Source organism: Procambarus clarkii, chromosome 13 (genome assembly GCF_040958095.1).
Source record: "Procambarus clarkii isolate CNS0578487 chromosome 13, FALCON_Pclarkii_2.0, whole genome shotgun sequence".
In the NCBI taxonomy this organism is placed as follows: Eukaryota; Metazoa; Arthropoda; class Malacostraca; order Decapoda; family Cambaridae; genus Procambarus; species Procambarus clarkii.
The window spans coordinates 32,476,015-32,604,180 of NC_091162.1; the positions used below are offsets into that span (position 1 = coordinate 32,476,015).

The 128,166-nt window shown below is 47.6% G+C and overlaps 2 protein-coding genes across 2 annotated transcripts; both read left to right on the forward strand.

Moving 5' to 3' along the window:
- The first annotated feature begins 16,046 nt into the window (after window positions 1–16,046).
- On the forward strand, window positions 16,047–120,623 carry LOC138364448 (protein SCAI-like). The gene is made up of 6 exons (XM_069324083.1): window positions 16,047–16,073; window positions 23,176–23,365; window positions 30,472–30,717; window positions 54,714–54,887; window positions 67,173–67,273; window positions 120,480–120,623. Exons 1-6 carry the CDS (start codon window positions 16,047–16,049, stop codon window positions 120,621–120,623), a joined length of 882 nt encoding a protein of 293 aa, XP_069180184.1.
- Window positions 120,624–120,752: 129 nt separating this feature from the next.
- Window positions 120,753–121,687, forward strand: LOC123757288 (uncharacterized). Its single transcript, XM_045740841.2, has one exon. It carries the CDS (start codon window positions 120,753–120,755, stop codon window positions 121,548–121,550), a length of 798 nt encoding a protein of 265 aa, XP_045596797.1. The 3' UTR covers window positions 121,551–121,687.
- The last annotated feature ends 6,479 nt before the right edge of the window (window positions 121,688–128,166 follow it).

The window sequence follows — 128,166 nt, forward strand, 5'->3', positions numbered from 1 at the left end:
CGTACCCAGCACGAGAACAGCCGTACCCAGCAAGAGAACAGCCGTACCAAGCACGAGAACAGCCGAACCCAGCACGAGAACAGCCGTACCCAGCACGAGAACAGCTGTACCCAGCACGAGCACAGTTGTACCCAGCACTGGTACAACAGCCGTACCCAGCACAAGCACAGTTGTACCCAGCACCAGCTCAGAAGCAGCTGAACCCACAGCAGCAGCGAGCACCAGCAAAGCTGATGCAAATATCTAAAAACATTGTGTGCAGCGTGAACAGTTAGAACAAGTGTTAAATTTAAGTGTGTACACAGTGTTAAAATAAAAGTTACAGTAATTTTAGTGTACAATAGTTTTCATAAACTGTATTGTAGTACTCAACATACAGCAGAACTACTTTTAATCAACACAGTGCTAACGGCATAATGCATTGCAGTACGTATTTAATGTAGAGCATTCACAACTTCACGAAACTTCAAGATGGACATAACTTCAACAATAAGGTAAATTTATGAATTAACAGTATTTTTTAGTTGAGAAGATACATACAGGGTAGAGTATGTAATATGATAATGCGTTTTTATTGTGTACAAGAAAAAAAAAGACACTAACACAAACGCCTCCTGAAGGTCACCTCTTGCAACGAATCCAACACTCCAACGAACTGGGGTTGGTCCCATATAGTACGTTGAATCGAGGTTGTACTGTAGTTTATTTAGCTCAATTTGACCTCTGGTTTCCAATTGAGGAACCCAGGGTCGTAACAAGAACAGTGATAATGAGGACAGACAGGACAGACTGTGGGAGGTGCGGAAGATTTTCAATGTTATGAGAGGAAAGTTCCGTCACTATTTTGTACCAGGACAGAATTTGGTGATTGACGAATCGCTAGTCCTCTTCTAGGGACGACTGGCGTTCAAGCAGTACATCCCATCAAAGCAGCACCGGTTTTGACTGAAGTTTTTCATCCTATGTGACTGCAAAACTGTTATTGTCATTGACATGATACTGAATTCAGGTACAGATGTAGACATACCAGGTCAAGATCCACACGGGTTCTCCGGCAGTGTCGTCAAAACACTCGTGGAACCTTTGCTGAATAAGTGGCATATCCTGTTCACGGACAACTACAATACCAGCCCCTTGTTGACCAGATTCCTCCTTGACCACAACACCGGCATATGTGGCACTGTTAAGGCCCACAGGAGGGAAATGTCATTGTTTGGAATTGGTATTGCAGTTGGTGATTGACAGCTGTGAAAGTGTGACAAAATGTTATCAGTGCGCTGGAGAGACGAATGAGAGGTGAATATGTTGACAACTATTCACACTGGTGCCATGTTGGACAGTGGCAAAGTGTACTTTCAAACACTGTTCCTAATATATATAAACCCGATTGTGTCATTGACTACAATGTAAACACTCGGCTAGCTGATAAATGTGACATGATGCTTGGTGCTGTCGAGTGCATGTGAAAATCTGTGAAGTGGACCAAGAAATTCTTTTTTCACCTCATTGACGTTGCAGTGCTCAACTGTTTCAATATGTCTGGTGAAATCAGGCAAGAGACCCCCAATACGGACATTCAGGGTGGCTCTAGTGTCACATCTTCTCGTGAAGTTTGGGAAGGAGGGCTCTGTTGCAGCGTGTGAGGTGCCAGCAACAATACCACATGCAGTTTCGGACAGACTCAGGGGTAACGAGAGGCTCGGTGTACACGAGCTTGGTTATATGCCAGGCACAGGATCACGGGACAAGGGTAACCATGCCTGCGTTGTCTGCAAGAACACTGTACATAGGGAACGCAAGCGAAGATGCATCTGCACCTAGTGCGTCAAATGCAAAGTTCCTCTATGCCTGGTCAACTGCTTCTCTGATTATCACACACTCGCAGGGTTCTGAGTGTGTGTTGATAGTGAATGTATATAGTGTGTGATAGTGTATAGTGTGTAAATATGTTATAAATGTACATATATGAACATGAAATATTGGAAATATGAACAATATTTGTGGACACATTTGTGATACATGTAACACAATCTCTTGTAACAGTGCGGATGTTTCACTGCCAGTATATTGTGAACGTGTTCAATATACATAGGACTGGCAAGAATAAGCAATATAAATGCATTTGCAAATTTATGGAAAAAATGGAAAAAAAATATTTGTGGCGACTCGCGCAAGTTGAATCTGGTGCGCGACTGCCTCCGAGAGACTATGCCATGGGCAACCACCAAATCATGACGTCACACACCATTTTCTGGATCCCACTGCAGCCAAAGTACAAATTTTATTTTATTTCCACATACTGTATGTATGATCAGGGAAGGGAATTTACCAATATAAAAAGGGCAAAAAAAAATGTTTGCAAAAAATTTATTTTCTGCGCATCATGGGTGTACCATATTTGGAGCCAGAGCAGTGCAGTGGTTAATGAGTGCTTGTTCGCTCCTACCCTTCTGCGGGATGTGGGTGTGGTTCAGCTTCATGTGCAGGTTCTCACCCTTTCGGCTGCGCTTGTGGCTGGAGGATATGCACGCTCGTGGCTTGTTAGCTTTGGTCCTGCGTTATTTTTCTCTCCTGGAGCTGTCTTCGGATTGGCTTGCGGAGGATGTCGAGACGCTTAGGACCATTCCCGGGTCCGGTACCTAAACCCTTATGCTGCTCTGGGCTATTTGGCTTTCAACACCCACAGGCGCAAAAAAAAATAAAAATATTTGTGCTCACCATTTGTGTTCCCTGATCACGGGAAAAATAATAAAAAAATCGTAAGTGTCATGAACAAATCCACAAGGGCCGTAACGAGGATTCACACTTGCGTCCGAGAACATCCCAGACGCTGCCTTAATTGACTGAGCTACAACATGGTCAAAAGGAGTTGAAACCGAAGTTCTACTGAACTTACTGGATCCTGCAGCTTCTCCAAGGCACAAACCAGGGTTTACAAACCAGGGTTCATTTGATGCATCACGCAATTGTGATTTCTGTGTGTAATGAAGTAAGGGCGAAGAGGGAGAACGCCCTATTGACATAGCTCGAGTTCATGGGGGGAGTTGTGTAAAACCCTGGTTTGTGCCTCGGAGAGGCTGCAGGATCCAGTAAGTTTAGTAGAACTTCGGTTTCAACTCCTTTTGACCATGTCGTAGCTCAGTCGATTAAGGCAGCGTCTGGGATGTTCTCGGACGCAGGTTCGAATCCTCGTCTCGACCCTTGTGGATTTGTTCATTTGGTGCATCACGCATTGTGATTTCTGTGTGTAAGTGGCATATTTTGGCCGCAATAGTGCAGGGAAGACTGGCAAAAAGAGGAGTTGACAGAGCAGGCGCCAGACGAAGTTTGCTCCGCCCCAGCTATCGGGCGGGAGTTGCCACAAAGATATTATTACCTAACTATTTCAATGCCTCTGATTGATTTTTTCTTATTTTTTTTTTCAGTAATATTATTCAATATTATGTATTGTGATATATAATAAAATGTGTGAATCATCGCACATGGTGAAATTATAGTGTGCATATTATTGATTCAATAATTATGTATATAAAACAATGAACAAATACTTTTGTGGTTGTTACACTATATAATACAGGTTATATATAAGTATCTGCATGTTTTGTTCATCATAACAAACCACTAAGGTGATATTGTGAGTCAAAAAGCAAAGAGAAGTGACCACCACACACCAGCCAGCCAGCCACTCCCTCAAAAACTCCTCACTTGCCAACTTTCTTCTCCCACCATACTGTTTTTGCTTTTATTCACTATATAAATACATTTTATATAAGTACATGTTTTGTTCACCATAACTGTTCATCTAAGCTGACATAATGTACAAAGAGCATAGTGGCCACCCTTACACAGCATGACATGTCATGAAGATGATGCCACCTCCCTCACCAAAATGGCTTCTCCCAACACTCCTTTTGCTGTTATTACATGATATCTACACGTTATATATAAGTATCTACATTTGTGTTCACCATAGCAAACCACTAAGCTTGTATGGTGACGGCAGACAATAACAGGTGGCCACACACAACTGATGTTCCCTCCCTCCCTCACTGGTTCAGCCAGATGCACTAACATTCCTCCTTCAAGTTTACTGTTTGTGGTGTTATTACACTATATACACACACATTATGTATAAATATATAAGTATCTACATTTTTGTTCACTATAACGAACCACTAAGTTAGTATGCTAAGTCAAACAGCAGCAAGTAGTGGCCATCACACACCAGCCAGCCTGCCACTTGCCACCACTCCCTCACCTTACCTCACTTGCCATAATTTTCCTCCCACCATACTGTTTTTGTTTTTATTCACTACATACAGATGTTATATATGAGTATCTGAATGTTTTGTTCACCATAGTGAACCACTAAGCTGGTATAGTAAGTGCAAACAGCAACAGGTAGCCACACAGATTCGGCAGACTACGCTACAGCCCTCCCACCCTCAATATTACTCCTCGCACAGTACAGCACAAATTATCACAACAATCCTGCTATTATCAAAATCCTGGTCATTTATATCACAGTCAGGGGTCTTCTGTAATACTATCATCGCTAAATAATACAAGTTACATATATTTTTTACTTTTTAGGCGATGCAGTGGTCACAAGCTGAACAGCAGTGCTGTGACCTCATACTGCATGCCCCAGCCTTGGTGGCTTACTCAGTACTGAGGCTGTCACACCCGGGAATGTTGCCCACGATTTTTGTTTAAATGGTGTCTGTTTACAAGAGCCCTGAGGAAGGTGATGTGAACCCCATGTATTTGCGGGCCGTTTAAATCTTGTGCGGTACTCCAAAACGTCATATGAAGAGGTGCGCACTCTTGTGTCTGTTACTCAACACATCATATGAAGTGTTGCGCAATTTAAGAGTTAAAGCCAAGAGCAGGCCAGGGGTTAAGGCTATAATCCAAAGTGCTTCCTAAGGGTTAAATGTGCTCACCCTTGGGTGTTATTGGGCTTGCATCATAACTGCTACAGCAAATATGTAATGGAAGAGCTCAAACATTAAAAACTGAATGGATAATTATGACCAGTCCACCCCACTCACCCACCTACCAGCTAGTTAACCAGCCAGGCGACTTGTCTGCCTACCTACTTGCTCCACCCACCCTCCTACCAACAGCCTGCCCACTCACTCTCCTACCAACAGCCTGCCCACTCACCCTCCTACCAACAGCCTGCCCACCCACCTACCAGCCAGCCAGCCCACCCACCATCCATCCTGTTGCTCTCCCAAATATGGCTAAACAGTTACTGACATTTTAAATTTCCAGATTTAGCAGAGCCCCGGATCTAACCACTTAACTGCGCCAAACAAGTATTCTCGGTTGATGGGAAACTGTGCCAACCGAGAAAACGTTTTAATTTTTTCGTACCCATTCCAAATGTGTACGAGGTTGGTTGTGTACGAAATGAACTTTTAGGACCTCCAGTGAGAGGCAGCCATCATGGAAAAAATTCCCAGAATGCCCTAGGGCTGCTGGCTGGGTTAGTACTGAATGAGCAACCATGGGTGGCGCACACGCCTCTAGCTCCCAAACACCTGTCCGACGCGGTGTTGAAAGATCGCATTCTGTCAGTGAAATTCAAACCTTATTGTTTGAAGAACATAGGTCATAATATTGGTGAAGCTAGGCGCAATTAGGACCGAACACAAAGGTCGGATACAAGTGATACCGCACCTATGAGGATGATACAGTACAGCGAGCATATCCAGTTGTAGCTCTGAGCGTCACCCTTGCCCACCTATGCTATCTCCAATTTATTTTGATGATACATAGATGAATCGTTTTCTGCATTCAGTGATGATGCATCTGATACAAGTAGCATAGATGAACAGTGTCAGCAGCTTCCATGGTGGTGTTTTCCATAGATATTTTCAAGAATAGCTGAATTTCTTCATGATTGACTGACACTCTTTGAGGCTGGCTGAATCTCTTCCTGTGTGGGACCATACAAAGCGATCTTTTCAGGACTACCTTACAAATTGATCTTTTCCTGTAATCTTTTCAAGACTACCTTACGTTTTACAAGCTTGGCTACATACCACCTACAGGTACTAATGCCAAGGGTGTACGTGAGTGTTTTTTTTTTAAAGCACACAGAATGAAGAAACAGGAAGTGAAAATCTATCTGTACCTGGTGCAACGAGAGCGAAGTCGCGGTGTGTACCATGGACTACTTCGTTGATTATTACTCACTTCCGAAGTACTGAGTATGTAATACAGTGTTACTGTGTAAATAGTGTGTAACTGTACATTTTGTAATTTTAGTGAATTTTTAACAAGTAATATTGCAACATTTATTGTGGACACATTACTGACACATTTATCGCAGTTCCATGGAACATTATGAACTTTCTACTGTATACATACTGTATTGTAAAGGACACAAATATGTATCATATACGATAAAAAACAAATAAAACCACATTGGAAATACATAGAACAAATAATTGAAAATACTGTATGTTTGTGGCAACACCCAGTGCTTGAATGGCCTGTGTGACTGTGTCTGGGCGTGTCACGCATGGGCGACCGGCCTGTGATGACGTTACAGTGCACCTTGTCCACGTCCCCACAGCCAAAGTAAGTGGAATTTGGTATTTATTTTTACATAGACATGCTCAGGGAAGAGAATTTATAATTTTATGAAGAAAAAAATTTTTTTTGGGAACACTTTATATCATGGGAAATTCACAATAAACTCAGTGCAGCATGGTGGTTAATGACCTGGGTACAGCCCTCATATAGGTTGTTAAATCGAGTGCATACTATATATGAATAAAATATTGTGATATGTTTTTCCTGCTGATAATATTTCTTGATATTGTGTTATTTACAAGGATATTATAGGAATTATTGTTTGCTTCTCCATGTGGCTAGTTATATATAATTCAATCACGTATATTAAATTTTTAATTCAAGTTTTTTGCTCCTGCATGTATTTCACAGGTTTTGTTATTGCTTAAACAAGTGCAGTTCTTGTAATTATGGAGGAAGCCACCTGCGAGAGAATAATGAAGAAAATGGACATGGTCATAAGCCAGGACTCATTATTGTAAGTTGTTTAGAATGCTGTACAATCATAACCTTCAGTTCTTATATTGCTTGAATGCTGCTATTTAAATTGTTCATTTATGCTGTATTATGTATTTGAAAGTGGAAGCTATTCATTACATTTTCAGTGCTTGCCCCCTCAGTAGATCCTTTTAGCTTCTGCCACCAGCAGGACTAGGACACTGTCAATACACCAGGCTCCTGGTGACAGTCTCAGACCACTGAGGACATGGCTCCTTGCAAACCATTTTGCCCCCTTAATGGAGTGGGGAGCCTGTGAGGGTTCAAGATCAACCAACTTACAAGAAGAATGCCTGCTTAAAGACAGGCATAAGAAACAAAACACTTAACAAACCTCTTAATTATTACTGTATATACTGTTCCTCTGAATAATACAGAAAAGTTGATTGCCCATTTCTTAGACTTCGATGTCCCTTCATTGAAGGTTACATTCTTTAAACATTTTCACTTGTGTACATGCCAGTATATCTGCCTTTGTTGTTACTGTTCCTTGATACCATCAAGGAAGAACAATAACCTCCCAGCGATGTTTTATATGGTTGACATTATGCTGGCTAGGAAAGACTTCTTGAGTTGACTATGTGCTTAGCTGCACCACAGCCCTCCTTCACTCTCATTTCATCACCACTGCTTGGTGAGAGGGTTCTTAATAAATTTTTCCTTCGTTTGGTTAATTAAAGATTGTATGTGGTACACGTGGATGTGGTCTACAAGCTTACGATTTTGGGACAGAGTTCACAGAGTGGTGGAAAACTTTCTCATTCTATCACAGATTACAATTAATAATTCCTTCATAAGAAGTTGGATCACACAAGTGAACCATATGAACCAAACACCAGCCAGAATGGTCCACACAACACCAGCCAGTGATCCACACAAGTGAACAACTGAGTTTCCATGATTTTCGTTCACTGATTTGGGGCACACGTATCTTTGTACATTAAATTAAAGGATGAAGCGTGATTACCTAACTACATGTGGTAAAATCTCCTTATAGACATTTTCTGTGATGAAACAAGATGAGTGAGGGTGGACAGATAAGAGAATACTGTACTGTAAACCTCAATTTACAGTGAGGTTTCACTCACTTAACCCTCAAACCGCTAGGGGCCCAAATGGAATTCACACCCACAGGCGCAACAAAAAAAAAAATCCAAAAAATTCTTTCGTCTTATAGAAGTGTTCATTTTTGTTCCCTGATCACGGAAAAAATAACAAAAAAATCGTAGGTGGCATATTTTAGCCGCAATAGGGTAGGGAAGTGTGGCAAAAAAGGGGCGTTGGCAGAGCCTTCACCAGACGAGGTCTACTCCGCCCGAGCTGTCAGACGTCAGTTGCCACAAATATATTATTACCTAATTATTTCAATGTCTCTGATTGATTTTTTCTTAGTTTTTTTGCAGTAATATTATTCCCTACAGTGAATTGTGGTATATTTATATTATAAAATGTGTGAACCATCGCTGTACTCAAAATTATGGTGTGCATATTAGTGATTCAATTATTATGTTCATAAAACAATAAACAAATAGTTCTGCTGTTGTTACACTATATATACAGGTTATATATAAGTATCTGCATGCTTTGTACACCATAACGAACTACTAAATTGGTCTTGTGAGTCAAAAAGCAACGAGGAGTGATCGCCAAACACCAGCGAGCCACTCCCTCCCTCAACACCACCTCACTCACCCTCATTCATCTCCCACAATACTCTTTCTGTATTTATTCACTATACACAGACGTTATATATACGTATTTACATGTTTTGTTCACCATAACTGTACATCCAAGCTTGTATGGTGAGTAAAGGCAGAAAGACGTAGCTACTCACACAGTCAGCTGATCGGCGGCCGCCCTCAAGGCCAGACGCACTAATATTTATCCTCCAACAATATTGTTTGTGGTGTTATTACGCTATATACACACATTATATATAAGTATCTACCTGTTTTATTCACCATACCTGAACAAATAAGCAGGTATGGTGCCCAAAGACCATAGTGGCCATCAGTAAACACCATGCCAAGTCGTGCAGACGACGCTCCTCCCTCACCAAAATGGCTGCTCCCAACCGACTCCTCTCGCTGTTATCTCACACTATACACACGTTATATATAAGTATCTACATTTGTGTTCACCATAGCGAACCACTAAGCTGGTATGGTGAGTGCAGTCAATAAATGGTGGCCACACACAGTCAGAAGACGACGCCACAACCCTCCCTCCCACAGCCTTACTCCTCCCTCCATGGAGCACAGCGCTAAATATCACCACAATCCTCCTATTATCAGAATCCTGGTCAGTTTTATCACAGTCAGGGGGCTTCAGTAATACTATCACTGCTAAATAATAGCAGTATCATTTATATTATGGTATTTGTAGGCGATGCTGTGGTCACAAGCTGAACAGCGGTGCTGTGAGCTCGTGCTGCGTGCGCCAGCCTTGGTGGCTTGCTCAATACTGACGCTGTAACACAAAAGAATGTTGGCCTGGATTTTTTTTCTAGGTGGCATCTGGCAACTATCGGTCGTGGCTGTACTATAGCTGCCCCTATCCCAGGCTGGGCGTTTAAATTATAGCGCTAGACACGAAATCATATATAAATGATGTGCGCGGTTTCGGTTTTGTCACTGATATCATTTATATATGATATGCGCGGTTTGAGGGTTAACCCTCAAACCGCTAGGGGCCCAAATGGAATTCACACCCACAGGAGCAACAAAAAAAAAATTTCCAAAAAATTCTTTCGTCTTATAGAAGTGTTCATTTTTGTTCCCTGATCACGGAAAAAATAACAAAAAAATCGTAGGTGGCATATTTTAGCCGCAATAGGGTAGGGAAGTGTGGCAAAAAAGGGGCGTTGGCAGAGCCTTCGCCAGACAAGGTCTACTCCACCCGAGCTGTCAGACGTCAGTTGCCACAAATATATTATTACCTAATTATTTCAATGTCTCTGATTTTTTCTTAGTTTTTTTGCAGTAATATTATTCCATACAGTGAATTGTGGTATATTTATATTATAAAATGTGTGAACCATCGCTGTACTCAAAATTATGGTGTGCATATTAGTGATTCAATTATTATGTTCATAAAACAATAAACAAATAGTTTTGCTGTTGTTACACTATATACACAGGTTATATATAAGTATTTGCATGTTTTGTACACCATAACGAACTACTAAGTAGGTCTTGTGAGTCAAAAAGCAACGAGGAGTGAAACACCAAACACCAGCGAGCCACTCACTGCCACTCCCTCCCTCAACACCACCTCACTCACCCTCATTCACCTCCCACAATACTCTTTTGTATTTATTCACTATACACAGACGTTATATATACGTATTTACATGTTTAGTTCACCATAACTGTACATCTAAGCTTGTATGGTGAGTGAAGGCCATAAGACGTAGGTACAGTACAACCTCGATTCAACGTACTATATGGGACCACCCCCAGTTCGTTGGAGCGTTGGATTCGTTGCAAGAGGTGACCTTCAAGAGGCGTTTGCGTCAGTGTCTTTTTTTTTTCTTGTACACAATAAAAATGCATTGTATCATATTACTTACTGTACCTATATTTTACTACTCTACTAAAAATTCTGTAATTCATGTATTTACCTTATTGTTGGAGTTATGTCCATCTTGAAGTTTTGTGAAGTTGTGAATGCTCTACAGTAAATAGGTACTGCAGTGCATTAAGCCGTTAGCACTGTATTATTAAAAGTGGTTTTGCTGTATGTTGAGTACTACAATACAGTTCTTGAAAACTATTGTACATTAGAATTATTGCAACTTTAATTTTAACACTATGTACACACTTGAATTTAACACTTATTCTAATTGTTCACTTCACACACGATGTTTTTAGATGTTTGCATCAGCTTTGCTGGTGCTCGCTGCTGCTGTGTTGGCTTCAGCTGCTTTTGTGCTGGTGCTGGGTACAGCTGTGCTGGTGCTGGGTACGGCTGTGCTGGTGCTGGGTACGGCTGTGCTGGTGCTGGGTACGGCTGTGCTGGTGCTGGGTACGGCTGTGCTGGTGCTGGGTACGGCTGTGCTGGTGCTGGGTACGGCTGTGCTGGTGCTGGGTACGGCTGTGCTGGTGCTGGGTACGGCTGTGCTGGTGCTGGGTACGGCTGTGCTGGTGCTGGGTACGGCTGTGCTGGTGCTGGGTACGGCTGTGCTGGTGCTGGGTACGGCTGTGCTGGTGCTGGGTACAGGTGTGCTGGTGCTGGGTACGGCTGTGCTGGTGCTGGGTACGGCTGTGCTGGTGCTGGGAACGTCAACAGTGCCAGTAACATTTTGTATAATCTCATCATCTGTTAAATGACCATTGATTAAATGATTTATTAATTTTATTATTTCGAAGCCGTAGTCACTGAACTGTGGCGACGAATTGAAACGAGAAACGCATGGTGTGTACAGGGATTAGACCCGTCCACTCGCTCACGCTGGAGTTGTTCCAATAACAAATAATTTCTCAAATAGCAGATGTCTATCATATTACAGTATATTTTCGGTTTTATTTAGTTTAGTTTAATTAGGATAATAAAAAGCTATTAAAGCATTGCTTTTAGAAATGATTTATTAGTCTGAAACTTTCAAAGTCATGGGTCACTGAACTATAACGACACAGACGAAGGAAAACCAAGTGAGGTTTACAGAACAGTATTCCCTTATCTGTCCACCCTCACTCACCTTGTTTTATCACAGAAAATGTCTATAAGGAGATTTTACGACATGTAGCTAGCTAATCACGCTTCAGCCTTTAAATTAATTTACAAAGATACGTCTGCCACAAATCAGTGGGAGGTTGGGAGGGAGGTGGGCAGGCAGAGCTTGTAAGGGAGAGGCAGGGAGGGAGGCAGGCATGGAGGGAGACAGGCACGGAGGGAGGCAGGCAGAGCTTGGGAGGGAGGCAGGGAAGGAGAGGATGGAGATGGATTGATGGTAGGATGGAGGGAGGGATGGATAATTTGAGGGTGTGTGTGTGTGTATGGGCTGTAGGGGTGGGGGGGGGGGGGGAGGTGTGTCGGTGGTGGTGAAGGGACCGACTCGCTGATAACCCTAACTCTGACCCAGTTAACTTTTTTTTTTAACTTGATTTGTTTCTTCAATTCTGGATGGATGGAGGGAGAAAGGGGATGGAGGGAGGGGAGGGAGGGAGGGGATGGATGGATGGATGGAGGGGGGGATGGATGGATGGATGGAGGGAGGGGATGGATGGAGGGAGGGAGGGGATGGATGGATGGAGGGAGGGGATGCATGGATGGATGGAGGGAGGGGATGGATGGATGGATGGAGGGAGGGGATGGATGGATGGAGGGAGGGGATGGATGGATTGGATGGAGGGAGGGGATGGATGGATGGAGGGAGGGGATGGATGGATGGATGGATGGATGGATGGAGGGGATGGATGGAGGGATGGATGGATGGATGGAGGGAGGGGATGGATGGATGGAGGGAGGGGATGGATGGATGGATGGTGAGGAGGGAGGGGGATGGATGGATGGAGGGAAGGATGGATGGATGGATGGATGGATGGATGGAGGGGATATGATGGATGGATTGGAGGGGATGGGATGGATGGATGGAGGGAGGGGATGGATGGAGGGAAGGGGATGGATGGATGGATGGGAGGGAGGGGATGGATGGATGGATGGAGGGAGGGAGGGATGGATGGATAAGGGAGGGGATGGATGGATGGATGGAGGGGAGGGGATGGATGGATGGATGGTGGAGGGAGGGAGGGATGGATGGATGGATGGGAGGGGATGGATGGATGGATGGAGGGGATGGATGGATGGATGGAGGAGGGGATGGATGGATGGATGGATTGGAGGAGGGGATGGATGGATGGATGGGAGGGGATGGATGGATGGATGGAGGGAGGGGATGGATGGATGGATGGAGGGGATGGATGGATGGATGGAGGGGATGGATGGATGGATGGATGGAGGGGACTGGATGGATGGATGGAGGGGATGGATGGATGGATGGAGGGGATGGATGGATGGATGGAGGGAGGGGATGATGGATGGATGGAGGGAGGGGATGGATGGATGGATGGATAGGATGGAGGGAGGGGATGGATGGATGGAGGGGATGGATGGATGGAGGGGATGGGGATTGGATGGATGGAGGGATGGATGGAGGGAGGGGATGGATGGATGGATGGAGGGAGGGGATGGATGATGGAGAGAGAGAGAGAGAGGGGAGAGAGAGAGAGGGAGAGAGAGAGAGGGGGAGAGAGGAGAGAGGGAGGAGAGAGAGAGAGAGGGGGGGAGAGAGAGAAGAGAGAGAGGGGGGGAGGAGAGAGAGAGAGAGAGAGGGGGGGAGAGAGAGAGAGAGAGATAGAGGGGGAGAGAGAGAGAGAGATAGAGAGATAGAGGGAGAGGAAGAGAGAGAGAGAGAGGGGGAGAGGGAGGGAGGGAGGGAGGGAGGGAGGGGGGGGAGAGAGGGAGGGAGGGAGGGAGGGGGAGAGAGGGAGGGAGGGGGAGAGAGGGAGGGAGAGAGGGAGGGGGAGAGAGGGAGGGGGAGAGGGAGGGCGGGATGAAACAAGCATGGTGAGTGTACAGGGATTAGACCCGTCCACTCACGCTAGAGTTGTTCCAATAACATACAGTAATTTCTCAAAGAGCAGATGTCTATCATGTTACAGCATATTTTCGGTTTTATTTAGTTTAGTTTAATTAGGATAATAAAAAGCTATTAAAACACTGGTTTTAGAAATTATTTATTAATATGAAACTTTCAAAAGTCATGGGTCACTGAACTATGACGACACACAGACGAAAGTGAATGAAACCTCACTGTAAAGTGAGGTTTACAGTACAGTATTCTCTTATCTGTCCACCCTCACTCATCTTGTTTCATCACAGAAAATGTCTATAAGGAGATTTTACCACATGTAGCTAGGTAATCACGCTTCATCCTTTAAATTAATGTACAAAGATACGTCTGCCACAAATCAGTGAACGAAAATCATGGAAACTCAGTTGTTCACTTGTGTGGATCACTCTGGCTGATGTTTGTGTGGACCATTTTGGCTGGTGTTTGTGTGGACCATTTTGGCTGGTGTTTGGTTCATATGGTTCACTTGTGTGATCCAACTTCTTATGAAGGAATTATTAATTGTAATCTGTGATAGAATGAGAAAGTTTTCCACCACTCTGTGAACTCTGTCCCAAAATCGTAAGCTTGTGGACCACTTGTGGTCCACATGTGTGGTCCATTTGTGTGGTCCACTTGTGTGATCCACTTGTGTGATCCAACTTGTCATATGAGAGAATTATTAATTGTAATCTGTTATAGAATGGGAAAGTTTTCCACCAGTCTGTGAACTCTGTCTGGACATCTAAGCAAATCCGAACATCCCTCGCTTCAGCGAACCATTGTTCGTCGAACCGGGTGAGTAAATTCGGCCTGAAAAGTGTGCGAACTAGCCGGAGATTCGTTGAATCGGGGTACGTTGAATCGAGGTTGTACTGTATATAAAATTTCACCAAACCCAACATGAGACCCGCACCAAATAAAAAACTATGGCAATCGTTAGCCGTGAGCGTCAAACCACCCTGAAATGTTTATGATCTTTTCATGTTTGTCAACCCCAGAATTGTTCTACGTCGTTAATTTTGGTATCACTGTGACCGCAATAAAATTCCCTACACGGACATATGCATATAAATGCAGAATCATGATCGCGGCCCACCCTCAAGAGTGTGGGAAGTGGCTGAAGTGTTGCCTCTTACCGCACACCCGACGGCAGATCGGCGAAACCCCTATTGAAAAGTGTATATTCTTTTCACTGTCCTAACCTTAATTTTCGATGTATGTATTTCTTTTTTGTACCAATGTGTTCACAATAGAATGTTATAGAGGAACACAAGTATAAAATGTCACCAAAGCCTGAGTTAGACCAGCACCTTGAGGTTATCTTATCTTGAGATGATTTCGGGGCTTTTTAGTGTCCCTGCAGTCCGGTCCTCGACCAGGCCTTCACCCCCAGGAAGCAGCCCGTGACAACTGACTAACACCCAGGTACCTATTTTACTGCTTGGTAACAGGGGCATAGGGTGAAAGAAACTCTGCCCGTTGTTTCTCGCCGGCACCTGGGATTGAACCCAGGACCACAGGATCACAAGTCCAGCGTGCTGTCCGCTCGGCCAACCGGCTCCACCAAATAAAGAACTACGTCGATCACTAGCCGTAAGCACCAAACAGCGACGAAATGTTTCTATTCTCTTCAGGGTTGTCAACTCCACACTTGCCTTACAGCGTTAAATTTGGTATCACTGAGATTGCAATAAAATTCCTTACACGGACATGTGCATATAAATGTAGAATCATGGTCGCAGCATACCCGCAAGAGTGTGGGAAGTGGCTGAAATGTTACCTCTTACCGCACACCCGACAGCAGATCGGCGAAACCCCTATTGAAAAGTGTATATTCTTTTCACTGTCCTGATCTTAATTTTCAATGTACGTACAGTACTTAATTTTTGTCCCAATGTGTTCGCAATAGAATGTTCTAGAAGAACATATGTATAAAATGTCGCACAAGGATGCGTTAGACCGGCACCAAATAAAAAACTAGGTCGATTACACTCGTCGTGTCAACAATACAATGGTCTTACCACGATGATGCCGTTCTCCCAAATAGGCTATGTGGCTATTACAGAAAACGAAAATTTAATGGCAAACATGTTTATAGTATCCCCAAGTCGATCGGATAAGAATTGGATTTTATAGAAATATTTTTTCAAATGCCGCTTGAGGTGCATTCAAGGAAAAAAAAAATGTCATGCTCAAGCGACATATTTGTGCTAAAGTGCGAAAGTGCTAAATTGTGCGCAATCTAAAGGCGCTCATTTTGAAACCACTACCAGATCGATCGGATAAAATTTAAATTTTTAACAAATATTTTAATAAGCGACTCCGGACTTCGTCGCTAGAGAAGATGACGAGTCACAATAATGTGGCTAAAGTAAGTTGACCAGACCACACACTAGAAGGTGAAGGGACGACAACGTTTCGGTCTGTCCTGGACCATTCTCAAGTCGATCGACTTGAGAATGGTCCAGGACGGACCGAAATGTCATCGTTCCTTTCCTTCTAGTGTGTGGTCTTGTCAGCTAGAGTAGAATCAAGAGAAAAATGAACGACGACGTACATTGTAGCTAGAGCACGAAAGTGTTAAGTACTGGTGGTGGAGCACCTGGTTACCTGGTTTTCCTTCCTCCTTTCCGCAAACGAGGGAGAAGATGGGGCAAACTAGCTCACTCTATTTTCGCCAATTTTAAATCCTTTGTTTACAGTGTTGGGGTGAGTTTTCTTTTCTGTTTTGAGGCTGTGGTCTGATTTTCTAACCAAGCAGTATTCTGTTTTGTTTCACTGACTTTATGGGTACCTTCCCTTAGTAGTGGCTGACAATAATAAATTTGCACAAGTTTTCCTAGAGCCACTGCTCCCTGCATCTCTCTGAGGGTGGGCCAGGTTCGGGCTCATGGTCCCCAATAAGCCAATAAGAATTTCACAACTGATGGCACCCTGTAGTTTGGCACTATGTCATTATCATGGGTTCAGGGAGCCACTGGAGCTCGCCCAGAAATTGGCGTTTCATTACATTCAACTTTTTTTCTGTGGGGAGCCCCTACGGCTCCCTGGAGCTTATCGGGCTAATGTATGTTATGTTAGACCGGGACATTAGCTAAGGAGTTCAGACCTACCAGGGACCAGCGCCAGAACCTGGCCCCTTCAGAGAGGTTTCAGGGAGCAATGGCCCTGGAAAACCCCATATGGTTGGGGGTTTTCCTTATCTGCCATCGACCGGGGTTAGGCACCCAGAAAGGTAGGCGTAACAAAACAAACCCCACATGGTAAGAAACTACAACAAAAACCGAACAGAGAGGTAGAAAACTCCCTACAATCCCAAGGAAACAAGCAAACAAGCAAACATCACACTTTACTGCCGCGCCGATCGTCCGCGCAGCCCTCCCCACCCCGGGAGGGGGAGGGGGGAGCCCCGGACCTACCGCGCCGGCTGCCAAGCTCCAGTTCGTTCGCTAATGTCAACCGGGATTGACGCTTCTCTGGCCTCAGTTTCCTAGGCGGTGTTTGCCTTGTGTGGCGTTCACTGCCGTGTGTTGTGGTGTGCGGTGGCCAGGAGTACTTCATCAGTGCCGGGGCTGCATGTGCTTAGTGGCTGACTTCCCTAAGCGCCCTGTGAGTACTGCCCTTGCGTACAGGGTTATCTTCCCTGGGGCGTTCGGGAACCATTCCCGTAGAGGTTCTTGCTGCTCGGCATTTGCCTCGCCCTTGGGGCCAGCTGGGGCTTGGGGCCCTTGTTTGGCCCTGGGTAGGGATTGGTATTGTGCTGGTTAGGGCGTCAAGGTGTTGCGCAGCCTGCCACCTAAGCGGCGGCCGGTTTCTGTTGCCTCTGGAGACGGTGTACTTTTGCGGGGTTTTTCTTTTTTTTCATTTTCTTGCCTGGTGGGGGTCTGCCTAAGGTGGTTATAGTTCCACTGGTAGTGTTTGGCGGCCCTCTGCTAGGCCCCCGTGCTTGTACACGTCTCAGGGGTTTTCAGTGCTATAATCTACCCTCTTGTTATGTTTGGGTTTCTTAACCGGTTAGCAACACCTTGCCCGGGCTTCCCGTAGTTGTTACCCTACGGGCCCTGGAAACCCCTGTCTGGGCTCGGGGGACCATTGAATGTGTCTTCCGGGTTCCAACCCGTCTTGTACGGGATCGTTGGTTGCTGTTCCCTTGTCTCCGGGTGACAGTCGCCATTTTTACCTCCGTCATGCTGCCTGTTGGGTCACTGACACCTTGACCCGGAGTCTTGCGAGTGATTCTCTGCTTGTTCTCCAGTACTCTCCTGATGTTATTACTGTTCAGAGTACAGGCGGCATCCGTGTTGCAAGCTAGGTTAGGTTGCTGCAACATGCTAGGTTGGTTTCCCACTCGAATGCCCCGTGGCCGCCCCGTTTGGTTAGGTGCTGCTCGCCCCTTTCTCTCCATGTTCCCGGCTCCGGACCGTCTGCGGGTTTGGGTCGGGGCGGGGTTCAGTTGCGGCAGAGACTCGGGCGGTTTTCGGGGGATGCCCCGTTCGGGTTGGGGACGGAGGTTTGAGCCTGTGCCTCCTGCCAAGGCTTCTGGGTCTTACCAGCGGCCCTTTCTTGTTGCCTTTCCCATGGGCTCTTGCTTTTCTTTAAGGGCGGAGGGCTTGGAGGACGGCTCTGCCCCGGGGCCTCTGTTGTTGGTTCCCGGGGCTGTGGGGGTTGCCTGCTAGCAGTTCTGGGGCGGTTTTGCCCCTTCAGGGGTTTTTCTGCTGTTGGGCGTCGTTTTTCGCCCTTCCAGTCTGCTAGCTTCCCACATTTGCTGGCGTGTTTTTGTGTATTAAGCGTCAGTCACAGCCCCTGCTGGCGGCCATTTTCGTCTGCCGGTTTCCGGCGTGGCCACCAGGGCGGCGTTGCGGTTTGTTTACATGCGTCTGGGTGTGCGAGCGAGCGTCTCTGGTGAGTTTTCAAAAATTTGCAGGGTTTTTGTTCTCCTGTTGTCGTTTCTTTGTTTTTCTGGTGTTTTCTTGCCGTTGCCTGTTCCTCTGGGAACGTTTGGGTGTTGATTTTGGGTCTGAGCCTCTGGGTTTAGGCTCAGTGCCCCTGGCTGGTATGCTTGCTCCCACACCTTGCCCCTCGGTTTTCGGTCTGTTGGGACCGTTTTCCCAGGGCGTTCTGCTGGGGTCTGTGCTTTGCCTTTTAGTGGTGTTCTCCGCCGGCAAATGTGGTGGTTTGGGCTCCCCCTGGTTCGATTCTGGGTTCCTTTGGGTTCCTTGGTTTCGTTCTGGAGGTTTCTTCCTCTTGGGCCCCCTTTGTGGGTTCAGGGGACTTTGTTTCCTCGTTGTGCCCCGGTTCTGCCTTTTGGGGTTCCGGGGTCTTCCTGGCTTGCAGGCTGAGCTTTTTGGGTCTTGGCACATGTTGTGGTTGTGCTGGGACTTTGTGGTTTTGCTGTCGAGGTGGGCCTTTTGATGCAGTTTTGTGCCTTCTTTGCCTGGCCGGCGTAGTGCTCTCTGCCACTAGTCGGCGGCTTGTGCTTTTACAATATATGTCTTCACCTAGTTGTGCTTGTGGGGGTTGAGCTCTGGCTCCTTGGTCCTGCCTCTCAACCGTCCATCAACAGGTGTTGATACCTGGTTGGTTGATACCTGGTTGATGTGGTGTATCGGTTCCTGTGCCTCTTGGGCTCTGTCATGTCTACATGTGACATTGTATGGGGGTCAGCCTCGTTACTTGTGTGAGGAGTCGCCACATTACTTCCTAGTGCTTTCCCGTTCCCATTCTGACACTAAAAAAAAAAAAAAAAAAAATTAATTCTATCTGTGGCTCTTTTGGGTACTCAGTTTCACCTGTGTCCCCTAGTGCATGTGCCCCTTGTGTTACATAGCCTGTCCTTATCAACCCTGTCGATTCCCTTTGGTATCTTGAATGTGGTGATCAGGTCTCCCCTCACTTCATCTTCCAGCGAAGTGTGGTTTCATTCCCGTAGTCTCTCCTCGTGACTTCGGTAGTGTACTTTTTCTTTCTGAAGGGGTTCTGTTCCCTTCTCTGTTGACTGGGCGCTGGGGGAGCAGCTTGCTCTGTTGCCTCTCGCTTGTCCCGCTGTTGGTGGGCGCTTTGGGTTGTCTTCGGCCTCTGCTGGCGTCGGAGGATGGCTTCTCCCCCTTGGGGGGGGTTCAGAGCTGGCGGGGTGGGCTTCTTCCCCTGCGCTTCGTCATTTCCTCTTCGTGGGTGCGTGGGGCGTGGTCGATCCGCCCCATCCTTCTGGGCTTCCCGTCTGCTCTTTGCAGTCGTGAGCTTTTCCAGTCTGCAGTTCTTCTGGACTACTTCAGTCTGCGCCCTGGATCCTCTGCCCTCCTCGGAGGACTGTTGTCTTCTGTTCGGATTATGTTAGGGCCGGGTGCATGGATGGTGGACCTGGACCTCCAGGTCACTTCTTGGCACGTTCCTCTCCAGTTTTTCTGGGGCTAGCACGGTTGGTAATTACCTATGTGTACTTACCTAAGTGTAGTTACAGGATGAGAGCTACTCTCGTGTGTCCCGTCTTCTCAGCACTCTGTCATATAATGCTTTGATTATAATTGTCATATTGTCATATAATGATTGTCATATGTCATAATATGTCTTAATATGATTGTCATATAATGCTTTGGTGGTGGGGCTTCAGGTTTGCTGTTTTTATTGCCTTCCCTATTTTGTAAAGGGCACTTTGTATACTCTTTGCATCTTTACCGGATCTTAGTGCCCTGTCTGCATCTGAGATTCGGTGTCTGGCCTACCTCGACGACTGGCTGGAGTGGGCTTCCAGTCAGTCCGCTTGTCTGCTCGCCAGGGGATGGTTCTTTCCAGATCGCTGGGTTTGGTTTCCTGGTGATCTGGAGGTTTTTACCTTCTGTTTCCGGTCCCGGGTTCGGACCTGGGCCTTGTTTCAGGCTCTTGGGCCCCTCATTGTCCTTCCCTCCAGAAGTGTTACTGCGGCTGTGGTCCCGCCTTTGGCTGTTCAGGAGGGGGGTCCCGGGTGCTCAGCGGTTGCTTGGGCGGTTTGTGCGGGTGTTTGCACTTCGGCGTGCTTGTCTGCCCGCGGAGTCGGGTTTGGCTCCGGCGTCGGTTGGTTCCTACGGAGACTTCCCTTCCGCCTCTTGCATTCCTTGGGTTCCTCTGGGGATCTGGTGTTGGTGCTGCGTCACCAGCTTCCTCTTTGGGGTTTTCGGGGTTCCGTGCCTTGGCACCTCCCCGAGCCTTCGCTCGATGTGTTCACGGACGGGTCGTCTCTCGGCTGGGGCTTTGTGACCAGTGCTCACCAGGTCGGCCGAGGTTGATGGTGTCTGTCTGTCCGTCGGGCTCACAGCCCGGTTCAGGTGTTCATGGCTGTCTGGTTTGCGCTTCAGAGGGTTTGGGTCACTTGGTACTCTACCATTCAGCTCTGTTTGGACTGTTCTCTGGTGGTTCTTGCCGGAACCACAGGGGGTTTGGTTAACCGTGTGGTTCGTGTCCGGGGTGTGTCCTGTGTCCTGGTGGACAGCTGTCTCGGTTCATTCCTCTTCGTGGGTTGGCCAGTCGTCGCCGATTCGTTTTGTTGGCTCTGTTGGGCTTATGGACTCCTGGCCATGGACGTCTTCGGGTCGGCGTGGTCTAGGCGTCGCCCGTTTTGTGGCGCCCTTCCCACCTGCGAGGACTTCACGGTGGAGGCTTTCGGCAGGCCTGGTCGAGGTGGGGGGTACCTGTACCTCTTCTCCCGGTCCAACTGTTGCTTCGGGTTCTGGCTCGGTTGCAGCCCATTCCCACGAGAACAGTCCTTATGGTTCCATGGTGGCCGGCCCGGCCTTCTTTTCAGACGCTGCTTGATAGGTGTCCGTACCCGGGGCGTTTTTCCTGAGGCTTCGCCTCTTTCAGCAGGCCGAATCGGTCCTGTCCGTGACTGGTTCGGCCTTCTCTTTGGCTCTTCGCGTCTGGTATTTTGACGCAGGTATCACCATCTCTATGGTGTTCAGGTGGCTTTGTTGACGGTGTCCCACCTGCGAGCTTCGTCTTGGAGACAGTATGACGTTTATTACGTTTTCTCGCGTTTTGTTTACCCTCCGGCCTGCTCATGAGTCGCCTGAGCCATCCTAGTCCTTGTTCAGGGTGCCTTCTTATCTTCCCCTCAGTTTGTGGTAGCCCCTTCAGTTTCAGTTTCCTCCTCTTTGGTACTGGTGGTAGCTTTATTGGTGTGCAGCCTTTCTCTGTCCTGGCGACGGTCGAGACGGCTGCTTTCCGGAGGGGTTCTTGGGGTATTGGTACTTGTTTGGTTTGGCCGGGGGGTGCGTCCTGTGTTGTCCGGTTGTCCTTTTTGCTGTTGCCGGCGTACCGTGCCTGGGGATGCGCTGTGGTTGATCCGGTTCCTTCGTTCCCTGTTTTCAGGGCTCGGGTCTCCCAGGTCGTCCGCAGTGTTTTCCTTCTTCCTGCGGTCTGTCTTTGCGCCCGTGCTGTTCAGACGTTTGCAGCATTTGCTGCTGTGTTGGTGACGTCTCGGGCTCGTTTCGGGCGCAGGGATTTGTGGGTCGCACAGGTTTTTGGCCGCCCATCCATATGTGCATCTGTTCTTGGGCGTTCTTGTTGCCTTGGGTCGCAGGTTTGCGACCGGTTGTCTTGGCTTTGCGTTGCAGAGTTTGTGGTGCCCGCCACCCGGGTTAGCCCTTTCTTTTCCTTCTCTTTGGGTATGAAGCTCCAGGGAGCCGTAGGGGCTCCCCACAGAAAACCAGCGTTGAATGTAATGAAACGCCATTTTCTGGGTGAGCCCCGGAGGCTCCCTGGAAACCCTCCCTCCCACCGGTCGGCGGTTTTTTCGCGTTGGTTGAAGCTTAGCTTCCGAACTGGAGCTTGGCAGCCGGTGCGGTAGGTCCGGGGCTCCCCCCTCCCCCTCCCGGGGTGGGGAGGGCTGCGCGGACGATCGGCGCGGCAGTAAAGTGTGATGTTTGCTTGTTTGCTTGTTTCCTTGGGATTGTAGGGAGTTTTCTACCTCTCTGTTCGGTTTTTGTTGTAGTTTCTTACCATGTGGGGTTTGTTTTGTTACGCCTACCTTTCTGGGTGCCTAACCCCGGTCGATGGCAGATAAGGAAAACCCCCAACCATTTGGGGTTTTCCAGGGCCATTGCTCCCTGAAACCTCTCTGAAGGGGCCAGGTTCTGGCGCTGGTCCCTGGTAGGTCTGAACTCCTTAGCTAATGTCCCGGTCTAACATAACATACATTAGCCCGATAAGCTCCAGGGAGCCTCCGGGGCTCACCCAGAAAATGGCGTTTCATTACATTCAACGCTGGTTTTTTTTCTCTCTCATCCCAAGTATTTAATCAATTACTTCTAGCATTTCATTATGATAGCCTAATTTTGTCCACATCAATAAAATTTTCCACTAGTTTAACATAAATATTTTTCAAAATAAACTGATGAGTTGATTATCATGACTTTTACTATGATGAAAGTTCTTGTTGTATGATTTACTCTATAATACTGTTACTTGTATAGCCCTGAAATTGTGTGAGTAACATTTTTCAGGAGAATGGAGATGCCAGTGGTCGGACATTGAAAAGAGAGAATCCACACAAATACCTGCTGTATAAGCCCACGTTCTCTCAGTTGATGGTATTCCTGGCATCAGGCTTCAAGGAGCTACCAGCTAATGGAGCCATGTTGCTGTACATCTCGGCTGATGGGGCATTCACCAACTCAAAACATCCTCAGGACCGTGAGTTAATGATTAGGTTTTGCCAACATAATTCATGGTGTAAAAACTTAAGTATATTACCGTCTAGAGCTCAGCAGATTCAGACTTGCACCAGTGTGCTGTAAATGTTATTACAGTGTTACCTTCACTTGCACTCTCATTGGAGAGAGAATAAATATTTTATACTCATTTTTGCCAAGTACGGTATATTTTTTCTGTGAGTGATCTGTCGGTGGCTTCCTGTCTGTCTGTCCTTGTTTTTTTTTTTTGTTTTTTTTTGAGATATATACAAGAGTTGTTACATTCTTGTACAGCCACTAGTACGCGTAGCGTTTCGGGCAAGTCCTTAATCCTATGGTCCCTGGAATACGATCCCCTGCCGCGAAGAATCGTTTTTTCATCCAAGTACACATTTTACTGTTGCGTTAAACAGAGGCTACAGTTAAGGAATTGCGCCCATTAAATCCTCCCCGGCCAGGATACGAACCCATGACATAGCGCTCGCGGAACGCCAGGCGAGTGTCTTACCACTACACCACGGAGACTGTTAACGCCACCCAATTGAAATCATACCAGTCCCTTTGGGTTTTAAATATCCTAACCAGAGAATCAAAACCTGGTCCCCTTACAGTGGTGCATGGGATGGAGGATTCAAGCTCACACTATCTGAAGAAATAGCTACCAGAAAGGTTGAATGAACCAAAAACAAAGAACAGCAAGGTAAAATAAAGTAAAAAAAAATATAAAAATTGGACCCCAAAATAAAATAGTATAGGGTAAGATTAAAAAATACAGAGAATACACAATCAGAGAACACTGTATAAACATCAGAGGTCCGCGGTTGTTCAACGTCCTCCCAGCAAGCATAAGAAATATTGCCGGAACAACCGTGGACATTTTCAAGAGGAAACTAGATTTATTACTCCAAGGAGTGCCGGACCGACAGGGCTGTGGTGGGTATGTGGGCCTGCGGGCTGCTCCAAGCAACAGCCTGGTGGACCAAACTCTCACAGGTCGAGCCTGGCCTCGGGCCGGGCTTGGGGAGTAGAAGAACTCCCAGAACCCCATCAACCAGGTATCAACCAGGTAACCAGAATGGGTAATCCAGTAGGCAACCTGTCCTATTTACCTAAATTTACCTGGCAACCAAGGCAGGTGGCTACCCTGAGCTGCAGGCCACTAACCAATCACAGGTCTGGCCAGTCAGTCTTAATCGTAAATCCTGTGGACATTGTCCTGCAGGGGCCATGCTGCTTGTGTATTGGTTTCACTTGTATATATCAGGATTTAATGTTCTACTGGATTTAACAGGCAATTTTGAGAAATATTTAGATCCTCATTTACCAATCTGAGTTTGGATCCTCATTAACCTTCAACCAAGGTTGGTTGAATTTACCAACCTTGCCAATAGGAAAACAAGCAGTTGTTATTGAATATATTGTGGCACAACTTGGCCCCATGCTATCTTCTTATCTTCTTGAGATAGTTTCGGGGCTTAGCGTCCCCGCGGCCCGGTCCTCGACCAGGCCTCCTTTTTTGTTACATACCCCCAGGAAGCAACCCGTAGCAGCTGTCTAACTCCCAGGTACTATTTATTGCTAGGTGAACAGGAGCATCAGGGTGAAACTCTGCCCATTTTTGTTTCCGCCTCCACCGGGGATCGAACCCAGAACCTCAGGACTACAAATTCGAAGCGCTGTCCACTCAGCTGTCAGGCGCCCTTGTTTTGCTAGGCCACTGTTTTCCACACTGTTTCCCTGAAGTGACTACGGAAAGTACCAGTGTTTCCCTGCAATGACTGGGACGTACCAGTGTTACCTTGCAATGACTGGGACGTATCAGTGTTTCTCTGCAATGACTGGGAAGTACCAGTGTTTCCCTGCAATGACTGGGACGTATCAGTGTTTCCCTGCAATGACTGGGAAGTACCAGTGTTTCCCTGCAATGACTGGGACGTATCAGTGTTTCCCTGCAATGACTGGGACGTATCAGTGTTTCCCTGCAATGACTGGGAAGTACCAGTGTTTCCCTGCAATGACTGGGAAGTACCAGTGTTTCCCTGCAATGACTGGGAAGTACCAGTGTTTCCCTGCAATGACTGGGACGTACCAGTGTTACCCTGCAATGACTGGGAAGTATCAGTGTTTCCCTGCAATGACTGGGAAGTATCAGTGTTTCCCTGCAATGACTGGGAAGTATCAGTGTTTCCCTGCAATGACTGGGAAGTATCAGTGTTTCCCTGCAATGACTGGGAAGTATCAGTGTTTCCCTGCAATGACTGGGACGTACCAGTGTTTCCCTGCAATGACTGGGAAGTATCAGTGTTTCCCTGCAATGACTGGGAAGTACCAGTGTTTCCCTGCAATGACTGGGAAGTACCAGTGTTTCCCTGCAATGACTGGGACGTATCAGTGTTACCCTGCAATGACTGGGAAGTACCAGTGTTTCCCTGCAATGACTGGGAAGTACCAGTGTTACCCTGCAATGACTGGGACGTATCAGTGTTACCCTGCAATGACTGGGAAGTATCAGTGTTTCCCTGGAGTGCCTGTAGGAAGTACCAATGTTTCCCTGGAGTGCTTGTGGGTAGTACCAATGTTTCCCTGGAGTGCTTGTGGGAAGTACCAGTGTTTCCCTGGAGTGCTTGTGGGAAGTACCAGTGTTTCCCTGGAGTGCTTGTGGGAAGTACCAGTGTTTCCCTGGAGTGCTTGTGGGAAGTACCAATGTTTCCCTGGAGTGCTTGTGGAAAGTACCAATGTTTCCCTGGAGTGCTTGTGGGAAGTACCAATGTTTCCCTGGAGTGCTTGTGGGAAGTACCAGTGTTTCCCTGGAGTGCTTGTGGGAAGTACCAATGTTTCCCTGGAGTGCTTGTGGGAAGTACCAGTGTTTCCCTGGAGTGCTTGTGGGAAGTACCAGTGTTTCCCTGGAGTGCTTGTGGGAAGTACCAATGTTTCCCTGGAGTGCTTGTGGGAAGTACCAGTGTTTCCCTGGAGTGCTTGTGGGAAGTACCAATGTTTCCCTGGAGTGCTTGTGGGAAGTACCAATGTTTCCCTGGAGTGCTTGTGGGAAGTACCAGTGTTTCCCTGGAGTGCTTGTGGGAAGTACCAGTGTTTCCCTGGAGTGCTTGTGGGAAGTACCAATGTTTCCCTGGAGTGCTTGTGGGAAGTACCAATGTTTCCCTGGAGTGCTTGTGGGAAGTACCAGTGTTTCCCTGGAGTGCTTGTGGGAAGTACCAGTGTTTCCCTGGAGTGCTTGTGGGAAGTACCAATGTTTCCCTGGAGTGCTTGTGGGAAGTACTAATGTTTCCCTGGAGTGCTTGTGGGAAGTACCAATGTTTCCCTGGAGTGCTTGTGGGAAGTACCAGTGTTTCCCTGGAGTGCTTGTGGGAAGTACCAATGTTTCCCTGGAGTGCTTGCGGGAAGTACTAATGTTTCCCTGGAGTGCTTGTGGGAAGTACCAATGTTTCCCTGGAGTGCTTGTGGGAAGTACTAATGTTTCCCTGGAGTGCTTGTGGGAAGTACTAATGTTTCCCTGGAGTGCTTGTGGGAAGTACCAATGTTTCCCTGGAGTGCTTGCGGGAAGTACTAATGTTTCCCTGGAGTGCTTGTGGGAAGTACCAATGTTTCCCTGGAGTGCTTGTGGGAAGTACCAATGTTTCCCTGGAGTGCTTGCGGGAAGTACTAATGTTTCCCTGGAGTGCTTGTGGGAAGTACCAATGTTTCCCTGGAGTGCTTGTGGGAAGTACCAATGTTTCCCTGGAGTGCTTGTGGGAAGTACCAATGTTATTATATATCTTGGCATGGGTCCCAAGAAAGCCAGTGGTAAGGTTCAACCTTAAAAAAATAGTTGAGTAGAGGCAGTAGAAGATGTCCCTTCCTCATTAAGAAAATGTGTGAAGTATGGGAAGAACTGCAAAGTTTTGTTGAAAAAAACTCGCCCAGATAAAGCTGTAGCAGGCCGTTACATTGACCTTTTAAATGACAATGTGATGTCTTACTACATACATGTGTTGCAAAGAAGGGAAAAACAATCTTCAATGGATCATTTCGTTGTGAGAAAATCAAGCAGTGAGTCACAACCAGGACCTAGTGGTATGCAGGCAAAACGTGCCAGAGTGCACTCCAGAAAAATCTTTACTGCATGATGTTATAATGGAAGGGGACTTCCCTTCCAAACAGTAACACCTCTTCTCCTCCCCCCTCCTCACTATCTTCCATACGCCAACAGGAGTCATTAGCAAGGGTAAGTAATAACTTGAACATACTTTTGTAATATAGATTTGGATGAATTAGGTATAAAATTTAGTTTGAAGTGAAGTTTTTGGGTAGTCAGGAACGGATTAACTACTTACTGCGCCAACCAAGTATTCTCGGTCGGCGGGAAACTGTGCCAACCAAGAAAACTCTTTTTTTTTTTTTTTTTTCTGTACTCATTTTAAATGTGTGCGAGGTTGGTTGTGTACGAAATGTACTCTTAGGACTTCCAGTGAGAGGCAGCCATCTTGGAAAAAATTTCCAGAATGCCCTAGGGCTGCTGGCTGGGTTAGTACTGAGTGAGGAACCATGGGTGGCGTATGCACCTCTGGCTCCCAAACACCTGTCCAACGCGGTGTTGAAAGATAACGCTCTGTTGGTGAAATTCAAACTTTATTGTTTGAAGAACATAAGGGTCATAATATTGACAAGGCATAATCAGACATGTGAGCCCCTGGTTGATACCTGGTTGATGGGGTTCTGGGAGTTCTTCTACTCCCCAAGCCCGGCCTGAGGCCAGGCTTGACTTGTGAGAGTTTGGTCCACTAGGCTGTTGCTTGGAGCGACCCACAGGCCCACATACCCACCACAGCCCGGTTGGTCTGGCACTCCTTGGAGGAATAAATCTAGTTTCCTCTTGAAAATGTCCACGGTTGTTCCGGCAATATTTCTTATGCTTGCTGGGAGGACGTTGAACAACCGCGGACCTCTGATGTTTATACAGTGTTCTCTGATTGTGCCTATGGCACCTCTGCTCTTCACTGGTTCAATTCTACATTTTCTTCCATATCGTTCACTCCAGTACGTTGTTATTTTACTGTGTAGATTTGGTACTTGGCCCTCCAGTATCTTCCAGGTGTATATTATTTGATATCTCTCTCGTCTTCTTTCTAGTGAGTACATTTGGAGGGCTTTGAGACGATCCCAATAATTTAGGTGCTTTATTGCGTCTATGCGTGCCGTATATGTTCTCTGTATTCCCTCTATTTCAGCAATCTCTCCTGCTCTGAAGGGGGAAGTGAGTACTGAGCAGTACTCAAGACGGGACAACACAAGTGACTTGAAAAGTACAACCATTGTGATGGGATCCCTGGATTTGAAAGTTCTCGTAATCCATCCTATCATTTTTCTGGCTGTCGCAATATTTGCTTGGTTATGCTCCTTAAATGTTATGTCGTCAGACATTATTATTCCCAAATCCTTTACATGCTGTTTTCCTAATATGGGTACATTTGATTGTGTTTTGTACTCTGTATTATGTTTAAGGTCCTCATTTTTACCGTACCTGAGTACCTGGAATTTATCTCTGTTAAACATCATGTTATTTTCTGATGCCCAGTCGAAAATTTTTTTAATATCAGCTTGAAGTTTTTCAATGTCTTCAGCCGAGGTAATTTTCATACTGATTTTTGTGTTATCTGCAAAGGATGATACGAAGCTGTGACTTGTATTTTTGTCTATATCTGATATGAGAATAAGGAAGAGCAGCGGTGCAAGGACTGTACCCTGAGGTACAGAGCTTTTAACTGCACTTGGACTAGATTTTATATGGTTGACCGTTACTTGCTGAGTCCTGTTTGACAGAAAACCGAGTATCCAGCGTCCTACTTTACCGGTTATTCCCATTGACTTCATTTTGTGTGCTATCACGCCATGGTCACATTTATCGAAAGCCTTTTTGAAGTCCGTGTATATCACATCAGCATTCTGGTTTTTTTCTAATGCCTCAGTGACTTTGTCGTAGTGCTCAAGTAGCTGTGAGAGGCACGATCTTCCCGCTTGAAATCCATGTTGGCCTGGGTTGTGAAGGTCATTGGTCTCCATGAAATTGGTGACCTGACTCCTAATCACTCTCTTAAATACTTTTATGATGTGCGATGTTAGTGCAACTGGTCTATAAGTGCAAGGCAGCACAATCCAGGTAAAACAGAAGGTCCCCCAGCCTAAGGCCAATACAGAGGAGTCAAAGACTCACAAATAGACCTAAGTGGGCTCTGCACCCCAGTCATATGGTCTCTCGGGGACAAACTCTGGAACACACCAAAATAGATACATCAGTGACAGTGCTAGGAGGGCTCCCTGGAGACAAAAATAAAAAAATACATGCAGCTCAGAACACAACAAAGCCATGCCTATGCAACAAACCAGGTGGAATACACACACATGAAGCAAACTAAAATATAAAGCAGAGTACAAAGCAAATGGTTCCCACAGAAACAAGTCCAAGGATGGCCAGCAATTAAATTGAAGCAGAGGATCTTGCCATGTTTGAAAGACCGGAATCACTACTGTACACAGGGCACCAGTGGAAGAACTGGGTAAGAAGGGTGGCTGTTTACGGAAGCCTGGCTATTTAGTGGTGGCATTCAGTATCGAGTTAAGCATTAATTTTGAATGTTTCTCTCTTTCCGTGTGAATCATTTGCAGACTTGTTTGGCAGTATCAAAGCTTTGATATTTTATAGCCCAACAAATGTCTGTAAAGTTTCACCAACTTCCTGGATGCTTTCCCAGTGTGGTGGCAAATTATCACTTGCTCTATGCAAGTGATAATTGAGGGGGGGCACAGGTTTTAGCACTAGTTCCTGTTAGGCTAAACTGAACTCTCACATCTGATGTGATCCATTTATATTATCTCAGTGAGAGAGCTTCAGGGAGCCAATGGGAGTTCCATCAAAAATCCAAATTTTTACCAATACAGTATATTAATGATCAACCTAAATGGGTCTGAATTATATTGCACTGATTTTCCAAGTCACAGTGTATATACAGTTCAGTACTTATATTCTTAAGTGTAATGTTTTAATTATTGATGTAATGTGTCTTGCTCCATAATACAGTACTTTCATCTCTTAACATATTCCAAATGCTGCAGCTGGCTATGATTATGGAGGCGTGGTAACGAACAGTAAAAGAGATCCTGAGCACACTAATAAACGTGCATTACAGCTCAAGGATATGCATTGCTTCTACCCTGGGGACCTATATGCATTCACTCGCAAGCCTCTCTTCATTGTGGTGGACTCGGATAACTCGCCAGTGTTTGCAAACATGCCTCATTATTTTGGGCAGCCACTAGTTGTTCTCATGTCTCCACAGGATACCCCACCACAGTTCCATGGTGAGCACATCTGAATTTCCACATTTTCTCCTTGAGGTTCTTTCTGATAATTTACAGATTTAGATTACTGTAGTTTTATATGTCGTAAGGCTGTTTTTAACAATTATTTATACGTTTGTTATTCTTTGATATTCTTTAAATTACATTATTGATGTAAATATTTTCCATTTCATTAACACCCATCACTACTACATTCTTCGTATGCCTTTATTGTAAGTAATCATTCACTTGGTTATAAGCCTTAATAAATTGATTATAGGAGCTATCTTAAAACTGTGTGGGGTAATTAATAACACAACTGAAGACATTTTTTAAATTATATAGACTAACACATTTCAGTCATTACATCATCAGTAAACCATAATAATGAATTATTAAGGCTTATAACCCTTAAACCGCACCAGTCACTTGAAAACGATTGGCCTAGATATCTAGCTCTAATCACTTGAGGATGTTGAAAAGTTATTGTTAATTTGGATAAATGACAAATAGCTAGCGGATGATAGCGTTCCAGAGGCCATCATTTGTGGAAAAGCAGCTAGGCATGATGTTCATTAAAGAAAACAATAGCCTAGCTTTACCACAAATGATGGCCTCTGAAACGCTATCATCCGCTACCTGTTTGTCATTTATCCAAATTAACAATAACTTTTCAACATCCTCAAGTGATTAGAGCATCTAGGCCAATCGCTTTCAAGTGTCTGGTGTGGTTTAAGGGTTATGATGATCTTAAATGATCATGATGGTCTTAAAGAAAACCCATGAAATGAGTGATGCAGATATGAAAGCGTTTAAGGCGAGCAAGGAATGGTTTAAGAAATTTAGAAAAAGAAGTGTTATTCATCATGTTGTGAGGTATGGGGAGGCTGCCAGCTCAGATAAATAGTAAAATACTAGAATGGATAAAACAATGATTAAAACAAAGAAAATAAATAAGGAATCTGACGGGAGAAATGTAGTGAGTGGAGTACCACAGAACACCAGGTCCATTTTGGGGCTAACCCTTTTTTGTCATATAACCATACAGTAAAACGCCATTTTCTGGGGGAGACCCGGAGGCTCCCCGGAGCTATCCTGGCTGATATGTACTTATTTAGCTTTCTGGCATCGGTCAAAGTGCATGGAGTTCTTGCCTACCAAGGACCACAGCTAGAACCTGGCCCCCCTCAGAGAGGCACGAGGAGCAATGGCCTATACAAACCCCCGTGTGATTGCAAGCATTCTATGTCTTCCATCGACTGGGTCTATCACCCAGGAAGATAGGCGCCCCAAAACAAACCCCTATTCTGGTTAAAATATTTCTATCGAAATAGCCAACTCAAAACTCGAAAGAAAACGAGTGGGCAGAAACTCCCCAAATGAAAACTAGCAAAATACAGGGAAACACCGCCGACCGGAGGGAGGGAGGGAGGGATGCTGGGGAGCCTCCGGGTCTCACCCAGAAAATGGTGTTTCATTATATTCAACGTTGGTTTTCTGGGGAAGCCTTGTTGGCTCTCCAGAGCTACCTCACCAAAGATAAAGAAAAGAGGGAAGGACCTGGGAAGTGAGTGGATGCCATGCATCCTAACTCAAAAATGAGACAACTAGCAAACCCGGGGCAACTATTGCCCCGTCAATGGGACAGACCTCGTAAAGGCTGATGCACCGTACAAGAACCTAAGCAGCACACAGGGCAATACCCACATACCCACGCCAATCAGAAAAAGACAGAACTGAAGGCTGCGCATGCCCCAAATCTGGCACCACTGGCCCATGATGACAGGAAGAACCCCAAACCCTGGTATGACCCATTTGGGTCATAGCAGGGTTCCACGGCCTCCCCACGAGCCCCCTGGAGGACCAACAAGTTCGACATAGGTCGGCAACTAGCCGAAGCCGCCTGCAGAGACTGCACAACGGCAGACTCTGCAACAGCAACGGACAAAACGGAAAAGACAACTTAAGAGCCAAGGCCCAAGCGAAACCCAAGGAAGAAGCAAGCATCGCCTGCCGACACGCGAGGGGAGAAGGGAAAGCTGGGAAACTGCATCCCACAGGAGTAACGCGAACAGCTTCAACAATACAGACGACGCACGCACAGCTGAAGGCAACGCACCAGACCCAGAGGCGGCCCCAAGCACCACCACATCCAACTCTAGCCAATCTGAGGACAGCTTGAGGAGGGAGATGAAACACTGGGCTAAAGTCATTAAGCCACGTGAATGCAAGTCCTCCATGACCAAGGCAGTCGAAAGGGAAGGAACCTGCACATGAAGCTGCATCACACCAACAACCTGCAGAAGGGCAGAGGCGAACAAACTTGCATTGAGATGCTCAAAATCGGCCCCCCAGGGAAAACCTGCAACACCATCTTGAGCCTCTCTCCACTCAAGCGCGCGGGACCAACAGAACGGGTGCCAAGCCTCCAACGAGAAGAGCCGGCAGTCTGCAAACCGGGACGACTCTGGAACATCACAATGAACCCAGTATGGACACAAAGATCCTTATACGAAGGAACGTGGATCCATCACGAAGGTATAATCCGGGTTGTGCAGAAGGTTAGCCGCAAGGGCTTCCCGCACCACATGAGAATGGACACAGGAACCCGAAAACCTCCGGAAGATGGGACCGAGAAACCCACGGGATCACGGAACCGAACCTGGGGAGGGGAAGACGCCAATTCCAATTTGTATGAGGAGGGAGCAAAGGAGAACCCCTCTCCACATAACACCAAGCTCCGCCCCGAGGGTACAAAAACCCAAGTGGGGTCTAACAGGGCCCAAGGCCCCCAAGTCAACCCATCCCACACCCCAGGAACCTCACTCCGAGGACCTGGAGCTGAGCCTTGGCCCCCAAAGCCCCGGCCTCACAAGAAAAAGCCAGGGCAGCTGAAAAAAACACTAATTAAGGGGGCCCACTGGTCAGACCCATACGTATCGGCAGGAGGAAAAGGCTCAAATGCCTCCGCCGCTACCCCCGGAAGGGGACACCCCCCAAAACTGCCCAAATCTCAACACCAACAAGACCCTGCGCCACCTCCGAACCCGCAGAAGGGTCAGAGCCAGGAATGGGGGGGGGGGAGGGGGCCGGACACACAACAGGAGGAGGAAGGAAGGGCAGAAGGTACCAAAGGCGAAGCGACTTCCACCCCCAAGGATGGGTCCCTAAAGCCAAAACGTGGCAGTCTCAGGGCATCTGGAGAAGCACCCAACCCATTGTGTTGCAGCAACCAGAACCTAGCATAAAATGTAGCTGCAGCCTGCTCCCTCAGAGCATGATCAGTAACGAGGGTGAACTGGAGCACGCATCAACAACAACGTCGCACGACTCCGGGTCTAAAGAACCACCGACCCTATAGGTAGCATGGTGGAGGCACAACCAGTGAATGCCATCCTGAGACAAGGGGACAGAGCAACCATCAAACTTGCACGAAGGGAGGGGGGGGGGGATGACTCAAGGGGGTCCACATCCATCAGACCACAGAGCCCTTGCGTGGTTTCCCAGGGCTCTTAGCTTTGGTAACACACTAAGGGAAGCCCAGGCAGGGTACTGCAAACTGGCGCCCAAAACTACCAAGCAAACTTCTAAAGCATAGCCCCCCAGGATGTGTCCACTCTTGGGGCCAAGCAGGGGGGTTATCACCAAAATACCTATATATAAGAGATGGACCCTAAAAGAAATGGGGCAACCAACCAAAGGCAGACCCCCACCTGGCAGGAAAACAAAAACAAAACAAAAACCCACAAAGTTTCAAATACTGGTTATATGACAAAGAGTGCTGAGGAGACAGGACACCACGAGCGTAGCTCTCATCCTGTAACTCTACTTAGGTAATTACAAGAGGACAATGTACCCAGGCAGAACAGAGTCGGCTGGTGAAAGCTAGCTATGCAGTACCCTGCGCCCCTACCAGTGACGAGAACTACCTCCTACCCAGAGGCAAACAAGGGCAACAAGACCCCGGCTGACTCTAAGGACGGCCAAGTACCGAGCAGTAAAAGACACAGCAGAGGTAGATCCCAAGGTGACTTGTGGAAAGTGGCACCAAGCCCCAAGAGCAGTACTTACTGGGCACCTTACTGGGTGCCATTAAGTGAGTACTCGCCATTAGGTGAGTACCTAGGGAAGGAAACCCTTAGGCGCATGCAGCCCGAGTACTGTAGAAGATTACTCCTGGCTCACACACCACATGTAGAGACTGACCACGCCCCAAGACACAGTAACTGAAATAAAACCGGAACCAGTGGATATCCGGAACCAGTGGGAGCCGGTCGGCCGAGCGGACAGCACGCTGGACTTGTGATCCTGTGGTCCTGGGTTCGATCCCAGGCGCCGGCAAGAAACACTGGGCAGAGTTTCTTTCACCCTATGCCCCTGTTACCTAGCAGTAAAATAGGTACCTGGGTGTTAGTCAGCTGTCACGGGCTGCTTCCTGGGGGTGGAGGCCTGGTCGAGGATCGGGCCGCGGGGACACTAAAGCCCCGAAATCATCTCAAGATAACCTCAAGAAGATATCAAGCAGGTATCAAGCACCTGACCAGCCAGTATCACTTCAGACAAGAACTACCGTTAGATCGCCGGTGCGGGGGGTCTGGGGCTCCCCCTTTCTCCTTTTGGAGAGGGGGGGGGGGTTGCATAGACGGCGGTGCGGCGACGTGATGATGTCATGCCAGTTTGCTAGTTTTCACTTGGGGGGGTTTTGTCCACTCGTTTGGCTTTCGGTAGCAATATTTTCAACAGAATAGGGGTTTGTTTTCAGGTGCTTATCTTACTGGGTGCCAGACCTGGTCGATGGCAGACACAGAATGCTTCCAACCACACAGGGGTTTCTATAGGCCATTACTCCTCGTGCCTCTCTGAGGGGGGGGGGGGCAGGTTCTGGCTCGTGGTCCCTGGTAGGCAAGAACTCTATGCTCTTCGACTGATGCCAGAAAGCTAATAGTTACATATCAGCCTGGATAGCTCCGGGGAGCCGGCAGGGCTCCCCCTAGAAACATCAATAACATAGATGATAATATTACAACCCACATCATCAAACTGGCAGATGACACTTAAGATTTATGGTAAAGTAGGAAGTGAAAATGATATTGAGACCTTACAAAGAGATCTACATGAACTCTACAATTGGTCAGAAGATTGGTAAATGCTTTTTAATATTGATAAATGCAAGACCTTGCATGTGGGGCATAACAATCCATGTCACAACTACCAAATTAATAGCATTACCTTGCAGCAGATTGATGAAGAAAAGGACCTAGGAGCCAGAATCTATCATTCACTGAAAGTTGCACAAGTGGGAAAGGCATTAAAAAAAACTATCCAAATCCTAGGAATAATTAAGTGTACCTTTACCTTTAAGGAGAAGGTACAGGTAGTCATTCAACTGTACAAGTCTCTAGTGTGCCACCTGGATTATTACATCCAGGCATGGAAACCTCATATTCAAAAAGACACAGCTTCATTGGAGAGAGCTCTACACCGATAACAAAATAATTGCGGAACTAAGTCGACTCATACCAGGACAAATAGAGGGCCATAGAGGTAACAACACTGCAAACCAGACATGATTGGGCTGATCTCATTGAAACATTCATAATACACTGTACTGAACAATTTGGAGGATGTTGATCCAGACATCATCATCATAAGGTCAGATGTAATGCAGACAGTGGGTAACAGTTTCAGGCTCAACAAGCCACAATGTAGGACTGAAAACAGGAGATGCTTTTCTGAGGGAAGCCCTGTTGGCTCCCTGAAGCTATCCAGACTGGTATGTGCTATATTAGTAAAGTAAAGTAAAGTAATAAAGTAAATTTTATTCAGGAAAGTACATACATAGTTGATTTACAAACATAATGTTGGATTTATTGATAGAGCTAGTACATACAATACCTAAAGCCACTAGTACGCATAGCATTTCGGGCAAGGTGAGTTGGGAAAGAAACACTTAGACTAAATCTTAATAGTAATTGAGCTTAAAGTATAAATTGCATTAAAAAAAAGATAAAAAAGGGGGGGGAACATGGTAGAAAATAGCCAATATACAAGTTGGTCAACAAACAGCATTGTTTAAAAATAGTAAGACATGGGTTGACATTTAGGGGTAAGGTAGGTTACATGGAGTTAATTAGGTAGTACTTAGTTTTCATTTTAAACTGGTTGAGAGAGGTACAGCCTTTGACATGATTGTGAAGGTCATTTCACATTCTGGGTCCCTTGATTTGTAGAGCATTTCTAGTTTGATTAAATGTTACTCTTGGAATATCAAATAGGCATTTGTTTCTGGTGTGGTGCCCATGAGTTCTGTTACAGCCTTGTAGGAAGCGTTGAAGGTCAGGATTGACATTACAGTTCAGAGTTTAAAATATATAGAGTACACAAGAGAGGATGTGCAGTAACTTAGTATCTAACATTTTATTTTTTTTATTTTATTTTATTTATATATATACAAGAAGGTACATTGGGATTGTGAGGATACATAGTATAGTAATTACAATCTTGTAAAGCCACTAGTACGCGCAGCGTTTCGGGCAGGTCCTTAATCTAAGAAAATTTTAAGTAGGTAAATACTTGCAAAATTTATAAAAAATGATAACAGTTACAAAGCAAGAAAAAAAAATAAAAGATGAGAGAAAATTGTAGGTATATTAAAGCACATAGGTAGCTCAGATTGTTGCAATGACAGCGTGAATGGTAGTATAACAAAAATTAGTAGGCACAATACAGCATATGGCTAGCACATAAAAGAAGACAGCAATGAACACAATGATAAGGTTGTTTGGGTTAAGTATATAAAAATTAGGAGATTGGGTATCACAAGGTACAGAGCAAATTTAAAGCTAAGTGTAGGAAACTATGAAGATGAAATTAGGTACTTTTTGTTTTTGTTTTTAAATGAGGCAAAAGTTTGACAGCTTTTCAATTCACTAGGGAGTGAGTTCCATAGACTAGGTCCCTTAATTTGCATAGAGTGTTTACACAGATTAAGTTTGACCCTGGGGATATCAAAGAGATATTTATTTCTGGTGTGGTGATAATGGGTCCTATTACATCTGTCCATGGAGAGTTTCAGAGCATGGTTTGCATTTAAGAACAGGGTTTTGTAAATGTAGTTGACACAAGAGAATGTGTGGAGGGAGTTAATATTTAGCAAGTTTAGGGATTTAAACAAGGGAGCTGAGTGTTGTCTGAAAGCAGAGTTTGTTATTATTCTGATAGCAGATTTTTGCTGTGTGATGATGGGCTTAAGGTGGTTTGCAGTGGTAGACCCCCATGCACAGATACCATAATTAAGATAGGGGTAGATTAGTGCATAATATAGTGAGAGGAGAGCAGAGTTAGGAACATAATATCTTGTTTTGGAGAGTATACCAACTGTTTTAGAGACTTTTGTTATGTGTACTTTTTGTTTTTGTTATTTTGTTATGTACTTCAGCACCCACATTCAACACATAACTTAGTTATGTGTTGAATGTGGGTGCTGAAGTTGAGTCTCTTGTCTAGGAATAGGCCAAGAAACTTACCATCATTTTTATTACTGATGTTAATGTTGTCTATCTGTAGCTGAATTGCATTCGATGATTTGCTTCCAAATAAGATGTAGTAAGTCTTTTCTATGTTTAATGTTAGTTTGTTAGTTGACATCCATAAGTGGACTTTTTTTAATTCATTATTCACAACATTATTTAGTGTATGTGGGTTGGGGTCTGAATAGATATGGGTAGTATCATCAGCAAACAATATAGGTTTGAGAATATTAGAGACATTAGGCAGATCGTTTATATATATAAGAAATAGAAGAGGTCCTAAGATACTGCCCTGTGGCACTCCAATGGTAATTGGTAGAGTGGAAGAAGTTGTATCATTGATGGTTACACATTGGTGTCTGTCACTAAGATAGGATCGGATGTAGTCAAGGGCAAGGCCTTGGATTCCATAATGCTGGAGTTTAAGTAAGAGGTAGTTGTGATTAACAGTATCAAAGGCTTTTCTTAGGTCAATGAAGAGTCCAATCAAGAACTCATTTTTGTCAAGGGCTGAGTAGATTATTTCAAGGAGACTAATAATTGCATCGTTGGTGCTCTTTTGGGACCGGAAGCCAAACTGGCAGGGGCTGAGTATGTCAAATTTTACGAGGTAGGAATAAAGCTATTTGTAGATAATTTTTTCAAATATTTTTGATAGAATGGGTAGATTTGATATTGGTCTATAATTGTTTATGTCCGCCGGATTGCCTCCTTTATGGACTGGCGTTACTCTTGCTTTTTTAAGGATATCAGGGAAGGTGTGACACACCATACATTTGTTGAACAGTAGAGCTATGGGTGGGGCAAGGGCATGGGAGGCTCTCTTGTATACAATGGATGGAATTTCACTGGTGTTCCCTGCCTTGGTTTTTAGAGTGTATGATGGACACAACATCTGTCGGGCTGATTGGTGAAAGGAGAAGATAGTTTGGATAGCTGCCTGAGAGATGTGTTGTAATATGTGTCTGGGTCTGTGGGATTTTACTGGCAAGATTAGCACCAACCGATGAAAAGAAGCTATTAAATTCATTTGCCATTTCTAAATCAGTTGACGGTGTATACCCATCCTTATGGAGTTTTATTTGGTTATGTGAGCGTTGTTTAGTTCCTAGGATACTAGAGATGGTTTTCCATATGCTTTTCATGTTGCCTTTTGCTTCATTGAATGTATTCACATAATTTGAAAGTTTTGCCTTTCTTATGATACTGGTAAGCATTGACGAGTACCTTTTAGCTACTTCCTTTGAAACTAGGCCAATCCTAAGTTTCTTTTCATATTCATGTTTCTTGTTGATTGAGTTGAGAATGCCACTTGTGAGCCATGGATTGTTTAATCTTTTGTCAGTTACTTGGTTGGTAAGAAGGGGGCAATGAAGGTTGTAGAGGCTTAGAGTTTTGGAGAAGAAGAGGTTAGTTAATGAATTCATATCCTGGGTATTGTTGAATTCGGAATCCCAGTTAATATTGTGAAGTGCATCTGTAAGATTGCCTAAAGCTGATTCACTGTGTAACCTGAATCAGAGTTTCTTGCTTTTTGGTGGTGTTATGTCCATGTTCGCTATGAGAAAGGTAGGATAGTGGTCAGTTGTTCTGTCATAGATTATACCTGATATAAGGGGAGCTGTTATGTTTGTCCATATGTGGCCCAAGGTAGTGGCTGATGTTAGAGTGACTCGGGTAGGTTTGGTGATTGTGGGGATTAGTATACAGGAGTTCATGCTGTTAAGGAAATAGTCAACTTGAGAGCAGTTTTGTTGACCCAGGTCAATATTAAAGTCTCCTCTCAGAATGATGTGGTTTTTGTTGAGATTGTTGTTTATAATAAGATTCCTTAGGTTGTCTGAGAAAAAAGCTATGTTAGTATTGGGAAATCTATAGATGGCTCCAATAGTCAAAGAGGATTTAAGGGATTTAAACATATTCAGAGATTTGAGTAAGGGTACCGAGTGCTGTCTGGAGCCAGAGTTAGATATTGTTATAACAGAAGCTTTGTGTTGGGTAATTAGAGGACGTAAATGATTTGGGGTAGTAGAACCCCAAGCACAAATACAATAGTTTAGATAAGGATAGATGAGAGAGTAATAGAGCGTCACCAGGGCAGGGCGAGGTACATAATATCTGATCTTAGAAAGAATGCCAACAGTTTTAGAAACTTTTCTGGGGGGAGCCCCTTCGGCTCCCCGGAGCTATCCAGGCTGAATGGATATGTATAACTTTCTGGCATCAGTCAATGCATGGAGTTCTTGCCTACCGGGGACCACAAGCCAGAACCTGGCCCTCTCTAGAGAGACACGAGGAGCAATGGCCTATAGGGACCCGCCCTTATGATTGGGAGCATTCTATGTCTGCCATCGACCGGGACAGGCACCCAGAAAGGTAGGCGCCCCAAAACAAACCCCTATTCTGGTAAACTATTGCGACCGAAGACCGAACAGGTGGATAGAACTCCCCAAACGAAAATTAGCCCTCGTGACATCATCATGTCGCCGTGCCGCCATTTGTGCACCCCCCCCCCTTCCCCAGGAGGGGGAAGGGGGGAGCCCCAGACCCCACCATCGGTGACCCAACCCTTAGTTCTTATGCTGGATGTCAAAAACGTGAAAAACACCGCCGACCGGAGGGAGGGAGGGATGCCGAAGAGCCTCCGGGACTCGCCCAGAAAATGGCGTTTCATTACATTTAACGCTGGTTTTCTGGGGGGGAGCCCCTTCGGCTCCCCGGAGCTAACTACCCAAAGATAAAGAAAAAACAGGGACTTACCCGGGCAGCAGGCCGTCCTCACTCCTCAATGCGAAGGCGAGACAACTGGCTGCAACCGCCGACCCAAAGCAACGCAGGCCTAACAAGGCCCAGGAACATTCACCAGGTAGCGAGCGGCCAGGACCCTGTTTGATCTCCAAAAACCCTGGGCCCGAATGTCCACCCAAGACGTGTTGCTCGTTCCCCCCCCCTTTCCTTGCTGCCGGCTCCTAAACGTCTGAGGGTTTCGAAACCGGGGCTGGGTTTAGTTGGTTGTGAGACTCGGGTGGTCTCGAGGGTGTCCCCTTCTAGGACGGTGGTGGAGGCGTTCGAGCCTGGTCCTTCTGCCGAGGCTTCTGGGTCTGGCCAGTGGGGCCCCCTTTGTTCCTGCTTTGTCGGCTGCTCCCACCTTTTCTTTGGGGGTGGGGGCTCAGGAGGACGGCTCGGCCCTGGGCCCTCTGGGTGAGGTTCCTGGGGTTGGGGAGGGGTTGGCTTGGGGACCTTGGGCCCCGTTGGACCCCTCCTGGGTTTTTTTTCCCTCTCAGCGGGGCTTGGTGTTACAAGGAGAGGGGTTCTCTTTCTCTCCCTCCGCGTACGCATTGGATTTGGTGTCCACCCCTCCCCGGGTTTGGTTCTGTGATCCCGAGGGTTCTTCGGTTCCGTCTTTCCAGAGGTTTCCCGCTTCCCGTGTTTCGTCTTCGGAGGTGCGGGAGGCCTTGGCGGCTTACCTCTTGTGTGACCCGGATTATGCCTTCCTGATGGATCCTCGTTCCTTTGTGTATGGATCCCCTGGTTCGTGCTGGTTTCGTTATGAAGTTCCAGAGTCATCCTGGTTGGCAGACTGTCCTCTCTTTTCGTTTGAGGCTTGGCACACGTTTTGTCGGTCTCGCGCGCTTGAGTGGCGAGAGGTTTCCTTGGCGTTGCAGGTTTTCCTGGGGTGCGCTTTCGAGCATCTGAATGCTTGTTTGTTCGCCCCTGCCCTTCCGCGGGATGTTGGTGTCGTGCAGGTTCCTTCCCTCTCGGCTGCCTTCATTGCGGAGAATTTGCGGACTTGTGGCCTGCTTGCTTCGGCTCTGCGTTTCTTTTCCCTCCTTGAGCTGTCCACGGATTGGCTCGAGTTGGATATGGGAGTGCTTGGGGCCGCTGCCGGGTCTGGTGCACTGCCCTCAGCTGTGCGGGCGTCGTTTGCTTTGTTGAAGCTCTTCGCGCCCATCCTGTGTGATGTTATTTCGCGGTTCTATGCTTCTCGCCTCGAGTGTCGTCAGGCGGTGCTGGCCTCCTCCTTGGAGTCCGCCTGGGCCCTGCCTCTTCGTATGTCTTCGCTCCTTTGTCCATTGCTGTTTGCAGAGTCTGCTGTGGGGCAGTATCTACAGGCGGCCTCGGTCAGTTGTCGGCCTATGTCGGAGTTATTGTTGCTCTGGGGGGCTCGTGGGGAGCCTTCCCGGAAGGTTCGTGCCAGGGCTCGGGAGTCTTTTCACCAGAGTAGGCCTTTGGTGTCAGATTCGGGGCTGGCGGCGCCTTCGGTTCTGGCTGTTGCTGGACGGAGTGGGCTCTGTCCTGTTCGCCGCCTCAGTTCTCATAAGACGCGTCGGCCCTTTCGCGATTCGTCCCATTGACGGGGCAATGGGGGGTGGGGGGGTGGCTCGCCCGGTTTGCCCACACCTGGTCCCATGATTCATGGGCTTTTCAGGTCGTTTCGTGCGGCCTGTGGTGGCGTTGGGTGGCTCTTCCTCCCTCAGGGGGTTCAGGGCTAGTGGAGCAGGCCTCTTCTCCTGCGCTCTGTTGGGTTATCTCGGAGTGGGTTCGCTTGGGCATGGTCGAAACGATGTCGTCCCTCAGGTGGGTTTCCCGCCCGTTTCCGGTCCCGAAATGGGAATGTGCGGACCTCCGGTTCATTCTGGACTTGTCCCGTCTGAACCCATGGGTGTTGTGCCCTTCCTGTCGGATGACTACGCTGTCCCAGGTCTGTCGTCTTTTGGAGAGGGGCGCTTGGATGGTGTCCCTGGATCTCAAGGACGCGTATTGGCACGTCCCGGTTCATCTGGGGTTCAGAGACTGGCTCGGTTTTGTTGTAGGGCATCAGATTACCGCTTTTGTTGTCTTCCCTTCGGGTTGAATCTGGTGCCACGCGTTTTCACACGCCTCACTCGGGTCGTGGTGGCCCGCCTGCGTCTGCTAGGTGTTCGGGTGCTGGCCCATCTCGGCAACTGGCTGGTTTGGGCTCCCAGCCAGTCCGTGTGTCTGCTTGCCAGGGATTTGGTTCTTTCCCAGCTCGCCAGGTTCGGGTTCTTGGTGAACTGGAGGAAGTCCCATCTGGTTCCCTCTCAGGTTCGGTCTTGGCTGGGTCTGGTTTGGGACGCTCATGCTGCTTCCTTGTCTCTTCCTCCAGCGGCTCTCTTGCGCCTGCGGTCCTGTCTTCGCCCGTTTCTGAGGGGTGCCCAGGTCACAAGGTGGTTGCTCGAGAGTTTGTGCGGGAGCCTGAACTTTGCCATGATGGTCTACCCGCCGGGTCGGGTGTGGCTTCGTCGGCTGTTCTGGTTCCTTTGGGGCCGACCCTTCCGCCTCTCTCGCGATCGTTGGGTTCGACTTCCGGGGGACTTTGCGTCGGTTGCTGTGTCGCCGGCTTCCTCTTCAGGTTTTTCGGGGTTCGGTGCCTTGGCGCCTTCCCATGCCCTCGCTCGATGTGTACACAGACGTGTCGTCTTGGCTGGGGTTTTGTGACCAGTGCTCACCAGGCCGGCCAGGTGCGGTGGGGTCCGTCCTTTCGTTGGGCTCAAAGCACGGTGCGGGAGTTCGCGGCGGTGTGGATGTCTCTTCGGAGGATTCGAGTCGCTCGTGGATCGACGATCCGGCTCCATTCAGACTGCTTCCCGGTGGTTCATTGTTTGAACCGCGGGGGTTCGATGTGGTCCTTGGCTCTTTGGGGGCTGGTCGCTTCGGGTCACTCGTCTGCTGAGTTCTCGGGGTTTGGCTCTCCTGGCGGTTCATGTCCGGGGGGGTGTCCAACGTCCTGGCGGTCTATGCCAACTCCTTCTATTGGCTGTGCCGGATGGTCTTTGGACCGCATGCTCTCGTTTCTCTCTCTGCCCCGGTTTGTTGTGGGCCCCTTCCGTTCGGGATTGTTTTTCTAAGGCTCTTTTCCTGTTGGCATTGGCCTCGGGGGATCGGGTTGGCGAGCTTCATGCTCTTCTCCGGCGCTGTGGTTTCTGCTCTTTTGGTCCTGGTGGTCGTTTTGTTCGTTTGCAGTCATCTCCCTCTTTTCTGGCGAAGAATGAGACGACTGCGTTCTGGAGGGGGCCGTGGGTTGTTGATGCTTGGTTGGTCAGGCCGGGGGTGCATCATGTGTTCCGTCCGGTTGCGGCTCTCCGCCGTTATTTGCGCGCCACGGCTTCAGTTGCTGGGGATGCGCTCTGGGTTGATCCGGTTTCCCTTCTTCCCTGTTCCCGGGCTCGAGTCTCTCAGGTTGTCCGCAGGGTTATTAAGTGTAGCCAACCTGCGGTTTTCCCCAGGCCCTCGACGTTTGTAAATTTGCTGCTTTGGCAACATGTCTTGGGTGGACATTCAGGGCCCGGGGTTTTTGGAGATCGAACAGGGTCCTGGCCGCTCGCTACCTGGTGAATGTTCCTGGGCCTTGTTGGGCCTGCGTTGCTTTGGGTTGTCGGTTGCAGCCAGTTGTCTCGCCTTTGCATTGAGGAGTGAGGACGGCCTGCTGCCCGGGTAAGTCCCTGTTTTTCCTTATCTTTGGGTAGTTACCTCCAGGGAGCCGAAGGGGCTCTCACCAGAAAACCAGTGTTGAATGTAATGAAATGCCATTTTCTGGGCGAGTCCCAGAGGCTCCTCGGCATCCCTCCCTCCCTCCAGTCGGCGGTGTTTTTCGCGTTTTTGACATCCAGCCTAAGAACTAAGGGTTGGGTTGCCGACGGTGGGGTCTGGGGCTCCCCCTTCCCCTTCCCAGGGAGGGGGGGGGGGGTTTGCGCAGATGGCGGCGCGGCGACATGACATCATGAGGGCTAATTTTCGTTTGGGGTGTTCTGTCCACCTGTTCGGTCTTCGGTCGCAATAGTTTACCAGAATAGGGGTTTGTTTTGGGGCGCCTACCTTTCTGGGTGCCTGTCCCGGTCGATGGCAGACATAAAATGCTCCCAATCATAGGGGGGGGGGGGGTCTATAGGCCATTGCTCCTCGGGCCTCTCTAGAGGGGGCCAGATTCTTGCTCGTGGTCCCCGGTAGGCAAGAACTCCATGCATTGACTGATGCCAGAAAGTCATACATATCCATTCAGACTGGATAGCTTCGGGGAGGCTCCGGGACTCGCCCAGAAAATGGCGTTTCATTACATTCAACGCTGGTTTTTTTTGCTATATTTAGAATGTGTCCCTGGAAATTCAGTTTGTTATCGATGAGGACACCAAGGAATTTACCGTCAACTTTACCATCAATTTGTACATATTGTTTATTCTTAGATTAATTTCATTTGAGAATTTATTACCAAACAAAATATATAAAGTTTTGTCAATGTTAAGGGTGAGTTTGTTAGCAGTTAGCCAAAGATGGACTTTAATTAGTTTAGATGAACAAATCTACAAGGGCTGTGACGAGGATTCGAACCTACGTCCGGGAGTATCCCAGACGCTGCTTTAATCGACTGAGCTATAACATGATGAAAAGAGTTGAAAGCGAAGTTCAATAGAACTTACTGGATCCTGCAGCCTCTCCGAGGCACAAACCCCGGTTTTACACAACTCCCCTATGCACTCGAGCTTTGTCAATAGGCCATTCTCCTTCTTCACCCTTACTTCATTACACACAAACATCACAATAACGTGATGCATCAAATGAACAAATCCACAAGGTCAGTGACGAGGATACGAACCTACGTCCGGGAGCATCATTGTTCATTTGATGCATCACGCTATTGTGATTTCTGTGTGTTTAATTAGTTTAGTATTCACAGTGACATTTAGAGCAAGCCAGTCAGGACTGGAGAAAATGAAAGTTGTGTCATCAGCAAATAAGATTGGTTTGAGATGTTGAGAGGCATTTGGAAGGTCATTAATGTAGATGAGAAAGAGGAGAGGGCCAAGTATGCTGCCCTGTGGAACACCAATGTTTACGGATAGTATAGGAGAAATGAAATTATTCACAGAAACATATTAGAGCCTGTCAGTAAGGTAAGACTGAAAGTATTGCAGGGAGTGACCTCTGACTCCATAATAATGTAATTTAAGAAGAAGGTTTTGGTGGTTGACGGTGTCAAAAGCTTTATGTAGGTCCACAAATAACCCAACAGGGAACTCATTTTTATCTAGAGCTGTATGTATCAAGTTAATCATACTAATAAGTGCATCGTTAGTGCTTTTATTGGATCTGAAACCATATTGGCAAGAGCTAAGTATATTGAGTTTGGCTAGATATGAATAAAGCTGCTTGTGGATTAGGTGTTCAAATATTTTTGACAAGTTTGGCAGAATTGAGATAGGTCTGTAATTGTTGACATCAGTGAGATCACCGCATTTATGGACTGGGGTTACTCTCGCTTTTTTTTTAGAATATCCAGAAAGGTTTGGAGTTCAAGTGATTTGTTGTAGAGCAATGCAATGGCAGGAGCTAGAAATCTGGAGGCTTTTCTGTGGGAGCCCCTACGGCTCCCTGGAGCTTATCAGGTTAATGTATGTTATGTTAGACCGGGACATTAGCTATGGAGTTCAGACCTACCAGGGACCAGCGCCAGAAACTGGCCCCTTCAGAGAGGTTTCAGGGAGCAATGGCCCTGGAAAACCCCATTATGGTTGGGGGTTTTCCTGATCTGCCATTGACTGGGGTTAGACACCCAGAAAGGTAGGCATAACAAAACAAACCTCACATGGTAAGAAACTACAAAAAAAAAACAGAGGTAGAAATGCCCTACAATTCCAAGGAAACAATCAATCAATCAATTTACTGCCGCGCCGGTCGTCTGTGTGGCCCTCCCCTCCCCGGGAGGGGGAGGTGGGCCCCGGACCCTCACCGCACCGGTTGCCTTCAGTTTGTAAGCTAGTGTCAGCCGGGATAGACAATTCTCTGGCCTCAAATTCCTGGGCTGTGTTTGCCTAGTGTAGCGTTCTCTGCTGTCTTTGTGTGGTTTGCGGTGGCCAGGAGAACCTCATCAGTGCCGGGGCTGCATGCGCTTATGGGCTTCCTTCCCTAGGTGCCCTGTGAGTACTGCCCCTGCGTGTCAGGGTTATCTTCCCTGGGACGTTCGGGAACTGCTCCCATAGGGGTTCTTGCTGCTCTGCATTTGCGTCGCCCTTGGAGGCCAGCTGGGGCTTGGGGCCCTTGTTTGGCCTTGGGTAGGGAGTGGTGTTGTGCTGGTTAGGGCATCAAGGTGTTGCGCTGCCTGCCACCTAAGCGGCGACCGTTTCCTGTTGCCTCTGGGGACGGTGTACTTCTGTGGGGGGTTTCTTTTGTTTTGTTTTTGTTTGCCTGGTGGAGGTTCTGCCTCGTGGGTCTATAGTTCCCCTGATATTGTTTTGGTGGCCCTCTGCTAGGCCCCTGTGCTTGTACACGTCCCAGGGGTTTTCAGTGTTATCATCTACCCCTTGTTTTGTTTGGGTTTCTTAACCGGTTAGCAACACCTTGCCTGGGCTTCCCGTAGTTGTTACCCTACGGGCCCTGGAAACCCCTGTTGGGGCTCGGTGGACCCATGGATGCGTCTCCTGAGTTCCAGCCTGCCTTGTGCGGGTTTGAAGGTTGCAGTGTGCCATTGTCTCAGGGGTGACAGGGGGGGCGCTTCGAGCATCTAAATGCTTGTTTGTTCGCCCCTGCCCTTCTGCGGGATGTTGGTGTCGTACAGCTTCACGTGCAGGTTCCTTCCCTCTCGACTGCCTTGATTGCGGAGGATTTGTGGAGTCGTGGCCTGCTTGCTTCGGCTCTGCATTTCTTTTCCCTCCTTGAGCTGTCCTCGGATTGGCTCGAGTTGGATGTGGTAGCACTTGGGGCCGCTGCCGGGTCCGGTGCGCTGCCCTCTGTGGTGCAGGTGTCGTCTGCTTTGTTGAAGCTCTTCACGCCCATCCTGCGTGACGCGGTTTCGCGGTTCTATGCTTCTCGCCTCGCGTGTTGTCAGGCGATGCTGGCTTCCTCCTTGGAATCCGCCTGGGACCTGGCTCTTCGTTTGTCTTCGCCCTTTTGTCCGTTGCTGTTTGTGGAGTCTGCTGTGGGTCAGTATCTGCAGGCGGCCTCGGTCAGTTGTCGGCCTATGTCTGAGTTGTTGCTGCTCCGGGGGCTTGCGGGGGGCCTTCCTGGAAGGGTCGTGCCAGGGCTCGGGGGGCCTTTTCGTCGGGGTAGGCCTGTGGTGCCAGATTCGGGGCTGGCAGAGCCTACGGTTCCGGCTGTTGCTGGATGGAGTGGGGTCCGTCCTGTTCGCCGCTTCGGTTCTCGCAAGGAGCGTCGGCCCTTTCGCGGTTCGTCCCATTGACGGGGCAATGGGGGGGCAGCTCGCCCAGGTTGCTCATGCCTGGTCCCACAATTCGTGGGCTTTTCGGATCGTTTTGTGCGGCCTGTGGTGGCGTTGGGTTGCTCTTCCTCTTCGGGGGGTTCCGGGCTTGCGGGGCAGGCCTCTTCTCCTGCGCTCTGTCAAGTCATCTCGGATTGGGTTTGCTTGGGCGTGGTCGAAACGACGTCGTCCCTCAGGTGGGTTTCCTGCCCGTTTCCGGTCCCGAAACGGGACTGCACGGACCTTCGGTTCATTCTGGACTTGTCCCATCTGAACCCGTGGGTTTTGTGCCCCTCCTTTCGGATGACTACGCTGTCCCAGGTCCGTCTTCTATTGGAGGGGGGCGCTTGGATGGTGTCCCTGGACCTCAAGGACCCATATTGGCATGTTCCGGTTCATCTGGGGTTCAGGGACTGGCTCGGTTTTGTTGTGGGGCATCAGGGATACCGCTTTCATTGTCTTCCCTTTGGGTTGAATCTGGCGCCTCTCATTTTCATGCGCCTCACTCGGGTCGTGGTGACCCGCCTGCGTTTGCTAGGTGTTCGGGTGCTAGCCTATCTCGACGACTGGCTGGTTTGGGCTCCCAGCCAGTCCGCATGTCTGCTCGCCAGGGATTTGGTTCTTTCCCAGCTCGCCAGGTTCGGGTTCTTGGTGAACTGGAGGAAGTCCCATCTGGTTCCCTCTCAGGTTCGATCTTTGCTGGGTCTGGTTTGGGACGCTCGCGCTGCTTCCTTGTCTCTTCCTCCGGCGGCTCTCTTGCGCCTGCGGTCCAGCCTTCGCCCACTTCTGAGGGGTTCCCGGGTCAAGAGGCGGTTGCTCGAGAGTTTGTGCGGGACCCTGAACTTTGCTATGATATTCTGCCCGCCGAGTCGGGTGTGACTTCGTCGGTTGTTATGGTTCCTTCAGGGCCAGCCCTTCCGCCTCTCTCGCGATCGTTGGGTTCGACCTCCGGGGGCTTTGAATCGGTTGCTGCGTCGCCGGCTTCCTCTTCGGGTTTTAAGGGGTTCAGTGCCTTGGCGCCTTCCCGAACCCTCACTCGATGTGTACACAGACGCGTCATCTCTTGGCTGGGGTTTTGTGACCAGTGCTCACTAGGCCGGCCAGGAGCAGCGGGGTCCGTCCTTCCGTCGAACTCGCAGCACGGTACGGGAGTTCGCGGGGATGTGGATGTTGCTCCGGAGGATTCGAGTCGCTTGCGGGTCGACGATCAGGCTCCATTCGAACTGCTTCCCAGTGGTTCATTGTTTGAACCATGGGGGTTTGATGCGGTCCTTGGCTCTTTGGGGCTGGTCGCTTCAGGTGACTCGTCTGCTGAGTTCTCGGGGTTTGGCTCTCCTGGAGGTTCATGTCCGGGGGGGTGTCCAACGTCCTGGCGGACAGCCTGTACCGGTTCTGCCTCCTTTTCCGCCCCGTTTCGCAAGTTGTCTCGTGCGTTGTTTCACCTCCAGCCTGCCAATGCGCTGCCTGAGCCATCTTGGTCTTTGGACCGCATGCTCTCGTTTCTCTTTTTGCCTCAGTTTGTTGTGGCCCCTTCCGTTCGGGATTGTTTTTCTAAGGCTCTTTTCCTGTTGGCTTTGGCCTCGGGGGTGGGGGGTGGGGGGGGGGGTTGGAGAGCTTCATGCTCTCCTCCGGCGCCGAGGTTTCTGCTCTTTTGGTTCTGGTGGTTATGTTTGCTTGCAGCAGTCTCCCTCTTTTCTGGCGAAGAATGAGACGGCTGCATTCCTGAGGGGGTCATAGGTTGTTGATGCTTGGTTGGTCAGGCCGGGGGTGCATCACGTGTTGTGTCCAGTTGCAGCTCTCCACCGTTATTTGCGCGCCACGGCTTCAGTTGCCGGGGATGCGCTCTGGGTTGATCCGGTTTCCGTTCTTCCCTGTTCCCGGGCTCGGGTCTCTCAGGTTGTCTTCGGGGTTATTAAGTGTAGCCAACCTGCGGTTTTTCTTCGGGCCCACAACATTTGTAAATTTGCTGCTTTGGCGGCTGTCTTTGGCAACATGTCTTGGGTGGACGTTCGGGCCAGGGGTTTTTGGAGATCGAACAGGGTCCTGGCCGCTTGCTACCTGGTGAATGTTCCTGGGCCTCGTTGGGCCTGCGTTGCTTTGGGTCGGCGGTTGCAGCCAATTGTCTCGCCTTCGCGTTGAGGGGTGAGGACGGCCTGCCGCCTGGGTAAGTCCCTGTTTTTTCCTTATCTTTGGGGTAGTTAGCTCCAGGGAGCTGAAGGGGCTCCTCCCAGAAAACCAGCGTTGAATGTAATGAAACGCCATTTTCTGGGTGAGTCCCCGAGGCTCCCGGCATCCCTCCCTCCGGTCGGCGGTGTTTTTCGCGTTTTTGACATCCAGCCTAAAACCTAATGGTTGGGTAGCCGACGGTGTGGTCTGGGGCTCCCCCCTTCCCACTCCCGGGGAGGGGTGGAGAGTTGCGCAGACGGCGGCGCGGCGACATGATGACGTCATGCTGGTTAGCTAATTTTCATTTGGGGAGTTCTGTCCACCTTTTCGGTCTTCCGTCGCAATAGTTTAGCAGAATAGGGGTTTGTTTTGGGGCGCCTACCTTTCTGGGTGCCTATCCCGGTCGATGGCAGACATAGAATGCTCCCAATAATATGGGGGGTCTCTATAGGCCATTGCTCCTCGTGCCTCTCTAGAGAGGGCCAGGTTCTGGCTCGTGGTTCCCGGTAGGCAAGAACTCCATGCATTGACTGATGCCAGAAAGTTATACATATCCATTCAGCCTGGATGGCTCCGGTGAGCCTCCAGGACTCGCCCAGAAAATGGCGTTTCATTACATTCAACATTATTTTTTTTTTTTTTTTTTTTTTTTTTTTTTTAGATATATATACAAGAGTTGTTACATTCTTGTACAGCCACTAGTACGCGTAGCGTTTCGGAATACGAAACAGTTCCCTGGAATATGATCCCCGCCGCGAAGAATCGTTTTTACAACCAAGTACTCATTTTACTGTTGAATTAAACAGAGGCTACATTTAAGGATTTGCGCCCAGTAAATCCTCCCCGGCTAGGATACGAACCCATGACAAAGCGCTCGCGGAACGCCAGGCGAGTGTCTTACCACTACAGCACCAAGACTGGTGGTCTTTATCGGACTGGTGCATTTTACCGGAAAGAAATGGTCGAGTTGACTGTATCAATCTGGACCTAAAAAATGGCTTTTGACAGTCCCAGACAAGTGGTTGCTGTGAAAACTAGAGCATGCTGGGGGGTGACAGGGAAGGCTTCTAACATGGATGAAAATTGTCTGACAGAAAAATGAGGGAAGTAATCAGAGTTAATGTATCGAACTGGACAACTGTCACAAGTGGAGTACCACAGGGTTCAGTTCTTGCACCAGTAATGTTCACTGTCTACATTAAAGACCTACCAGAAGGAATACAGAATTATATGAACATGTTTGCTGATGATGCTCAGATACTAGGAAAGATAAGAAATGTTGACAATTGTCATGCGCTTCAAGAAGACCTGAACAAAATAAATGTATGGTGCACCACTTGGCAAATAGAATTTAATATGAATAAATGGATGTTATGGAATGTGGAATAAGAGAAAATAGACCCCACATAACCTACAAATTATGTGAAAAAGTTTTAAAATTCTATTAAATTGATCTAGGGGTGGTTCTAGATAGAAAACTGTCACCTGAGTATCACATAAAGAACATTGTGTGAGGAGCCTATGCTATGCTTTCCAATTTCAGAATTTGTTTTAAATACTGTTCGTTGATGATGAAATACTAAAGAACTTGTTCACTAACTTTGTGAGACCAGAGATGTAATATGCAGTGGTTATATGGTGCCATATGTTAACACTTTCGCTCACCCCGCACGCCACCCCTCAATAGTGCAATATGGGACCCAGGGTGTCACAGGAGCGCGCGTAAATTCTGAAAAGTGTATACTCTCCAACTTTGTCACCTTAATTCTCGTCCTACGAGATTAAATTTGGCATCATTGTGTTCGCAATAGAATTCTCTACAGCACTAAATGCATATAAACTCCAAAAGCCCGGCTAATTACCCGCAGCAAACAGAGAAAGTGCGAACGAGTTTCCCAGGAGCGCGCAAACGCGATAAAATGTTTTCACTATTTTCACTCTGGTCACCTTAATTTTTGTCCTAGGTCTTTCATTTTGGTCTCAATGGGTTCGCAATAGAATTCTCTAGAGGAACATTAGCATATAAAATATAAAACCTGGTCACGCTCCAACCGCCGACGAGTTGAAGACGGGCCATGCGTTAGCCGGGAGTGAGCACTCAGACGCCTTCCAGCTCACTCCCAATTCCCTTCCTTTTCAAGCCTTTCTTTCGCAATTTTCTTCCTGGAAGGGCCTTGTTCATGATAACTATCCATCGTGGAGTAAGGGTAGATAGTTTCTAAAGCCGCAGTAAGAAATATTGCCACGGAAAATAGGCGAAATGTTCACACGTTTGAGATGCGAGGGGAGGCGACATTGGTCACAACAGTGGAGCGAAAACAATGGGCCCACGGCATGTGCCAAGCCACCTGAGGGCCACGAGGCTCAACAAAGAAAATGGGAAGACATCAGCGCACATTTTAAAACCAGTCCCAAAAAAATCGGATAAAAACCTGATTTTTGGCGATTATTTAAAGTGGATGACGCAATGCTGCGTCATCCCCGGTATTACCGACAGTAAACCGATGACGCAATGCTGCGTCATGCCCGGGCGAAAGTGTTAAACAGCACATCAACAAACTGGAAAAGGTGCAAAGGCATACAACTAAGTGGCTCCCAGAACTGAAGGACAAGAACTAGGAGGAGAGGTTAAAGGCATTGCAGATGCCAAAACTAGAAGATAGAAGAAAAAAAAAAGAGATGATATGATCACTACATACAAAATAGCAATGGGAATTCATAAAATTGATAGGGAAGAATTCCTGAGACCTGGAATTTCAAGAACAAGAGGTCATAGATTTAAACAATCTAAACAAAACTGCTGAAGAAAATAAGAAAGTTAACTTTTGTAAACAAGAGTTGTAGATGGTTGGAACAAGTTAGGTGAGGTGGTGGTGGAGGCCAAAACCGTCAGTAGTTTCAAAGCCTTATATGATAGTGTGCTGGGAAGACGGGAAACCATGAAAGCAGTTATCATTCTGTAATTACAGTACACCAAGGAAATCACTCCTCAGATGTTTGTGTGTGTAATTACCTAAGTGTAGTGACAGGATGAGCTACGCTCGTGGTGTCCCGTCTTCCCAGCACTCTTTGTCATATAACGCTTTGAAACTACTGACGGTCTTGGCCTCCACCACCTTCTCACCTAACTTGTTCCAACCGTCTACCACTCTGTTTGCGAAAGTGAATTTTCTTATATTTCTTCGGCATCTGTGTTTAGCTAGTTTATATCTGTGTGTGTGTGTGTGTGTGTGTGTGTGTGTGTGTGTGTGTGTGGTGATCTCGACAGACACACTGGACCTTCATTTTCCTGAAGGTCTCAGTAAGATTTGTTAGCTACACATAGCCAAATATATCTATCTCGATCCTCCTCCTTTATTTTTAATTGTTTTACCTTTGTTGATAATGAGTATGTATATCTAGATGAAATTATTGAGGTTTATTTATCCTTCTCTGTATCATAAAGGTTTTGAGATTTGCTTTATCGTCACTGTGGAAGTTTTTTTGGTGATGTAATGTTCATATGTAAGTGCAGTCTGTGTTTGAATACAGTAATTTTGCCAGAGGCATTTAATGGATTTGTAGGACTGGATAATAAAATTTAAGAGTTTGAATCCTCCTCGTGGCTGCTGCTTCTTTTCTCATTGATTCATCATGTTAATACGAATTCATTGTGCATTGGACTGGACGATATTTTTCTTGATGTAGAGAATCATAATAGTTGTCATGATCCTTGGTCATGCTATCTTGTTTGGAAGTGCTACTCTACTGCAAGATAAATTTAATTGTATTGTTGAACATTTGTAGAATCCTGGTAAGTTATATTTCTAGTAACTGTTCTTTATTAATATTTGTGTATTATTTATATTTTCCAGTTCATTCCTCACTTTATCAATAAACAAGCTCAAGTTTTAATGACCAATTATCATGTCATTGTTTATTTGCCTTTTTACCATGATCCATTCATACAGTACAGCATATCCATCTTCATCATGGACAAATGTTTTTCACTTGTCAATTATCAAAACTTCCCCATAATCTTTATTTTCATACTAAGGTTAAAATTTATATTTTACTTTTTATAGAGGTTAAAAGTAAATGAATAATTAATGTTTTACGTGTGTGATTTTCAGATCAGCACCATCGAGGGAATTTATTCACACTGTTCTTGCACTCTCCGTTAATGGGAATGTGCTTAGTAAGCTCATTATGTGATGTTCAAATGAACTTGTGGGAGAAGTGTCAAACTCTAGTAGACAGATTCATCTCAGAAGCCTCCAGATTAGTCACTCGAGGGAGAAGTATTGGTAAGTTTTAAGGTTTTTCATTAGTGTTAGCCAGCTTGCTTAGCATTTGTGCCAAATATCCTTGTAGTATAGTTTACAATTCCATAATATAGTATGGACAAATTTATTTTGTATATACTGTATTCTATGATAATGGTCTCTTGCATTATGCCATACTTATTTTATAAGCAGCCTAACTTTTCTATGGAGGGCTCCTCTGTCTCCTTGGAGCTATACCGGGCTGATGTACAGGCATACCTCAGAATGCGAGTTTAATCCGTTCCTGGAGACGCCTCGCCTTCCGAAAACTCGCATTCCGAAGTTAATTTCCCCATAAGAAATAAAGGGAAATGAATTAATCCGTTCCTGACTACCCCAAAAACCCCACATCAAACTAAATTTTTATACCTAATTTACCTAATTCATCTAAATAAACCTACAAAACTATGTTCCAGTTATTACTTACCTTGCTGTCGAGTGCTGTAGGCGTATGGAAGATGGTGAGGAGGGGGGGAGGAGGAGAGGAGTTACTGTTTGGAAGGGGAGTCCCCTTCCATAATCACATCAGGCAGTGAGGACCTTTCTGGTGTGCTCTCCCTGGGACGTTTAACCTGAGTGCCACTAGGTCCTGGTTGAGGCTCACTGCTCGATTTCCTCACCACAAATTTGTCCATGGAAGCTTGCTTTTCCCTTCTTCGCAAGCTCTCTCTGTAGTAAGGCATCACATTGTCATTGAAAAGATTAAGACAACGGCCTACTACAGCTTTGTCTGGGTGAGTATGTTCAATAGTTGTTTGAATCTCTTCCCACATCTGACACACCTTCTTAATTACTGCAGAAGGGACACTCGCTGGTGCTGTTGGTGCTGCTGCCACCTCCTCCTCCACTGCAGAATCATTCGCTGCTGTGTTGGCTTGCTGTTCCTGTTGAAGGGCTAGGAGTTCTTCGGTGGTCAGTTCTTCGTTGTGTTCTTCCACCAACTCCTCCACATCATCACCATCCAATTCCAAGCCCATTTGCTGGCCTAGACTAACAATTTCCTCAACAATAGGCGCATCATTTATAGGCTCAAACCCCTCAAAGTCTAGTTCTCTCACACCTTCAGGCCACAATTTTCTCCAGCCAGAGATCAGGGTTCTTTGAGTCACTTCTTGCCAGGCTTTGTCAACGAGTTTTAAAGCACTACAAATGTTAAAATGCTCTCTCCAGAACTCTTTGAGGGTGAGGTTTGTGGCTTCAGTCACTTCAAAACATTTCCGGAAAAGTGCCCTTTCATACAGTTTCTTAAAATTCGCTATGATTTTCTGGTCCATAGGCTGAATTAGAGGAGTGGTGTTAGGAGGAAGGAATTTAACTGTGAGGAATTTATTGTATTGAGGCATCAAATCATCTTCCAAGCCTGGAGGATGAGCAGGAGCATTGTCAAGGAGAAGCACGGCTTTGAGTGGCAATTGTTTCTCCTGCAGATATTTTTCTATGGCAGGGCACACCACTTCATTCACCCACTCCGAAAAAATAAGCCTAGTGACCCATGCTTTTTTATTAGACTTCCACATCACACACAAACGGGTTTTCTGCACATTATACTGTTTGAAAACCCTTGGATTTTCAGAATGATACACTAGCAAGGGTTTAATTTTCAAATCGCCACTCGCATTTGAACACAGCACAAGCGTAAACCTATCTTTCATAGGCTTGTGTCCAGGCAAGGATTTTTCCTCCTTGGTAATGTATGTCCTCTTAGGCATTCTTTTCCAAAACAGTCCTGTTTCGTCACAATTAAACACTTGTTGCGGTAGGTATTCCCCAGTCTCTGCAAACTCTTTAAATTCGTCAATAAATCGTCCAGCGGCTGGTTTGTCTGAGCTGGCTGCCTCCCCATGCCTTGTAACACTATGGATACCACTTCTCTTTCTAAATTTTTCAAACCAGCCCCTGCTTGCCTTAAACTCTTTGTTATCTGCATCACTCGTTGCAGGGGTCTTCTTTAGAAGGTCTTCGTGCAACACCCTGGCTTTCTCACAAATAATGGCCTCCGAAACACTATCACCCCTCAACTCCTTGTCGTGTATCCAAATTAATAACAACTTTTCCACTTCTTCAAGTATTTGTGGTCTTTGTGCCGTTAATGTTCTTACTCCTTTTGCCACATTAGCACTCATAATCTTATTTTTCTTCTTAAGTATAGTGCATATTGTTGATGTGGCTTTGTTGTACTGCCTACAAAGTTCAACAACACGTGTACCGTTCTCATGCTTCCGAATGATCTCTTGTTTCTCCTCTATTGTCATCCTCACATGAGCTTTCTGGCCTTTATCCTTACCACTGGCTTTCTTGGGACTCATGGTGAGATATATAATAACAAATTGTATAGACAAATCACCAAAAATCCAACAAAACACTGAAAATCCGCGACAAGAATTGATGTGGGGGTAGTCACTGAGCGCGAGACAATGGTAAACTGAGGGGCAGCGGGGCAGAGGGGCGACGATCGCCGAACCACCACGCGCTATGTCGGCTGTACGCGTATCAACAAACTCGCGTTCAAACTCGCCTCCCGAAGTAACCATCGCCTTCCGAGACAAATTTTTGGAGTAAATACACCTCGCCTTCCGAAAACCTCGCATACAGGGACAATCGCATTCCGAGGTACCACTGTATATATATTAAACTGTGGTAACAGTCAATCAATGGAGTTCTAGGCCTACTGGGGACCACGAGCTGGAACCTGGTCCCCTCAGAGAAGCACGAGGAGCAATGGCCTATAGACACCCCCCCCCCCATGTAGTTGAAAGCAGTCTGTCAGCCATCTACCAGGTCAGGCACACAGAAAGGTAGGAATCCCAAAACAAACTACAACTGGTTAAACATTGCAAACAGAAAGCCGAACAAGCAAGTAGAACTCCGCAATCAGAAAACAAGCAAACAAGCATGACATCACAGCTTCTGTGCTGCTGTGTGCACAACTCCTCTCTCCCCAGGAGGGAAAACTGGGAGTCCCAGACCTCCCCTGCTTGCTACCCAACCTCAGTTCTAAGGCTGTTGTGTTACGTGGCGGTCGATCGACTTGGGCTCCAATCCTTGAGCAGTGCTGTGCCTTGTAGTGTTGTACTACGGTGTGGTGGTGTGTGAGCCAGGTGTTATTCCAGGAGTACTGGGGGTGCATGCACTTAGGATTCCTTTTCCTAAGTGCCCTGTAAGTACTGCCCTTGCAGTTTGGGGCTACCTTCCACAAACTGTTCGGGAAGGCTACCTCCGCAGGGTTCTTTTGCTGCTTGGTGATTTCCAGCCCTTGGAGTCAGCTGGGTTTTTTCCTTCCCTAGTTTGGCCTTGGGTAGGAGGGAGCATCGTCGCTGGCAGGGGGCACAAGGTACTGTGCAGCTGTCTTATAATACGCATAGTGGCCAGTTCTGTTCCTTCTGGAGACGTTGTGCTTTTGCGGGGTGTTTATTATCTTTTGTTTTGTTTTGCCTGGTGGGGATCTGCCTGGTGTAGCTGTAGGACCACTTGTATGTTTTGGTGGCTCTTTACTAGGGCCCCGTGACTGCACACGTCACAGGGGTTCAACATTTTCTTTGTTTGGTAGTTCTGGGATAACCAGTTAGCAGTACCTGGCAGTCATCCTAAGGGCCCTGTAAACCCCCATTTGGGCTTGTTGGTCCAATGGATGCATCCTCTGAGTCCCATCTCGCTTTGTACAAGTTTGAAGGTTGCTCTGTCCCCCTTGTCTCAAGGTGACACTCGCCCTCTTTGCCTCTGGCATACTGCGTGTTTGGTCAGTGACAACTTTGACCCGGAGTTCTGTGAGTGGTGTTCCTTGCTTGTACTCCAATTCACCGAGTCCACTGATAATGATATTCGGGTGCAAGCAGCTTCGGCGGCGAGATATAAATTGCTGCAATGCGCTAGGTTAGTTGCCTTTCCGGATACCCCACTGCTTGCTTGGTGTCCGAACCCAAGGGTCTTCCCGCGGCGCCACATCTTTCACCAGATCAACCCAATCCAGTACTTGGCTGGTTCAATCTTCTCCTCTGATCTTCTTCGCATCTGGTCGTTTTGATGATTAGGTGGCTTCATTGATGGTGTCCCACCTGCAAGTCTTGTCTCGGTGGCAGTATGAAGTTGCCTGGCGGTCCTTTTGGCACTTCTTGACTCTTCGTAGGTTATTTTCGATTTCTGATCGGGTTGTTTTGTCCTTTCTCTCTTGTTTGTTTCAGGACCGTCATCTTATGGCGAATACTGTTGCCTTATATCACGTGGCGTTTGCGTTCGAGGTGGATATCACTTCTCCGTTCTGCAAGTTTTGTTGTGCATTGGTTCACCTCCAGCCTGCTCATGCACTCCCTGAGCCATCCTGGTTGTTGGACCAGGTGCTCTCTTTTTTCTCTCTCTTCTCCTCGGATTGTGGTGGCCCCTTTGGTTCAGGACTGTTTTTCTAAGGCTCTTTTCTTGTTGGCATTGGCCTCTAGGGATTTTGAGTTGATCCAGTTTCTTTCTTCCTTGTTCCATAGTTCGGATCTCCCAGGTCGTCCTCAGGGTTATTCGGTCTAGCCAGCCTGCAGTCTATCCCTGTACCCACGACGCTTGTAAGTTTGCTGCTGTTGCTGCTGTCTTTGTTAACATGCCCTGGGCTGACATTCAGGCGGAAGGTTTTTGGCGGTCGAACAGGGTCCTGGCTGTGCAGTTCCTGGGCCTAGTTGGGCCTGTGTTGCTTTGGGTCGGTGGTTACAGCCTGTTGTCTCGACTTCTCCTTGAGGAGCGAGTGCCAACCGTCTCCTGTGTTAGTCCCTGTTGTTTTTGTCTTTTGGTAAGTAGCTCCAGGGAGCCGAAGGGGCTCCCCCAAGAAAATCAGCGTTGAATGTAATAAAATGCCATTTTCCGGGCAAGAGCCGGAGGCTCCCCAGCATTCCTCCCTCCCTTCGGTCGGATTTTTTTTTGTGTGTTTTTTTTACCTCCAGCCTCTGAACTGAAGGTGTGAGTAGCTAGCGTGAGGGGTCAGGGGCTCCCCCTTCCCTCTTTCCTCTCCCAGGGAGAGGGGGAGCTGCACAGACGGCTGCGCGGCGTGTGATGACGTCATGCTCGTTTTTCTTTGGGAGTTGTTCTGTCCACTTGTTTGACTTTTCAGTAGTAGTTTCAACCATAATAGGGGTTTGTTTTCGGATGCTTAGCTTTCTGGGTGCCTGACCCGGTTGATAGCAGACACAGAATGCTCTAAATCACATGTGCAATTCTATAGGCCATTGCTCCTCGTGCCTCTCTGAGGGGGGCTCAGGTTCTGGCTAGTGGTCCCCAGTAGGCCTAAGAACTAAATTCGTACTGACTGATGCCAAAGTTTAATATATATGCATATCAGCCTGGATAGCTTGGGGAAGCCTCCGGGTCTCACTCAGAAAATGGCGTTTCATTACATTCAACGCTGTTTTTTTTTCACCTTCTATTGCCTTGCATTCTTGACAATTGTTCCAATTAACTTTGGATTTTCTGAACTATTATGACCTTGTGTACATTTTCACAAGTACTGTACTGTAATTGAAGTTGTAATATTTTGCTAGGGACGAGAAAAACACTTGAAATGTTGGAAAATAAAATGGGTGCGTTCTCAGTGATGAGGTGAGCAACTAAGATGGTCTAAAGTTGGGTTCTTGATGCCCAATATGGTGCCATAAGTTCTGTCCACACTGTTCTTATATACAATGTTTTGAGAGTTGCATCATAAAGATGCAAATAAGTGTTTAAAGCCATTTGGTTTGGTTTCTGAAATTATGAGAGTTGAATGTACTTTTAGCATCATCATATCGATTAAACCGATATCGATTAAATCATATCGATATAACCATGGTGGACACAAAAAGTCATTAGATTGCTAAAGCATTAATAGATAAGAGTTTCAGTTTTGCAGCTGTTAGGAATGTTGATTATCACATTGTAATCAGATTTGAAAGGAAATGTAGAAAGGGACAACTAACCAAAGAGTATTAAAGTACTGTAAAGTATTATGTTATAGACTGTTGTTCCCTCCATTTTGACTAGTAAGGTATTCAGGGCATGTATTATCTTAGAATGTACAGTGTTTTCTTATAATTTAAAATTTTCTTGGACTTGGCTTTATGGAGTACTGTAGATGTTCGCTAATCCGGACTACATGGGAAGGATCCCTTGCCGGATGAGCACGTTTTCTGGATTAGCTTACTTTCTGGGGTAAGCCCCTTCGGGTCCCTGGAGCTTACTAGGCTGATATGCTAATGTCAGACTTTGGCATCAGTCATGTGTATGGAGTTCTGTGGGCCTACCGGGGACCACGAGTCAGAACCTGGCCCCCTCAGAGAGGCATGGGGAGCAATGGTCTATAGAACCCCCTGTTTGGTTGGAACTATTCTATGTCTGTCATCGACCGGATCAGGCACCTAGAAAGGTAAATATCCCAAAACAAACTCCTATTCTGGTGAAAATATTGCTACCAAAAGCCAAACAAGTGGATAGAACTTCCCTAAAAGAAATGAGCAATCGAGCATGACGTCACACGTCACCGCACCGCTGTCTGCGCAGCTCCCCCCATCCCCGGGAGGGGGAAGAGGAAGCGCCAAGACCCCCTACACCGGCTATCCACCTGTCAGTTCTCAGGCTGATGCTAGAAGCGGAGGTTGTGTGCTTGGCTCCAGCGTTTCCAGCACTGTGCTTTGAGTGTGGTGGCTGTCTTCCAGGGGTGCGAGAGCCAGGAGTTATTCTACAATACTCGGCCTGCATGCGCCTAGGGTTCTCATCCCTAGGTGCCCTGTCAGTACTGCCGTTGGAGCGTTGTCCTCTTGCAGGGTTTTGTTTTTCTTTTTGTTTTTGCCTTGTAGGGGGGGACTGCCTTGCTTTCCCCTTTTTTATGCCTGACCTGTGCACGGTTCTCTTCTGGTGGTGCCCCCTGTTAGGTCCCTGTGAGTGTACACGTCCCTGGGGTTAAGCTTTAGACAGTTGTTTGGTAGTTTTTTGGTGCCGGTTAGCAGTACCCTGCCTGGGATTACCTGGGCGTGAGTTTCCATTAAGCGCTCAGGGCTCTGGGAACCCCCCCCCCCCCTAGGGGGCACATGGGTCCGATGGCTGTGTCCGAGTTCCCTCCTCATCCGAGTCCCCAGTTCGAGGGTTGCTCAGTCCTCTTGACTCAGGGGTGACCCCTCACGGTTTTTTCCTCCATCACGCTGCCTGTTGGGTCGATGACACCGTCAACCCAGAGTCATGTGAGTTCTGTTGCTTGCTCGTGACTCAGTTTACCCAATCTCAAGGTGATATTCTACGGGTACAGGCAGCACAGGCGCTGCATGCTCGGTTTAGGTTGTTGCAATGCAATAGGTTGGTTGCTCACCTGGATGCCCTGAGGCTACCCCGTTTTGCTTATAGGGACCCGGACTTGGGGGTGGGTGTCACTTCAACCTTGGTTCAGTCCGCACCCCCTCATCCTTCCCCTGCTGTGGTGCATCCTGGTCCCCCCCCCCCCCCCCCTGCTTCTGGCCCCGAAGTGTCAGGGTTTTGGAGTCGGCGGGGTTTAGATGGTCTCGAGTCTCGGGTGGTCTCGGGGAATGTCCCTTCCGGTGTTACAAATGGAGGCATTCAAGTCCACTCTCTCTGTCGAAGTCTCTGGGTCTAACCAGTGGGCCCCCTTCTGTTCGGTTTTCTTGGCTGCGCAGGCTTTTTCTTTCGGGGCCGGTGTTCTGGGGGATGACTCGGCCCAGGGTCCCAAGGAGCGAGGCTTATTGTTTCAAGGAGTGGGGTTCTCTTTTTTTCCCCCCTCTGCGTACGAGTTGGATTTGGTGTCTGCCCCTCCCCAGGTTCGGTTGCATGTTCCCTCGGGTGCGTCGGTTCTGTCTTTCCGAAGGTTTTCGACTTCCCGCATCCAACCGTCTGCGGTGCAGGCAGCCCTGATGTCTTACCTCCTGCGTGACCCGGGTTACGCCTCGGTGATGGATCCATTGTCTTTCAGGTTTGGAAATTTGTTCTCTTTCTGGGTCCATCACAAGGTTTCGGAGTAGGACTGTCCTATTTTTGCTTTGGAGGCTTGGCATTCTTTCAGTCGTTCCCACCTGCTTGAGTGGCGCGAGGTCTCAACGGTGGTTCAGGTTTTCCTGGGGGGCGACCTTGAGCATCTCGATGAGTGCTTGCTTGCTCTTCCACGGGATGCTCCTGCCCTTCCACGGGATGTCAGCGTTCTGCAGCTCCATGTGCAGGGGGGGAGGGGCTCCCGGGTCTCTCGGCGGTTGCTCTAGGGTTTGTGTGGAAGCCTGAACTTCATGATGATGGTATACCCGCCAGGTTGGGTTTGGCTTCGTCGTCGACTGTTCTAGTTTCTTCGGGGACGTCCCTTCCGCCTTTCTCGCGATTGCTGTGTTCGACCCCCGAGGGCTTTGCGTCGGCTGCTGCATCACCGGCTTCCTCTTCGGGTTTTTCGGGGTTCAGTGCCTTGGCGCCTGCCCGAGCCCTCGCTCGATGTGTTCACGGATGCTTCGTCTCTCGGCTGAGGCATTGTGACCAGTGCTCACCATGCCGGCCAAGGGCGATGGGGTCCATCTTTCCATCGAGTCCACAGCACGGTGTAGTAGTTTGTGGTAGTGTGGTTCTCGGGGTTTAGCTCTCCTGGCTCGTTACGTGCGGAGAGAGTCCAACGTCTTGGCTGACGGCCTGTCTCGTTTCGTTCTCCTCTTACATAGGCTCCACGGAATGGACGGTCGACGCCCACTCCTTCCGTTGGCTCTGTCGGACGTTCGGACGCCCCGAGGTGGATCTTTTCTCGTTGGCGTGGTCGCGGCACCTACCCCAGTATGTGACGCCCTTCCCCGATTGCGAGGCCATCAGGGTCGATGCCTTTCGGCAGGACTGGTCGAGGTGGGGCGTTCCTGTATCTCTTTTTTTCCCCCGGTTCAGCTGTTGCTCTGGGTCCTGACTGGCTTGGAGCCCTACCCGGGGAGAGTAGTTCTCTTGGCCCTATGATGGCCGGCGCAGCCGTGGTTTCAGGCGCTGCTTGCCTGGTGTCTGAACCCGGAGGTTTTCCTGCGACTCCGCCTCTTCCAACAGATCGGCCCGGTGCGTCACGTGGCTAGTTCGATCTTCTCCTCGAGTCTTCGCGTATGGTCTTTTTGACTCGGGTTTATCAGCATATCTGTGGTGATGAGATGGCTTCTTTGTTGGTGTCCCACCTGCAAGCGTCATCTCAGCAGCAGTATGAAGTCTCCTGGCGGTCCTTCCGGTTCTTTTTACGTCTTCGTCGTTGTGTTTCACTTTCTGTTTGGGTGGTGGTGTTCTTTCTCTCTTGGTTGTTCCTGGACCATTACCTTATGCCTAACACTGTCGCCTCATATTGTGCAGCGCTGGCGGAGCCGCTTCAGTTTGCCTTCGGTATTCATGTTACTTTTGCGCTGTTTCGCAAGCTGTCTTGTGCATTGTTTCACCTCCAGCCTGCTCATGCACCGCCTGAGCCGTCGTGGTCTTTGGACTGAGTGCTCTCTTTTCTTCTTCTTCTCCTCGGTTTATTGTGGCCCCTTTGGTTCAGGATTGTTTCTCCAAGGCTCTTTTTCTGTTGGAATTGGCCTCTGGGGGTTGGGTTGGGAGCTTCATGCTCTCCTCCGGCTCAGGAGTTTCTGCTCCTTCGGTCTTTGAGATGGTTTTGTTCGTTTGCAGCCGTCTCCTTCTTTTCTGGCGAAGAATGAGACTGCTGCTTTCCGGAGGGGTCCCTGGGTTATTAATGCTTGGTTGGTCGGGCCGGAGTGCATCATGTTTTGTGTCCGGTTGCGGCTCTTCACAGTTATTTGCGCGCTACGGCTTCTGTATCCGGGGACGCACTCTGGGTTGATCCAGTTTCCCTTCTTCCCTGTTCACAAGGGCGGGTCTCCCAGGTCGTCCGCAGAGTTATTAAGGCTAGCCAGCCTGCGGTCAATCCCGTGCCCATGATGTTCGTAAGTTCGCTGCTCTTGCTGCCATCTTTGGGAACATGTCCTTGGTTGACATTCGGGCACGGGGCTTTTAGCAGTTGAACAGGGTCCTGGCTGCTCATTACCTAGGGAACGTCCCTGGGCCTCGTCGGGCCTGTGTCGCTTTGGGTTGGCGGCTGCAGCCAGTTGTCTCGACTTAGAGTTGAGGAGTGAGCAATGACTGCCTCCCGGGTAAGTCCCTATGTTTTCCTCTGTGGGTAGTTAGCTCCGGGGAGCTGAAGGGTCTTCCCCCAGAAAACCAGTGTTGAATGTAATGAAACGGCATTTTCTGGGTGAGACCAGGAGGCTCCCCGGCATCCCTCCCTCCCTCCAGTCGGCTGTTGTTTGTGTAGTTTGACATCCAGCCTCAGAACTGATGGGTGGATAGCCAGCATGGGGGGTCTGGGGGCTTCCCCTTCCCCCTCCCGAGGAAGGGGGGGAGCTGTGCAGACAGTGGCGAGGCGACGTGTGATGTCATGCTCGTTTGCTCGTTTTTTTTAGGGGAGTTCTATCCACTTGTTCGGCTTTTGCTAGCAATATTTTTGCCAGAATAGGGTTTTGTTTTGGGATGCTTACCTTTCTGGGTGCCTGACCTGGTCAATGGCAGACATAGAATGCTACCAGCCACATGGGGGTGTCGATAGGCCATTGCTCCCCATGCCTCTCTGAGCGGGCCAGGTTCTGGCTCGTGGTCCCCGGTAGGCCCACAGAACTCCATACACAGGACTGATGCCAGTCTTACATTAACATATCGGCCTAGTAAGCTCCAGGAGACCTCCTGGTCTCACTCAGAAAATGGCGTTTCATTACATTCAACGCTGGTTTTTTCATGGTGGAAGTCCTAAAGTGAACATTTTCAAACAATTTTGTACCACAAACAACATAATTTAAATTGGCACACACTATAATTAGTGTATGGTTCTGGGTGGGTGGTTAGCTGCCTGGCTGGTTAGCTGCCTGACTGGTAGGTGGGCAGGCAGACAGGTAGGTGAGTGGGCAAGCAGGTGGGTGGTTGGGTGGATGGCAGGCACATGGGGCTTGGTGGGTGGGTGGATTGCACATGGGCTTGGTGGGTGAGCAAGTAGGGTCAGGTGGGTGGGTGGATTGCACATGGGTTTGGTGGGAGGGCAAGCAGGTGGGTGGATGATACATGGGCTTGGTGGGTGGGTGGGCATGCAGTTGGGTGGGTGGGTGGATGATACATGGGCTTGGTGGGTGGGTGGGCATGCAGTTGGGTGGGTGGGTGGATGGCAGACAGATTTGGTTGGGAAGGCGAGCAGTCAGGCTGTGGCTACACATCCTGTAACTACACTTAGGTAATTACATAGGCAGGAAGGGTGTGGGTGACTCTCCGTACCCATTCTTCTCTCCTCCCCCGTCCTAACCCTTGCCACAAGTGGTGACAACACACCCACTTTCTGTATGATGTACAATGATGCCATAATGTTTGCCTTGTATTAAACCCCATTTTATTTTCTCATAAATATTTAAATGAATAAATAGCCAACCAATTACTTTTCAAATATTATGGTGCAATTTTTAATATTTGTAACTAGCACTCCACGGCAAAAAGAAAAAATATATAATGATTAAAAACTGCACCAAGACCCAGAGGGTCAGAGAGAGAGACCCGGCCTAGGCTCACCACCCTCCTAGGCTTACCACCCTCCTAGGCTTAACAACTGTCACCTCTTGTACACAATTCACTCCTCCCCACACCCAACACCCCCACCCTCACCCCCACCCCCACCCTCATCCCACCCACCCTGGTGGGTGGGATGGTGTGGTGTTGTTACCACACCTACTCCTGACACCCACCCACTCCTGACAGGTGGTGTGTGTGGTTACTACACTCACTCCTGACACCCACCCACCACACTCATACCCCACTTGTGACACCCACACCCACTCCATTCTCCCAGCTTGCCTGAATCCTTCCTGACTCCCTCCTTTCCTGGTGGTGGTGTACAATGAGTGTTAGGCCAGGCATTTCACTTGTTTATCTCAGTGTTAAATATTGACAAGTTATATTCTGCGGGAAGTCGACCCTTGATTTTGGAGAGATTTTTAGCCTTCAAACTCTATCAGTGTATGCTGATCCTGCCAAATATCCACTAGTCTGGCTTCTATGGACATTTTGGCCGGGTAGGGAGATAACTTTATCCGGCCACAATTTTTGCCGGATTAGGGCGTTTTCTGGATCGTCGGGACCCGGATTATCGAGCTTCTTCTATAGTACATACATTGTTATATATGATGGTGTAGACAGATAATATTGTGTGAAGTTGGCTAAAGACCAAGGTGATTTTTTTGTATTTGTTTTTGTTTAGTTCATTATGGTAAATACTGTTATGTTTTCCAGATCCATCTTTTCTTCAGTTTTTTGGTGACGACTTTCTAAGACTGTTGACGCTGCGGTTTATTTTCTGCTCGACAGTTTTAAGGGCACACAGAGCTTTTAAGGTATGTTTGCTGTGGGAACCTTTGTTTTACTGTGCACACAACTTTTAAGGACTGCTAGCTTAGTTATTCTTTGAAACTACTTTACTGGCATACAGTACAACAATTTTAAAGTACTGTTCCTGTGTATTAGAATAGTGGATTTTTTAAGTGTGCACAAAGCTTTTAATGTCACCAGCCATAGTGATTCTTTTTGTGTATGTGCATATTTCTCTCAAGGTATTTTAGTGTTTGGTACCTTATAATTGCACAAAAGTTTAAGGTATACTGTAGTATTTTTAAAACTATTTACCTAGTTGCTAGATCTGATGTATCATTTTATGATTTGTATTAAGTTGCAATGTATTTTATTAAGCTGTATTTTAATGTAGTATGGACACTTCTCAATATGGAACAAGTTAAAAAAGTAATTTGTTAATGTTGAAATAGAAACTTTCACAACTTTTGTGTTTAGTAAAGAATAAGTTTACTATCAGTATTTTCTGTGGTAGCCCCCTCAGTGGCTGCCCAGGACCAGATCCAACACATCAAGCATCTGTTACAATCATGTGACGTAATGGGAGCACATTCAAGAGTCCTGACCCTCTCAAAGAGGCAGGGTAGCTATGGGAGTCATAAAATACCACACACTGGAAACATCACCAAATTGGCTGAAATGAGCCAAAAAAAACTCAAATCGTTTACAGAAATTTTTGTTATTAACTAAGACCAGACCAAAACAGAAAATGATCCCAAATGGTCAAAATACTTCCTTGCTGTTGCTCTGTCCCGCCACCAGATGACAGTGCTTGTTAACCAGGAGTCAAACAATCCCACAACTGTCACTTGAACTGATTGCCCTTCTCAACACACAGCACTTTATGAAATCTGTATTTGTTGGCTAAGTAACTATCTTTTCTACATACTTTATTCTATTGCCTCATGTCTTTTATCACTTTTAGTGAGTGTATTTGCTTGTCACATTGTGTCTCATTATTCTTTAGCCTGCTTCTGCTATGGTTTCAGGGTTATCTTTCCTGTCAAGCTCTATAGCAAAGATCATCTATTGCAAGAATTATCGTCTCTGATGCAACCGATTCCTCTGTAGGGTTGACTCCTGGAATCCTTCCCTATTTTAGGTTGTTCTCCGAGACTTGGTCTCCAGGTGAGGCCTGCAGACAGGAGTGCCATTGTTAGTAGTTTTAGTAACTTGTATGATCGTGCTCTCTTGTGACTGCGAGCTTGCCAGGCTGGATTTAGTACCAGGTGTTTATTGTAATGCATTTTATTGGCTTTACTTCATGGCCTTTAATGTGTCTAAGCACACTTGATTATTCACTCAGAAGTATGTCTAATGTGTATTTCCTGTCCTGTGCTTTGTGAATACTTTTTTCTCTTCTGGGTTGGTGTTGTTGTGGTCCCTCTACTTGTGCATTGCTACCATTTCTAGGATGCATTTCATCAGTTGGATTTACATTGTTGTTATGGTAGATGCTTGTGAGAGGTTGATGGGATTATACATTTGGCAGCCAGTTTTCCTTGCTCCAGCATTTTGTGTTCACTTCATTGATGGTTCAGTGTGGAACTCTAGTATAATACCTTGTGATGGTGGTTCTTTTTGTGCAGATGGTTTGTAATGGCTGCTTTCCCTTATTCAGAGCTAGTCTTTAAAGTTCGAAGAAGGTTCCATGGTAGTTTTGGACCCAATGAACATCCTTTCTGGGAAGGCTGCCCTTGTGCTAAATTTGTTGTTAATCGAGAGAAGTGAATTGTATAAATTGTACAATTGTTTGATTTCATACTGGACTTTGGGGGTTAGTTTATTTAAATTTTATTTAATTTGAATTTAGGCTACCCAGTTAATTGTTAAATGTTTAAGTTCAAATTTAATATCAATGGTTTTATTTTGACTATTCTGGTCTCAATTTCTGGGGCCAGCCCTGTGGCTGCTCCTGCGCCCTGCATAAACACACATGGAACACTAGACAAACATATAAACAGACCTAGGCATCACTGCCAAAAGAATCAAGACCAGAACATGCTTCAAGTATCATGCTTATTCTAACTTAACACTATCGCCCGCGCCATGTGAGCACCGCAGACTTTGGCGTCATGGGGCTAATGGTGCAGGTGAGCTTGCAGCGACGCCTAAATGTGTATACTCGTTTCAGTTTTTTCACCTTATTTCTCGTGCTATGTCGTTCGTTTTGGTATCATTGTGTTCGCAGTTAAATTCCCTGCAGGTGTATATGCATATAATGTCCAAAAGCCTGGCAAGACTCCCTGCAGCAAAGCCTAAAGTTACCCGTGAATGAGCACCAATTTGCATACCACAACCTAATGTAATTACCTAAGTGTAATTACCTAAGTGTAGTTACAGGATGAGAGCTACGCTCGTGGTGTCCCGTCTTCCCAGCACTCTTTGTCATATAACGCTTTGAAACTACTGACGGTCTTGGCCTCCACCACCTTCTCACTTAACTTGTTCCAACCGTCTACCACTCTATTTGCGAAGGTGAATTTTCTTATATTTCTTCGGCATCTGTGTTTAGCTAGTTTAAATCTATGGCCTCTTGTTCTTGAAGTTCCAGGTCTCAGGAAGTCTTCCCTGTCGATTTTATCAATTCCTGTTACTATTTTGTACGTAGTGATCATATCACCTCTTTTTCTTCTGTCTTCTAGTTTTGGCATATTTAATGCTTCTAACCTCTCCTCGTAGCTCTTGCCCTTCAGTTCTGGGAGCCACTTAGTAGCATGTCTTTGCACCTTTTCCAGTTTGTTGATGTGCTTCTTAAGATATGGGCACCACACAACAGCTGCATATTCTAGCTTTGGCCTAACAAAAGTCATGAACAACTTCTTTAGTATATCGCCATCCATGTATTTAAATGCAATTCTGAAGTTAGAAAGCATTGCATAGGCTCCTTGCACAATATTCTTAATGTGGTCCTCAGGTGATAGTTTTCTATCTAGAACCACTCCTAGATCTCTTTCTTTATCAGAATTCTTTAAAGATTTCTCACATAATATATAGGTTGTGTGGGGTCTATGTTCTCCTATTCCACATTCCATAACATGACATTTATTAACATTAAATTCCATTTGCCAAGTGGTGCTCCATATACTTATTTTGTCCAGGTCTTCTTGAAGGGCATGACAATCATCTAAATTTCTTATCCTTCCTATTATCTTAGCATCATCAGCAAACATGTTCATATAATTCTGTATACCAACTGGTAGATCATTTATGTACACAATAAACATCACTGTTGCAAGAACTGAACCCTGTGGTACTCCACTTGTGACATTTCTCCATTCCGATACATTGCCTCTGATTACTGCCCTCATTTTTCTATCAGTCAGAAAATTTTTCATCCATGATAGAAGCTTACCTGTCACCCCTCCAATATTTTCCAGTTTCCAGAACAACCTCTTATGTGGAACTCTGTCGAAAGCCTTTTTTAGGTCCAGATAGATGCAGTCAACCCAGCCATCTCTTTCCTGTAATATCTCTGTGGCCCGATCATAGAAACTGAGTAAATTCGATACACAGGATCTTCCTGATCGAAAACCATACTGTCTGTCTGATATTATATCATTTCTCTCCAGGTGTTCTACCCATTTAGTTTTGATTAGCTTTTCCAATACTTTCACTATTACACTTGTCAATGATACAGGTCTATAATTGAGGGGGTCTTCCCTGCTGCCACTTTTGTAGATTGGAACTATGTTAGCCTGTTTCCACACGTCTGCTACGATTCCTGTACACAGGGATGCCTGAAAGATCAGGTGAAGTGGAATGCTGAGCTCAGATGCACATTCTCTCAGAACCCATGGTGAAACGCCATCTGGGCCAGCTGCTTTGTTCCTCCCGAGCTCCTTTAGCATATTTTCCACTTCATCTCTAGACACCTCTATCCGCTCTATGTTGTTCTCTGGAATTCTTATTGTGTCTGGTTCTCTGAAGATTTCATTTTGTACAAACACACTTTGGAACTTTTCATTTAATGTTTCACACATTTCCTTTTCATTTTCCGTGAATCTGTTTCCCATTTCCAACCTCTGGATATTATCCTTTACCTGCAATTTGTTGTTTATGAATTTGTAGAATAGGCCCGGTTCTGTTTTACATTTATCTGCTATCCCTTTTTCAAAATTTCTTTCTGCCTCTCTCCTTACTGCTGTATAATTGTTTCTCGCATCTTTGTATCGCTGGTATGTTTGGGGGTTTGGCCTCTTCCTATACTGATTCCATTTTTGTGTCTTTTGGTCTCTTGCCCTCTCACAATTTCTGTCGAACCAATCCTGTTTTCTGGTCCTGCATCTCTGTTTTGGTATAAATTTTTTTGTGCCTTTATCATATATTTCACAAAACTTGCCATACATCTCATTCACTTCCTTGCCTAGCATCAAGTCTGTCCAATTATACTCACTAAAAAAATTTCTAAGGTCACCATAATGTCCTCTCCTGAAGTCTGATACTCGTTCAGTTTGATAACATCAATTTTCGTGTTACATTGCTTGTTTTGGTATCAAATTGTTCGCAATATAAAGGCATGTATTTTAACCCTTTAACTGCGCAACGCGCCTGCAGGCCCAGGCTTAGGGTGCGCAACGCGCCCCCGGGTGTTTTTATTTTTCACGTTCCATTCAAAACTCCCGCGGCTACATGGGGTTCACATCAGCTTCCTCAGGGGTCTTGTAAACAGACACCATCTTAAAAAAAAATCATGGTCCACATTGCCAGGTGTCAGAGCCTCAGTAGTGAGTGAGCAACCAAGGCTGGCGCTCGCAGCATGAGCGCACAGCACTGCTGTTCAGCGTGTGACCACAGCATTGCCTAATATTGTCAAAATATATATATAATCTGTTTTATTTAGCCATGATAGTATTATAGAAGAGCCGGAGTGTGATAATGACTGGGTGCAATGTTCAAATATCAGTGATTCAATGCTGTTCACGATATTCAGAGTGCTAGCCACAGTACCACAGCATTATTTCGTCCATCTAGGAATCTTCAAACGACTTTTTAGGTTCCCTTTCAAAATAAACTTGTGGTCAATTATTCATCTACAGGTATTAGTGACCAGGATTGTGGTTATAATGAGCGTTCTGCATAGGAAGGAGAAATTTTGGTGAGGGAGGGAGGAAGGAAGAGAATTGAGGTAGCCTCACTGTGTGGCAGTAACTCTTGTTATGCTCACCATACTAGCTTCGTGGTTCGCTATGGGGAACACACATGTACATGGGTATATACAGTGTGTGTGGAATAGTGTAATAACAGCACCAGGAGTATGTTGTGAGGAGCTATTTTGGTGAGGGAGGTGACGTCGTAATCGTGGCGTCGTCTGCTGTGTGATTTGTCATGCAATGTATGGTGGCCACTATACTGTTTGGACACAATACCGGCTTACTAGCATAGTTCTGGTAAATAAAACATGTAGATAGGTATATATAACATGTGTAAATTGTGTAATAAATACAATAACAGTATGGTGGGAGGAGCAATGTTGGCGAGTAAGATGTTGGAGTGAGGGAGGGCTGGCTGGGTGTGGCTGCTCACTCGCGGTGTTCTGAGTGTGTTGATGGTGAATGCATATAGTGTGTGACAGTGTATAGTGTGTACATATGTTGTAAATATACATAAATGAACATGAAACATTGGTGAGAATAACTGTATGATTTAGAGGAGCAATGTTGGCGAGTAAGATGTTGGAGGAGTGAGGGAGGGCTGGCCGAGTGTGGCTGCTCACACTCTCGGTGTTCTGAATGTGTTGATGGTGAATGTATATAGTGTGTGACAGTGACAGTCTGACAGTGTGACAGTCTGTAAATAGATTGTATATATACATAAATTAGCATGATACATGGTAAATATGTGCAACATATGTGTACACAAGTGTCATGCACGTAACACAGTGTCCTTGGACAGTATGGATGTTTTACTGCCATAATATAGTGTATGTGTTCATTATACATAGGATTAGCATGTAAAATCAAATAAAATGTATTTGGAACTGTGCGCAAAAAATTAGCAAAAATATATTCGCGGCAACTCGCACGCCCCGCCCCGGGTGCCCCACCGGCCCCAGGTGCCCCACCGGCCCCGGGTGCCCCACCGGCCCCAGGTGCCCCACCGGCCCCGGGTGCCCCACCGGCCCCGGGTGCATACTGCTCTGGCAAACGGGGAATTATGACGTCACGGCCCACCTTTCGGACCCCATAGCAGCCAAAGTAAGTACAATTTCGAACTTGCGTTGCTATACCCATATACAGGGAGGGGTTTTTGACACTTTCCGAGGAAAAAATAATTTTTTCCCAAGGTTTCATTTCCTGCGCACTGGGGGGATGTCATATTTATAGGCCGCGCAGTTAAAGGGTTAAAACTAGTCTCATAATAATAGAGCAATAACTGGAATTTTAACAAATATTTTAATTTTGGACGCTCATCATCAAAATTATTTATATCTTTCCAGTGTTCTGACATCAATTTTCATGTTACATTGCTCGTTTTGGTATCAAATTGTTCGCAATATAAAGGTGTGCATTTTAAAACTAGTCCTATAATAGTAGCAACAATAAATAGAATTTAAACAAATATTTTAAAATTTAAAATTTACACCCAAAAATGTATTAATAATCTTTCAAGTGTTCTGACATCAAGTTTCGTGTTACATCTTTCATTTTGGTATAGAATTGTGCACATTCCAAAGGCGCTTATTTTGAAAATATCCCGAGATTGATCGGATTAAAAATGAATTTTATACAAATATTTTTGTAGTGGACGCAAGTCCTGTCCACGGCTAGGACTCGAGAGAAAAAAAAATGGACGTGATCGGTGTCCAAAGCGAGCGATACTGTTAAGAGTAATTCCTGGATAGAATAAATTCAGGGTTAGTATTATTTAAACTTTAGAGCCTTAGCTGGCAAGAAGCATGGGTGTGACTCATAATGGGGAAGTTCCCAATATGGCCGCTCCAGTTCAAGTACAGTGGTACCTCGGAATGCGAGTGTCCCTGTATGCGAGTTTTTCGGAAGACGAGCAGGATTTACTCCAAAAATATGTCTCGGAAGGCGAGGGTTACCTCGGGACGCGAGTTTGTTGATACGTGTACAGGCCGACTGGCGCGTGGTGGCATGGCGATCGCGCCTCAGTTTACCAGTGTCTCATGTCCAGTGACTATCCCACCTGAATTCTTCACAAGGATTTACAGTTTTTTATCGGTTTTCTGGCCATTTGAGCATAAAAGTTGTCATTATATATCTTGCCATGGGTATCAAGAAAGCCATTGGTAAGGTTCAACCTAAGAAAATAGCTGTGAGTAGAGACAGTAGAGGATGTCCCTTCTTGATTAAGAAAATGTGTAAAGTATGGGAAGAACTGCAAAGTTTTGTTGAAAAAACTCGCCCAGATAAAGCTGTAGCAGGCCGTTGCATTGACCTTTTAAATGATAATGTGATGTCTTACTACAGACAAGTGTTAAAATGTAGGGAAAAACAAGTGTCATTAGATAAATTCTTAGTAAAACAAGCAAGTCCTAGTGGTATGCAGGCAAAATGTGCCAGAGTGTGCATACCAGTGAAGTCCTCACTGCCTGATGTGATAATGGAAGGGGACTCCCCTTCCAAACAGTAACTCCTCTCTTCCTCCCACCTCCTCACCATCTTCCATACGCCTACAGCATTCAACAGCAAGGTAAGTAATAACTTGAACATAGTTTTGTAGGTTTATTTAGATGAATTGGGTATAAAAATTTAGTTTGATGTGGGGTTTTTGGGGTAGTCAAGAACGGATTAATTCATTTCCCTTTATTTCTTATGGGGAAATTAGCTTCGGAATGCGAGTTTTCGGAATACGAGGCGTCTCCAGGAACCAATTAAACTCTTAAACTGAGGTATGCCTGTATATTTATTGAGACAAGAAAAAAATACATCTCAAAGGGATAGCGTAGCTTAGTCCCTTGTTGTCATAATTCCTTCTGCTGGCAAAGTTTAGGCTATAGTAACAGTAGAGAATATATTATTATATCATAATTACTTACGATTTTGAACTGAACATTGATTGCTTGCTAAATGATTATAGTTTTCATTCCTCGTAAGAATACTCGACCACCTTCTTATACTATCTAAACACAACCTGTTTTGATCAAAACAATAATGTACAAATAATAGTTAAGGTGTCACTTATCCTTTTATTAACTGTGGGCACATATTGACCAGTTTTGAGGTCTTGGAGGATGTTTAACTGCTGCCAACAATGGAGTCCTCCCGTATCTAATGGCGGCATATGCAGAGTGCCCATGATCCCTTCTCCCCGCACAAGAAACTTCTTCCTCTTACCTGCTCCTCATCTCTCTTTTGCCTTAATGCCCGTGCCTCCCTCGCTTCCATTTATGGGCTATTCATGCCCGTGCCACTTCTTGGCTGGCTTAATCTTCATCAGTCAATCTCGCTCCCATCACAATCGACTTGATAATGGTCCAGGATGGACCGAAACCTCGTTGTCTCCTCATCTTCTGGTGTGTGGTTTGGTCATTAAGAGACACTACATTGTCAATAATTATTGGAGCCATCAAAACATTATTATTTAGAAATGCAAACAGTCAATACTTTCACCGACTAGTCCGTAAATAACTAACCGTTTTTCTTTTGAGAGATGATTTTAACCTTATTAGAGTAATGTTAGCTTGGAGCTATCCAGTTGGATATCTCGGGGAGCCACCAAGGCCTGTGGAAAATATCCACTACAGTGATGAGTAATTAATAATTGTTTAATTTAAAATACTATAATCTACCATATATACCAGCGTACAAATCAATCCGGCGCATAGGTCGACCCTAAAAATTTAGTGGTGTAATTCAGATTTAGTCCTGTATTTGCCCAGTAAGACAACCCCCCCCCCAAAAAAAAAAAAAAAAAAAAAAATCTATGGATCACCACTTCCCTTGCTCCACTGTATGGAATGACAAAAATACAGAATCTCATAAATATATGGCAGCTTAACATATGTTTCTGCATAAGGCAGGTGGTGTCAGTGGTTGTCAAGGGAGGCAGGTGGTGTCAGTGGTTGTCAAGGGAGGCAGGTGGTGTCAGTGGTTGTCATGAGAGGCAGGTGGTGTCAGTGGTTGTCAAGGGAGGCAGGTGGTGTCAGTGGTTGTCAAGGGAGGCAGGTGGTGTCAGTGGTTGTCATGAGAGGCAGGTGGTGTCAGTGGTTGTCATGGGAGGCAGGTGGTGTCAGTGGTTGTCAAGGGAGGCAGGTGGTGTCAGTGGTTGTCAAGGGAGGCAGGTGGTGTCAGTGGTTGTCAAGGGAGGCAGGTGGTGTCAGTGGTTGTCATGGGAGGCAGGTGGTGTCAGTGGTTGTCAAGGGAGGCAGGTGGTGTCAGTGGTTGTCAAGGGAGGCAGGTGGTGTCAGTGGTTGTCATGGGAGGCAGGTAGTGTCAGTGGTTGTCAAGGGAGGCAGGTGGTGTCAGTGGTTGTCAAGGGAGGCAGGTGGTGTCAGTGGTTGTCATGGGAGGCAGGTGGTGTCAGTGGTTGTCAAGGGAGGGAGGTGGTGTCAGTGGTTGTCAAGGGAGGCAGGTGGTGTCAGTGGTTGTCATGAGAGGCAGGTGGTGTCAGTGGTTGTCATGGGAGGCAGGTGGTGTCAGTGGTTGGCAGGGAAGTTTGGTGGTGTTAGTGGTGGAAATTGTCATTGAAGGAAGGTGGTGTTAGTAGTGGAAGTTGTCATGGGAAGCAGGTGGTGTCAGTGGTTGTCATGGAAGGTTGGTGGTGGAAGTTAACACTTTCGCGCGATCCGGACTCACCGAGGAGTCCTGTTTCGCTAACCGCTCCCGCATAGTGGACATAAAGTCCTCTTTTAAAATATTTGTATAAAATTCAATTTTTATCCGATTTACTTTGGGTTTGTTTCAAACTGCGCGCCATGAGGCTCTCTTTCTCACCACTAGGCTGCATGGTACAATAAGTTCATGAAAAGTGTGGACCACTTCGATCAAATGGTATTATGTCCCAAACGGGTTGCAGGTGGGTGACTTTAGCCGTTTATACTGGTAATGCTTCCCCCCATATCATGTATTATATGCATATGTCTGTTTAGGGAATTTTATTCCGATCAATGTACAACCAAAAATAACTGTGTGCAACAAGTATAAACTTGACAAACATAACAAAAGTAAAAACATTTCGTGTGTGTTTGACGCTCACTGATATGTTCCAGCGTTGTTTTATATTTGGCGCTATTCTATCTGATGCTTTGTTGATCTTTTTTACCTACGGGCTCATAGAACATTCTATTGAGAACACATTGACACAAAAATGAATGACGTACATAGAAAATTAATGTCATGAGAGTGAAATAAGTATAAACTTTCAAAGCGCCGTGCGTCGTCCCGTCACCGATACCGGGTAACAATTTCACCACTTCCCACACTCTTGCGGGCGGGCCGCAATCATTATTCTACGCTTATATTCATATCACCGTGTTGGGAATTTCATTACGAGTCCATTGATACCAAAATTAACGCTGTAGGACAAGTGTGGAGGTGATAACAATCCCAAGAGTAAAAACATTTTGTTGCTGTTGGGCGCTCACGGCGAGTCATCTTCGTAGTTATTTATTTGGTGCTGGTATCCCTATACGTTTCGTGACTTTTTTTACTGATGTTCTTCTAGAGAATTTTATTGCGAACATGTTGGTACCAAAATGAAATACGTAGCTCAAGAACTAAGGTAAGGAGAGTAAAAAGAGTATACACATTTTTGTTTTTACGCTTACGCAGCAAAAACGCTCCGCGCACTTACCGCTTTTTTTTTTTACCATCGAAGGGGGCGCGAAAGTGTTAACAGGAAAGTTGAGTGTAGACAAGTGTCCTGCACAGGAGTAGTCAGGCCTAGAGTCACGGACTTAGTTAGCCTCGACCCAACCTTTGTACCCATTAATACTGTACTTCATTTGTACATTACAATGTACAGTATCCACCTGATGCAACGACCTATATGGGGCTGTACCCAGGTTGTTAAATGCAGGGCTCTGGTATTTCCAAAGTTGTTGAAGTGTTGGTAATATTTCAAGTAACATTCAGGTAAGATATATTTGATATACAGTAACTAAAATGAAATAAAGTTCATTGAGTAATTGCATTCCAAGTTAGTGCCGCCCCAACAATTAAGACAGCGTTTGGCTGCTGCATGGATGATGCATGAACACAATCTGATCAAGTCCAGATGGGTGGAAAAAATATTGGTTCATTCCTTTGTATTGCAAAATATTTCATGTCTATCAATCAATGGTTGTTAAAGTTTTCTCAATAAAATTTTAGAGATGTGTCTTGTTTTACCCTCTACAGTACAGGTAATGTATCTTTAATGTTACTACACAGGCTGTGGCGGCCAGGCCATGTGTTATAAATAATTGTGTGGTGGGCTTCTATGGGGGACTGGTACTATTAAGGGGTAAGGGTAGTTAGAAGACAGAGTATCAAATATGGGAGAGCTAAAAGGCCCGGCCCCCAAAATAAACTATCCACAGTAATAATACCTTGCTACTAGACCATATATGTCAGTCTAAGGGTTGATCAATGCACTCCCACACAGGAAGAAGGGATACTCCTATAATTCATGTACTTATTTATTTACCCCTTAACAACCCCCCATATACACTCACACCAATAACAATAATAATAATAACTTTACCACACTACCTTACGTTAAAAAGCCTTGGTCCACTTAGGCAGGATACAAGGTTTACACTAAGAACAAGCTAGGGTAAAGTACTACTGGATAAGCACTGAAGCTGGATGCAGGTTAGGGTAGACACACCACGTGGTACCCTAATACAAAACACAACACTTAGGGGTACCCAAAACACTGGCAAATACTAACCCCAGGTCTCACCAATATTTACTACCAGAGTAGGCACACTTAAAACGCCCCGTACTTAACTTAATGGTACAGGAACTTCAGGTAAGGGAAATAAGTAAGAGGAGAAGGGAGGAGAGTAGGGGTGCAGCCACAGAGTAGGTCTCGTCCCCACGAACGCCAGCCAGAGAAGAAGGCTCCTAGCGACCAGCTAGGCCTCCCATGTCGTGGTGCCGGAAGGAGCCTAATTGATCGTGCAGCTAAGCACATTAAAGATCTTCCCCTATGCAACGTATTGTTACTTTACAAATGATTAGAAAGTATTAGTAAGCAAAGTTGGTGCCTATGTTATTATTTAATAATCAACCTCCAGCTCAGTCTTTAGATGCTCTTTGAGAAACAATAATAGTCTTACGTCTGGCAGGGAAGATACAGACAATGACGCATAGGGTTGCGTTCAGCTATATTATAGTTAAGTTTAATAACTCAATTTTGACCTCTGGTTTCCACTAAAGAACCCAGGGTCGTAACTCCATGCAATGGCGATCGTGCCTTGTCACTAACCCAGAGACAAAATCTTGTGAGTTCGCCTTTTCTCTGCTAATGATAGAATATACATTTCCAGAGACTAATATGTAGGTATTGTTGAAAAAAAAAAAAAAACAGCGTTGAATGTAATGAAACGCCATTTTCTGGGTGAGCCCCGGAGGTTCCCCGGAGTTTATTCAGGCTGATATGCTAATGTCAGACTTTGGCATCAGTCATGTGTATGGAGTTCTATGGGCCTACCGGAGACCACGAGCCAGAACCTTGGCCCCCTCAGAGAGGCAAGGGGAGCAATGACCTATAGAAACCCCCCATATGGTTGAAAGCATTCTATGTCTGCCATCGACCGTGTCAGGCACCCAGAATGGTAAGTGTCCCAAAACAAACCCCCTATTCTGGTGAAAATTGCTACCACAAGCCGAACAAGTGGATAGAACTTCCCTAAAAGAAACGAGCAAAGATGATGTCACACGTCGCTGCGCCGCTGTCTGTACAGCTCCCCTTCCCCAGGAGGGGAAAGGGGGAGCCCAATACCTACCATGCCGGGTACCCACCATCAGTTCTGAGGCTGGATGGCAAAAAACGCGAAAAACTGCCCGGAGGGAGGGATGCCGGGGAGCCTCCGGGTCTCGCCCAGAAAATGGTGTTTCATTACATTCAACGCTGGTTTTGTGGGGGGAGTCCCTTCGGCTCCCCGGAGCTTACTATTCAGAGAGAAAAAAAAAGAGGGACGTACCCGGGAGGCGGTCGCCGCAATCTCCCAACTCAGTCGAGACAACTGGCTGCAACCGCCAACCCAAGGCAACACAGACCCGAATGGGCCCGGGAACGACCACGAGATATCGAGCAGCCAGGCCCCTTATACGACCACCAAAAGCATCGTGCCCGAATGTCAGCCTGGACATGCCGCCAAGACATTAGCAAGAGCAGCGAATCTATGAACGTCATGGGCACGGGGATAGAACGCAGGATGGCCAGCCTCAATAACACGGCAGATGGCCTAGGAGACCCCTCACCTGCAAACAGGGAAGAAGGGAACCGGAGCAACCCAAAGCGCGTCCCGGATACAGAGGCTGTGGCGCGCGAACAACAGCAAAGGGCCGCAACTGGACACAAAACACGATGCACCCCCGGCCCGACCAACCAATCTCCAACAAACCAAGGACCCCTCCGGAAAGACACAGTCTTATTCTGTGCCAGAAAAGAGGGAGACGGCTGCAACCGAACAAACCTATCGCCACGACCGAAGAAGCAGAAACTCCTGCGCTGGAGGAGAGCAGGAAGCTCACCGACCCAACCCCTAGATGCAAATACAAACAGGAAAAGAGCCTTCGAGAAACAAACCTGAACCGAAAGGGCCACAACAAACCGAGGAGAAGAAGAAAGAGCACGCTGTCCAAAGACCAGGATGGCTCAGGAGGCACATGAGCAGGCCGGAGGTGAAACAATGCATGAGACAGCTTACGAACGGCGCAGATGTAACATCAAGACTGAAAGCAAGCTGAAGCGGCTCCGCCAGTGCCACACGAAATGAGGTGACAGTATGCGGCAAGATGATGGCCCCGCACCTCCACAAGAAAAGACAAGGCGAAGCCAACAAACGCAGCCACCTAAGAAGGGACAGAAGGAAAAGGAAGGATCGCCAAAAAAACCATACTACCGCCAACAAGAAGCACGCAGGTGGGACACCAACAACAAAGCCACCTGACCACCAACCGAAGGTGAGAGACTCGAGGCAGAACCTAACCAGCCCCGTCAAGGAGCCTAGGAAGAGGCAGAGCCACGGGAAGATCTTGGGGTGCGACCAACGAGCAAATAGAGCCGGAAACCCAAGCCGGCAAAGGAGGAGATGGAACTGCTGCCGAAGAGAAAACTCCCCAACGCTCGCTCGCTCGCCAGGAGATCGGAGACTACGGGTCCAACGCGAGACTCCAGAGAAGGGACACTGCGAAACCCTGAAAACGCCAACAGGCAGGGCAAGCCAGGAAAACAGGAACCCAAACCTGGCAGCAGGATGGCCAAAAGACACAAACAAAACACACAACAGTGTGTAGGAGAAAACGAGAAAAAGACCAGAAGAACAGCCTCAGTACCAGCAGCCAGGGACAAGAGTGAAGCAGGGAGATGAGTAACGAAGAAGGCATGCAGCAAATTGGGAACGAACGGGATACAACCAACCCACAGAGCTGCAGACATGTCCCAACAAGTCACGCCAACAACACAGAGTTGCAGGCCCTGTCCCAACAAACCAAACTGAAGAAGGTGCAAAGGTTTGCCACCAGACTAGTACCCGAACCGAGGGGTACGAGCAACGAAGACAGGCTAATGAACACAAGTGCACATGCACCATGCGAGACAGGCGGAAAGGAGCCAAAGAAATGCAAGAAAAACATTCCAGTGGCAGTGTAGTAAACAAATGGAATGCATGAGGAAGGGAAGTGGTGGAGGCTGACCCCACATATAGCTGCAAGTGCAGACATGACAGAGCCCAGTAGATGTCAGGGAAGCAAGAGCCAAGTGCAACCCCAGGAAGCACAACCAGGGTTGGACAACTAGGCGAGGACAGAAAAAACCAATGTACATGGAAGGGCCAAACCAGGCACACCAAGATGGGAAAGGAATGATGGACCCCAGATAAGACCACGAAAAATGCCACAATCAAACCCCAACACACATCCCCAGGCACAAAACCGCAGCAAAATGTCACTCCACAACACCCCTGACACTGTAACAAGTACCACATGCTACTGTGGTACATGTTACTAATGCACTTGTGCATTCGGCAGAGATGTGGTAGAAGCTGACTCCAGATAGGTTCAAATGTAGATATGACAGAGCCCAGCAGGCCCAGGAACCTGCACACCAGGCGATTGACGGCTGAGAGGCGGGACCAAAGAGCCAGAGCTCAGTCCCTGCAAGCACAACTAGGTTAGTACATAACCTGCACCTCAACTATAATACCTCTTAACATGGATGAGGTGGGGCCCCTTGATTGACTCAGGCATGGGTTGGACATGCATATGAGTGGGACTGGACGGGCAGAAATAGGAGCTGCCACGTATGGGGCCAACAGGCCCTCGGCAGTCACCTGTGTGCCGACGGTCTTAAATTCGTATCCAAAAACCATGAACCAGTGCCTGGCCGAAAGAGACGCCAGACTGTAGAAACTCGCCTGCCGAACGTAGGCACGAACGTGTCACGACACAACGTAACCGAGAAGATCCCGGAAGCACCGCCAGGGAAAGAAGGCCAGAGCCACACATGCAGGAGAGCAGGGTAGAGGCGAAGGAGGCGCCCCACACCCATGACACAGGGAAAACCCCGGTGTCCTCCCTATAGCTGCACTCCAGAACACCCCAGTAGTTACGGGGCACGGACTGGAGAATGGAGAAGAGCAAGAGGCGAAGCACCTAAGAGAAAAGGACGCAAAACACCAGCACTGGTGCACACTGCCCAGACCAAAACAAACTCCCACGGCGCATGCGCAGGACATGATGTCCTAACTGTACAACCCGCCCGGCGGGAAGGTGCCTACTAAGATTACTTTACAAGAAAAGTAGCCAAATATTTTGTGACCTGAGTGAACTGCTAAATAGAAGAAACAGCCCAGTTCATGGGACAGGAGTCAAAAAAGGAGTGAGCAGCGACATACATAGCCGGCTTATGAAATGAAGACAAAGAACCTAATCGGGAATCCAATTGGGCTACAAGTCACCCAATCTGGCATCCCAGACTAGGAGTATGTAAAGAAAATGATACAACACGGCTGGAGGAACAGGCTCGAATGCTCCCGTCGCTACCCTGGAAGGGGAATTCCCCGAGATCACCCGAGTCTCAAAACCAACAAAGCCCCGCCCCGACCCTGAAACCACAGACGGTAAGGATCCGGATGCAGGTAGGAAGGAGGGGGGGACCAGACTAGACCACAACAGGGTAAAGACAAGGGGGCATGGAAGGAACCAAAGCAACCAACACCCCCAAGCCCCAACACCAACCAAAACGGGGCAGCCTCGGGGCTTCCGGAGAGCAAACAACCGAGAGCGTTGCCGCCATCGAAGCTCAGCGTGCAACTCCCGGGCTGCCTGCACCCGCATAGTCAGCATAAGACTGGGTAACCAAGTCACAAACCTTGCAAGACTCAGGGCCGTAGGTGTCACCAACCCCACAGGCAGCAGACGGAGGCAAAAACAGAGAGTGTCACCCGGAAACAAGGGGACAGAGCAACCCTCAAACTCGTTGGAAACTAGGGGGGGACTCTGGGGTTACATCCATTGAACCCGCGCGCCCCCAGGGGTTTCCCAGGGTCCTGAGCATTTACTGTAATAGGACTCATGCTCGGGTAATCCCAGGCAGGGTACTTCTAACTGGGGCTCCAAGTCTTCCAAACAGCCTTCTAAGAACTGAACCCCCGGGACGTGTACACTCACGGGGACCTAGCATGGGGAACCACAGGAAGAAGGAAGAATACTCAGTACACAGGGGGCAAGAACGAAGGCAGACCCCCACCAGGCAGATAAACAAAAAGAAAAAAGAAAACCCCGCAAGAAGGCAGCGTACCCAGGTGGAACAGAGCCGGCCGCCATAATTGGTGAAAACAAGCTGTGCAGTACCCTGCGCCCCACCAGTGCAAACTGCCCTCTAACCTAAAGGCGAACAAGGGAGACAGAACACCCGAGCACACAAAGGGCGGCCGAAAAAACGGCCTAGCAGGGGCAGAACCCAAGGAACTTGTGGAAGGTGGCCCCAAGCTCCAAGTGTAGTACTTACATGGCACCTAGGGAAGGAAATCCTAGGCACATGCAGCCTGAGTACTGGAGAATCACTCCCAGCTCACGCTCCACCTACGAGACAGTCACCACACTCTAGGTACAGTGCTGAAACAATCACAGGAGCCGGAGCACACGACCTCAGCCTCTAGCATCAGCCGAAGAACTGATGGTGGATAGCTGGTGCGGTAGATCTGGGTTAACCCCCCCGTGGGGGGGGGAACCCAGATCTACCCATGGGGGAAGGGGAAACCCAGGGAGGAAGCTCCCCCCTCCCCCCTGGGGAGGGGGGAGCTGCGCAGACAGCGGTGCGGCAACATGATGACGTCATGCTCGTTTGCTAATTTTGGTTTGGGAAGTTCTGTCCAAGTTGTTTGACTTTCTGTAGCAATAGTTTTACCAGAACAGGGGTTTGTTTTGGGGCGCCTACCTTTCTGGGTGCCTGTCCTGGTCAATGGCAGACATAGAATGCTCCCAACCACTGGCGGGTTTCTTTAGGTCATTGCTCCTCGTGCCTCTCTGAGGGGGCCAGGTTCTGGCTCGTGGTCCTCAGTAGGCCCATAGAACTCCATACACATGACTGATGCCAAAGTCTGACTTTTGGCATATCAGCCTGGATAAGCTCTGGGGAGCCGAAGGGGCTCCCCCCAGAAAAATTAATGTTATAATACTGTAATCAAATTGATAAACTTAATTTTCTGGGGGGAGCCCCATCGGCTCCCCGGAGCTATCCAGGCTGAATGGATATGTATAACTTTCTGGCATCAGTCAATGTGCTTGGAGTTCTTGCCTACTGGGGACCACGAGCCAGAACCTGGCCCCCTCTAGAGAGGCACGAGGAGCAATGACCTAAAGAAACCCGCCTGTGGTTGGGAGCATTCTATGTCTGCCATTGACCAGGACAGGCACCCAGAAAGGTAGGCACCCCAAAACAAACCCCTGTTCTGGTAAAACTATTGCTACAGAAAGCCAAACAACTTGGACAGAACTTCCCAACCAAAATTAGCTAACGAGCATGACGTCATCATGTTGCCGCACCGCTGTCTGCGCAAAGGGGAGGGGTAAGGGGAGCCCCAGACCCCTCGTGCCGGCGACCCAACACTAGTTTTTAGCTGATGGGCGTCTGGTGTAGTCACGTGCCTCTGGCTAGAATTCTTTGTTTCAGTCCTGTGTCTGGTGGCGTGGGCTGTCTCTCCTGGGGGAGTGTAAGCCAGGAGTGATATTCCAAGGTACTCGGGCTGCATGTGCCTAGGGCTACCTTCCCTAGGTGTCCGGTAAGTACCCGCTCTTGGGACTTGGGGCCCACCTTCCACAAGTCGCCTTGGGGTCTGCCTCCATGGTGCCTTTTACTGCTCGGTACTTGGCCGCCCATGGGGTCTGCTGGGGGTTTCTTGCCCTTGTGTATCCCTGGGTAGAGGGCAGTTGTCGTCACTGGTTGGGGCGCAGGGTATTGCACAGCTAGTCTTCTATTATTATAGCAGTCGGCTCTGTTTCGCCCGGGTACATTGTCCTCTTGCAGGGTTTTTCTTTTGTTTTTGCTTTCTGCCTGGTGGGAGAGTCATTCTGTTCTTCCCTTCGCTGGTTGATCTCTGTGTATTATATTAATTGGTGGCGTCTCCTGCTAGGCCCCCCCGTGAGTGGACATGTCCCGGGGGTTCAGCTTTAGAGGTTTGTTTGGTAGACTTGGGTGCCGGTTCACAATACCCTGCCTGGGCTTCCCTTAGCGTGACACCTAGGCTAAGGGCCCCCCTGGCAAATGCTGCGGGGGCTACGTGGTCCAATGGATGTGACTCCCGAGTCTCCCCTCGCGTCTTGCGAGGTTGAGGGTTACTCTGTCCCCTTGTCTCAGGGTGACACTCACCGGTTCTGCCTCCGCCATGCTGCCTACTGGATTGGGGATTACTTTGACCTGGAGTCGTGTGACTTTTGTTGTCTGTTCCTACTCCAGTTCACCCAGGCCTCTGATACTGATATGAGGGTGCAGGCAGCAATTGCGTTGCGTGCTAGGTTTATGTTGCTTCAACGCGCTGCAATGGTTAATTGCAGCCCGGATGCCCTGAGACTGCCCCGTTTTGGTTATAGGGACCCCAGACTCGGGGGTGGGGGTCGCTTCGGCTCTGGTTCCATCCGGCCCTCCTAGTCCCTCCCCTTCAGTTGTACATTCGGTTCCTTCCCCACCTGCTTCCGGCCCCGAAATGTCTGAGGTTTCAGGGTTGGGGCAGGGTCTAGTTGGTGCTGAGATTCGGGCGGTCTCGAGGGAGTCCCCTTCTGGGGTTGCGGTGGTGGCATTCGAGCCTTGTCCTCCTGCCGGAGCTTCTGGGTCTGATCAGTGGGCCCCCTTCATTCCAGCTTTTTCAGCCGCTCCCGCTTCTTCTTTAGGGGCAGGGGGATTTGGAGGTCGGCTTGGCCCCGGGTCCCCTGGGTGGGGTTCCTGGGGCGAGGGAGGGGTTAGGCCCCGTTGGACCCCGCCTGGGTTTTTCTGCCCTCTGAGCGGGGCTTAGTGTTACAGGGTGAGGGGTTCTCTTTCAACCCCTCCTCGTACGAATTGCATTTGGTGTCTACCCCTCCCTGGGCTCGGTTCCGTGATCCCGTCAGTTCTTAGGTTCTGTCTTTCTGGAGGTTTTCAGCCTCTCGCTTCCCATCTAAGGATTTGTGGGCAGCCATTGTGACTTACCTCCTGCGTGACCAGGATTATGCCTTTGTGATGGAACCGCGCTCCTTCGTGTATGGTTCAGCTTGTCCATACTGGGTTTGTTATGAGGTTCTGGAGTCGTCCTGGTTGGCAGACTGCCCTCTCTTTTCATTGGAGGCTTGGCGTATGTTTTGTCGGTCCCGCACGCTTGAATGGCTGGAGGTTCCTACTGCGTTGCAGGTTTTCCTGGGGGGCGAATTTGAGCACCTCAATGCGTAATTGTTCGCTCCTGCTATTCCGCGAGATGTGGGCGTGATGCAGCTTCACATGTAGGTTCCCTTCCTTTCGGCTGCTTTGGTAGCGGAGGATTTGCGTACTCGGGGTCTGCTGGCAGCAGCTCTGCGTTTCTTTTCCCTACTTGAGCTGTCATCGGATTGGCTTGAATTGGATGTAGGGGCGCTGGGGGCCGCTGTGAGTTTGAGTGCACTGCCTTCTGCTGTGCAGTTATTGTCTGCCTTGTTGAAACTGTTTGCGCCGCTCCTGTGGGATGCGGTTTTGCGGTTTTATGCTTCTCATCTCGCGTGTCGGCAGGCGGTGTTGGCTTCTTCTTTGGAATCCACTTGGGCCCTGGTCCTTCGGTTGTATTCTCCTCTTTGTCCGTTGTTGTTTGCAGAGCCTGCGGTGGTGCAGTATCTGCAGGTGGCTTCGGTTAGTTGTAGGCCGATGTCGGACTTTTTGATTCTCCTGGGGGCTCGTGGAAGGCCTTCCCGCAAAGGTCGTGCCAGGTCTCGGGGTTCTTTCCATCGTGATAGGCCAGTGGTGTCAGATTCGGGGCTGGCGCAGCCTTCGGTTCTGTCTGTTTCTACTAAACGCAGGGATCTCCCTGTGCTCCGCATAGGTCCTCATAAGGTGTGTTGGCCCCTTCGCGGTTCACCCCATTAACTGGGCAATGGGGAAAAGGCTCGCATTGTTCGCTCGTGCCTGGTCCCACGATTCGTGGTCTTTTCAAGTAGTTTTGCGCGGCCTGTTGTGGCGTTAGGTGGCTCCTCCTCCTCTGGGGGATTTTGAGGCTCGCAAGGCAGGCCTCCTCTCCTGCGCTCTGTCAAGTCATCTCTGATTGGGTTCGCTTGGGCGTGGTCGAAACGACTTCGTCCCTCCGGTTCGTTTCCCGCCTGTTCCCAGTCCCGAAACGGGACTGTGTCGACCTCCAGCTCATTCCGGACTTGTCCCGTCTGAACCAGTGGGTTTTTTGCCACTCCTTCAGGATGACTACTCTGTCCCAGGTCCGTCTTTTGTTGGAGCCGGGCGCTTGGATGGTGTCCCTGGACCTCAAGAATGCATATTGGCATGTCCCAGTTCATCAGTGGTTCAGGGACTGGCTCAGTTTTGTTGTGGGGCGCCAAGCTTACTGCTTTCGTTGCCTGCCGTTCGGCTTGAATCTGGCGCCTCGGGTGTTTACTCGCCATACTCGGGTCGTGGTGGGCCGGCTGCTTCTGTTAGGTGTACGGGTTCTGGCCTACCTCGAAGACTGGCTAGTTTGGGCTCCCAGCTAGTCTTTGTATCTGCTCGCCAGGGATTTAGTTCTTTCCCAGCTCGCTGGGTTCGGGTTCTTGGTGAACTGGACTAAGTCCCATCTGGTTCCCTCTCAGGTTCGGTCTTGGCCGCGTCTTCGGTGGGACGCTCATACTGCTTCCTTGTCTCTTCCTCCGGTGGCTTTGCTTCGCCTGCATTCCTGCCTGCATCTGTTCCCGAGGGGCTCCCGGGTCATGCGGCAGTTGTTCGAGGGTTTGTGTGGGAACCTGAACTTTGCCATGATGGTCTATCCACCAAGTCGAGTGTGGCTTCATCGGCTATTCTGGTTCCTTTGTTGACGTCCCTTCTGCCTCTGTCAATCGCTGGGTTCATCCATCGGGGGCCTTCAGTCAGCTGCTGCGTCGCTGGCTTCCTCTACGGGTTTTTTGGGGTTCAGTGCCTTGGCGCCTGCCCGAGCCCTCTCTAGATGTGTTCATGGACACGTCATTTCTTGGCTGGGGCTTTGTGACCAGTGCTCACCAGGCCGGCTAGGGAGGGTGGTGCTCGTCCCGCCATCTGGCCCACAGTACGGTACAAGAATTCGCGGCGGTTTGGTTGTCGCTTTGGAGGGTTCAGGACGCTCGTGGATCGACGATCAGGCTCCATTCGGATTGCTCCCTGGTGGTTCATTGTCTGAACCGCGGGGGGTTCGATGCGGTCCTTGACTCTTTGGGGCTGGTCGCTTGAAGTGACTCGTCTGCTGAGTTCTCGGGGTTTGGGTCTCCAGGCGGTTCACGTTCGGGGGGTGTCCAATGTTTTGGCGGAAGGCCTGTCACGGTTCATTCCCCTGTCCACGGAATGGACGGTCGACGCCAACTCCTTCAATTGGCTTTGCTGGACGTTCGGGCCTCCGGAAGTGGATCTCGTCGCATCGGCGTGGTCGAGGCGTCTTCCGGTACACGTGGCGCCCTTCCCTGATTGTGAGGCAGTTGGGGTCGATGCCTTTTGGCTGGACTGGGCTTGGTGGGGTTACCTTTACCTCTTCCCTCCAGTTCAGCTGTTACTCCAGGTCCTAGCTCACTTGGAGATTTACCAGGGGAGGGTTGTCCTTCTGGCTTCTTAGTGACCAGCCCAGCCTTGGTTTCAGGCGCTGCTTGCTCTGTGTCCGAATCCGAGGGTCTTTCCACGGCTCCGCCTCTTTCAGCAGACAGGGCGAGTCCGGTACGAGGCTGGTCCAGTCTTCTCCTCGAGTCTTCGCGTCTGGAGTGTTTGACTCGAGTTTATCATGAATTGTATGGTGCGCAGGTGGCTTCGATGTTGGTCTCCCACCTGCGTGCTTCGTCTCGGCGGCAGTACGAAGATTCCTGGCGGTCCTTTCGTCTTTTCCTATCACTGCGTAGGTATTCTTCGGTCTCTGATAGGGTTGTCTTGTCCTTTCTCTCTTGGTTGTTCCAGGACCGTCATCTTATGCCGAATACTGTCGCCTCTTATCGTGTGGCACTGGCGGAGCCACTTCAGCTTAGTCTCGGTATTGATGTTACTTCTGCTCCGTTCTGCACGCTGTCTCATGCATTGCTTCACCTCCGGCCTGTTCATGCACCGCCTGAGCCGTCCTGGTCCTTGGACCGGGTGCTCTCATTTCTTTCTTCTCCTCGGTTTGCTGTTGCCCCATCCGTTTTGGATTGTTTCTCCAAGGCACTTTTCCTGTTGGTGTTGGCCTCTGGGGGTTGGGTTGGGGAGCTTCATGCTCTCCTCTGGCACAGGGGTTTCTGCTCTTTTGGTCCTGGTGGTCGTTTTGTTCGCTTGCAGCTGTCTCCTTTTCTGGCAAAGAATGAAATGACTGCATTCCAGTGGGGGCCTTGGGTCATTAATGCTTGATTGGTCAGGCCGAGGGTGCATCATATGTTGTCCGATTGCGACTCTCCGCTGTTATTTGAGTGCCACGGCTTTGGTGGCCGGGAATGCGCTCTGGGGTTACCCGGTTTCCCTTCTTCCCTGTTCCCAGGTTTGGGCCTCTCAGGTCGTCTGCAGGGTTATTAAGTCTAGCTAGCCTCCGGTCTATCCCCGGGCCCACGACATTCATAAGTTTGCTGCCGTCTTTGGCAACGTGTCCTGGGTTGACATTCGGGCCCGAGGTTTTTGGAGGTCGAACAGGGTCCTGGCTGCTCGCTACCTGGTGAATGACCCTGGGCCTAGTAGGCCTGCTTTGTATTGGGTCGGCAGTTGCAGTCAGTTGTCTTGACTTCGTGTTGAGGAGTAAAAATGGACCTCCACCCGGGGTAAGTCCCTTCTTTTTCCTTCTCTTTGGGTAGTTAGCTCTGGGGAGCCAATGGGGATTCCCCCAGAAAACCAGCATTGAATGTAATGAAACGCCATTTTCTGGGTAAATCCCAGAGGCTCTCCGGCATCCCTCCCTCCCCCCCTCAGGTCGGCGGTGTTTTTTCGCATGTTTTAACATCCTGCTTAAGAACTAGTATTGGATTGCTGGCACGAGGGGTCTGCGGGCTCCCCTTTTCCCCCTCCCGGGGAGGGGTTAGTGCAGACAGCGGCGCGGCAACATGACGTTATACTTGTTTGCTAATTTTCATTTGGGGAGTTCTGTCCACTTGTTCAGCTTTCGGTAGCAATAGTTTTACCAGAATAGGGTGTGTTTTTTGGGCACCTGTCTTTCTGGGTGCCTGTCCTGGTCGATGGCAGACATAGAATGCTCCCAACCACAGGGGGGTTTCTATAGGCCATTGCTCCTCGTGCCTTTCTGAGGGGGCCAGGTTCTGGCTTGTGGTCCCCGGTAGACAAGAACTCCAAGCACATTGACTGATGCCAGAAAGTTAAACATATCCATTCAGCCTGGATAGCTCTTGGGAGCCTCTGGGACTCACCCAGAAAATGGTGTTTCATTACATTCAACGCTGTTTTTTTATGAAGCTGAAGATGACGAAGCTGTGAATTTGCTAATTATCATCCTCTGTGGCGCTTATTTTCTGTTGTTCAGTATACATACAGTATGTACACTTATTTTCAGGCATTCACTTCACATAACAGCTAGGCCTACTACTAATTTGCATGTGAGTAATGCACTGCACTTTAATAAAAAAAAACAAGTTGACCTAACAGTTGTAATGCATTTGTACAATTTAAACTTGTTTCTATATTTACACTGTGTACAGTATATCTTTTTGTCAAGTCTTAATTATTCATTAACACTTATAATACTGTAATCTATCTACACTTTCTGGGGGGAGCCCCTTCGGGTTCCCTGAGCTATCCAAGCTGATGTGTATTTTATTAGACTTTGGTATCAGTCAGTGTGAATGGAGTTCTAGGCCTACCAGGGACAACGAGCCAGAACCTGGTCCCCCTCAGAGAGGCACGAGAAGCAATGGCCTTTAGAAATGCACGTGTGTAATTACCTAAGTGTAATTACCTAAGTGTAGTTACAGGATGAGAGCTACGCTCGTGGGGTCCCGTCTTCCCAGCATTCTTTGTCATATAACGCTTTGAAACTACTGACGGTCTTGGCCTCCACCACCTTCTCACTTAACTTGTTCCAACCGTCTACCACTCTATTTGCGAAGGTGAATTTTCTTATATTTCTTCGGCATCTGTGTTTAGCTAGTTTAAATCTATGACCTCTTGTTCTTGAAATTCCAGGTCTCAGGAAGTCTTCCCTGTCGATTTTATCAATTCCTGTTACTATTTTGTATGTAGTGATCATATCACCTCTTTTTCTTCTGTCTTCTAGTTTTGGCATATTTAATGCTTCTAACCTCTCCTCGTAGCTCTTGCCCTTCAGTTCTGGGAGCCACTTAGTAGCATGTCTTTGCACCTTTTCCAGTTTGTTGATGTGCTTCTTAAGATATGGGCACCACACAACAGCTGCATATTCTAGCTTTGGCCTAACAAAAGTCATGAACAATTTCTTTAGTATATCGCCATCCATGTATTTAAATGCAATTCTGAAGTTAGAAAGCATAGCATAGGCTCCTTGCACAATATTCTTTATGTGGTCCTCAGGTGATAGTTTTCTATCTAGAACCACTCCTAGATCTCTTTCTTTATCAGAATTCTTTAAAGATTTCTCACATAATATATAGGTTGTGTGGGGTCTATGTTCTCCTATTCCACATTCCATAACATGACATTTATTAACATTAAATTCCATTTGCCAAGTGGTGCTCCATATACTTATTTTGTCCAGGTCTTCTTGAAGGGCATGACAGTCATCTAAATTTCTTATCCTTCCTATTATCTTAGCATCATCAGCAAACATGTTCATATAATTCTGTATACCAACTGGTAGATCATTTATGTACACAATAAACATCACTGGTGCAAGAACTGAACCCTGTGGTACTCCACTTGTGACATTTCTCCATTCCGATACATTGCCTCTGATTACTGCCCTCATTTTTCTATCAGTCAGAAAATTTTTCATCCATGATAGAAGCTTACCTGTCACCCCTCCAATATTTTCCAGTTTCCAGAACAACCTCTTATGTGGAACTCTGTCGAAAGCCTTTTTTAGGTCCAGATAGATGCAGTCAACCCAACCATCTCTTTCCTGTAATATCTCTGTGGCTCGATCATAGAAACTGAGTAAATTCGATACACAGGATCTTCCAGATCGAAAACCATACTGTCTGTCTGATATTATATCATTTCTCTCTAGGTGTTCTACCCATTTAGTTTTGATTAGTTTTTCCAATACTTTCACTATTACACTTGTCAATGATACAGGTCTATAATTGAGGGGGTCTTCCCTGCTGCCACTTTTGTAGATTGGAACTATGTTAGCCTGTTTCCACCCATCTGCTACGATTCCTGTACACAGGGATGCCTGAAAGATCAGGTGAAGTGGAATGCTGAGCTCAGATGCACATTCTCTCAGAACCCATGGTGAAACGCCATCCGGGCCAGCTGCTTTGTTCTTACCGAGCTCCTTGAGCATTTTTTCCACTTCGTCTCTAGACACCTCTATGTGTTCTATGTTGTTCTCTGGAATTCTTATTGTATCTGGTTCCCTAAAGATTTCATTTTGTACAAACACACTTTGGAACTTTTCGTTTAGTGTTTCACACATTTCCTTTTCATCTTCCGTGAATCTATTTCCCATTTTCAACCTCTGAATATTATCCTTTACCTGCAATTTGTTGTTTATGAATTTATAGAATAGACCTGGTTCTGTTTTACATTTGTCCGCAATCCCTTTTTCAAAATTTCTTTCTGCCTCTCTCCTCACTGCCGTGTAGTTGTTTCTCGCATCTTTGTATCGCTGGTATGTTTGGGGGTTCGGCCTCTTCCTGTATTGATTCCATTTTTGTGTCTTTCGGTCTCTAGCCCTCTCGCAATTTCTATTGAACCAATCCTGTTTCCTAGTTCTACATCTCTGTTTTGGTATAAATTTTTTTGTGCCTTTATCATATATTTCACAAAACTTGCCATACATCTCATTCACTTCCTTGCCTAGCATCAAGTCTGTCCAATTATACTCACTAAAAAAATTTCTAAGGTCACCATAATGTCCTCTCCTGAAGTCTGGTTTTTCAACTGCTTCAACCTCCTTATTTTCTTCCAGCTTATAACGCATTGCATACTTTATTCCCAAAAAGACATGGTCACTTTTACCCAAGGGAGGAAGGTACTGAATGTCAAATATCTCTTCCTCCTTCCTGGTAAATATCAAATCTAGCATGGAGGGAACGTCCCCTTCCCTCATCCTCGTAGCTTGTTTAACATGTTGATACAAGAATGTTTCCAGGATGAGGTCTACAAATTTACAGGTCCAAAAATCTTCTGTTTTAGCTTCATATGCTTCCCAGTCTATGGATTTCAAGTTGAAGTCACCGACTATCAACAGTCGTGATCTATCGTTATCCGCTCTCGCTATAATCTCCACACACATGTCGTGTGTGGAGCATTCTATGTCTGCCATCAACCGGGTCGGGCACCCAGAAAGGTAGGCTCCCCAAAACAAACCCCTAATCTGGTTAAAACTGCTACAGAAAACTAACAAGTAAACAGAACTCCCCAGTTGAAAAACAAGCAAACTAGAATGTCATACACTTGGTACGCTGCTTGTCTGCGCAGCTCCCCCCTCCATGGGAGGGGAAAGGGGGAGCCCCAGACTCATCGTGCCGGGTATCCTCCTGTCGGTTCTTGGCTGATGTGATTGTGGCTCGGTCGTGTGGCTCTAGCTCCAGATTCTCTCGTGTGTTGTGCTGTGCCTTGTTTTCAGTACTGTTCTTATGGTGGTGTGCGAGCAGGGAGTAATATTCTCAGGTACTCGGGCTGCATGTGCTTAGGGTTCCCTTCCCTGAGTGCCCTGTAAATATCTTCCTTGGGGCTTGGAGTTATCTTCTACATGTCACCTTGGGGTCTACCTTTGAAAAAAAACTCTTGCGAGGTTTTTTTCTTTTTAAATTTTGTTTGTGCGTGGTGTGGGGTTCCCCCCCCCCCCCCCAGTGAGTGGACATGTCCTGGGGGTTCAGTTTTAGAAGTTTGTTTGATAGACTTGGGCGCCGGTTAGCAGTTCTATACCTGTGCTTACCCTTAGCGATAACAGTTTAAGGCCCCTAAGAAACCCCGCGAGGGTGCAAGGGGGTCCAATGGATGCGGCCCCCTGGGTCCCCTTTCGCCTTGTGCGAGTTTGAAGGTTTCTCTGTCCCCATGTCTCAGGGCGACTCTCATTGTTTTTGCTTGTCATGCTGCCTGTTGGGTTGGTGATACCTTCGACCTGGAGTACTTTGAGCATTGTTGCTTGTTTGTGACTCGCATCACCCAATCCCCTAATGACACTATCCGGGTGCAGGCAGCTCAGTCGTTGCATGCTTGGTTTAGGTTGCTGCCACGTGCTAGGTTGATTACTCCCTCGGATCCCCCTAGGCTGCCCTGCTCTGCTTGTACGGACCCGGACATGGGGGTGTTAGTCGTTTTGGCCGTGGTCCAGTTCACACCTCGTTCTTCCCCTGCTGTCGTTTATTCTGGTCCCTTTCCCTTGCTTCTGGCACCTGGGGGTCAGGACGAGGTTTAGAGGATTCAGAGACTCGGGCAGGTTCGGGAGTAGCCCCTTCCGGGTTGGCGACAGAGGCATTCGAGTCGGTTCCTCCAGCTGTTGCGTATGGGTCTGACCAGTGAGCCCCCTTCCTTTGTGCTTTGCGGCTGCCGTGGCTTTTTCTTTTGAGGCCAGGGCTTTGGAGAACGATTAGGCCCTGGGTCCTGGTATAGAGGTTCCCGGGGTTGGGGGGGTTGACTGGGTGGGCCTTGGGCCCCACCTGGGTTTTGTTACCCTTTGAGTAAGGGTAAGAAAGGTTACCTTACTGTTATATGGAGTGGGGTTTTTCCTTCCCCCTTCCCTCTATGCACAAGTTGGTTTTGGTGTTGGCCCCTCCCCGGGTTTGATTCGTTGTCTCTTTGGGTCCATCGGTTTTGTTCTTCCTCTGGGTAATTTTAACAACATGTATTCTTCTACGTGTCTACATTATGTCACACTCGTGTGAGAATCGTATCAGGATCCTGCATGACTTGGTCACGTATGCCATATGTGCCTCCGTGATTTGGTGCTTGATTATCGAGGGTCTCAAAGGTTCGAGAAGAACTTCGATAATTCACAAATTATTGGAACGTCTGTTGATTTCCGGTACGGATTACCTCCAGTCCTTTCTGGGACTCGTTGGTCCTCTTCTGTACTACTTATCCTCTTTCCATACTATATCTAATTATTTTCTAATCACATCTCCCCGTCATCTATCTCGGCAAAAATAATAATAATCATTAAATAAACATTGTCAGCTACCCTCCCTGTGAGAAGAGTTGAGCCAGCACGCACCTCATACGTCTTGACCGTGGCCCTTGCAAGATCATTTATTTATGAACGGTGTAAACATGTGTTGGTGTTCCGCGAACTTTATCACGGGTAATAGGCCCCACTAACGCGTCTTCTCTCTAGTCATAGCCCCCTAGATACTGGGGGAGTTCTGGATTTTATATACAGGGTACCTCGGTTTAAGAATTTAATCCATTCCTGGAGACAGTTCGTAACCCGAAAATTCATAAACCAAAGCAAATTTCCCCATAAAAAATAATGAGAAATGAATTAATCCGTTCCTGACTCCCTAAAAACTTCACTTCAAAGTAAATTTTATACCTAATTCACCCAAATCTACACTACAAAAGTATGTTCAAGTTATTACTTACCTTTGCTGATGACTCCTGTTGGCGTATGGAAGATGGCAAGGAAGGGGGGAGGAGGAGAGGTGTTAGTGTTTCGAAGAGGAGTCGTCTTCCATTATAAAATCAGGCAGTGAAGATTTCTCTGGAGTGCACACACACTGCCACATTTTGCCTGCATACCACTAGGTCCTGGTTGTCGCTCGCTGCTTGATTTTCTCACAACGAAACGATCCATTGAAGTTTGTTTTACCCTTCTTCGCAACATATGTCTGTAGTGAGGCATCACATTATCATTGAAAAGATTAATGCAACGGCCTACTATAGCTTTCTCTGGGTGAGGTGTTTCAATAAAAGACTGTATTTCTTCTCACTTCTGACACCACTTCCTAATTGTTGTGGAAGGGACGTTCTCTTCTGCCTCATCCTCCTCTAAAGAAATATCCTCAGCTGCCTCTTGTTGCTGCTCCTTTTGAAGGGCTTGGAGTTCTTTGGTGGTCAGTTCTTCGTTGCGTTCTTCTACCAACTCCTCCACATCAGCACCATTCAATTCCAAGCCCATTTGCTGGCCCAGAGTAAAAATTTCCCCAACAATAGACACTTCATTTACAGGCTCAAACCCCTTAAAGTCTAGTTCTGACACACACATTCAGGCCACAATTTTCTCCAGCCAGAGATCAGGGTTCTTTGAGTCACTTCTTGCCAGGCTTTATCAACGCGTTTTAAAGCACTACAAATGTTAAAATGGTGTTTCCAGAATTCTTTGAGGGTGAGATTTGTGGCTTCAGTCACTTCAAAGCATTTCCGGAAAAGTGACCTTTCATAAAGTTTCTTAAAATTCGCTATGATTTTCTGGTCTATAGGCTGAATTAGAGGAGTGGTGTTAGGAGGAAGGAACTTTATTGTGACAAAATTAAATTTGTTCAACAATGCATCTTCCAAGCCTGGAGGATGAGCAGGAGCATTGTCGAGGAGAAGCAGGGCACACCACATCATTCACCCACTCCGTAAAAAAATCCTAGTCACCCATGCCTTATTATTAGCCCTCCACGTCACACACATTTGGTTTTCTTGCACACCATACTTTTTGAAAACCCTTGGATTTTCAGAATGATTCACCAGCAAGGGTTTAATTTTCAAATCGCCACTTGCATTTGAACACAGCAAAAGCGTAAACCTATCTTTCATAGGCTTGTGTCCGGGCAATAATTTCTCCTCCTTGGTAATGTATGTCCTCTTTGGCAATCTTTTCCAGAACAGTCTTGTCTCATCACAATTAAACACTTGTTGCGGTAGGTATCCCTCAGCCTCTACAAACTCTTTAAATTCTTCAATAAATCTTTCAGCCACTGGTTTGTCTGAGCTGGCAGCCTCCCCATGCCTCACAACATTATGAATACCACTTCTTTTTCTACATTTGTCAAACCATCCTCTGCTTGCCTTAACCTTAAGGATGCGCATGTTTCCGCGAATATAGTGGGTATAGTAGCAACAAATATTTGAATTTTGTAAAAATAACTGTAAAATGTTAAACAAATCTCCAACTTATTGGCTTCAGTGTCGTGAAACTTTCATCAAAATATTTTCAGAAATTGATTCTAGACGAATTTTTGAAAAATAAGAACGTTTTATTGATTAGGAGAACAGCTCCTAATAACTGGAACTAAAGGATTATGCAGTAATAAAAAGATGGAAGCACCTGTCCTATGCTCAAAAAAGAACAATAGTAGTAAGAAGTGTCCACAAAGTGGATATGCTGTTGGTGCCTTTATATCATTGCTGAGTAATACATAATAACACAATAATGAATAACTATATTAATATGATCTATTTTGTTATACATCATATAAATACATTGTCCAATGCTAATATATGTCACTTTAATCAATGTCCCAAAAATATTTAAGAGAATTTTTTTTTTTTTTTTAAGATTTTAGTTTGATTTCTTTAGTTTGAAAAATCTTAAGATTTTTTAAGATTTAGATAGCTCTGGGGAGCCCCGTTGACTCCCCAGAGCTATCCAGGCTGAATGAATATGTATAACTTTCTGGCATCAGTCAAAGGGCTTGGAGTTCTTGCCTACCGGGGACCACGAGCCAGAACCTGGCCCCCTCTAGAGAGGCACGAGGAGCAATGGCCTATAGAAACCCCCCTGTGGTTGGGAGCATTCTATGTCTGCCACCGACCTGGACAGGCACCCAGAAAGGTAGGCGCCCCAAAACAGACCTCTATTCTGGTGAAAATATAGCTACCCAAAAGCAGAACAAGTGGACAGAACTCCCCAAACAAAATTATCAAAATATCACGACGTCATCAGGTCGCCACGCCGCTGTCTGCGCAACCCCCCCCCCCCTCCTTGAGAGAGGGAAGGGGGAGCCCCAGACCATCCACGCCGGTGATCCAACTGGTAATTCTTGGCTGATGTGATTACTGGCCAGTCGAGTGCCTCTGGCTCCGGTTTTATTTCAGTTCTGTGCCTTGTGGTGTGGGCTGTCTCTACCGGTGGGGTATGAGCCAGGAGTAAGATTTCACAGTACTCAGGCTGCATGTGCCTAGGGCTCTCTTCCGTAGGTGCCCTGTAAGTACTGCCCTTAGGGCTTTGGGCCACCTTCCACAAGTCACCTTGGCTTCTACCACCTTGGGTCCTTTACTGCTCGGTTCTGGGCCGCCCTTGGAGTCAGCTGGGGTTTTGTTGCCCGTTTGTCTCTGGGTAGGAGGTAGTTTTTGTCACTGGTAGGGGCACGGGGTACTGCACAGCTAGTTTTCATCTAGCATCTCCCATCTCACAACACTCAAACACATCTCACAAACACAATATGCAAACAGAACTCACAACTATCCTCTCACAACGCACGCACGCACACACACGTGTACGTACGTACGTGACAGGAAAACTAGGAAGGGAGGAGAAGTGGCTGTACTGGTGAAAAAACACCTGAAGGTAAGAGAGTTAATATTTGAAAACCCTCGAGATATTAACATAATGGCATTGCAGATCTGGAATCAGGATGATAAACTGATAATTTTAAATGCCTACAGCCCACCAACAAGCAATACATGGACAAAGGAAGAACTGGATGATAAACGAGAGGGCCTCATAATGGTCATGAGAGATATTATTGTACAAGCAGATAAGGATAAATCACGAATGTTGATACTGGGGAACTTCAACTTTAAAGCAATAGACTGGGAGGCCTATAAAGCAAGAACGGAGGACTTTTGGACGTGCAGATTTGTGAACCTCATTCTGGAGACATTCTTGTATCAACACATAAAGCAGGCCACAAGAATGAGGGAAGGAGATGTACTGGATCTATTATTCACCAGGAAAGAAGAGGAGATATTTGACATCCAGTACCTTCCTCCCTTGGGAAAGAGTGATCACGTCCTGTTAGACATTAAATATGCTTTAAGATATCATCTAGAAGAAGATGTGGACATCGAAACAGTTGATAAACTCGATTTAAGGAGAGGTCACTATGGGAAACTTTGAATTTTTTTTAATGAGTGTAATTGGACAGACTTGTTGATAGGCAGGGAAGTAAATGAAATGTATGCCAAATTTTGCAAAATATACGAGGAAGGCACACAAACATTCATACCAAAACAGAGAGGCAGGGCCAGAAAACAGGATTGGTTCGACAGAAATTGTGAGAGGGCCAGAGACCAAAAGACACAAAAATGGAATCGGTATAGGAAGAGGCCAAACCCCCAAACATACCAGCGATACAAAGATGCGAGAAACAACTATACGGCAGTAAGGAGAGAGGCAGAAAGAAATTTTGAAAAAGGGATAGCGGATAAATGTAAAACAGAACCGGGCCTATTCTACAAATTCATAAACAACAAATTGCAGGTAAAGGATAATATCCAGAGGTTGAAAATGGGAAACAGATTCATGGAAAATGAAAAGGAAATGTGTGAAACATTAAATGAAAAGTTCCAAAGTGTGTTTGTACAAAATGAAATCTTCAGAGAACCAGACACGATAAGAATTCCAGAGAACAACATAGAGCGGATAGAGGTGTCTAGAGATAGTGGAAAATATGCTAAAGGAGCTCAGTAAGAACAAAGCAGCTGGCCCAGATGGAGTTTCACCATGGGTTCTGAGAGAATGTGCATCTGAGCTCAGCATTCCACTTCACCTGATCTTTCATGCATCCCTGTGTACAGGAATCGTAGCAGACGTGTGGAAACAGGCTAACATAGTTCCAATCTACAAAAGTGGCAGCAGGGAGTACCCCCTCAATTATAGACCGGTATCATTGACAAGTGTAATAGTGAAAGTATTGGAAAAACTAGTCAAAACTAAATGGGTAGAACACCTGGAGAGAAATGATATAATATCAGACAGACAATATGGTTTTCGATCTGGAAGATCTCGTGTATCGAATTTACTCAGTTTCTATGATCGAGCCACAGAGATATTACAGGAAAGAGATGGTTGGGTTAACTGCATCTATCAGGACCTAAAAAAGGCTTTCGACAGAGTTCCACATAAGAGGTTGTTGTGGAAACTGGAAAATATTGGAGGGGTGACAGGTAAGCTTCTAACATGGATGAAAAATTTTCTGACTGATAGAAAAATGAGGGCTGTGATCAGAGGCAATGGATCGGAATGGAGAAATGCCACAAGTGGAGTACCACAGGGTTCAGTTCTTGCACCAGTGATGTTTATTATCTACATAAATGATCTACCAGTTGGTATACAGAATTATATGAACATGTTTGCTGATGATGCTAAGATAATAGGAAAGATAAGAAATTTAGATGATTGTCATGCTCAAGAAGACCTTGTTAAGTATAAGGAGCACCACTTGGCAAATGGAGTTTAATGTTAATAAATGTCATGTTATGGAATGTGGAATAGGAGAACATAGACCCCACACAACCTATATATTATGTGAGAAATCTTTAAAGAATTCTGATAAAGAAAGAGATTTTGGGGTGGTTCTAGATAGAAAACTATCACCTGAGGACCACATAAAGAATATTGTGCAAGGAGCCTATGCCACGCTTTCTAACTTCAGAATTGCTTTTAAATACATGGATGGCAATATACTAAAGAAATTGTTCACGACTTTTGTTAGGCCAAAGCTAGAATATGCAGCTGTTGTGTGGTGCCCATATCTTAAGAAGCACATCAACAAACTGGAAAAGGTGCAAAGACATGCTACTAAGTGGCTCCCAGAACTGAAGGGCAAGAGCTACGAGGAGAGGTTAGAAGCATTAAATATGCCAAAAATAGAAGACAGAAGAAAAAGAGGTAATATGATCACTACGTACAAAATAGTAACAGGAATTGATAAAATCGACAGGGAAGACTTCCAGAGACCTGGAACTTCGAGAACAAGAGGTCATAGATTTAAACTAGCTAAACACAGATGCCGAAGAAATATATGAAAATTCACCTTCGCAAATAGAGTGGTAGACGGTTGGAACAAGTAAAGTGAGAAGGTGGTGGAGGCCAAGACCGTCAGTAGTTTCAAGCGTTATTTGACAAAGAGTGCTGGGAAGACGGGACACCACGAGCGTAGCTCTCATCCTGTAACTACACTTAGGTAATTCCACTCATTAGGGGCCTCATAGCCTGGTGGATAGCGCGCAGGATTCGTAATTCTGTGGCGCGGGTTCGATTCCCGCACGAGGCAGAAACAAATGGGCAAAGCTTCTTTCACCCTGAATGCCCCTGTTACCTAGCAGTAAATAGGTACCTGGGAGTTAGTCAGCTGTCACGGGCTGCTTCCTGGGGTGTGTGTGTGTGTGTGTGGTGTGGGAAAAAAAAAAAGAAAAAAGTAGTTAGTAAACAGTTGATTGGCAGTTGAGAGGCGGGCCGAAAGAGCAAAGCTCAACCCCCGTAAAAACACAACTAGTAAACACTCACTCACTCACTCACTGTGTGTCTGTGTTTCTTCTTTCCTTCCTTCCTTCCTTCCTTCTTTTCTTTTTCTTTTTCTTTTTCTTTTTCTTTTTCTTTTCTTTTTCTTGTCTTTGTCTTGTCTTTGTCTTGTCTTTGTCTTGTCTTTGTCTTTTCTTGTCTTGTCTTGTCTTCTTTTCTTTTCTTTTTTCTATTTTCTTTTCTTTTCTTTTTTCTTTTCTTTTTTCTTTTCTTTTCTGGGGGGAGCCCCGTCGGCTCCCCGGAGCTTTACCGGCTGATATGGTAATGTCAGACTTTGGCATCAGTCATGTGTATGGAGTTCTAGGGCCTACCGGGGACCACGAGCCAGAACCTGGCCCCCTCAGAGAGGCAAGGGGAGCAATGGCCTATAGAAACCCCCGTGTGGTTGGAAGCATTCTATGTCTGCCATCGACCGGGTCAAGCATCCAGAAAGGTAAGCATTCCAAAACAAACCCCTGTTCTGGTGAAAATTGCTACCTAAGCCGAACTAGTGAATAGAACTCTTCAACAGAAAACAAGGAAACTAGTATGACGTCATACGTCACCGCGCCGCTGTCTGCGCAGCTCCCCCCTCCCCGGGAGGGGGAAGGGGGAGCCCCAGACCTCCCACGCCGGCTATCCACCCATCAGTTCTTCGGCTGATGCTATAGGCAATGGTTATGTGCTCCGGCTCCAGTGGTTGTTTCAGCACTGTACCTAGAGTGTGGTGTCTGTTTTCTAGGTGGTGCGTGAGCCGGGAGTGATTCTTCAGTACTCGGGCTGCATGCGCCTAGGGTTCCCTTCCCTAGGTGCCCTGTAAGTACTGCCCTTGGGGCTTGGGGCCACCTTCCACAAGTTCCTTGGGTCCTGCCCCTGCTTGGCCGTTTACTGCTTGGTTTTCGGCCGCTCTTTGTGTGCTCGGGTGTTCTGTCTCGCTTGTTCGCCTTAGAGTAAGGGGCAGTTTTTGCACTGGTGGGGCGCAGGGTACTGTGCAGCTTGTCTTTACCAATCATAGCGGCCGGCTCTGTTCCGCTTGGGTACGCTGTCCTCTTGCGGGGTTTTCTTTTTCTTTTGTTTATATACCTGGTGGGGGGGTCTGCCTTCGTTCTTGCCCCTTGTGTCCCTTGTGTTCTGAATATTTCTGGTGGTACCCCCTGCTAGGTCCCCGTGAGTGTACACGTCCCGGGGGTTCAGCTCTTAGAAAGTTGTTTGGTAGCTTGGGTGCCGGTTAGCAGTACCCTGCCTGGGATTACCTGAGCGCGAGTCCTCTTAAAGTAAACGCTCGGGACCCTGGGAAACCCCTGGGGGCGCGCGGGTCCGATGGATGTAACCCCAGAGCCCCCCCCTCGCTTCCAGCGAGTTTGAGGGTTGCTCTCACCTTTTGTCTCTGGGTGACTCTGTTTTGCCTCCGTCTGCTGCCTGTGGGGTCGGTGACACCTTCGACCCGGTGTCCTGCGAGTTTGGTTGCTCGTTGTGGCTCGGTTACCCAGTTGTGCTAACAAAGCGGGTGCGGGCAGCAGGGGCGTTGCACTTGAGCCTTGGTGGTGGCAACGTTCTCGTGGTTTCCTCCCCGGGAGCCCCGGGGCTGCCCCGTTGTAGTTCGTTTTGGGACTTGGGGGTGTTGGTTGCTTCGGTTCCATCCTCGCCCCCTTGTCTTTCCCCTGGTTCACCCTTCCTGCCTGCATCCGGTTCCTTACCGTCTGTAGGTTCAGGGCGGGGTGTTTGGTGGTGTTGAGACTCGGGCAGTCTCGGGGAATTCCCCTTCCGGGGTAGTGACGGGGGCATTTGGGCCTGTTCCTCCAGCCGTGTTGTATGAGTCTGCCAGTGGGCTCCCTTCCTTAGTGTTTTCACGGCTGCCCCGGTTTTTTGGTACGGCCGGGGCTTTGGGGGAACGGCTCGGCCCCGGGGCCTGTCGTGTAGGTTCCCGGGGCTGGGGAGGGGCTGACTTGGGGGGGCCTTGGCCCCGTTAGACCCCGTGGGGTTTTTTATCCCCCTCTAGGCGGGGCTTGTGGTTACGCGGAGTGGGGTCTTTCCTCCCCACTCGCCGTACGTGCTGTTGGACGTCGGCCCCTCCCCGGGCTCGGTTCCTTGGCCTTTGAGTCGGTTGGTTCCGTCCTGTGGGTTGATGTTTCCTCCCCCGCTTTTTGGGACGGTGTTTTTGTCATGTTTCCCCGTTCGATGGGGTTCTGCGTGACTTCTGATCTCGGGTGCGCCTGCGCCTTCGTGTGCCTTCGGGACTAGTGTTGGCTTCTGTGTTCTCGAGGGTACGGGAAGGTTTTTCGCTACTTCCCGCATTATTGGAACGTCTGTCGGCTCCTAGTACTTGTCGCCCTGTTGGGCTACTTGTCGCCCTGTTGGGCTACTTGTCGCCCTGTTGGGCTACTTGTCGCCCTGTTGGGCTACTTGTCGCCCTGTTGGGCTACTTGTCGCCCTGTTGGGCTACTTGTCGCCCTGTTGGGCTACTTGTCGCCCTGTTGGGCTACTTGTCGCCCGGTTGGGCTACTTGTCGCCCGGTTGGGCTACTTGTCGCCCGGTTGGGCTACTTGTCGCCCGGTTGGGCTACTTGTCGCCCGGTTGGGCTACTTGTCGCCCGGTTGGGTTCCTTTTTTTTTGGGCTCTTTGCTTCTTTGGCCGGTTTTATTGTTCCTGCTTCCTCTTTTGGCTCCTTTTCTCGTGCAATAGTCCTGGCTGGCGCCTTCCCGCAGGGAGGGTGTGCGGTTCGGCCAGCGTGTTATGCGCATGCGCCGTGGAGTTTGTTTTGGTCTGGGCGGTGGTTCAGTGCTGGGGTTTTGCGCCCTTTTTTGCTACAGTGCTTCGCCTCTCGTTCTTCTCCCTGGCTGCGGTATGTGCCCCTTCGCGCCGGGGGTGTCCTGGTTCCCAGTTGTGGGGAGGACACCGCGGTTTTCCCTGTGTCATGGGTGTGGACCGCCTCCTTCGCCTCTCCCTGTTCTCCTGCGGGTCCGGCAGGGTCCGGCTCTGGCGTCTTCACCTGGCGGTGCTCCCAAGTTCTTCTGGGCACGGTTGAGTCGTGTCAAGTTAGAGCCACCATTCGCCAGGTGAGTTTCTGCGGTCTGGCGTCTTTTGGCCGGGCGCTGGATGCGGCGGTGTTTATATACTGTACCTGTCTTTATTTAGGTATATTTTTGTACGACTGAGACCGTTCGCACACCAGTGACTGTCCCTTTATCACCCCTTCCGGTCCCCCTCATGTGCATGTCCAGCCCATGCTGGAGTCATTCAGGGGACCCTCCTTTTTTAATGTTGTGAGGTGTGGGGGTTGTAGGGTTGGTTCTGTACTCACCTGGTGAGGCTCCTGGCTGTGCTTGCAGGATTTGAGCTCTGGCTCTTGGGTCCCGCCTATCTGGTAGAACTTGCGGGATAGTACCAGTGGAGTGCAGTGGTGCTATTGGCACTTTTGGGGAACACTGTACAGGCATACCTCAGAATAAGAGTTTAATCCGTTCCTGGAGACGCCTCGCCTTCCGAAAACTCGCATTCCGAAGTTAATTTCCCCATAAGAAATAAAGGGAAATGAATTAATCCGTTCCTGACTACCCCAAAAACCCCACATCAAACTAAATTTTTATACCTAATTTACCTAATTCATCTAAATAAACCTACAAAACTGTGTTCCAGTTATTACTTACCTTACTGTCGAGTGCTGTAGGCGTATGGAAGATGGTGAGGAGGGGGGAGGAGGAGAGGAGTTACTGTTTGGAAGGGGAGTCCCCTTCCATAATCACATCACATAACCCCATGCCTTGTAACACTATGGATACCACTTCTCTTTCTAAATTTTTCAAACCAGCCCCTGCTTGCCTTAAACTCTTTATCTGCATCACTCGTTGCAGGGGTATTCTTTAGAAGGTCTTCGTGCAACACCCTGGCTTTCTCACAAATAATGGCCTCCGAAACACTATCACCCCTCAACTCCTTGTCGTGTATCCAAATTAATAACAACTTTTCCACTTCTTCAAGTATTTGTGGTCTTTGTGCCGTTAATGTTCTTACTCCTTTTGCCACTTTAGCACCCATAATCTTATTTTTCTTCTTAAGTATAGTGCATATTGTTGATGTGGCTTTGTTGTACTGCCTACAAAGTTCAACAACACGTGTACCGTTCTCATGCTTCCGAATGATCTCTTGTTTCTCCTCTATTGTCATCCTCACAGGAGCTTTCTGGCCTTTATCCTTACCACTGACTTTCTTGGGACCCATGGTGAGATATATAATAACAAATTGTATAGACAAATCACCAAAAATCCAACAAAACACTGAAAATCCGCGAGAAGAATTGATGTGGGGGTAGTCACTGAGCGCCAGACAATAATAAACTGAGGGGCGGCGGGGCGGAGGGGCGACGAACGCGCTAGGTCGGCTGTACGCGTATCAACAAACTCGCGTCCAAACTCGCCTCCCGAAGTAACCCTCGCCTTCTGAGACAAATTTTTGGAGTAAATACACCTCGCCTTCCGAAAACCTCGCATACAGGGACAATCGCATTCCGAGGTACCACTGTATTACCATCAGTGGTCTGTGCTTGTTACACGACCTACTTGCGAGCATAAGCCTTCTTGCTGGCTCGTCCGTGGACTTCCAGGGCGCACTGGCCTGTTTTCGTATTGCAGTTCCGGCCCGTCCTGGTTGTGGGGGTATGTGGGCCGGTGGACTGCTCCTAGCAGCTGCCTGGTGGGCCATCCTCTGGCCAGTCTGGCCTGACCTTGGGCCGGGCTTGAGGTGTAAAAGAGCTCCCAGTACCTCATCCAGCAGGTATTGAGCGGGGTTTCTCCGCCGTCGGTCGCCTGGTGCAGGTTTCTGGGCCTGCAGGGTTTTGTCGTGTCTCCGTTGGCCCTGTCTGGGGTCTGCCTGCTCCGTTCTCTGCCTTTGCAGAGGGGAGTTGCTATTTACATGTTGCATGTTGCAGTGGTGCCTGTTGCTGCTGCTGCACGTGTGCATTGGTACCGTGTTTCACGGTGGCGTGTCCTTGTTCCTGTGTCCGGTTGTGGAGTGGCACTTTGCTGCCGTTTTGTGCCTGGGGATTGCGTGGGGTTTTTGTCCCTGCCTGATTGTCCACCCCTGGTTGTTCTCCTGTTTTTTTTTTTTTTTTGTGCTTCTGCTCTTTCTTCCTGCCTCCTCTGCAGCAGGGATGTTCTGCGTGTGTTCTTAGGCGTTGGTCAGCCTGTGTCCTGTGATGTGCTTTTTTGTCTCGGTCTGTTGCAGTTGTTCGTGCCCCTTGGTTCGGGTCCTGTTCTGGCGGCGACCCTTCCGCCTTCTTTGGTTTTCCTAGCTTGCCCTGCCGATTGTTGTTTTTTTTTTTTTTTTTTGGGGGGGGGTTCTTGCGATGTCTCGCGTCGGACCCATCGTTTCTGAACTCCTGGCGGGCTTGCATGCTTCGGGGAGTTTTTCTGTTCGGCAGACGTTCCATCTCCTTGTGCCGCCTGGGTTTCGGTGGTCGCGCCCGAGATCTTCTCGCGGCTCCGCCTTTTTCCTGGGCTCGGGGGGGCCTTGTCGGGGTTGCTTATGTTCTGCCTCGTGGTCTCGCCTCCGGTTGGTGGTCGGGTGGCTTCGTGGTAGGTGTCCCACCTGCGTGCTTCTCTTGGCGGCAGTATGGGGTATTTTGGCGGTCCTTCCTTTTCCTGTCCCTTCTTAGGTGGTTCCTCTTGTTAGCTTGGTTTACTCTCGGCTTGGTTTTCTAGTGGGGGTTGGGGGCCGTCGTCTTGCCACATACTGTCGCCTCTTTTCGTGCGGCGCAGGCGGAGCCGCTTCAGCTTGCTTTCGGTCTTGGTGTTGCTTCTGCACCGTTAGTCAGCTGTCTTGTGCGTCATTTCACCTCCGGCCTGTTCGTGCGCCGCTTGCACCATCCTGGTCTCTGGTCAGCGTGCTCTGTCTTCTCCTCGGTTGGTAGTGCCCCTTCGGTTCCGGTGTGTTTTTTCGTCGGCTCTTTCCTTTGGGCCTTTGCCTCTGGGGGTCGGTTCGCTGAGTTTTCTTGCTCCTTCGGTTTTAGCGTTTTGGTTGTTTGATGGCAGCAGTCTCCATCTTTTCTGGGGCGGGGTGGGGCTGCTGCATTCTGGAGGGGTCCAGGGTTTGTTGGTGCTTCGTTGGTCGGGCCGGGGGTGTGTCGTTTTTGTGTTCAGTGGCGGCCCTCCGCTGTTGTTTGCGTGCCACGGCGTTTGGGTCCGGAGCGCGTTTTGCGTTGATCCGGTTCTGTTCTTCCCGGTTCGCGGGTGATGGTGTCCCGGGTGGTCAGCCGTGTTCTTGCGGCTAAGCTGCCTGTGTTCTTCCCTCATGCCTGTGGCGTTCGTGGCTTCGCTGCTCTCGCTGCCGTCTGGGCGACATGGCCTTGCAGTCTTTCGGGCATGGATTTTTGGTGTTCGTGCAGGGGCCTTGCTGCTCGTGGTTCTCGTGTTGTTCCCGGGATTTTCGGGGCTGTGGCGCCTTGGGTTGGCGTTTGCTGCCGGTTGTCTCGCCTCCTTGGGGGATGCGTGGTGTCCGCCTCCCGGTTTTGTCCCTTTGACCTTCCTCTGTGGGTAGTTAGCTCCGGGGAGCCGACGGGGCTCCCCCCAGAAAACCAGCGTTGAATGTAATGAAACGCCATTTTCTGGGTGAGACCCGGAGGCTCCCCGGCAACCCTCCCTCCCTCCGGTCGGCGTTTTTCGCGTGTTTTGACATCCAGCCTCAGAACTGATGGGTGGATAGCCGGCGTGGGAGGTCTGGGGCTCCCCCTTCCCCCTCCCGGGGAGGGGGGAGCTGCGCAGACAGCGGCGCGGTGACGTATGACGTCATACTAGTTTCCTTGTTTTCTGTTGAAGAGTTCTATTCACTAGTTTGGCTTAGGTAGCAATTTTCACCAGAATAGGGGTTTGTTTTGGAATGCTTACCTTTCTGGATGCTTGACCCGGTCGATGGCAGACATAGAATGCTTCCAACCACACGGGGGTTTCTATAGGCCATTGCTCCCCTTGCCTCTCTGAGGGGGCCAGGTTCTGGCTCGTGGTCCCCGGTAGGCCCTAGAACTCCATACACATGACTGATGCCAAAGTCTGACATTAGCATATCAGCCGGTAAAGCTCCGGGGAGCCTCCGGGTCTCACCCAGAAAATGGCGTTTCATTACATTCAACGCTGGTTTTTTCTTTTCTCTTTTCTTTTCTCTTTTCTCTTTTCCTTTCCTTTCCTTTCCTTTCCTTTCCTTTTCTCTTCTTTTCTTTTCCTTTTCTTTTCTTTTTTCTTTTCTTTTTTCTTTTCTTTTTTCTTTTCTTTTTTCTTTTCTCTTTTCTTTTCTCTTTTCTCTTTTCTTTTCCTTTCCTTTCCTTTCCTTTCCTTTTCTCTTCTTTTCTTTTCCTTTTCTTTTTTCTTTTCTTTTTTCTTTTCTTTTTTCTTTTTCTTTTTTCTTTTCTTTCCCAGGGCATTGGCATGTTTTATCATTATAGAACTGGATGGTGGGAGGCCTGGCTGACCTGGACTAGCTGCCTCCTTCCTCAAATGAGAGGGGAGGTTGGGGCAAACTAACAGGGGAATAGTTTTATTAAATTTTGGTCATTTTCATTGTTGGGGAATTCTTTTTGGAAATGTTGGGGGCTTCAGTCTCGTTTTTAAATCGTGCAGTAGTTTTTTATTCGCCAATCTTTCTCGGTGCTTCCCTGTTGGTGGTGAAGTTGATAAACTTTAAATGTAAAGAGTTCATAGGGTATTGCTCAGTACACTTCTCTAGAGGGAGCCAGGTTCTGGCTCAAGTTTCCTGGTAGGCCAACAGAATTATGCAACTCATGATACCTAGTAGTATGACAATCAGAGTGATCGGTTCAGGAGGTCTCCAGGGCTCGCCCAGAATCTGATGCTTCATTACATTTCTGGGGGAAGCCCCGTCAGCTCTCTGGAACTGACCATATTTCTATTTAACATATTGCATGATCTCCGTCTGTGATGTGCCATCAAGTCAAAGGTCACAGCCCACGTCACAGAACCTTCAGCTGGCTCATGCACCGCCTGAGCCATCCCGGCCTTGGCCGGGGGGGAGGTCTCTTCTCTTTCCCCTCAGTTTGTTGTGGCTCCTTCGGTTTCAGGTTGTTTCTCGGAGGTTTCTGCTCCTTTGGGTTCCGGTATCCGGTTTTTCGTTTGCAGCCGTTCTTCTTTTCTAGCGAGGTTGGGCCGGCGGTTTTCCGGAGGGGTCCCTGGAATTGTTAAAGCTTGTTTGGGTTGGGTGGGGGTGCATCTTCTTGTGTCTGGTTTTGGCTGTCTGCCATTGCCTGTGTGCCGCTGGCTCTGTGGCCCTTTACGCGCTTTTGCATTGCCTGGGTTCCCTTCGTTCCTGTTCCAAGGTTCGGGTCTCCCAGGTTGTCCGCGGGGTTGTTTGGTGTTGCTAATTGTCTTTCTTTCAGGTTTCGGGCGTGTGGTTTCCACCTCCCGGGTTTGTCACTTTTTTGTCCTTGTCTTTGGGTAGTTAGCTCCGGGGGAGCCAATGGCCGCTTTCCCCAGAAAACCAGCGTTGAATGTAATGAAACGCCATTTTCTGGGCAAGCCCTGGAGGCTCCCCAGCATTCCTCCCTTCCCCCCAGTCAGCGGTTCTTTTCACGTGTTTTGACATCCAGCTTAACCACCGTGCTGCACCGAGTTTATTGTGAAATTCCCCCGTTGCGCATGAAATAAAGTGTTCCCAAAAAATTCTTTTTTCTTCGTAAAATGATAAATTCCCTTCCCTGAACATGTCTATGTAAAAATAAATACCAAATTCCACTTACTTTGGCTGTGAGGTTGTGGACAAGGTGCGCTGTGACGTCATCAGGGCCTGGTCGCCTGTGTGTGAACCGCCCAGACACGGTTGTGCAGGCCATTCAAGCACTGGGTGTTGCCACAAATATATTTTCAATTATTTTTTTTATTTATTTCCAATGCGGTTTTATTTGTTTGTTTTTATCGTATATGATGCATATTTGTGTCCTTTACAATATGTATACAGTAGAATGTTCATAATGTTCCATGGAACTGTGATAGATGTGTCAGTAATGTGTCCACAATAAATGTTTATTGTCGCAATATTACCTGTTAAAAATTCAGTAAAATTACAATATGTACAGTTTCACACACTGTTTACACAGTAACACACTGCATTACACACTCAGTACTTCGGAAGTGAGTAATAATCAACAAAGTAGTCCATGGTGCACAGCGTGACTTCGCTCTCGTTGCACCAGGTACAGATAAATTTTCGCTTCCTGTTTCTTCAATCTGTGTGCTTGCAAATAACGCACTCAAGTACACCCTTGGCTTTAGTACTTGTAGGTGGTATGTAGCCAAGCTTGTAAAGCATAAGGTAGTATTGAAAAGATTATACGAAAAGATCCATTTGTAAGGTAGTCTTGAAAAGATCGCTTTGTATGGTCCCACACAGGAAGAAATTCATCTAACACTGTTCATCTATGCTATTTGTATCAGATGCATTATCACTGAATGCAGAAAATGATTCATCTATGTATCATCTAAATAAATTGTAGATAGCATAGGATTGCAAGGGTGACGCTCAGAGCTACAACTGGATACGCTCCCTGTATTGTCCTCATAGGTGCTGTATCACTTGCATCTGACCTTTGTGTTAGGTCATTATTGTGCCTAGCTTCACCAATATTATGACCCTTATGTTCTTCAAACAATAAGGTTTAAATTTCACCGACAGAGCGTTATCTTTCAACACTGCGTTGGACAGGTGTTTGGGAGCCAGAGGTGCGTGCGCCACCCATGGTTGCTCATTCAGTACTAACCCAGCCAGCAGCCCTTGGGCATTCTGGGAATTTTTTCCAAGATGGCTGCCGCTCATTGGAGGTCCTAAGAGTTCATTTCGTACACAACCAACTTTGTACACATTTAGAATTGGTATCAAAAAATAAAAAAAAAAAAGAGTTTTCTCGGTTGGCGCAGTTTCCCGCCAACCGAGAATAGTCAGTTGGCGCAGTTAAGTGGTTAAGAACTGAAAGGCTTGGGTAGCTGGCAGGGGGTTTGGGGCTCCCCTTCCCTTCCCGGGGAGGGAGGGGGGGGGTGGTTGCGCAGACAGCAACCCGTTGGTAATGAGATGACGTCATGCTCGTTTGATCGTTTTTCTTCATGGAGATTTCTATCCTCTCATTCGGTGTTTGGTAACATTTCTTCACCAGAATTGATGGGGGGGGGGGGTGTTTTGGGGTGCCTATATTTCTGGTGCCCGACCCAGTTGATGGCAGACATAGAGTACTTCTAAAACATATGTAGGATGTGTCTATAGGCCATTGCCTTTGCTCCTTTCTGAGAGGGCCAGGTTCTGGCTTGTGGTCCCTGGTAGGCCTAGAACTCCATGTACATTGATGCCCAAAGCTTATACATCCGTATCAGCCGGATAGCTCCAGGGAGCCTTCTGGTCTCACCCAGAAAATGGCGTTATATTACATTCAACGCTTGTTTTTTGTAATTAAACATCATTACATTTGTTGTTTTTGTTGTTCATTAGACTTTTTGTCTTTGTTGTTTCTAGATTGACAGCTCAATCCTAATACAGAGGACTACTTGGTTTGCAAACCCCTTGGGGATGAGACCTGTCGGTTATCGTGTAGGTAAACGACAAATGTAGAGAAAAAATACACGAGAAATGAAGGGAGAAAATCAAGAAAATTTGAAAAAATCTGGGGCGAAAAACTCGCCAGGTTCATAGCATAAATGTGACGGTATTTTCCACTTATGTTGATGATCAATGTTGATGAAGCATAGTTATTTACATGGAAGAGGTGGTGGTGGATGTTGATGGTGTTGGGTTGACTGAAGTGGAGAATAATGGTGATAAGGTAACCTCAGATGTTATGCTTCAAGTTAATCTTAAAACTGCAGGTGGGTGAGCTGGCTGGCTAGCAGACAGGTTGGCTGACTGGCTAGCAGACAGGCTGGCTGGCTGGCTGGCTAGCAGACAGGCTGGCTGGCTGGCTGGCTGGCTAGCAGACAGGCTGGCTGGCTGGCTAGCAGACAGGCTGGCTGGCTGGCTAGCAGACAGGCTGGCTGGCTGGCTGGCTGGCTAGCAGACAGGTTGGCTGGCTGGCTGGCTGGCTAGCAGACAGGTTGGCTGGCTGGCTGGCTGGCTGGCTAGCAGACAGGTTGGCTGGCTGGCTAGCTAGCAGACAGGTTGGCTGGCTGGCTGGTTGGCTAGCTAGCAGACAGGTTGGCTGGCTAGCTGGCTGGCTAGCTAGCAGACAGGTTGGCTGGCTGGCTGGCTGGCTGGCTAGCTAGCAGACAGGTTGGCTGGCTGGCTGGCTAGCTAGCAGACAGGTTGGCTGGCTGGCTGGCTGGCTAGCTAGCAGACAGGTTGGCTGGCTGGCTGGCTGGCTGGCTAGCTAGCAGAAAGGTTGGCTGGCTGGCTAGCAGACAGGTTGGTTGTCTGGCTGGCTGGCTAGCACACAGGTTGGCTGGCTGGCTGGCTAGCTAGCAGACAGGTTGGCTGGCTGGCTGGCTAGCTAGCAAACAGGTTGGCTGGCTGGCTGGCTAGCTAGCTAGCAAACAGGTTGGCTGGCTGGCTGGCTGGCTGGCTGGCTAGGAGACAGGTTGGCTGGCTGGCTGGTTGGCTAGCTAGCAGACAGGTTGGCTGGCTGGCTGGCTGGCTGGCTGGCTGGCTGGCTGGCTGGCTGGCTGGCTAGGAGACAGGTTGGCTGGCTGGTTGGCTGGCTGGCAGGCTGGCTGGCTGGCTAGCAGACAGGTTGGCTGGCTGGCTGGCTGGCTATCAGACTGGCTGGCTGGCTGGCTGGCTATCAGACAGGTTGGCTGGCTGGCTATCAGACAGGTTGGCTGGCTGGCTGGCTGGCTGGCTGGCTGGCTGGCTGGCTGGCTGGCTGGCTGGCTGGCTGGCTAGCTAGCAGACAGGTTGGCTGGCTGGCTAGCTAGCAGACAGGTTGGCTGGCTGGCTGGCTGGCTGGCTGGCTAGCAGACAGGTTGGCTGGCTGGCTGGCTAGCAGGCTGGCTGGCTGGCTGTCTAGCAGACAGGTTGGCTGGCTAGCAGACAGGTTGGCTGGCTGGCTGGCTAGCTAGCAGACAGGTTGGCGGGCTGGCTGGCTGGCTAGAAGACAGGTTGGCTGGCTGGCTAGCAGACAGGTTGGCTGGCTGGCTGGCTAGCAGACAGGTTGGCTGGCTGGCTGGCTAGCAGACAGGTTGGTTGGCTGGCTGGCTGGCTAGCAGACAGGTTGGCTGGCTGGCGGCTGGCTGGCTGGCTGGCTGGCTAGCAGACAGGTTGGCTGGCTGGCTGGCTGGCTGGCTGGCTGGCTGGCTGGCTGGCTAGCAGACAGGTTGGCTGGCTAGCAGACAGGTTGGCTGGCTAGCAGACAGGTTGGCTGGCTGGCTGGCTGGCTAGCAGACAGGTTGGCTGGCTGGCTGGCTGGCTGGCTGGCTGGCTGGCTAGCAGACAGGTTGGCTGGCTGGCTGGCTGGCTAGCAGACAGGTTGGCTGGCTGGCTGGCTAGCAGACAGGTTGGCTGGCTGGCTGGCTGGCTAGCTAGCTAGCAGACAGGTTGGCTGGCTGGCTGGCTAGCTAGCTAGCAGACAGGTTGGCTGGCTGGCAGGCTAGCTAGCTAGCAGACAGGTTGGCTGGATGGCTGGCTAGCTAGCTAGCTAGCAGACAGGTTGGCTGGCTGGCTGGCTGGCTGGCTGGCTAGCAGACAGGTTGGCTGGCTGGCTGGCTAGCAGACAGGTTGGCTGGCTGGCTAGCAGACAGGTTGGCTGGCTGGCAGACAGGTTGGCTGGCTGGCTGGCTGGCTAGCAGACAGGTTGGCTGGCTGGCTAGCAGACAGGTTGGCTGGCTGGCTGGCTAGCAGACAGGTTAGCTGGCTGGCTAGCAGACAGGTTGGCTGGCTGGCTGGCTGGCTAGCAGACAGGTTGGCTGGCTGGCTGGCTGGCTAGCAGACAGGTTGGCTGGCTGGCTGGCTAGCAGACAGGTTGACTGGCTGGCTGGCTGGCTGGCTGGCTGGCTAGCAGACAGGTTGGCTGGCTAGCAGACAGGTTGGCTGGCTGGCTGGCTAGCAGACAGGTTGGCTGGCTGGCTGGCTAGCAGACAGGTTGGCTGGCTGGCTGGCTAGCAGACAGGTTGGCTGGCTGGCTGGCTAGCAGACAGGTTGGCTGGCTAGCAGACAGGTTGGCTGGCTGGCTGGCTAGCAGACAGGTTGGCTGGCTGGCTGGCTAGCAGACAGGTTGGCTGGCTGGCTGGCTAGCAGACAGGTTGGCTGGCTGGCTGGCTAGCAGACAGGTTGGCTGGCTGGCTGGCTAGCAGACAGGTTGGCTGGCTGGCTGGCTAGCAGACAGGTTGGCTGGCTGGCTGGCTAGCAGACAGGTTGGCTGGCTGGCTGGCTAGCAGACAGGTTGGCTGGCTGGCTGGCTAGCAGACAGGTTGGCTGGCTGGCTGGCTGGCTAGCAGACAGGTTGGCTGGCTGGCTGGCTTGCAGACAGGTTGGCTGGCTGACTGGCTGGCAGACAGGTTGGCTGGCTGGCTGGCTGGCTGGCTGGCTGGCTAGCTAGCAGACAGGTTGGCTGGCTGGCTGGCTGGCTGGCTGGCTAGCAGACAGGTTGGCTGGCTGGCTGGCTGGCTGGCTAGCAGACAGGTTGGTTGGCTGGCTGGCTGGCTAGCAGACAGGTTGGCTGGCTGGCTAGCAGACAGGTTGGCTGGCTGGCTGGCTGTCTGGCTAGCAGACAGGTTGGCTGGCTGGCTGGCTAGCAGACAGGTTGGCTGTCTGGCTGGCTAGCAGACTGGCTGGCTGGCTGGCTGGCTGGCTAGCAGACAGGCTGGCTGGCTGGCTGTCTGTCTGGCTAGCAGACAGGTTGGCTGGCTGGCTGGCTGGCTGGCTAGCAGACAGGTTGGCTGGCTGGCTGGCTAGCAGACAGGTTGGCTGGCTGGCTGGCTAGCAGACAGGTTGGCAGGCTGGCTGGCTAGCAGACAGGTTGGCTGGCTGGCTGGCTGGCTGGCTAGCTAGCAGACAGGTTGGCTGGCTAGCAGACAGGTTGGCTGGCTGGCTGGCTAGCAGACAGGTTGGCTGGCTGGCTGGCTAGCAGACAGGTTGGCTGGCTGGCTGGCTAGCAGACAGGTTGGCTGGCTGGCTGGCTAGCAGACAGGTTGGCTGGCTGGCTGGCTAGCAGACAGGTTGGCTGGCTGGCTGGCTAGCAGACAGGTTGGCTGGCTGGCTGGCTAGCAGACAGGTTGGCTGGCTGGCTGGCTAGCAGACAGGTTGGCTGGCTGGCTGGCTAGCAGACAGGTTGGCTGGCTGGCTGGCTAGCAGACAGGTTGGCTGGCTGGCTGGCTAGCAGACAGGTTGGCTGGCTGGCTGGCTAGCAGACAGGTTGGCTGGCTGGCTGGCTAGCAGACAGGTTGGCTGGCTGGCTGGCTAGCAGACAGGTTGGCTGGCTGGCTGGCTGGCTAGCAGACAGGTTGGCTGGCTGGCTGGCTTGCAGACAGGTTGGCTGGCTGACTGGCTGGCAGACAGGTTGGCTGGCTGGCTGGCTGGCTGGCTGGCTGGCTAGCTAGCAGACAGGTTGGCTGGCTGGCTGGCTGGCTGGCTGGCTAGCAGACAGGTTGGCTGGCTGGCTGGCTGGCTGGCTAGCAGACAGGTTGGTTGGCTGGCTGGCTGGCTGGCTGGCTGGCTAGCAGACAGGTTGGTTGGCTGGCTGGCTGGCTAGCAGACAGGTTGGCTGGCTGGCTAGCAGACAGGTTGGCTGGCTGGCTGGCTGTCTGGCTAGCAGACAGGTTGGCTGGCTGGCTGGCTAGCAGACAGGTTGGCTGTCTGGCTGGCTAGCAGACTGGCTGGCTGGCTGGCTGGCTGGCTGGCTAGCAGACAGGCTGGCTGGCTGGCTGTCTGTCTGGCTAGCAGACAGGTTGGCTGGCTGGCTGGCTAGCAGACAGGTTGGCTGGCTGGCTGGCTGGCTGGCTAGCAGACAGGTTGGCTGGCTGGCTGGCTAGCAGACAGGTTGGCAGGCTGGCTGGCTAGCAGACAGGTTGGCTGGCTGGCTGGCTGGCTGGCTAGCTAGCTAGCAGACAGGTTGGCTGGCTGGCTGGCTAGCAGACAGGTTGGCTGTCTGGCTGGCTGGCTGGCTAGCTAGCAGACAGGTTGGCTGGCTGGCTGGCTGGCTGGCTGTCTGTCTGGCTAGCAGACAGGTTGGCTGGCTGGCTGGCTGGCTGGCTAGCAGACAGGTTGGCTGGCTGGCTGGCTAGCAGACAGGTTGTGGCAAGCTGGCTGGCTAGCAGACAGGTTGGCTGGCTGGCTGGCTGGCTGGCTAGCAGACAGGTTGGTTGGCTGGCTGGCTGGCTGGCTGGCTGGCTGGCTGGCTAGCAGACAGGTTGGCTGGCTGGCTGGCTGGCTGGCTAGCTAGCAGACAGGTTGGCTGGCTGGCTGGCTAGCAGACAGGTTGGCTGGCTGGCTGGCTAGCAGACAGGTTGGCTGGCTGGCTGGCTGGCTGGCTGGCTGACTAGCAGACAGGTTGGGTGGCTGGCTGGCTGGCTGGCTGGCTGACTGGCTAGCAGACAGGTTGGTTGGCTGGCTGGCTGGCTGGCTGGCTGGCTGGCTAGCTGGCTAGCAGACAGATTGGCTGGCTGGCAGGCTGGCTAGCTAGCAGACAGGTTGGCTGGCTGGCTAGCAGGTGGGTTGGCTGGCTAACACGTTGGCTGGCTAGCATGTTGGCTGGCTAGCAGGCAGACAGGTTGGCTGGCTAGCTGGCAGACAGGTTGGCTGGCTAGCAGGCAGACAGGTTGGCTGGCTGGCTAGCAGACAGGTTGGCTGGCTAACAGGTTGGCTGGCTAGCATGTTGGCTGGCTAGCATGTTGGCTGGCTAGCAGGCAGATGGGTGCTGGCTAGGAGGCAGGCAGATGGGTGCTGGCTAGGAGGCAGGCAGATGGGTGCTGGCTAGGAGGCAGGCAGATGGGTGCTGGCTAGGAGGCAGGCAGATGGGTGCTGGCTAGGAGGCAGGCAGATGGGTGCTGGCTAGGAGGCAGGCAGATGGGTGCTGGCTAGGAGGCAGGCAGATGGGTGCTGGCTAGGAGGCAGGCAGATGGGTGCTGGCTAGGAGGCAGGCAGATGGGTGCTGGCTAGGAGGCAGGCAGATGGGTGCTGACTAGGAGGCAGGCAGATGGGTGCTGGCTAGCTGGCAGGCAAGTGTGCAGGCTGGCTAGGAGCTGTGGTCACACCACATCCCCTCAGCTTCCCTATCCCAACTCATCCTACCCTGCCTCCTCATCCCTATACCGGACCCTCCCAGATATATTCCCCACCCCTCCAGGTGATGTAGACGGTCCGTACAATATTAATACGGTTCAGATTCTCTGCTACCTTCCCTACCAGATGGTGGCCTTGAGAGGCAGACTCCCTGACTGCCGTGACCGACTGACTATGTTTTCTGTTGGGGAGTTCTATCCACTAGTTCGGCTTTTGGTAGCAATTTTAACCAGAATAGGGGATTGTTTTGGGGCACTTACCTTTCTGGCTGCCTGATCAGGTCGATGGCAGACATAGAATGCTTCTAACCACTCGGGGGTTTCTATAGGCCCTTGCTTCCCTTACCTCTCTGAGGGGGTCCGGTTCTGGCCGTGGTCCCTGGTAGGCCTAAGAACTCCATACACATGACTGATGCCAAAGTATGACATTAGCATATCAGCCTGGGATAGCTCCAGGGAGTCTCCGGGACTCACCCAGAAAATGGCATTTCATTACATTCAACGCTGGTTTTTTCTTCTGTCTTCTAGTTTTGGCATATTTAATGCCTCTAATCTCTCCTCGTAGCTTTTGTCCTTCATTTCTGGGAGCCATTTAGTTGCATGTCTTTGCCCCCTTTCCAGTTTGTTGATGTGTTTCTTAAGATATGGGCACCATACAAGCACTGCATATTCCAGCTTTGGTCTAACAAAAGTCGTGAACAATTTCTTTAGTATATCGCCATCCTGCATTTAAAAGCAATTCTGAAGTTAGAAAGTGTAGCATAGGCTCCTCGCACAACATTCTTAATGTAGTCCTCAGGTGATAGTTTTCTATCTAGAACCATCCCTAGATCTTTCTTTATCAGAATTCTTTAAAGATTTCTCACATAATTTATAGGTTGTGTGGTGTCCCTCTTGTTCGTGTTACCCCCAATGCTAAAGAGTTTGGCTTTGTCCACGTTGTCTCTGAGGATTTTGTAGGTGGTGGTCATTTCTCCCCTTACTCTTGTTTTTCTTCCAGGAACGTGAGGCTTCGCTCCCGTAGCCTATCCTCACAGCTCATACCTCTCTGTGGATTACCACTGCTGATTCGGTGGACACCTTGTTGGTTGACCCTGTTTCCTTGGTCCCGTGTTCCAAGGCTCATATTTCCTAGGTCATCTGCTGTGTTATTGCATGTAGCTAGCCTGTGGTCTACCCTTAGGCCCTTGATGTTCACAAGTATGCTGCATTTGCCACAATCTGCTCCAACGTATGCTGGGCTGACATTCGGGTTTGGTGGTTTTGGCGTTGTAACAGAGTTCTGGCTGCATGGTATTTAGTTAATTTTAGTTTATGTTCCTGGTCCAAGTTGGTATGTGTTGTCTTGAGCCATGTCTCCAAGCCCTGATTCTCTTCCTTGTCTTCCCTGGCAAGTCCTGTTTTTGTTTTCTGTGGTTAGCTTCAGGGAGCCACTAGGGCTTATCCCGAAAGAGGCATTTCATTACATTTAAAGCCGAGTTTTTATTACTAGTGGAAACTGAGAGTTCTCAGATAGAAACAATATCAAATATATGAATATGCTGAATGGATTGCTAGGCAATTTTTTTTTATCCACTTATTAGCTTATTGTGGATAATGTTTGCTTTATTAAATACAATTACAAATTTGCATGTTTGGTGTAATTAGTTTTCATTTACGGTATTGGCATCTAACAATTTATTTTCACAGGGGCGTCAATTCTACCCACGATGTCATCCAAACTTGCCAGAAGGGGAAGTATTGGATCATCCAAGTCTCTATGCCATAATTCTAGACTTGGCTACCACGCTCGATGTGTCACACCTTTTCTATGACACGCATGACCTCCAATGACCTTCTGCCACGTGCTGACCTTCGGCTAGAGAAGGATTGCGACATGGTGCAACATTTATAAGTGAGGTCAACAGGCTTTCTAACTGGTTTGGATCATTTTTAGTGAGCCAGTCGGAAGGTGAACGGAGAATGATGCATTATGCTAGCAACCATGTGACACAAGTATCGGGTGAATGCAGTTACGTGTCTCATTCTAGAGTACAAGGCAGTGTAGTTGCACGAGCCAGAGCAGAAAATCACCTTGACTTTCATGCACAAAATGGTATTCAGTATGTTTCCAGGGGTCAGAGTAATCAGCTGTCATACCAGATGACACAACAGAAAGGAAAGCAACTCAACAAAAGTAAGAGTTCTAAACTAAGTGCATCTGCTACTACTCTGAGCCCACCACACCCCACCAGCTCAGATCTTAACTGGAGTCCACTTCCTAGGCGACATGCTTCAGCTTCTGAAAATCTTTGTGTTGCTCTTTATTGTGACGATGGCTGGGAAGATTCAGAAACTGGTGCAGCTGATTTGAGGCCTGGCCAGTCCATTCAGCAACAATTGCCGAGCTGCAGCACGCCAAAGCCCAATCGACCTACACTCAGGAGCCTCACCTTTGCTGATGAAATGCCAGACGACATCATTCCTGACCACACGTCACTTTCTCCACCTCTAAGTCCTACTCTCCAGCTTCGGCCTTATACTAACCCCAGAGACACTCCTACTCACCACCCCCCTGTTCTTCACACCCCGACTCACCGCCTCACACCTATTCCAGCTCATGACCTTACACTCGATTCTCTGCATGACCTTAATTGGCTGCATGAAATGGAGCCAGATGATCAGGTTGTTCTAGAGGTTCATGTCATATGGTCCATCTTATCTCTGATGGTTGTCCTATTAGCATGCTACACTTTGCATCATCAACCACTCTCTGGGTAATATCCATAATTTTAATAGGATTGTTTGCCATACCTAAAGTTTTATACACAGCAACTTTAAATTGCATTTTGAGCTCATGCCCAAGTCTTCTAGTTTGACATGCAGAGTTGTACAGATCCAATTTTAGCTTCAGTAGTCTTCATTATTTATTAACAGTAATTTGAGTGACCAAGTTGACACTGCCCAAAGACTAGAAACAACAGTGCTGTAAATAACAGTGTGACTTATTCAAGGTAGATCAGGTGGAAAATATTAGAATTATTCTAAGTACAGTAATTAATATATTTTACATATAACATATATATACTGTATATATTAATAGCTATACATAACATTTTAATTTCTGCTATATTTATCATACATGATAAATATAAGGAAGTGAACCTTACTAAGCCAATATTTTATTTTTAATATTTCATAGTTTTCATCATAAGTTCATTTGAAAACACATGGATTTTTGTGAAAGAATTGTTATTAAGTATAGATGAGCAGTAAGAGGCTGCACCTTCATGTGATTACATCAGTGTTTGAATTCTAGTCTAATCTTTGTATCTCACATTCCCTCAAGTCTTGTCACCTCAGCCACTCAAGCCAATTTCTTACAATAATTTGTTTCAACTTTATTGTTGATTTATGAAGAACAATGCATAGACAGTGTAGTTATCTCCATCACAGTTATGAATTACTGACTCATTTCATCAGCAATATTACTCACCTGTGCATGAGGCTATATTGGTCAGTGTTTCACGTGTGAGATGCACTGTGGGTAATGTGAGGTAATCAGGGTTTGTGATATTACCATGATACAGAAAGTAGCCAAAGTCTATGACAGCCGGTATGTATTATGGCAAAGAAATGTGACAGCCATTGTATGTGATATAAACACAGGATGCAATATAATTGCAGTATGCAATATAATAGTAGTATGCAATGTAATTACAGTGTGCAATATAATCAGTGTGCAATTTTATCATATTATGCTTTTGAAGTGCAATATGCAATATAATTGCAGTATGCGATGTAATTGCTGTATTCATTGTAATTGCAGTGTTCAGTGTAATTGCAATGTACGAGGGAATTGCAGTGTGCAATATAATCGCAGCGTGTGATGTAAACAGTGACTGTGACAGCCAGTGTATGGCGTTCTGAGACAGTGTTGCTGTTTGTAACCGGCTGCTCTGTAGCAAGGCAAATTTCTCAGGCACAAGATAGAAGAAAGTAATTAGTAATGGTTAGAATTTCTTTGCCTTGGTTTAACTTTTCTTAGGAGATTATTGCTGTTTATTTATTAGTATTTAATTTTAGATTAATTTAGATTAGAAGAGAAAGGATGAAATAGATTAGGAAACAAATGATGGAATGGTGTAAATTAGTGCAATTGTTGAACTTTATTTTTCTATGTGCAATACAGATATATTGTTTGAAATCATTTGCTGCCTTAGGTTGAAGGGTAGATAATTTCTTGCTATGTTATGCCTCATAGCAGGGACTACACTGATGTATTCATAGCACTGATATTTGTGTTTTGTATTCATAGCACTGATATTTGTGCTCACAACAGGTCTTTGCCATGTGATGCTCGGGCACTTGGCAGATGTTGGTAAGCGACAGTGCAGCAACTTTGCTCTTGCGATAATCTAATCAACACTACTACTCTCCATGGTGATATTTCAGTAGTTAAGATGAGTTATTTTGTCCAATATGTTGGCTGGATTAATCAAAGATATCATAGGTATACTTAGTGTCTTTCTTAATTGACTGCTTAGTTGTACGAAGAGTAAGGAACTTGTTTGTATATATTTTCTACATAGTCTTCAATCTTGGTGTTATGTGTGAGATCACTTCAGATTTATTTTGAGTACTCTTAGAATGAGGATGTTGCAACATCAGTACAAAAACAGCTACACATGGCACAGGACAATATGAGAACAACTTATTTGGCATAGAGAGGAGGAGCAGCTACTGCATGTGACCTCATGTCAAACAAAGTTATTATGATCTACACTATACTGTATCTAGATTTTTGTTATTTGCTTCAATAGTTAAACCTAAGAGTTTGGAAAATGCATGAAATTCCTGTTATATCTTAAATATAGCTGGATGTGACCTGATAAGTTACCGAAGTAATTTTAAATTACTTATTATCATTTTAATTAAAGTTAATATCAGCATTAGAAATATTACTTTTGGTAATTCTTCAGGTACTTTTCCTGTACATTCTGGAGCAAAATAATATTTGACCCTTTACGCTGTAACCTGTACAAGGGTAGGTGCCTTCAATTGTTTTTTGTTTATTGTATTTCAAGGAGTTTTTATTCTAAGTTTTTACAGAATGTAAAATATTGTTAATTACTCTGGATTTTTTTAACGAATTAAGTGACATTTATATTTTGTTAGTGGTCCTCGAGGTGGTTCAGAAGAGAGAAACCTAATAAGATTGGTGTTTTTGTCATAAATCATCTCTCTTGGCTCAACTTGGTAATGGATTCTAGTCAAATTGGCCATATTGTATATAGCGGCAGCAAGTGTGTGTTACAGTCTCTTGCTTCACATTCATCTTTATGTAGATTAGCAGATTATTTGATTTTTACTTGATTATTTTGAGAAAGATTCTTTGTTGTAGTGATTTGCTGTGTTAATGTAGTGCATTTCCAACTTATATAATTTTGTGTATTAATATTCCTAGTAAGGATACTTATTGAGAGAGGTAATAGGGCTCACCACTGACAAAATAGAGCTTAGATGGAGCCATTTTGCTGACATATTGGAATAGGAGGACCTCTGGTGGTATAGTGGTTGGCAGCACACTGTCCTTCACAAGTGAGAGTGCCTAGGCTGGCATGTTTTGGCAGGGACGGATCACTTGCCCGCCATCTGTTCTTGTCTACTAAGCAGTAATTGGGAATGTGTAGTAGATTAGTTGGCATATCCAGTTTTGGCCAGATATATTGGGTAGAGTTCTCCAATTAATTGGTAGGCCTATAAAGCTCATCTACAAACTTATGTAATTATGGGTCTGTAGCACAGCAGTCTACATTTTCAACTAACAACGGGGAATCCTGGGTGGGATAGAGGGGGTTTGGCACATTTCCTTTCACCTTATACCTCTGTTCACTTTTAGCAGTAAATAGGTATTCAAAAGTTAGATAACTGTTGTGTATAGCATGCTAAGAGAGGTCACTAGTTTTACTAAGGGAGACTTAAATAAATCTAATTGGCCTTCTGTCCCTGACTATTAGAAACCATATGGTGAACCATGAACCATAAGGTGAACCATGAACCATAAGGTGAACCATGAACCATAAGGTGAACCATGAACCATAAGGTGAACCATGAACCATAAGGTGAACCATGAACCGTAAGGTGAACCATGAACCGTAAGGTGAACCATGAACCGTAAGGTGAACCATGAACCGTAAGGTGAACCATGAACCATAAGGTGAACCATGAACCATAAGGTGAACCATGAACCATAAGGTGAACCATGAACCATAAGGTGAACCATGAACCATAAGGTGAACCATGAACCATAAGGTGAACCATGAACCATAAGGTGAACCATGAACCATAAGGTGAACCATGAACCATAAGGTGAACCATGAACCATAAGGTGAACCATGAACCATAAGGTGAACCATGAACCATAAGGTGAACCATGAACCATAAGGTGAACCATGAACCATAAGGTGAACCGTGAACCATGAACCATAAGGTGAACCATGAACCATAAGGTGAACCATGAACCGTAAGGTGAACCATGAACCATAAGGTGAACCATGAACCATAAGGTGAACCATGAACCATAAGGTGAACCATGAACCATAAGGTGAACCATGAACCATAAGGTGAACCATGAACCATAAGGTGAACCATGAACCATAAGGTGAACCATGAACCATAAGGTGAACCATGAACCGTAAGGTGAACCATGAACCGTAAGGTGAACCATGAACCATAAGGTGAACCATGAACCATAAGGTGAACCATGAACCGTAAGGTGAACCATGAACCGTAAGGTGAACCATGAACCGTAAGGTGAACCATGAACCATAAGGTGAACCATGAACCATAAGGTGAAGCATGAACCATATGGTGAACCATGAACCATAAGGTGAACCATGAACCATAAGGTGAACCATGAACCATATGGTGAACCATGAACCATAAGGTGAACCATGAACCATAAGGTGAACCATGAACCATAAGGTGAACCGTGAACCATAAGGTGAACCGTGAACCATAAGGTGAACCGTGAACCATAAGGTGAACCGTGAACCATAAGGTGAACCGTGAACCATAAGGTGAACCATGAACCATAAGGTGAACCGTGAACCATAAGGTGAACCGTGAACCATAAGGTGAACCGTGAACCATAAGGTGAACCGTGAACCATAAGGTGAACCGTGAACCATAAGGTGAACCGTGAACCATAAGGTGAACCGTGAACCATAAGGTGAACCATGAACCATAAGGTGAACCATGAACCATAAGGTGAACCATGAACCATAAGGTGAACCATGAACCATAAGGTGAACCATATGATGAACCGTGAACCATGAACCATAAGGTGAACCATGAACCATAAGGTGAACCATGAACCATAAGGTGAACCATGAACCATAAGGTGAACCATGAACCATAAGGTGAACCATGAACCATAAGGTGAACCGTGAACCATACAGTACCAAAGTGTCTTACCTTTATGGAGGGCTCTTGATGGCGTATGGAAGATGGTGATGAGGGGGGAGGAGGAGAGTTGTTACTGTTTGGAAGGGGAGTCCCCTTCCATTATAACATCAGGCAGTGATGTCTTCTCTGGAGTACTCTCTCTCCTATGTTTTGCCTGAATACCACTAGGACCTGGTTGTGGTTCAGCGCTTGTTTGTCTCACTACAATTTGTCAAGAGGCATTTGTTTTTCCCTTCATTTTAACATTTGTCTGTAATGATGCATCACAGTGTCATTGAATAGGTTAAGGCAACGGCCTACTGCAGCTTGATTTGGGCGAGTCGTTTCAGCAAAGGTTTGCAATTCTTCCCATGCTGCACACATTTTCTTAATTGTTGAGGAAGAGACATTCTGTACTCTTGTGTCTGCTCTATGGTCATCCTTACATGGGATCTCATATGTTGAGCCTTACCACTGACTTTCCTGGGACTCATGGCGTGATATATAATAATTACTTTAATGTTCAAAATGCAAAAAATCCCCACAAAAGTGGAATTTCTTATAGGCGCGATCGTCACTAAGCGGGCAGCTGTAGTAAACTGAGGCAGGTCGGCCGCGTGACCGGGAACCACGCGCTTGGTCGACCCGAACGTGTACCAATAAATATCGGAAGTCGAGAACACCATCGGATGTCGAGTCACATTTTTCTATGAAATTTACATCGTAACTCAAAATTATTGTAAGTAGGGGCAATCGTATGTCAAGGTGCCATTGTGTGTGTGTGTGTCTCTCTCTCTCTCTCTCTCTCTCTCTCTCTCTCTCTCTCTCTCTCTCTCTATATATATATATATATATATATATATATATATATATATATATATATATATATATATATAAATATAAATATATATATATATATATATATATATATATATATATATATATATATATATATATATATATATATGTCGTACCTAGTAGCCAGAACTCACTTCTCAGCCTACTATGCAATGCCCGATTTGCCTAATAAGCCTAGTTTTCATGAATTAATGTTTTTTCGACTACCTAACCTACCAAACCTAACCTAACCTAACGTTTTCGGCTACCTAACCTAACCTAACCTATAAAGATAGGTTAGGTTAGGTTAGGTAGGGCTGGTTAGGTTCGGTCATATATATACGTTAATTTTAACTCCAATAAAAAAAATTTGACCTCATACATAATGAAATGGGTAGCTTTATCATTTCATAAGAAAAAAATTAGAGAAAATATATTAATTCAGTAAAACTGGGCTTAATAGGCAAATCGGGCCTTGCATAGTAGGCTGAGAAGTGAGTTCTGGCTATTAGGTACGACATATATATATATATATATATATATATATATATATATAAAACATAACATAACATAACATCATAACATTATACACTGGCTGCTGTGTGTGTGTGTGTGTGTAAATTTTTTTTTTTAATTACCCAAGTGTAGTTACAGGATGAGAGCTATGCTCGTGGTGTCCCGTCTTCCCAGCACTCCTTGTCATATAACGCTTTAAAACTACTGACGGTCTTGGCCTCCACCACCTTCTCACCTAACTTGTTCCAACCGTCTACCACTCTGTTTGCGAAAGTGAATTTTCTTATATTTCTTCGGCATCTGTGTTTAGCTAGTTTATATCTATGACCTCTTGTTCTTAAAGTTCCAGGTCTCAGGAAATCTTCCCTATTGATTTTATCAATTCCTGTTACTATTTTATATGTAGTGATCATATCACCTCTTTTTCTTCTGTCTTCCAGTTTTAGCATATTTAATGCCTCTAACCTCTCTTCGTAGCTCTTGCCCTACAGTTCTGGGAGCCACTTAGTAGCATGTCTTTGCACCTTTTCCAGTTTGTTGATGTGCTTCTTAAGATATGGGCACCACACAACCGCTGCATATTCTAGCTTTGGCC

Bases quoted from the DNA above. Each gene is read 5' to 3' on its own strand.
- LOC138364448 (XM_069324083.1), top strand. From the start codon at position 16,047: ATGACGAGTCACAATAATGTGGCTAAA. The intron at 16,074-23,175 runs GTAAGTTGACCA...AACATTTTTCAG, and splicing joins GTCACAATAATGTGGCTAAA to GAGAATGGAGATGCCAGTGG. The intron at 67,274-120,479 runs GTATGTTTGCTG...TTATTTTCACAG, and splicing joins GGGCACACAGAGCTTTTAAG to GGGCGTCAATTCTACCCACG.
- LOC123757288 (XM_045740841.2), top strand. From the start codon at position 120,753: ATGATGCATTATGCTAGCAACCATGTGACACAAGTATCGGGTGAATGC.